The sequence below is a fragment of the Pinus tabuliformis genome, chromosome 5_2 (genome assembly GCF_031772625.1).
Source record: "Pinus tabuliformis cultivar Carrire ecotype Pingquan chromosome 5_2, CPIR1, whole genome shotgun sequence".
In the NCBI taxonomy this organism is placed as follows: Eukaryota; Viridiplantae; Streptophyta; class Pinopsida; order Pinales; family Pinaceae; genus Pinus; species Pinus tabuliformis.
The window spans coordinates 426,885,862-427,030,040 of record NC_142306.1 but is presented as its reverse complement, the minus strand read 5'-3'; the positions used below and the strand labels follow the sequence as shown (position 1 = coordinate 427,030,040).

Sequence of the window (144,179 nt, the reverse complement as noted above, 5' to 3'; positions counted from 1 at the left end):
CTAGCCAATCATGAATGACTTGGATCTTGGCTAGATCCACATGCACCCCCCGTTCATCAATGATGTATCCCAGATATTTAACCTAGGCCATGCCAAAAGTGAATTTCTCCAAATTGGCACACAACTTGTGCTGCTACAATGTTTGGAGAACCTGTCGGATGTGGTGGAGGAGCTCTTCCTAGCTATGGCTGAAGATCAGGATGTCATCCAAGTATACCACTACAAATGAGTTGGTGAATGGATGCAAGATGTCATCCATCGGCCTCATGAAGGTCGCAAGAGCATTCGTCAACCCGAAAGGCATAACCAACCATTTGAAAAGGCCCTCCTTGGCTTTGAAGGTAGTCTTCCACACATCAGAGGGTTCGATTGGTACCTGGTGATATTTGGACTTAAATTCCATCTTGCTAAAATATTTCCCCCCCTTGAGTTGGTCTAGAAGGTCATCAGTCTGTGGGATCAGGCACCTCTTCCAAACATGATCTTGTTCAATGCTCAATAGTCAATACAGAGTCTCCAAGTCCCATACTTCTTCTGTATCAACACAAACGGGCTCCCACAAGGCGATGAACTCGGTCGGGTGTGACCTTTCTATAAAAGCTCCTGAATCTGCCTCTGGATTTCATCATTCTCCAAAACAGAGCGCTAATAGATTAGTCCATTGGGAAATGACGCACCTGGGGTCATATCGATGGAGTGCTTGACCTGACAGTGTAGATGCACCCCCACGGGGGAGGTGAAGATGTCCTCGTACTCCTCCACGACCTTGTCCATCTGTTGTTGTCATGCGGATGGGCCCTGTCTAGATGTCATGGCCACCATCTTCTTCTTTCCCTGAGGGAATATCATCAGGAAAACAAATTTCCTAGTTTTGGAAATGAGCTTACTACATTGTTTTGTAGTAACCAGAGAGATGGCGGTAGGTAGTGCTACTTCCAGTATCCTGTACAACTTATTTCCCAAGGTAATTATAACAGCACAAGGCCTTGACTCATACATAGCATGCCACTTCCACAAGTATGGTTGGCCTAATAATACATCACAAACATCAAGGGGAGCAAGGTCACATAATACCTCATCCGTGAAGGGCTTGATGTTGTATGGAAGGCGACACTGTTGGCTCACGTGAAGATCACGTCCTTGGTGAAGCCACCCGATGGTGTATGTTTGTGGGTGTGTTGTGGTCGGTAAGCCCAGTCGCTTCACACCTCTACTGCAATGAGGTTCTTTTGGCTCCCGCTGTTGATAATGAAATGTAGCAGGGAACCCTTTACCCACATCTGGGAGTGGAAGAGACACTCCTCCTCCTCTGGACCTTCGGGTTCCTCCTTCTGGATCTTCATTGTGGCAACAGTGGCTTTGGGCTCTGCATCGATAATCTACTTCCCTTTGTCATTACCCTTGTCGAGTTTTGACTCAAAGTCAGAACATGTATCTGATTCTGAAGCCTTTAGCTTAGCCACCAGTGACTGGTTGGCCCGACAGACACTTGTGTTGTGAGTGGAGCTCTTATGGAACTCATACCACTCTCCTGTGTCCTTCTTTGGCTTCGCAGTGTTGTCCTTTGCTTGTGGCTTTATTGGGTTGTCCGAGGCCATCCTGCCTTGGCTTTGTCCTTTGTTTTGCAGTTTGGGGGCACCTTTCCCTTGCTTCGGATTCGCATATCCAAAGTCTCTCTTATTTTGTTTAAACTTTTGCTTGATATTGACGGTTATCAGTACGTGTGCTGAGCGAGATGTCTAGGAACTCCATCTCGTCTTGGATGTATCTATGTAGGCAGTCACAGTACTTGAGTACTAAATGTTTCTCAGAATCCTTGATACCCAACTTCGTGCAAAGGGTATGAAAAACATTAGTAAACTCTGACACATCTTGGTCCCTTCCCTACCACAACGTGGTCCACTTTATGTATTTGTCCTCATAGCTCCTGATAGGGTAGTACTGCTCCTTGATGGCGTCCTAGAACAAATTCCAAGTGGGAGCGACTGAAAACAGTGAGGTCGTGCTTTCATCCTTCTACTCACAGTAGGTTTCCCACCAGTCCTTGACGTGGGGGGCGACTTTGAGAAGAGAAAAAATAATCTTTTCCCGGCTAGGAAAATCATGAACAAAAAAACATCCTTATGGCATATTCAACCATTTATCTACAGCGACTGCATATATTTGGCCCTCAAATATGGGAATGTCAAAGTTTACTTTTACCTTAAAAGGTGTGGAGCCTCCAGGGTGGTTGTTGGATGTGGATGCGCCGCCAGTGGGCAACCGTTGAAGGATCCAGGCAAAGTTATCCATCATCACGTTCCTTTGTTTCTCGAGGGCCTCCTCGAGCAATATTTTGATAGGATCTCTTGATCCCTCATCTTTCTTTTCTTCCCCCATGGGCAGCCATCGGGGTTTGTGCGGCTAATATTGCAAAGGTTCAACCAGATCGAGCCCTAACTCCTTATATCCCAACCTTGTTGGGGACATGCAAAGAAAAAACAGAGAAAGGACAGACCACTCTCATACCACTAATCCAGATTTAAACAGGAACACAACAAATTATTGATATAACCATGAATACAGAGATGCAACAGAAATAAAACTTCATTTCATTAATATCAAATACTAAAATTGCTTACAAACAAAATGGAAAATAAGACTTGCTCGGGCAATGGTAGCTTATCTCTAAGAAGAGATGTGGCGACTACTTGCCTCTAAACTAAGTTACAATGAGGCTCAAGGGCCTTTTTATTATTGAAAAATAAGAGAAAACCCTAAACAACCAAAACCCTAACCTGAGGGATGCAACACCAAGAGTTTATGGGCCCTGTTGGGGTTAGATGGGAAGCCAACTTCCCGGGGTCTTAACTTGGTCATATTATCTATGTTTGAAATGCAAGATACCTCGTTGGAAAGATCTCTCTGAGGAATACAACTAATATTGCGATTTCCATAGAAATCACCAACAGTTTCTATCGAAATCATGATTTAAGTTGTATTCCTTGGAGATATCTTTCCAACTAGCTATCATACGCGTCAAATGGAGATAATATGACCAAGTTACGACACCGGGAAGTTGGTTGCCCAACTAACTCCAACGGGGCCCATAAACTCTTGGTGTTACATCTCCTCGAGTTAGGGTTTTGGTTGTTTAGGGTTTTCTCTTATTGTTCAATAATAAAAACTCCCTTGAGCCTCATTGTAACTCAGTTTATTGGCATGTAACCACCACATCACTTCTCAGAGATAAGCTATCATCACCCGAGCTAGTCTTATTTCCATTCTATTTGTAAGCATATTTCAATATTTGATATTAATGAAATGAAGTGTTATTTCTGCTACATCTCTGTATTCATGGTTATATCTGTAATTTGTTGCGTTCCTGTTTAAATTTGGATTAGTCATGGTTATGATGAAGATTTGATCATCCTCATAAATACACAACTAGAAGAAGTAATGAGATTAGAAGACATTTTGATAAGCCAAAAAAAAAAGTGAGAACATAAAACTATAGGTTGTTTCCCTGAGAAAGAAACTACTCAGTTGAATAAAACCTAAAGTTTGAAAAGAGTATAGATGTATTAGATAACATTTTCAGCTGTTATGCGGGATTTATGATTGCGGACAGAAATATCTCCCCTAGGTCTGGTGGTCTCACCTAGAACAATAAAAAGACAAAGGACCCAATGTTTTCTTTAAAGTAAGTAGATTAAGGGATGAAACCTACTTGGAACATGTCATATGTTTCGCTCCTTCTTTGGCTTGAATGCTCCAATCCTAGCTCCAACTGCTAAAATTAGAACCTGCACAACCAAACAACACAAGCCAAGAAACTACGAGACCTATGTAGCATCATTTATTTACTTTATTCAACAAATCAACATGGTACTAAAATACATGAAATAAAGACATCACATATAGGAAAACAAAGAACTCTTTGTATTGATATAAATGGATTGAGTTACAACCATAAATAGGTGTTGATCTTGTAGAAAATCTCCTCCAAGTTGTTGACTTTTCCTTCCTTTGTCACAAAGTGCACCTTCAATCACCCCAAATGCATGAAATTATAACTGTCACAACAACATAAGGGTATAATCACTCTCCAAAAGCCAACCCCTTGCATATGGAACACTATAAATATATGGAGGAGTGAGATATTGGGAGTTCTTATCCTTTTACCAATCTTGGGATTGAGATCCACTCTTGATGGGAGAATGAGATCTAAGGATAAGGGATGGAAACTCCAAGGTAGGATAAGATAGGATTCAAAAGTTTTATCTGAGGTAAATAGTTACAACATATCCTAGAAGCTTCAAGAAATGGAGGCTTCGGGATTCTCTTTATTTTACCTAAATTTCTAGAACCAGCGCAGGTGTAAAGCGGAGCAACCTGCAAGTGATCAGCACAGGCCACAATGGAGCAACCTGTAGGTGAACGCAATCCAACAAGATTCTAGGGAGCGTTGTGTTAGGCCCCTATACTACTAGTGTAAGCCCTTATTGTTATTAGTACAACCCCCTTATTATATTGTTGTACCCATGTAGTCCCCATATTGTTATTATTGTGCCCTTACATTATTATTGTTATGTCGGCTCTGATTATATTATAACCCCTTAGACTCCTATATATAGAAAGGAGGACTTTTCATTTGTATCATCAAAGAATTGTTCATTTATGTAATGTAAAGGAGGTTGCCCCCTCGAAGAGGCTGAATTCTAAGGCATTGATCTATCTTTTCTATCTTTTTGTGAGCTGGTTTCATAACATTTGGTATCAGAGCTTTGGATTTTAGGGTTTCGCTGCTCCAAGTAGGCCATCGTGGCATTTTCGCTATAACTTTTTTTCTGCGACGTTTCAGAAGCTTAAAAAAAAAACCATTTGAGACGAAATCGCACTAAACCTTGGGTCTGAATTTTAGAGCTTTTCGCACTATATTTGTGGAGATATGATCTAAGGAAGTTGGTCTTTTTGCAGACTCCTGAATTACATTCCAAACAGGTGACCTGGGGAAAATCGTCATAACTTTCTCTCTGAGCATCAGATTGAAATTTCATAAGAATGTACAGAAAGAGGACGGACTGTAGTTTCTTGTATATATTTTTTAGAGCCAAAGGTCAAAATAGTAACTCGTGGCACATCGTACAATTTTGCTCTACTGAACTAGTCTATAATCAGGTCACTGTGGGAGATTTGGCATAAATCTTCCTTGGAGAATCCAATTTGGATCATACTAGTGGCATTGGAAAGAGGACGTAGAGGGCTACTGCAGATCGCAATTTCAGAACTAGAAGATCCGAAATTACAGAGTTATAGTCGTTTCAAGATCGAGCTCCTAAAATCAAGAAAAAGCGAGATGAGGAAGTTTTATGGCAAGGATCCGGTAGATTGGATACTACAGATGGAGAAATATTTTGATCTACGCGGTGTACCACTATTACAGAAGGTATGTATTTCATCTTCGTATTTAGAACCAGATCAATTTTATGGTATAAAGGGCTTTGTTCTCGTAAACAGCTTGTTACGAGGTCAATTTTCACGGAGGAAATGATAACACATTATGAGGATACAAAGAGAAACACCTTCTTTAGCCAATTGATAAATCTCAAACAAAAGTGTTCAATGACAGAGCAAATTGAGGACTTCCAAAATTGAATATAAGGGTAAATGATATTCTAGAGAAGCAAAGGTTTGATGTCTTCTTAGGTACTTTAAAGGATAACATTCAACATGAGGTTCGTCTTTGGGAACCTGATTCATTGGAGAAGGCATTCAGGTGGGCAAGAAAAATTGAAAGCGAAATTATGGAAACAAGGAATCCCACCACTCACAACTATAACTATGAAAGTGTTTATTCTCCTAGCCTTCCACAACCTACAAGGATTACACCACAACAATTGAAAGAAAAAAGAGAAGAGGGGCTTTGTTACAATTGTGATAGCAAATCCACTAAAGGTCATAAGTGTGCTGAGAATAAATTATTTTACATTAGGTATGAAGAGGAGGAAGAAAAGGATCAAGAAACATCAAAAGAAGAGGATATACACCAGGAACCAACCCCAGAGAAAGAAGAAATGAATCCAACCATATCTTGTAAAGCATTGGCAAGAATTACCATTCCTCAAACTCTCAAGATCGAAGGGCATATCAAGAAGAAAAAGGTTCAAGAAGTGAAAGATCACATCGAGAAAGAAGAAATGAATCCAACCATATCTTGTAATGCATTAGCCAGAATTACCACTCTTCAAACTATCAAGATAGAAGGACATATAAAGAAGAAAAATGCTCAAGAAGTGAAAGATCACATCGAGCATCAAGAAATGAATTTGACCATATCTTGTAAAGCATTGGAAGAAATTACCACTCTTCAAACTCTAAAGAAAGAAGGTGTTGGGTCCCTATAATACTAGTGATTACCCCATTACTATTGTAGTTATACCCCTTATTTATATTGTTGTGCCCCTATTACCCCCATGTTGTTATTTCTATGCCCCATAGAATCCCTCTATTGTTATTTTTGTGGCTTTATATTATTATTGTTAGGTCGGTTGGATTATATTGTGACTCCTTAGACTCCTATATATAGAAAGGAGGTTTTGTCATTTGTATCATCGAAGAATTGTTCATTTATGTAATGTAAAGGAGGTTTCCCCCTCGAAGAGGCTGAATTCTAAGGCGTTGATCTATCTTTTCTTGAGCTGGTTTCATAACATTTGGTATCAGAGCTTTGGATTCTAGGGTTTCGCTGCTCCAAACAAGTCATCGTGGCATTTTCGCTATAACTTTTTTTTATGTGATGTTTCAGAAGTCGCAAAAAAAACCCATTTGAGAAGAAATCGTGCTGAACCTTGGGTCCAAATTTCAGATCTTTTCGCGTGATATTTGCGGAGATATGATCTGAGGAAGTTGGTCTTTTTGCAGACTCCTGAATTACATTCAAAACAGGTGACCTAGGGAAAATCGTCATAACTTTCTCGTTGGGGATCGGATTGAAATTTCGTAAGAAGGTACAGAAAGAGGACGGACTGTAGTTTCTTTATGTGTGTTTCAGATTCAAAGGTTGAAACAGTGACTCGTGGCACGTCGTACAAGTTCGCTCTACTGAACTAGTCTAAAAGCAAGTCACTGTGGGAGATTTCACATAACTCTTCCTTGGAGAATCCAATTTGGGTCAGACTTGTGGCATTGGAAAGAGGACGTAGAAGGCTACTACAGGTCGCAATTTCAGAACTGGATGATCTGAAATTACAGAGATACATCAGATTCAATATCAGGCTTCTATAAAGTGAAAAAAGGTGTGTAGTTTTTTTTAAATTTTTGTGTAAGCTTGGTTTAACGGAATTCAAAGGGCATAGTAAAGCATTATTATCGGTAACTGATGCCCCGAGGAAAGAAAATGCAAACACCTAGTAAGGAACCTGAAAGCTCTAGCATGACTCATGAAGAAGAGGAAGAAATGCTACATGATATATCAAAATTACAAGAACAAGTGCAACAAATGTCACGCTCACAAAAGCTAACAGAAGCTAAGATAAATGGCGTGGAATCTAAGATAAATGGCGTGGAATCTAAGATAAAGGGCATGGAAACTAAGATGGATGATTCGAAGACAGATTTGAAGAAATACATGGCAGATTTGAAGACAGACATGGCAGATTTGAAGACAGACATGGCAGATTTAAAGACAGATTTGACAAATTTTCTACAAGAAATACTTACTAATGGTGAAAAGGTTGTAAAGGAAACTCATGATGTGAACAAAAGAAATGTTAATCATGATTCCATAGACGCTAATGTTGGATCGAAGACCCACCATATTCCAAAAATCGATATGAGGAAGTTTGATGGCAAGGATCCCGCCACATGGATATTACAGATGGAGCAATTCTTCGATCTCAATAATGTGCAAAACACACAAAAGGTACGTATGGCAACTGTATATTTGGAACCAAATCAGTTTGTATGGTATCAATGGCTTTGCTCTCGTAAACAATTTATCACTTGGGCAATTTTTACGGAAGAATTGATAGCACATTATGAAGATACAAAAAGCAACACTTTTTTTAGCCAATTGATAAGTCTCAAACAAAAGGGTTCAGTAATGGAGCACATTGAGGAGTTCCAAAAATTGAACATAAGGGTAAAAGATATTCCAGAGGAGCATAGGATTGATGTGTTCATAGGGTCTTTAAAGGATAATATCCAACATGATGTTCGCCTTTGGGAACCTGATTCATTAGAGAAGGCATTCAGGTTAGCAAGAAAAATGGAAAGCAAAATTATGGCAACCAGGAAGCATACCACTCACAACTATAAAGACGGAAGTGTTGTTGCCCCTAGTCTTCCACAACCTATAAGGTTGACACCACAACAATTGGAAGAAAAAAGAGCAAAAGGGCTTTGTTACAGTTGTGATAGCAAATACACTAAAGGTCATAAGTGTGCTGAGAAGAAATTATTCTACATAGATTGTGAAGAGGAAGAAGAAAAGGAGCAAGAAAGGTCAAAAGAAGAAGATATACTCCAGGAACAAAGCCTAGATGAAGAACAAATAAATCCGACCATATCTTGTAATGCATTGGCGGGAATTACCACTCCTCAAACCATCAAGATAGAAGGACAAATCAAGAAGAAAAAGGTAATAGTGTTGATTGATTCAGGAAGCACCCACAATTTTATTCATTGTAGGGTAGCAAAAGAATTGAATTGCTTCCTATATCCAGCACCAGAGTGTCAAGTGATGATTGCAAATGGAGGAACAATAAATTGCTCTGGAAAGTGCCATAATATCAAGCTATCCATGGGAGAATATGTATTGACTAGCCCAATGCTTTCCATTCCAATGGGAGGTGCTGATGTTGTACTAGGAGTCCAATGGCTACAATCCTTGGGTACAATAGCTTTTAATTTTCAAGAACTTTTCATCAAATTTTCTACGGAAGGAAAGGAAGTTGAATTAAGGGGTATTGCAGGGAAACCAGGAAAGATAATCAGCTCTAATGGTATGACAAAGCTTCTAAAAAGGGAGCAAAGAGGTGTAATTGCACAATTATGTTCGCTAGATGTTTCCACATCGGAATCATCTATTTCTCCAGATCTCCAAAAAGTCCTGGACAATCATTCCAAGGTATTTGAGACTCCCAAAGGTCTCCCACCTATGCGTGATCATGATCATGCTATTCATCTGATTCCAGGAAGTGTTCCTCCAAACATCAGGCCGTACAGATATCCCTATGTCCAAAAAAGTGAAATTGAACGTATGGTTGCAGAAATGCTAGAGGCTGGTATAATTCAACCAAGTCAAAGTTCTTTCTCTGCTCCAGTAGTATTGGTGCACAAGAAGGATGGATCATGGCGCATGTGTCCAGATTATAGGGAGCTCAACAAGCTCACTATTAAAGATAAGTTCCCCATTCCTGTCATTGATGAATTACTGGATGAATTGCATGGATCAATTTACTTCACCAAGTTGGATCTTCGTTCGGGATATCATCAAATCAGAATGAAGATTGAAGACATTCCGAAAACGGCATTTAGAACTCATGAGGGTCATTATGAATTTTTGGTCATGCCTTTTGGCCTTACCAATGCACCTTCAACATTTCAAGGTTTGATGAATTCAATTTTCAAACCATTCCTTAGAAAATTTGTGTTAGTATTTTTTGATGATATACTAATCTACAGCAAGTCTTGGAAGGATCATGTTGAACATGTTGACAGGGTGCTACAACTATTGGAGGAGAAACAATTATATGCAAAAAGATCCAAATGTTTCTTTGGAGTCCAGGAGGTGGAATATTTGGGTCATATTGTATCTCATGAAGGAGTTAAGGTAGACCCTAGCAAAATTAAAGCCATTAAGGAATGGAAAATCCCCACATCCATAAAGCATCTGCGAGGATTTCTTGGGTTGACAGGGTATTATCGCAAGTTTGTTAAGAATTATGGGAGAATAGCAGCACCTCTAACAACATTATTGAAGAAAGATGCATTTTCATGGACTCCGGAAGCAACAAAGGCCTTTGAACATCTTAAAGAGGCAATGTGCCAAGCACCGGTCTTAGCTACACCGGACTTCACAAAAACCTTTATTGTGGAATGTGATGCTTCAGGAAATGGAATTGGTGCTGTTCTAATGCAAGATGAAAGACCCATTGCTTTTGAAAGTCGTCCAATCAAGGGAAAGTTTTTAAGCAAAGCTATTTATGAGAAGGAAATGTTGGCAATACTCCATGCACTTAAGAAATGGCGACCCTACCTAATGGGAAGACACTTCAAGGTAAAAAGGGATCATGATAGCCTTAAATACTTTTTAGAACAAAGATTATCCTCTGAAGAGCAACAAAAGTGGGTCACAAAGATGTTGGGTTATGACTTTGAAATCATCTACAAAAAAGGGAAGCAAAATGTGGTGGCAGATGCACTCTCAAGAAAGGATGAGGATGTGGAAGCATTGTTGTGCGCCATTTCTATTATCCAACCAGATTGGATAAACGAAGCAAGGGAGGAATGGAAGAATGACGAAGAAGTGTGGGCACTTATTCGAAAGCTACAACAAGATTCCAGTACGTCTGATACATTTAGCTGGCAAAATGATTCGTTATGGTACAAAGATCGCTTATACCTCTGTAAGAATTCCCAGCTAAAACAAAAGATTCTTATGGAATTGCACACTTCTCCCTTAGGAGGGCACTCAGGATTTTTAAAAACTTACCACAGGGTTAAGAAGGAATTTTTTTGGGATGGCCTTAAATCAGATATTCAAAAGTTTGTGGCGGAATGTTTGGTTTGCCAACAAAATAAAGTTGAAACAATTAAGACACCGGGTCTATTACAACCTTTATCCATTCCAAGCCAACGTTGGGAGGAGGTTTCAATGGATTTTATCACAGGTTTACCCAAGTCTGAGGGAAAGAGTGTCATCATGGTGGTAGTTGACAGACTTACCAAGTATGCACACTTTTGTGCATTATCACATCCATTTAAAGCCAGTACAGTTTCTACTGCATTTATGGAAACAATTCAAAAGCTACATGGAAACCCAAAGATTATTGTAAGTGACAGAGATCCCATTTTCACTGGAAATTTTTGGACAGAATTATTTTCTTGTCTTGGTACTCAGTTAGCTCATAGCTCATCTTATCATCCTCAATCTGATGGGCAAACTGAGATAGTAAACAAATGTTTGGAAGGATATCTTCGTTGCTTTGTATCTGATAAACAGACACAATGGGTCAAATGGTTGCCTCTGGCTGAATGGTGGTATAACACTTCCTTCCATACAGCAACAAAAATGACCCCATTTATGGCACTTTATGGGTATCAACCACCATCCATCACATCATATTTAAGAGAAAATTCTAAGGTTCAGGCAGTGGAACATCACATCGAACATCAACAACAAGTCCTCCAACTCTTAAAGGATAACCTCGTGTTGGCACAAAATAGAATGAAACAACAGGCAGATCAACATCGCAGTGAAAGAAGTTTTGATGTAGGTGATTGGGTATTCCTACGGCTACAACCATATAAGAAAATGTCCCTAAAGCAAGCTAAGAAGGATAATAAATTATCACCAAAGTATTATGGTCCGTACAAGGTGTTGCAAAAGATTGGTACTATGGCATACAAATTGGAGCTTCCTGCAGCTTCTCGATTGCACCCAGTTTTCCATGTTTCATGTTTAAAGAAGGTTATAGGCGACAAGCTCCCAGTTCAAACAATATTGCCAGAACTTGACGAGGAAGGAAAAATTATATTGGAACCGGAAGCAGTCACAGAAACAAGAACTCGACAGCTACGAAATCGATCAATTTCAGAGTATCTTATCAAGTGGAAGAACTTATCTGCTGAAGATTCCACATGGGAGGATGAGAATTTTATGCAGAAGTATCCAGAACTACTCAAGCGTTGAGGACAACACTTTTTTGAAGGAGAGGGGCATGTTGGGTCCCTATAATACTAGTGATTACCCCATTACTATTGTAGTTATACCCCTTATTTATATTGTTGTGCCCCTATTACCCCCATATTGTTATTTCTGTGCCCCATAGAATCCCTCTATTGTTATTTTTGTGGCTTTATATTATTATTGTTAGGTCGGTTGGATTATATTGTGACTCCTTAGACTCCTATATATAGAAAGGAGGTTTTGTCATTTGTATCATCGAAGAATTGTTCATTTATGTAATGTAAAGGAGGTTGCCCCCTCGAAGAGGCTGAATTCTAAGGCGTTGATCTATCTTTTCTATCTTTTCTTGAGCTGGTTTCATAATAGAAGGACATGTCAAGAAGAAAAAGGTTCAAGTAGTCAAAGATCACATCGAGCATCAACAAAAATTTCTCCAACTTTTAAAGGATAATGCCACTTTGGTGCAGAATCAAATGAAAAAACAGGTAGATCAACATCGCAGTGAAAAATGTTTTGATGTAGGTGATTGGGTATTTTTACGGCTACATCTCAAGCAAGCTATTTATGAGAAGGAAATGTTGGCAATACTACACGCACTTAAGAAATGGCGACCTTACCCAATGGGAAGACATATCAAGGTAAAAATGGATCATGATAGTCTTAAATACTTCTTAGAACAAATATTATCTTTAGAAGAACAAAAAAAATGGGTCACAAATATGTTGGGTTATGACTTTGACATCATCGATAGAAAAGGGAAGCAAAATTTTGTTGCAGATGCACTCTCAAGAAAGGATGAGGATGTGGAAGCACTATTTTGTGCTATTTCTATTATCCAACCAGATTGGATAAACGAAGCAAGGGATGAATGGAAGAAACATGAGGAATTATGGCCACTCATTCAAAAGTTGCAGAATATCCCAATTCAAACAATATTGCCAGAACTTGAAGAGGAAGGAAAAATCATATTGGAACCTGGAGCAATCACAGAAGAAAGAACCCGACAAATACGAAATCGATCAATTTCAGAGTATCTCATCCAGTGGAAGAACTTACCCATTCAAGATTCCACATGGGAGGACAAGAATTTTATACAGAAGCATCAAGAGCTACTCAAGCGTTGAGGACAACACTTTTTGAAGGAGAGGGGCATGTTAGGCCCCTATACTACTAGTGTAACTCCTTGTTGTTATTAATACAACCCCCTTATTATATTGTTGTACTGATGAAGTCCCCATATTGTTACTATTGTGCCCTTACATTTTTATTGTTATGTCAGCTCTGATTATATTATAACCTCTTAGACTCCTATATATAGAAAGGAGGTCTTTTCATTTGTATCATCCAAGAATTATTCATTTATGTAATGTAAAGGAGGTTGCCCCCTCAAAGAGGCTGAATTCTGAGGCGTTGATCTATCTTTTCTATCTTTTTGTGAGCTGGTTTCATAACACATTGGTCCTAAAATTAACTCAGGTGATGCAGTTTAGGGCAAAAACTATGGGGAATGAAAGAGTCATGCATAGGGCTTTGTGCAATGATGATGTAAAGGGGGGATAGGATGTTAATTGATCCAATTTAGAAGTTGATTGATTAGATGAGACAAAATATCCTATAACAGAGTGCCCCCTAAAGCGCAAAGACATAGATGATGGCTGATGACTGAAGTGCTTTACCTTGTGACAAGTTGAGATCAAGAAAAACCGACGAGATCGTCTTTTGGTACAATACATTTCATCATGACATCCTTTTGTTGAGGGAGGCATACTCATACTTAGCACATAAGTTAACATAACATGTATAATGATCAAAATACATGTCCACTAATGATTGATGGTGGACCCATGACTGGATGACTGTCAATATGATCATAGCCATCATACATAGTGATCTTGTATAATCCTGAAATCGCATCCTGGATGGCAGAAACTAGATCTGGGGTCTTCTACCTCATTCACACGACCAACCAACATACGCGCCTAACCATGTGAATCAATGCGCTAAGGTCAAACATTGTAGACACAATCTGATTACCAGCCATTGATGTAAGTCGTTAACGGATGAGAGAGAAACCACTGATGATGTTAATGGATCTCAAGGTACTCAAGTACAATCTGTATGGTGTGAATAAATGAGTTGATGTCAAACACCACACAAAATCTTTTGATCGAAGGCTTATGATGTAAACCTGTCACCGAGTGCGAGGAAAATTTCCATTGATGTATGCAAGCACCAAGGTACCAATGGGTGTTTCTAAGTCAACTTCCTGGATAATGTGTTGATGTCGACAGGAAGTGACTCATCATAGAAGGGACTTGATGTATCCCCCATCAATGACATGAAATGGGTATTATGATTGAGACATAATGATGTTGATATGGAACTATATCAGAAAATGCAAACATGGAATGAAGCCTTAAGAGTATTGCAACAGATATAAGTTGAATGACTTCTCTTGAACACACCGACGACACTGAAATGGAGTTGTCAACATTGACCCAAAACCGAAATGGAGGTTATGTGAAGATATGATGAAATGAAAGACAATCAGATTACCCAACCCAACAGCCACATAGATGAAGCAGAAGAGTGTCATGTTTAAGAGAGACTCACTGACATTAACAAATGGAGTACCTTGTTTTCCCAATTTCCCTAACCACACTGGTCAGTGCCTCTTTATCTTTTTAACAGACTTGAGGAGGACAACATATGCTTGATCTGTAAGTTCATCCTTTGGATGAATCCCTCTGAGAATATTTAACAAACCTAGAGAAGGAGTGGTTCGATCCTGTCATTATCGACAAGTCCATCATTGTTTGATGTTTTTACGAGTCTAGCGAGGGTGAAAACTCGACTTCTTTTTCATGTTTCGAGAGTTTGAAAAAAGAGGCGAAAAAGAATACTCCAAATGTTCCTTTTCACAGGTAGTCCCTTAGGTCTGAAAAGGCATAAAACAATACCTAGGAGAACCTCTTAGCCATGTTCGACTAAGGTATTCCTTTTTCGTAGATAGTTTATGTCAATCTGGAAAAATGGTTAAACTTATAATGAGTAGACGCCTTTTCATTAACGAGTTCAAAAAGACAAGTGCTTGGCAATATTTTCATATTTGGGAGTCTGAAAAGAGTTGAAAGAGGACACCTCCTGGAGGAAGGAGTGGTATAAAGGGTAACAACCGATTCCGGTCATGATGGAACTGCTCAAAACACGCAAAGGTCAAGAGGCTGGCTAATAAGCCCACTCATTGCATAGGTTCTTCGGGAAAGGGAAAAAACCAAGTGAAAGCGTATGATCAACCAAACATATGGTGACGATGGAATGAGAAAAACAAGGCTCACCTGGAAAAAACGGGCTGATAAAAATGGCAATCACGAGCGATAAAATGGGAATGGTTTCATTTTTACAAAATCTTGAAACATGGAAAACTATCCTTGAAATTGGTTTCATTTTTACGCAAGCTTGAAACATGGGAAACTATGGCTAAAATAAGTTTGCATGCCCCCAACATAATGACTCAATTCTAGGTACAAGCCCCCAAGCTTCATTTCATTCACCCAAGTAGACTACCAGGTATTAAGAGGTGGATGGAATGAAGATTCATTTTTGAGATCAAGTGAAAGACTTGACTTAGAATTTACGAGATCTAATCAAATAATCTAATGAGAAGGGGGTTTGTTTCATTTCTTAATGATCTTGACACAAGAAAATAACTATGCTCATAGGAACCTATTCCATTTTTTAACGAGGTTGACATAGTAAAAGAACTATCCTCATAAGAGCTTATTTCCTTTTTTAACAAGCTTGACACAAGAAAAATAACTTTGCTTTGATCCTGATCATGGCTTCCAAGAGACCATGGCTTCCAAGAGGTTCTCACCAAATGGGAGAACAATGCTCTGGAAGGGATATATATCAAGGGATCCAATGGAAAGATCAAACTCCAATGCCCTCAGTGAGTGATTCACTATATCACCTATTAGATTATCAGTAGGCGCAGGCATGGAACAGGTTGTCACATAATTAAACTATGGTAGGGGGGATACCACTTGCATATAAGGACCATTTAGGGATGTTGGTTGATTGGGAGCCAAATTAGGACCAATGAATGAAAGTTGGTCAATGGTCACAATTATTCCTTCATGCGGGAAACACATCACACGAAAGAGTGAAGATACAAGAGCTCCTATGACATAAACATAGTCACACCCAAGGAGTAGATTAAAATCCAAAGGGGCTTGGACTACTATCACATTGATATAAACAATATTTCCTCCCAAAATAATAGGAAACTTAGGAAGGATCCCTAACGGTTAATTGGTTCCTCTGTTAAAAGCCAACGGATTCTAGGTAACAGGCACAAGTTGTGGAGAACCTAAATCTTGCCAAGCAGTTGACGATAGAATACTAATAGATGCACCTTAATTTATAAGTACAACCACATTATAAGCATGTACTATGATCTAAAAGGGCACATAAGGAGGAAGAAGATATCTGTCGATTGACTCTAATCAAAGGAAGTGACCATACTACTTGGAGGGAGTGCCATGGTATGGGAGAACAACCCCCTTGCATTATGGGAAAGGGAGGATTGTCCCCCTGTACCATGGGAACGAGATAACCCCCCCCCATTGGAATCTGAAGAAACAAGAAGAACCTAAGCGATATGAACTTCACTCTCTATAAAGAAAAGTACAATCAACTAAAGGTGGAATCGAGTCAACTATTTTCTCAACCAATGGTCGGTCAGAAATAAACTCATGGGATTCATGTTTAGAGAGAGTGGGATTGGCATGAGATGGATTCTGATCAATCATTTCATCAACTAGTGGAGGATTGGGAGAAAGCTTTCGGTAACGAGCTGGAATTTGTGGCTGAGAAGCTGTAAGGTTTTCCAACCCTTTTGAGGCTTCATCCATATAATGAAAAAGGTGAATAGGATGATTCCCTTCACATAACTTACATGGAAATTTAACTTTACCCTTTTTTCCATAGACCTTACTATCACTAGTTGAGGGTTTATCACTAGCATGATCTACAGAAGATGATGACAAAGGCTTATGTGAGCCTGTATACCACACTTCTAATATCTTGGGAATACCATGACAATCTCAACAAAGGTGGTAACCCATACATAAATTGCAAGGAAATTTAACTTTGTGGGGTTGATTGGAAGGTTTCTCCATACTAGTCACACTTGTAGCAATGGTTGTTTGGTTTCGACCCTGCTTATTTTGCTTCTTCTTCTTCATCCTTTTCTTCTTCTTCTTAGCTCCCTGATTACTAGAATCAAGAATTTCACCAGGCGAAGAGGAAAAAAGGGATGAAGAAACAATAGGTGAAGAAGGAAAATGGTCAACTTTAGGATCAACATGAGGTTTTTGTTGTTCATGTAGAGGAGAACTTGATCGAGAAGCAGTTTGGACATTCATAACCATAAGGGTCAAAAATAACCAAAAACAAATGGTAAATCTGGGAAGGGATAATGTTTCCATACAAGGGTCACCAATGTTTCCAAAAGAAGGAAAAGGATCAGGATTCCCATCAGAGGGTTTTCCTTGATTGGTGGACTTAGGAACTGTTGCCATTAGTCTCAACCTAAGATATACTAAGGAGTTGTTCCATGGGAAGGATGATGTTTCATAGTTAATTAATTGATTTTAAAAATTAAAGACACAAACAAAACAAAGGGTTAACTAGGCATAAAATTGTACCAAGCAACCGTGAATTGCAATATACACCTTGTTGAACCAAGGACTTAACATACATGCAGGCAATCTCCCTGAATGTTTTGTCCGTTGTATCATAGTATACAAGGTGGTCGACTCAATTACCTATGGATGGATAACAACCTATAGGGGACTCCCAAAATATACTCGATGGTATGTGAGAGTGCAGACTATAGTAGTGTTTTCTAATGTGTAACCATTCGATAAGAGCATTCCCATATACTTATCATGCGTGGAGCTCCATTCGATATACCCGAAGGTACATGGAGAACGATCCTATAAAATTACGTATGTGGAACGAGATTTCACCCCCAGGATGCAATGTTGGAAAACAATGACAACTCCTATGTTTAATGACACCAAAACATGTCTCTAGCCTAGACCTCTAAATGTTTGCGTTAATGTTACAAATGCTCCTTAGGTTGATTCAGTAAATTTTAAGCTGATCTTAAATTAAGTTTCAGTTTTACAGCTCACCACGAATTCACCTAAAAGCCCTAAAATGCAAATCTAGCATGAGGAAATGGAATCTTTCTCTTCAATGAAAATCTAGCTAAGGAAGGAAAGAGACAAACAATATGTAACATAGAAAATGCAACAAACAAGATGCACAATGCAATTCCCTTTTCATGCAACTGTTCCTAAATCAATGTAGATGCCAAAAACCCTAAATGCCAATGCAAGATTTTTTCTTTTCACCACACTTAATTTTTGAAAATGAGGAAAACTAAGATATAATTTCTAATCATTGATTTGAAATGCACTTTTCAGAATGAGGACTAGAACAACAATTCATCCAAGTGATTAATGATCAAGTGAAACAAGTTTGCATGCTAATGATAAGAACAAAGAAAAATCGAAACCAATTCTTACCAAAGGCAATCACACACAAATGCAAACCAAATGGAGGCTTCAGAGAGACCACAAGACACTCAAGGCTCAGGGAAGGTCAGCTGGAAGTAGGGTGATCAAAGAAACATTGAGAAAACAAGGCAAAATTTGTGCAAAAACAAGGATCAACGCAGGCACGGAAGAGGCGACAGTACTTTGCAACATAGGCACAAAGAGGGCCCATGCAGGGTGCAACTCATTGTCAGCAAACCAAAGGGTGTGTTGGTCCACGGAAAGAGGATTCTGACACAAAAAATGCAAATAAGACTCAATGAAATCACTTCCTAGGTATGTTCTTGGCTGGTTAAAGCATCAAAGGTATATGAAAGAGGTAAAGCAAACATAATCGACAAAGAAACCACCAAGGGAATACATCGTTCCCCAACGAAGTCACCAATTTATTATGCAGGATTTATGACCGCGGACATAAATATCTCCCCTAGGTCTGGTGGACTAACCTATGACAACAAAAAAAAAAGGACCCAATGTTTTCCTTAAAGTAAGTAGATGAAGGGATGAAACCTACTTGGAATTTTTCATATGTTTCACTCTTTCTTTGGCTTGAATGATCCAATCCTGGCTCCAACTGCTAAAATTAGAACCTGCAGAACCAAACAACACAAGCCAAGAAACTACGAGATCTATGTAGTATCATCTATTTTTTTTTTTTCAATAGATCAACATGGTATTGAAATACATGAAATAGTGACATCACATATAGGAAAACAAAGAACTCTTTGTATTGATATAAATGGAGTGAGTTACAACCATAAATAGGTGTTGATCTTACATAAGAGTTCCTCCAAGTTGTTGGCTTGTCCTTCCTTTGCCACAAAGTGCACCTCCAATCACCCCAAATGCATGAAAGATAACTCTCACATCAACATTAGGGTAGAATCACTCTCCCAAATCCAACCCCTTTCATTTGGAAGGTTGTAAATATATAGAATGAGGTAAGTTGGGAGTTCTTATCCTTTTACCAATCTTGGGATTGAGATCCACTCTTGATGGGAGGATGATATCTAAGGATAAGGGATGGAAACTCTCAGGTAGGATTTGAAATTTTTATCTAAGGTAAATGGTGAAAACAGATCTTGGAAGCTTCTGGAAATGAAGGCTTTAGGATTCTCTCTCTTTTTCTTGAATTTTAGAACCACCGTAGGTGAAAAGGGGAGCAATCTGTAGGTGATCAATGCAGGACATGGTGGAGCAACTTGTAGGTGAACGCACTCCAGTAAGAAGCCAAGGAGCGTTGGTCCTAAAACTGGCTCAGATGATACAGTTTATGGCATAGACTTTGGGGAATGAGAGAGTCGTGCACCCGGCTTTGCGCAATGATGATATAAAGGGGGAGTAGGATGTTCAATGATCTAGTTCAGAGGCTGATTGATCAAATCAGACAAAATGGCCTATAACATCAACTACTACAAGTATCCTTTAATCAAAATGTTCTTTGTTATAAATAAAATCATGAGACCTTCAATGACAAATCAAGCACAAAGGAAACAAAAAAATAATGTAGAGAATAATCTAAAAGCTTTGTTGATGTACTCATAACTCATGTCAATGATGAAAGCAATTCCAAAAAAGGAAGTGAGTACTAGCTGACAAATGACCTAATCAATGATATAAGCAATACCCAAAATGAAGTTAACACGCAACAAAAATATGATTTTTCTAAAGGTCATATTAGTATTATATGTAGCACTAAAATGGGAGATGAGAACACCGAGAAGAATGATTTTTCAAAAGGTCCTATCAACAACACAAGCAACACCATAAATGAAGAAAAGTACCAACAAAGAGCTAAGTTTTGTAACAAAAATAACTAGAATGGTTTCATAATATATATTACCTCAATAAGATCGATCTCATCCAGGTATCAAAACCTCTTCTTTGGCTATTTCTTTGCTTGTAATAACTTTGGTCATAAGACAGTAGATTGTGAAGCCTATGAAAGAAAAGATTATGTGAGAAATAGAAGCGTAGGATCTTATAAGACCTCGGTGAATGGCTATGTAAGCAACATATCTAGAGTCATTGTGAATTTGGTGTTAGAATATTCAACTCATTTTCTCCACTAATGGATCATATTGAATGTTACAAGTGCAATAACTTTGGGCAGAAAACATGTGATTTTAGAAGCAACACATTAAATCCTCCTAAGCAAGGAGGGGAAAAAAATCATTTGGGACAAAGATCAATGTACAAAGGTATGGAAAAGGAAGTAAGTAAATCAAGAAGAATGTGATCTAGCTATATATGTTCACAACAAAGAAATTCAATGGTGTAGAGAGAGTGGATGTTCAAGATATATGATAAGTAATAACAACAAAATTCTCTCTCTAAAGGAAGTGAAAGGAAGCAATGTCACTCTTGGAATTAATGATTCAGGAAGGATAATTATAAAGGGCACTGTCAGCCTTGATAATAGATTGACTAAAACTTAAATGCTCTACTTGTTGAAGGTTTAAAGCACAATTTGTTAAGTGTGAGCCAAATGGTTGATCAAGGGTATCGTATCACATTACATTCTAAAGGATGTGAAATAAGAAAATCATATTTAAGAATATTTCTAGCAAATGCAATAAGGTATCCAAATAATGTATATATTCTCAATGAAATTAAAAAGAATAAAGGAGGAATACCCCTCTCATCTCATTAATAAAAGAAATCATAACTTCAAGAGAAGTGAGAGGTGGGAGGTCTCATAAAGTATGTTAGTTTTTCCTGTAAACTTAACACCTGACACTTAATTCCTAGTAGAATATTGATCTATTGATTAATTGCATAGCTAGTTCCTAACATAATAAATTCAGTGGAAGAAAAATATACCAATGTCAATCACAAAAAGATGACAAAACAGATCCTACCCAATCACAATTCTTCATTAGAACTATGGACTTACTTGGGCTCCCTTCCTAAGAAATGGCCCAACTGAGGAAATACATATAAGACCTAGATCTGATCCAAATGATCAAGCCCTCTTTGGTTGATCTGAATCTCCTTGATTCCCTTCTTAGGACCCAACACACTCACTGAGATGTTTGTCTTAATCTTGTGTTGTTATGTGGTATGTCTTCTACTTCTCCTTAGCCTTGATTTTATAACTTTACATTGAGTTATATCCCTAACCCTAATATCCAAAGTGATTGAAAATTGATATTAGATATCAACTCACTTAAGATCAAGGGTCGATATTTAAACACAATCACTAATGTAAGTATATTACTTTTCCTAAGTTTATTATAGTTTAATAATCCAACATAATAAATATGTGTGTGTTTCCTAAGTCTAACTTATGCTAAGTTAAAAAAACAACTTTCTCACACTAGATAAAGTGTCTAAGTATATCTTGAGTGACTTTTGCATACTTAGACACTTAATCCTATGCATAAGTACCTTCTTGAGCTACAAACATCAATACTCCCTCTTAGCGAGGGAGGTACTTCTACACCTTGGAACTAACTTCAGTCCTGGAGTTACATATGTTGTCATGGTTATTCCCTTTGAACTGGAAGCCTTCCCTACCATCTAGTCTGAAAACATCCTTGAAGTCTTCATGTCAATGGCCTAGTTCCTAGAACCTCCTACTCTCAAACATCCTGTAAGGTCATCTTGTACCAAGAGACACTACTCCTCCCCTCCTAAACCTAAATCCTGACTCCCACTAAGTTAATCAACCTTTGGAGCTACCCACTCCATGTTCTTTATCACTAATCTGCTTTGTGTTATTGCTTGAATAGGTTATCCCTTAATCCTATACATGTTTATCTCTCTTAATTCCTATTACATGTCAATCATGAGAGCTAGATCCATTAGGTTTGATCAATACCTTCCCATCCTAGAAAGCAACACAAAACCCCTTCTTCTCAATCATGGCGACTGAGAGAAAACTCCACCTGAGTTTCAACACCCATAAGACATCCTTTACTTCCAAACATTATGAAACATAGTGTCCCATCTTATGACAAGAAAAACACTTGACCTTAGTCAAGTCCTTCTTCTTAGGTTGAGTGGTTGACACCTCACCCCTACTACTTGAACAAGTGCTCCTCATTTCCCAACTAGAAATAGAAATACTCTCACTGTCCCCACTCTCCTAATGTCCTCCAAACAATGGTTTCTTCCATATATCCTTTGGGTGAAGTCATCCCACAATTTTTTCTAATTTGGTAGCTTTTCTCTTGCTAGAATGACTACCACAAAGGTAGGCCAAGGTTTTAGAAACCACTTAGGGCTGTCCCTACAAGCTCATCATCTAGCAAGGTTACCCCATTAACTCAAACTTCATCTTGAACTTATTGAACCCTTATGAGGTATGATGCCACGATATTTGTTTCACTCATCTTGGTGTTACTAAACTTCTCCCTTAACACCATTTTTTGATTTTGATTGTCACTCTAATACAGGTTCATCAAAGTGGTCCACATCTCATGAGCAATATTTTACCCTAATATGTGAGGGACCATGTGATCCTTCACCCCATTCATGATGAGTTTTTCATGTCTTTCAATTCGTAAGCTGCTAGAGTTGTAACGTATTAAGGAGTTATAACCTAGTTGTTTACAAACTCCCATAGGTTGTTATCCTTTAGAACCAATGTTATCATCTCATTCCATGGACTATAGTTGTAAGTCCCATTTAACTTGTCCTTGAACCCCAGTTACATTGATGCCATCTCAAAAATAAAGAATCAACTAACTATCAAGTCCTAATTGGTATGATCTCCCTATCTCCCTTTGAGGGTTGACCTATGCCAATCATTGGGTCTTGATCACACTCCTATGATATGCAACCTTGCACTACCCTAGATGGAGTTTTTTCATGGTTATTGGCGTCTCTTAGCTAGCCCCGTCCTACTAACCACCAACCCTCTTGGTTGTTTTGGTTCTTTTCTCCTGCAACAACTTCTAATTCTCAGCCTTGTAGCCTCTCATTTCCATGAAACTTGGTCGAAAATCCTACATGATGTTGTTCATTTCAATTGCTAGTTTGCTTGTTGGTTGCGCTAAACATTTCTACATGTCTAGTTGCCTGTGACTGCAGTTGAGCCAACTTTTGTGAGGTTTGTCCTACTGCCTAGTCACCTACACACACTTTTCTTGCTATCATCAGTCCATTATGTGCGATTATTTACTACAACATTTGGACACTCGGCGTCCTCCCTGATCGAATCTCCTTTTCTATTGCCACCTTTGAATACCACACTTGTAGACTCTTTCCAATGCCACCCTAGACCGGTAGCCTTTACAACTAGCGACTCAGGGTTGTTGCCTTGTTGCTTTTTTCTGTTTTCCTACGTTCGGTGACTAGTTTTAGCTCTTACACACTTGCCCTGGGCTGTCAACCCCTCGATTGTGACTTACTGAGTTGGCCTCTTCTACCATTTCGTGCCTCGACGACTATTTGTTGCCCGATGCCTACCACCCTATTATCTCACTATCTTCTCCATAATCTTGTTGTTGCTATTTAGTGACCCTATCTTCGTCGTGTGCACAAAATTGTCGGATTCCAACCCTATGTTGTGAGATTTCATGTCATCTTGTCAACAAGTTTGGCTCCTCACTACTTTTGCGACCACTAGTTGCCACTCCAAACAATTTTGTTGGCACTTTGTTGTCTGTTGCTAGCATGCTCCCTTACCAAAAGCACATTGTTCCTGAGTCTCGATGGTCAGTCCGCCCCACTAGAGCCTTGACCGCTACCTACACTCATGGTGGCAAGGCCTGCTAACCATAAACACTCAACTGATGGTTGGTAGAGCTACAGGTTGCTCACACATTTTTTTTAAATTTCTATTTAGCCTCAAAAGATGATTTTCCCCCTCCAAAAACTATTTTCTTTTCGACAGTCATACAGTACGATCTCGACCTCCTTATATATATATATATATATATATATATATAGAGAGAGAGAGAGAGAGAGAGAGAGAGAGAGAGAGATATATATATTCATATATAATTACCTAATACGATTGTGGATGAACCTAGCCTTGATGATCCTATAAAAACCTGACACTTGTGATTTAGATATAGGTGCTCTTTAGAGTTTATGCTATGATACCATGTTAGTTTTTGTTGCAAACCTAACACCTAACACTTAATTCCTAGCAAAATATTGATCTACTGATTAATTGCATAAGAAAAATATATCAATTTCAATCATGAAAATATAACACTACAAGTTCTATCCAATCACAATTCTTCATTAGAATTCTAAACTTACTTGGGCTCCCTTCCTGGGAAAATGGAGCAACCGAGGAAATACATACAACAATTAGATTTGATCTAGTTGATCAAGCCCTCCTTGGTTGATCACGATCCCTTGCTCCCCTTCCTTTGATCCAACACACACATTGATGTTCCTCCCTTAATTTTGTGTTGTTGCATGGTTATCTTCTCCTTCTCCTTAGCCTTGCTTTTATAAATTCACATTGCGCTAATTTGCTAACCCTAATCTCCAATGTGATTGACTCCTGAGATTAGATCTCGACTCACTTGAGATCAAAGGTTGAGATTAAAATATAATAAACAAAGTAAATAATTTATGTTTATTAAGTTTACTTTAGCTCAATAATCAACATAATAATTATGTGCTTTTCCTAAGTCTAGCTTAGGTTAAGTTACAAAAACAAATTGCTCACATTAGAGCAACTGTCTAAGGAGATCTTGGGTGACTTGTACACACTTATACACTTAGGCTTGTGCAAAAGTACTTGCTCGAGATACAAACATCAACAAAGAAAATGGAAGATCTACTGAGTAAGTTACAGAAGAAGAATGATGAAATGGAAAGTTTATGGATAAAAAACTAATGTGTAGAGAAAATGAAGTGAATGATGAACTTTAATTGGTAAGAAAAGTAAGTATTGAAAAAAATATCAAATAAACAATAGAGATCTAACGAAGGAATAAACTTATTAAAAAGGGAATTTGACATACAAAGTCTCAAAGTATAAGCTTAGGGGAGAAGTTTCTTGTTCATGTTATATATAATAAGGGGAGTTTCAAATGAGAAGAAGCATTAGTTTAGGAGAAACAACCTTTTTGTTGAAGGATTAAATTTGCAAACAAGAACAACCCTCTGCTTGAGGATGAGAGTTGTAGATAAGAAGAGCATTAGTTTAGGGGGAGTCGCCCTTTAATGCCACAAGGGAGAAGGTGTAAAAAAGAAAAAGTTAAAGGAAACACAACTTCATGGGGAGCCATCTCTTATTCCTCGTGTATGAAAATATGGAGAAATTGTAGAGAATGACAACATTTGTTATCAAAAAAGGAGAACTTGCTAATAGGAGGAGTCAAAGAAGTTAAGTTGTATTACACTTAGAAGGACTAGCCCTTTTCCATTGACGTCAAAGGGAGATAATGAAGAAAATATAGACGAATGAAGAAGTTGCAAACAAAATAAGGATTTGCATGTTAGGATATTTAGACACTTAGGAATTATTTAATTTCAACTTGACCTAATGTGTCTATTAGGTAAAAGTGTATTTCTTAGAGTGTTTCTTTAGTATGCATTAGCTGCATTGTAATCTGATGGTCTCAATATGTTATAAACATAAAGTGATTTGACGACTCGTGTTCTCCTTGATACTAACAACTATCGATCAATGATTTAACATTCGATTGGTCCATGATCTATATTTAAATAGCATGGACAGTCATGGTTAATGATTGATTTTGATAACTCTCTTATGTAAATAATTTTCTTTTGCATTAATAAAATTTCCTCAAGTAATCACGCTGGCTAGGACCATGGATTGTTTCCCTCTTAGAGGGCTTTAACCACATAAGAATATTGGCATTTTGATCTTTGAGCTGGTTGTGTTTGTGGTTATTGAAGGTGTTCATCCTGTATGGAATACCCTATTTACTCAAACATGTAGATAGGGGGACTTTCTCAACTCCTTACTAAATTTGTTTAAGGGTTACCATCAATGACAAAAGGGGATATTGTTGCATAATGTGTTGTTATTGATTTTAAGGGGAGATCCAACACAGTAGATATATGTCATTGATATCAAAGTGAGGGGGATATCCAAGATGGATTCATGAGACCCTTTCTAGGTACATGTCAAAGTTAGGAGTTGTGCCAAATCTATGGGTTGTATGGAGTTTTGCCCCCATCATCTTTTGCACTAATTAATAGAGGGGAGGGGTTTGAAATGCATAACAGGTAGTATATTACCTAGCTATTGTGGACATCAATAATTGTCCCCCCCCGCCCCCTGAAAGAAATAAAGAAAGTGGTAAACCACTAAGGGACCCCTTTCTAAACTACCTTGATAAGTCAACATACGCTCGATTGCCGTAACACTATATATATCCAGATGGTTGAACATTTTTGAGAATTGATTGTGGATCAAGAATAAGTAATGTGCTCAAAGGAAGTAAAGAAACGAAGCATTAAGTTTAAGGAGGACATATAGCGAGCTCTATCATACCAAAGTCATGTCAAATTAGCAGAAGTGTGAGGTTGGGCAATAAAGGGAAAAATCAACATATAGATACATGAAAATTTCCATAAGCCAAATTTCTTAAGAACCTCAAAATTATTTATATCATAGAATCCTCGCAAACTCATTGTTTTTGCATTACCTCTATTACTTAACGGGATAGAGATATTTATGTCATCTGCTAGTTTGTCCCTTGACATATTGGATCCTTTATAAAGATGTTCCAATTTTTTATCGATATTCTTATATCCAATATATGGTAGCTCCTAGTCACATCTCCTAGTTGTGAGGTGCTAAGGTGTAGCACCCAGGGCTTAAGTCCCTTGACATATTGACATCCAAAACTTTAATAATAAGGTTCCACTTCACAATGTTCCATATCATGCCTCAACAATTTGCAACATAACTTTGTGTTATTTATCCCAAAGTCCCGATACTCAAGGTCATTCCAGTGGACCTCATACTTCTAATATCATAGTTTCACATTACAGTTCTATATTGGTTGATGATGTTTTCCAAGTTTTTTCTTAGTATTTTTATTTTGGTGAAGTGTGGGTACCTTGGTGTCAATGTCGTCAATTGACAAAACCCCATGACAAAATGTTTACTAGTAGGTATAGGTTAATCTTGGGATTGTTATAAAGTGTTCACTTGATATAGCTCGGTCATGATATCCCAATATCAATAGCCAAATGATACACTAACTCTTTGGTGGGCTATACCGCCAATATAAGAAAGGTGTCGATATCCCGATAGTGGTTGACAACTGCTATAAAGGTTGACCCTTTAGAGGTTGATATTGCCATATCGACTCTCAAAAGTTGTGGAGGTGCAAAGGAGGCTGAATCCTCTGATATCTAATATCCTAGTGTTTTGGGCCTATTAAGGGATAGAAAAGTTCACATAAGATGACATAAAAGTTTCACTGCCAAAAGGTTAAAAAGACTTGGATTTACAATAAATTTTAGCGTTAAAGAATTTCAATAATCTCCCGATGCTTCAATATAATAACACGTGGATACAATGCTCACATATATAACGAGGGTGTAAGTATAAGCGCCTAGTTTGAGCATTGGGTGAAGGAAGCACATATATAGTAAAAGTGATTCATTATAGTGTTGGTAAGGAGTTGACTCGAAAAACATGACTATACGTGCTTGCTTGTAAGCATAAGGGCTTGAGACCCCTTTCTACAAGATGGAGAGTCTTTACTTGTGATTGAGACTGGATGGTGACTTTCATAATCTCATCTAGCCATTTTATGAACTTGGATGGAGGGGGTTTCTCAAACTTGGCCTGGGCTGCAATCAAGGCATTGAACATGACTTGTTTGGGGGGAATGGTGTAGGAGGGATGCCTCCTCCAAATGAATGACTCATCTGTGGAGGCTAGACGGATCAAACGATAGGGTTTCACAAAAGTTGAGTGTGTTGCTGAAGGGAAAAAAATGTTACTCTGACTTTTGCAACAAGGAATGAAAAATGTTAACAAGATTCATGTTTTACAGTGTTCCTTGCATTTGTGTAAGCTTCTTAACTCTTAAATGTCAATATACCCTTTTTGGAATTCACATTCCTTATATGATCATACTCTTTTCTTAAATTCATAATATTGATTCAAAAACAATAACTTATGATTAAATAGTGAAACATGAATTGCTTAAGTTGAGCTAATAAAATTCATCAATTTGCTTTTTCTCCTTTGACCATTGTTAATTCTACAAATTTGAAATGAGCATTGTGATGACCTTGTTATTGAAAAATTGTTATTCATGGCCACTTTATCTCCATCTACAATGTGTAACAAACTTGATTGTAACACATTAAATGAGCATGAACAATTTAACACAGATTAAAAAAAGAAAACTTCCATTTATTCAATATTTCATATCATTTTAAGTGGGCCTTGTTTACACAATAATAATAAAAAAAAAATAGGTTCTATATGATTAACTTTTCATATTTGAAGCTTTAGTCTAGATTATTATCCTCATAGGAGATTATCCACATAAACAACCTACCTTTGGGAAACACATAATTCACATGAGATAATTGTTTTCAAATTCTATTACCAAAGAAAATACTCAACTATAGTAATTACATTATTTCATAAAAAAGAAAAATACAGAGTCACTTAAAAGAAATGAACTTTCTTTTTTATTGGTTGTATGAGTTATTTAGTTCAATTGTAAAAATATAAAAATATAGATAAAATAACAATCAAGCTAATAATGACAATAGCTCTATAGCTCTATAGTAATGTAGTTTTCTGACGTTTATCTTCTTGTTTTGTGTGGAACTACTTCTTCCCTCACAATACTTTGTCACTACATATTTATTCCAATCGAGGTATTAACAATATAGATATTTCCTTCTATTGCCTCAAGTGCTTTTGATATGTTGCCATTTCGTGCTTTCAAATGAGTTGTTGGGGGCAAGTGAAACACATGAAGACGATCATTATATAACATTGCCATGTCTTGAACTCCTCAAATATCTACTTGTAGGAGTATAATGCAATTGATATATGAAATTCAAAATTTGTATAACCAAATACACCATCGTTGTGACATAAGTTTCTTTCACTATTCCAAATAGAGATGATAAAAAAGTCTCTTTTTTAAATTCATGGGTGGTTTACTAGAAAAATATCAATGGATTGTTTTTATGGTGATGTTTGTGGTTTTGTTTTAATATAAATGGATTAAATTTAGTCTATATCTTTTTTTCTTTGAGAAAACTATTTCAACGTAGTTGGAAAACAAAAAGTGGCTATCATTATGTTTTGTAGTTAGCATATTAGGTTTTTTTATTGGTGAGCAATAAGCACTTAACTACATAGCATTCATAAAGCATTAAATGCTTTGCAGGCTGAGGTGTGTATAATTGGATCAAAACTAACATTGGATCCAAAGTTAGTTTTGATCCAATAGTGCACACTCAAGTATGTAGAGATTCCGGCTATGATAGGGAGGAACCAATAATGTCTCTTCTAATATGTTTTCAACATTATTCTAGAAGGCTTGACCAATAACATCTTAAGAATTAATGTGAAATTTTGTAACTATGACTTTATTAAAAAGTTGCAAATTGCACATGCATTGGGCTTCTTATGGCATAATGGTTCTATTGTCATGTCTCTTCCTCTCATTTACAAATAACTAGAGGTAAAAAAAGCACAAAAGTGAGAAAAGTCATTAAGATAAGTTAGGAAACCATAGATACAAGGTACATCCATCAAACATTTGGACTTCAAAACTTCCATGGAACATAATTGTGTTAGAAAATCATAAAGGAAGAAAGATTTTCTTATCTTGATAATTACTTGTGATGTTTTTGTTCTTTATGTCTTCTTTATCTTCTTTTCTTTAAGCAATTACCAAATCATAAAAGTATGAAAATCAAAACAATAAAGGACACAATGTGTAGGCCCCCTGCCAGGGAAAAACCACTCTTATAGGGGAAAACCCAACTAAAATTCTCTTCTTCTTCAAGAATTAATTCAAAGTGAGATAACCAAGACCTCTAGACCAACAACAAACCTTCCTCCATCCACCAAGTCAGCCTACCAACACAAGCTCTTTCAAGTGAGCTTAATCCAAAAAAGTCAATCTAAGTCAACCTCCTTCAAATTCAGTCAAGCTTCAGATCTCGGCCTCCTGCAACTCAGAATTTTCGCATGTGTGGGATGTATTCTTCAAGTTTTAGTTCCTCCTTTATTCGCTAGGGTTTCTTCTTTCTTTCCTTGTTTTTTTCACTCTTTTTCTCCTTCTATAGATTACAGATCCAACCTCTTGAACTCAGCCTTTATCACCACTGCAAAAACCCTAGCAAATACTCGCACGTGTGAAGGGGATGGACACAAACTTCAAATTTTGTCTTCTCTTTTTGTCTCTTTGTTTCTTCTAGATCTTCACTCTTCTTCCTTGCTATATTACTTGAGATCGAACTTGCTTGAATTAGATGCCACAATAGGTCGAATGCTAGTCTATATATTGTCTCTTTTGTGTGGTCGAATCAACTTCATGAGGTCATCTTGATAAGTGTTGAAGAAGACTTGGTGGAGGAGGGACTAAACACATTTTTATACAAATATATTTTTCTTTCTTGACATAAGAAGCCCAAGAATGGTTTAGAACATGATGACAAGTACATGACTCATGACACAACCCTATAAGCACTCAATGGGTGCTTTGACCTATAACCACAATAAACAAAGCATGAAACCCATGCTTAAAATATTTTTTCTTTGATCTTTATAATATTTTTCTTTTCTTCTCTTTTGGAAATACATAAAAATTACATCATGTCATGATCCAATCGACAATTATGAAGACCCATACTAATTACATTTTCAACATTTTCTCTTAACTAGGGAGGTATTCATAATTGTTCAACTGATACAAGGTTTATCTCAAATTGAAATGTTCTAAGAAGAGTACAACAATATATACAATGCTAGATACCATTTAAGTCAAAACTACCAAGGTATCAACTCATCAAGGTACCATCTAGGCTACCTGCCAAGGTTCCAACTCAACTCATCAAAAATCCAAGTGTCATCTAGGCTACTTACCAAGACATTAATTCAAGGATCCAAGTGTCCTATAGACTACCTACCAAGACACTAATTCAAGGATCCAAGTGTCAAGACACTAACTCATCATGAGGGATCTAAGTGTCAATAACTAAGACACTAACTCATCAGGGGCCCTGATGTAATTCAAGATACCTACATATCACAGATCTCGGTGTCATCTAGGCCAATATATCAATTCCAATAAAGATTTGAACATTATCTAAGCCAAGACACCAACACAAACAAGGGATGTAGGTACCATAAAGCCTACCTGCAAAGGTACCATCTCAACAGGGACTATGGTGTCATCTAGGCCAATACACAAACTTTAATTGAGATCTCAATACAAACTATTCCAAGGCACAAACCCTCTTATGGGTCTAGACATCGTTAAGGTCAAGACATCCATCCTAAACAGGGATATCCATATCATCTAGACCAAGATACCTTCCCTTATAGGGATCTAGATATCATCTAGGCCAAGGCACCAACCCTAATTAGGTTCTAGGTACCATATAATCCAATATCTCCTCCCTCATAGGGTTCTAGGTATCATTGAGGACTACTGCCAAGATACAAACCCTGTCACCATTCTCTCCTCATGGCCTTCACTAGGCGTACAATTGTTAGTCCTGGCCTAGTGCATGACACACGAAATAAAGAATCATGTCCTCCCTCTCAACTAGGGAGGATACACACTTTCCTTCTCAAAGGAAATATATCCAAGCTCCCTCTCAACTAGAGAGATAAGATCATCATCAATTATTTTATTCTTCCAACCACACAAGCTCTTCTTATTGCATCACCCTATCATGAGAGAACTTCAACGTTCTAGAACATCATTCCTTTTATCTTCATATGGTAACAAAGTCAACTTTCAATCATTAATGTGGAAGTCATAATCGCTCCCTCTTTCCATCATGCTCATCATTATCAGAAAGTCATCATAAAGCACGAGGTAGGCTTATATCTTTACAATTTTGACAACTATGTACCTGCAAATCTCATAAGCATAACAAAATATACATGTACAAGAGCATGAAGTTAATCTTTAACAATCTAGGGTTATCATGTCATCCCGCAAGAAGAATCTAGGGTTAAACCTTAGATATTTCAAAATCTAAACCTTGTTAGGGTTTCAATCATAGTGGAAGCAATTACACCTAGGTTTTGACTATCGTGCCCTAAGTTCTTATATCAACCTTAGCTAGGGTTTTATCGTATGCCTTGGATACTATCAACAAACCTTAAAAATAAAAAAGGTTAGGTTCAAAGTGAATAGATAGCAAAAGATAGTACTACAAGGGTTGATTTAATCTAGAAATCAAAACATCCTAACAATATAAGAATCTTTAAGATTCTATAGGAAAACTCTAGACACGAGAGAGTCATAAAAGAAATATTAAAAATGATCATACCTTTATATCTTGATTGAGAACTACTACAAATTTTATAATCTTAAACATGCCTTGAGTTGCTTCCTCTACAAACCTTGAAGGGATCCTTTTGCAACAAAGATTCTTTTAGGAGTCAAGTCTTTCTTTATAATCTCCCTTTGAATCTAGCCATGATCCCTTCTTTTACAAGCATTCCTACAAACCTTCTTCTAGGGAAAACACAAAAGAAAGGGTTATAATAAAAAAATGAAGCTAGATACATAGAGGAAATTGTTAACAATGTAATGAAAGGAATGAAAGAAATATAAAACAATATACTTATCTTTTGTAAAAATTAGAGGCTCCCTTTTGATCTTGCATTGATTTAGATATTGTGAGGGGCTCCTCCAACTTATCAAAACAACTTAGAACTTTCTATCAAAGCATATTATATCTATAAACCCTAGGAATCAAAAGCGAGAGAAAGAATAATCCTAGAGTCAATCATAAAAGAAAGTTATACAATACCTAAAATCAATGACCTAAATATAAACAAAGGATGTACAAGGGATAACATCCCTTAAGACTTAATAGAATAAGTCTTTGACATTCAAATCTGCAGTTTTAGATTTCTTTGTTGGACCTTCATCAATGGAAACTGTGGTTTGATCTCTTTCTCTTTTCTCGTTCTTAGGATTCTCAGGACATTGGTTCTTATAGTGTCCCATCTTGTGACAATGATAACATTCTATTTTAGAAAGGTCAATCTTCTCATGATGATTCTTATTTAACCCTTTAAATTTCTTATTTTATCCTTTCTTCTTGAAATGAGAAAAATAGGCATTTGAGGTGGTATTCTCTTCATCTTCTTGCTTTTCTCCTATCAAGGCAAGATGAGCTTCTTCTTGAGTACAAGTAGTCCACGTTTCCTCAAAAGAGAGAGAATCTTTCCAACTACTAATTCTAGCTACAAAGGCATTCCAGGACTTTGGTAGTCCTAGTAGGGCAACAATCACAAGTTCCTTATCAGGGATTACTTCATCAACTGCTTGTAATTTATCTCTTATACGAGAAATCCTTACAAAGTAAGAAGACACGTATCATCTTTGGTCATTTTGACAGTTTGTATTTCATTCTTTAGACTTGCCACTTGTCCAATATCCTTGATTGTAAATAACATGGAGAAGGAATCATACATTTTCTTTGAAGTATCGAGTGTGGATATGTAGGGAATCAAGTTTTCTTTAACTCCATCCGCAATTAGGCTCATGGTCATAATGTCATTTTCCTTGTACTTCTCCTTTCCAACATCATCAATTGGTTCTTTAAATTTTCCTTGTACTAAGTCCAATACTTTATTTATTGCAAGGATGAGGTCCATCCTTGTCTTCCATGCTCTAAAGTTAGAATCTCCTTGAAGTTTATTCTCAAATTTCATTGATGATGCCATAGATATATTTGATAATGTCACTTTTGATGAGGACTAAATCTCTTTGAGGTCTTTTTTTAAACTTCCAAAGGGTTGCTTACTATTTCAATACCTTTTTCAAGGGAGGTCTCAAGACTTCTTTTAAAACTTCCAAGACTTCATTCTTTCTTCCAAACAAATCTTCAAGCTACCCTTTTCCTATCTTGATAATTACTTGTAATGTATTTCTTCTTTATGTCTTCTCTATCTTCTTTTCATCAATCAATTACCAAATCATAAAAGTATGAAGATGAAAATAATAAAGATCATTGTGTGTAGGCTTTCAGTGAGGGAAAAACCCCTCTCTTAACGGAAAACCCAACCAAAATTCCCTTATTCTTCAAGAATCAATTCAAAGTGAGACAAACAAGACCTCTAGACCAACAACAAACCTTCTTCCATCCACCAAGTCAACCTACCAACACAAGCTCTTTCAAGTGAGCTTAATCCAACAAAGTCAATCCACATCAACCTCCATCAAACTCAGTCAAAATTTAGATCTCAGCTTCCTGCAACAAAATTCTGGCCTCTATTGTAGACCTACAACTTTCGACCCTCCCGCAACTCAGAAATTTCGCACATGTGGGAAATATTCTTCAAGTTTTAGGTCCTCCTTTCTTCACTAGGGTTTCTTCTTTCTTCTATTTTTCCTCTTCTCTAGATTGTAGAACCAACTTCTTGAAGTCGACCTGTTATGAAACCAGCTCACAAAAAGATAGAAAAGATAGATCAACGCCTTAGAATTCAGCCTCTTCGAGGGGGCAGCCTCCTTTACATTACACAAATGAATGATTCTTTGATGATACAAATGAAAAGACCTCCTTTCTATATATAGGAGTCTAAGGGTTCATAATATAATCAGAGCCGACATAACAATAATAATGTAAGGGCACAATAATAACAATAGTGGGCTTCTATGGGGCACAACAGTAACAATATGAGCACTACATGGGTACATCAATATAATAAGGGGGTTGTACTAATAACAATAAGGGGTTACACTAGTAGTATAGGGGCTTAACATGCCCCTCTCCTTCAAAAAGTGTTGTCCTCAACGCTTGAGTAGTTCTTGATGCTTTTGTATAAAATTCTTGTCCTCCCATGTGGAATCTTCAGTGGGTAAGTTCTTCCACTTGATGAGATACTCTGAAAATGATTGAATTCGTAGTTGTTGGGTTCTTGTTTCTGTGACTGGTCCAGGTTCCAATATGATTTTTCCTTCCTCTTCAATTTCTGGCAATATTGTTTGAATTGGGATCTTTTGCAGCTTTTGAATAAGTGGCCATACTTCATCGTCCTTCTTCCATTCATCCCTTGCTTCGTTTATCCAATCTGGTTGGATAATAGAAATAGCACAAAATATGCTTCCACATCCTCATCCTTTCTTGAGAGTGCATCTGCAACAAAAGTTTGCTTCCATTTTCTATAGATGATGTCAAAGTCATAACCCAACATATTTGTGGCACATTTTTTCTGTTCTTCTAAAGATAATAGTTGTTCTAAAAAGTATTTAAGACTATCATGATCCATTTTTACCTTGAAGTGTCTTCCCATTCGGTAAGGTCGCCATTTCTTAAGTGCATGTAGTATTGCCAACATTTCCTTCTCATAAATGGCTTGCTTGAGATGTAGCAGTAAAAATACCCAAACACCTACATCTAAACATTTTTCACTACGATGTTGATCTACCTGTTGTTTCATTCGATTTTGCACCAAAGTGGCATTATCCTTTAAAAGTTGGAGAACTTGTTGTTGATGCTCGATGTGATCTTTCACTGCTTGAACCTTTTTCTTCTTGATATGTCCTTCTATCTTTAGAGTTTGAGGAGTGGTAATTTCTTCCAATCCTTTACAAGATATGGTCGGATTCATTTCTTGATGTTCGATGTGATCTTTCACTTGTTGAACATTTTTCTTCTTGATATCTCCTTATATCTTGATAGTTTGAGGAGTGGTAATTCCGACCAATGAATTACAAGATATGGTTGGATTCATTTCTTCTTTCTCGATGTGACCTTTCACTTCTTGCACCTTTTTCTTCTTAATATGTCCTTCTATCTTGAGAGTTTGAGGAGTGGTAATTCTTGCCAATGCTTTACAAGATATGGTCTGATTCATTTCTTCTTTATCTGGGGTTGGGTCCTGGCATATATCCTCTCTTTTGATGTTTCTTGATCCTTTTCTTCCTCCTCTTCATACTCTATGTAAAATAATTTCTTCTCAACACACTTATGACCTTTAGTGCATATCACAATTGTAACAAAGCCTTTTTTCTCTTTTTTCTTCCAATTGTTGTGGTGTAACCCTTATAGGTTGTGGAAGGTTAGGAGAAGCAACACTTCCATCTTTATAGTTGTGAGGGGTAGACTTCCTTGTTGCCATAATTTTACTTTTCAGTATGTAACAAATCCCTTTTACTCTTTCCAATTGTTGTGGTGTTGCTCTAAAGAAGGTGTTACTCTTTTTATCCTCATAATGTGCTATCATTTCCTCTGTGAAAATTGACCACGTAACAAGTTGTTTACGAGAACAAAGCCCTTTATACCATAAAAATTGATTCGGTTCTAAATATGAAGATGCAATACATACCTTTTGTAATAGTGGTACACCATGTATATCAAAATATTGCTTCATCTGAAGTATCCAATTTATCGGATCCTTGCCATCAAACTTCCTCATCTTGCTTTTTCTTGATTTTAGGAGCTCGATCTTGAAACAACTGTAACTCTGTAATTTCTGATCTTTAAGTTTTGAAATTGCAACTTGCAGTAGCCCTATGCGTCCTCTTTCCAATGCCACCAGTCTGATCCAAATTGGATTCTCCAAGGAAGAGTTATGCCAAATCTCCCACAGTGACCTAATTATAGACTAGTTCAGTAGAGCGAACTTGTACGACATGCCACATGTCACTATTTCGACATTTGGCTCTGAAAAATATATACAAGAAACTACAGTCCGTCCTCTTTCCGTACCTTCTTACGAAATTTAAATCCGATGCTCAGAGAGAAAGTTATGACGATTTTCCGCAGGTCACCTGTTTGGAATGTAATTCAGGAGTCTGCAAAAAGACCAACTTCCTCAGATCATATCTCTGCAAATATGGCGCTAAAAGCTCTGAAATTTGGACTCGAGGTTCAGTGCGATTTTGTCTCAAATGGTTTTTTTTTTTTTTTTCGTTTCTGAAACGTCGCAGAAAAAAAAGTTATAGCGAAAATGCCACGATGACCTCTTTGGAGCAGCGAAACCCTAGAATCCAAAGCTCTGATACCAAATGTTATGAAACCAGCTCACAAAAAGATAGAAAAGATAGATCAACGCCTTAGAATTCAGCCTCTTTGAGGAGGCAACCTCCTTTACATTACACAAATGAATGATTCTTTGATGATACAAATGAAAAGACCTCCTTTCTATATACAGGAGTCTAAGGGTTCATAATATAATCAGAGCCGACATAACAATAACAATGTAAGGGCACAATAATAACAATAGTGGGCTTCTATGGGGCACAATAGTAACAATATGGGCACTACATGGGTACATCAATATAATAAGGGGGTTGTACTAATAATAATAAGGGGTTACACTAGTAGTATAGGGGCCTAAAACGACCATTATTATAGCTGCAATAGCCCTAACAAATACTCGTACGTGTGAGGGAGATGGACACAAACTTCAAATTTCGACTTCTCCTTTTGTTTCCTTGTTTCTTTTAGACCTTCACTATTTTTCCTTGCTATTTTACTTAATATCAAACTTGCTTGAATTAGATGCCACAATAAGTTGAATGTTGGTCTATATATAGTCTCTTTTGTGTGGTTGAATCACCTTCATGAGGTCAACTTGATAAGTGTTGAAGTTGACTTGGTGGAGGAGGGACTAGACATATTTTTGATACAAATTTTTTTTTTCTTGACATAAGAAGCCCAAGAAGGGTCTAAAACATGATGATAAGGACAATGACTCATGACACAACCCTAGAAGCACTCAATGGGTGCTTTGACCTATAACCATAATAAATAGAGCATGAAACTCATGTTTAAAATATTTTTTCTTTGATCTTTATACTACTTTTCTTTTCTTCTCTTTTGCAAATACATAAAAATTACATCATGTCATGAGTCAATCAACAATTATGAAGGTTGATGCTAGTTACATTTTCAACAAATTGGACTTGGAAACATTATTGTAATAAAATAGGCCACAATGCATTATGTAAAACAACATCTTTCCTTTTACAACATATCCACCTTATATTCTCTTCAATGTTCCCTTCCCCCACTTTAAGAGTATGCTAATATTCATCAATCATTAATACTACTCAAAAGTAAACAACAACATGAAGTTATTATTATCACTATTTTTCTTTCTAAGACAAAAATAATGAAGTATAAAGTGTAATTTCTTCTTCTTCTTCTTTTATTTATTTATTTATTTTTTCTTCAGACTCCACATTAGTGAATGCTATGTCCACTAAATATTTGTACTAGGGAAATCCACTCGAAGGAATCACTTCCTTTTGGTTCAACCACAAAGCCTGACCCCGAAAATATCGAAAAAATTAAACTCGTAACATAACAAAAATACTTAAAAAAACTTGACCAATTAAACTAATCCTCAAAACTTTCCTTTTTCTTTTTAAAATTATTTTATTTAAACTTTTGATTTTAATTTATTCTTTTCCCTTTTAACTTTTTAGTTCTTTTATTTAAACATTCTTAATGTTACTTATGATATGGAAGTGGATAGCAATACGGAGTTAGCGTGACTTAATAAAAAGTCATTCTAGATTATTAATTTATTTTTTTAATCTCGCACGATTCCTTTTTAATTGTTAAATCAATGTTGTTGACTAATGAAAAATTAACAATACTGATAATTCTTTTTTTGTCAGAATATTTCGACAAATATAATTGAGCTTTCAAATCTCTTGGTACAAATCTGACGATGTTGACCACGTAACAAGAGTTATATTCTTCTCAAGTTAAAGTTAGTGGAGAACTTAAGGACAGATATATTACATCACGGTTACCAGATGTATTAGAAATCGTTCTTTAACTTCAAAAGAAAAACACTTGCACATCACCCATGTATGTAAATTGTGATTGAAATTCGTTGTTTAGAAAACAAAATTCACTTTGTATAAACAAAGACAAAAGACATTACATCATGAGCCATCCAGCGAAAACTTACACCATGGGCCAAGGCTTAGAGGGCAAGACCGACATGCACCTCGTGTAGATGGGTGACCACTTGCCATTGGAGGGCTTACGGGTGGGGTGAACTATTCAGTAGGTGGTGCTCTATGGCCCCACATCAAAGGTGGAAGGCAATATAAGCTTCAAATCTAGGCTGCAAAGGATGGGGCGCAGAGGGTTTGAACCCACTGTCATAGTTAGGGTCAGATAGACCCTGGTTTGTGTCTTCCGAAAAGAGGAAGGACATGGAAGACTGAACAAGCCCCAGCCCAAGCCCAAGCCCAAGCCCAAAAGCCCATTGAGCCTTTACTGAAATGAAGCCCAGATGACTGAAATCTCATAATAATTACAATAGGAATGATAAGGTTGATGGGCTTCATGATTGGAATCTAATATTGCAGCATGCTTCTTTGATTTCTAGTGCGAATTTCAGGTGTGTGTTGTGTGTGGCATTTTTGGAATAAGAATCATGCAATAAGAGCTGAAAGCTGATGTGGGCATCTTTGAAAATGGTCCCAATGAGCCTAGAAATGTGTTTAAACTAGTGGGTTGCTGATTTTGGTAAGTGGGTATACGATTTTCTTTGTGTTTGAGCTCAATACATGCAATATACTTGATTATTATCTGGGCAATGTATGACCTCAGAGCTTATGGATCATGCCTGCCTACTGTGAAAGGATCAAGCGGAGAAAAGATAAAATGAGGGCATTTTAATTGGCTTCAGATCGGATTGGAATTAGAGGATTTCAGTATATAGTCTGATATAACAGGAACATCAATAGATTATCACATTATCTCTTGAGCCAGGCATGGAGCCAAAGGTGGGGGAGAAATACAGACTGGGGAGAAAAATTGGCAGCGGTTCATTCGGGGAAATATACCTTGGTAAGTTCTTACTTCTTTTGTGTTTGGGCACACCCAATTTGATTTGTAATGTAATCAAGGTCATAGTATACTTGGATGCGGTTGAATGGGTGCGTTCAGATTTTTAATTTTATCATCATTTTATGTATGCTTGGATGCGTTTTTATATAATATCGATGGGGATATCTACAACAGTCTGATGAGAATAAATAGTTCTTCTATTATTGTGAATTGTGTATATTGGTGGTTTTCCACAAACTTTTCTGCGTCGTGACAATCGGCATTCCATGGGATCTGGATTGTTGCAATGGGCATATAACAGTTTTATATTTGTTTTTCCTGGATCGTACCTGCAAAGCTGAAGCCTGCCATACAGTTCTCATCCCGAGTGCCATTTTTAGGAAAGATGTAGATACTGTCGATGTTGGAACTGAAGCAGACTTTCATTTTAAGCTGGCGAAGCCCGGGGTTCAAATATAACCCACCTTCTCACCCTGACCTTGGAGGTCGACATCGGCTGCTTGTAAATTTTCGATGGTTGCGCTCTATCTGCTCAATATTTCATGATTTTGCTGAGTGGTCGTGGGTGACCTGGGATACATGATTATGCTCAGTAAGTAGGGATGAATGGTAGAAGCTCATTAGATTGCCTTTCCATGCCTGGAAGAAAAGTCATTCCTACCTGGACAAGTGTCGGCTCATTGGTGAATTGGACTTGCTCACTCTCCTTGTTTATGTAGGAAGGGGATCTTGTGCGACCTAGGTTCTTTGATAAAACATTCACTCTTTAAGCAATATAACCTTCACTTCTCTGTAAGGAAAAAGACACAGATTTTCTTTTATCGCGTTGTGCATTTCGGTCGGAATTGATTAAGATGCTTGTTATTTGTTTTCTCTGTTTTGACATTCTATTCTGTTTGTATTTTTCAGGGACCAATATTTTGACAAATGAGGAAGTTGGCATTAAACTGGTATGGTCATTTCTTTCTTGGAAAGTCATTGAAAACGTGAATTATGGGTCAGTCAGCTAATAGATCTCAAACTCCAAAGATCTTGCCTTTAGCCTTTTTGATTCAGTTTATTTGTATAAGTTATTTGCTTCATTCATATGTTGGTGGCACCACATAAAAGTGATTGTCTTGTTATTTATTTCCTTTGTCTTGTATTTGTCGGAGATACATATCGCAGAATTCCTTCAACAGATCTCGCGTTAAACATTTGCTGGCACACGTCTTTTAAAATTATCAAGATGCAGAAGGAATTTATAGTAATTTCCTGAAATAGACCTAAAATTGATTGCCTGATGCCAGACAAAGTGAAGTAGCATGTTGTCTGGACTAAGCTATATGGACTACTACTCTTTTTGTCTATATCCACATGGAACTTGAGAGTACAATAATATATTAAGAAATGAAGAAAACTTTGGCAATGTGCTTCCTGGCCAGATTAGGTAAAAGTTAAAACCGAATAGTGAATTTCTTATGAGAGAGATAGTTTTTGCAGACTTATATGTGAACCATAAAAGGTAATTAACATTGGAGTTCATTTAGGGTATAGCTGAAATAAATGTAACTGTCTAAAGTTTGTCAAGGAAGATTCATGGGATCTTAATATGCACCTGTTGCTTCCGCAAATCATTCACGTGCTTGCCCATTCTTATATTTCACACCAAGAAATTCAGTTGTTATTTTTACTATTCTTTCAGGCTTTTGCTGAAGTATTTTTTCTTCTATGATCTGTGTATTTGTAATGTAATGTACAAGCAACTTAATATCTGATGTGATCCTTCTTCCTTTTATAGCATGCACATTTTTCGCTATTGTATTTATCTAATGATCTTTTTTATCAAACAGGAAAGTGTGAAAACTAAGCACCCTCAGCTGTTGTATGAGTCCAAAGTTTACAGAATACTCCAAGGAGGAGGAACAGAAGGTGAACATACTGTTCCCAATTTGCCAATTCTTCAATGTTATCACAAGGGTTTGTTGTTATATTAAGTTTTGCTTTTCGTTATATCTATCTTAATTTTTGGTTAAATCTATTTTAATCACACTGTTGAATGAGCAGGTGGTATCCCAAATGTAAGATGGTTTGGTGTAGAAGGTGATTACAATGCCATGGTCCTTGATCTTCTTGGGCCAAGTCTTGAAGACTTATTTAATTACTGTAATAGAAAGCTTTCCTTGAAGACTGCATTGATGCTTGCTGATCAGCTGGTGGGTATTCCTTTCCTTCAGCTCTTTTAATATGAGTTAAAATACTACTGGTTACAATCTTTTTTTCATTGTAACATGTTTTCACTGGTTAGTTGATAATTGCAAAGTCCATTGATTGAAATCTTAAATATTCTGAAATCCTACCAGGTGGTGGGATTAATACCATGAACTAAATGGCTAAAATTTGGCTCTCATTGTGGATGTCAGATTAAAAGGATTGAGTATGTACACAGCAAGAGCTTCCTTCATCGAGATATAAAACCTGATAATTTTCTAATGGGTCTTGGGCGGAAGGCAAATCAGGTTAATTTGCTATAAATTTTCAGATTAAATGCTCTTATTCATATTATATCCTAACATACATTAACATATTAGGGGTCTCTATTAGCTAGGATTACAACTTATAAATTATTATAGACAAATGACTAATTACATAAATTAGTATTGAAACAATGACAAATTATTTTTTTCTTTCCAAGAAAAAACCTGTAACTTGTATTTCAAGAAGAAAAAAGTTACATTCAGTACATATCATGTAGTGAAAACTGAATAATTTGATGTCATACTCTTAAAGAAAACTAGCTGTCTATACTGACCTATTTTTGCCTTTATATGTTCAAAATTGGGACTTGTGCCCTTTACAAAAAAGCTAGAAGCCTAAAACCCATCATGACCTGTAAAAACAACACTATATAAAACACCAGAATAACTGTCTGGGAAAAAGGAGCTACAAGGATCATCATCTTCATACTTGTGCCTTTATCTGTTCAAAATTAGGACTTGTGCCCTTAGAAAAAAGCCAGAAGTCTAAAAACCATCATGGCCTGTAAAAACAGAAGTAAATAAACACCAGAATAACTGTGTAGGAAAAAAATGAGCTACAGGGATCACCATCTTCAAAGTTTCAAACAAAATTGGGGTACAGGACCCCTCCAACAAAACGGGCACATCACTGGTGAAGAATAGGAGATAGTTGGGTGCGACAACCTCCTCTGTGCTCCTCCATTGCTTTAGATCCAATCTGACCTGTCACTTGTCGCTGCCACTTTTGAGAATGCATCTGCCTTGGTGTTGAAAGACCTTTTTACATGCTTGAAAGAAATTTCAGTGAACGATCTAAAAACAGTTTTAACTTGTTCCAGCAGAGATCCAAGAACGCCTGCAGCCTGACAATGCACCTTTCTGTAGCAAGTTGCAACAGATTAAGAATGCATGCAATTCAACCCAATTATTAGTACATCTGCCCAGAAGTGCATTGAGAGTGACATAATTATTCTCGGAAATGAATAAGACACTCCCAGCACCATAAGAACCAGGATTCCCCTGGCTTGCTCCATCAAGATATCCTTAGGAGTAAGATTTATCAATTGCTGGAGGATCATTTGGCCTTGGGTCCTTCTGCTTTGGAGGTTGTTTGACATTATTATAAATATATTTTATATGGTGGAAAACCTCAAGTGGTGAGGAGTCAGGACTTACCTTCGAACAGATTCCTATTCCTTGTGGTGTACAAGGCCCAGGAGACTATGACTGGTAATGCCATATGGAGTCCCAAAGCTGGATTCTCCATCCATATTCTGAAACCATCAACTGAGGTGTCTCCACCAACTTTGTGCACCCCTGCCAAAACTTATAGCATCTTTCCAAAATTTCTTTTGCAAAGGGACATTCCATTAGAATGTGCTTTATAGATTCAGAGTCATTTATATGCAAAATAGGCTTGCTATGACCCTACCATGCTCTCTTCTGAAATACCTCCCAGATAAGTGCTTTATTATTTAGTACCAATGAAAAAATGACAAATTTCTGGACTGTGTGAATAGTTCAAATTAAACAAATTTGTAACCAATACATCTGACATTGGTCAAGTTTCAGGGTATTTTAGGTACTTTATAGATATAGGGGTTAAATGCAAGGCAAATTAACTGTCAAGATAATGTTGACATAAGTTTGTGTTGGTGTGTTAATTCAACTAATCTGACTAGTTGAAGTACCTGCGGAATGTTTTGGGTGGTAAGACTTTCAACATGAACTAAATGTTTAGAAGATGAAAAACCATCCAAATGAAATAAGGTAGCATGTTTTGTTTCAAGGATAATATTTGTTTTTTCCAATCTGAATTTAAGTAGGATGCTATAGTGGCTCAAAAATTATAACATATTTGAAGGTTTTAAAACCTTAAATAATTTATATTGGAAGGCTTAAGTAGGATGTCATATGCCTCAGAAGTTAGAGACATATTTGAAGGTCTCAAAACTCTAAAATATTCATATTGGAATGATGATGAATGTGATATGCTCAGGATGCTTTTCATAGCCATTTTTTTAAGATAGTAGGCTTCACTGTATTGAAAAAACACGGTTTACATGCATTGTTAAAGGTTTTAAGATCATAAAATAAGGCCATGAGTAACATTATGATTTGGGTGCTTTTCATAGACATTTTATTTATTTTATTTGATTTTTTTCGTATGAACCAGTTGGGGGAATTGGCAACTAGGCAAAATCTCACCCACTCAATATGAGGTCAAAACTCCCTGGCTGCCATTATAACCCCCAATTTTTTTCACGCAAAGCCTGTAATCACGTGCTGGGGTTAATCAGGGGATTTGAACCGAAGTGGGCAGCATTAACACCGTTATTCCCAATCACTTGGGCTGCCCCCTGATGTGTTTTATCGACATATTAGTAAGATAAGCTGGTTTGCTGTATTGGGGAAGTGCAACTGACAGGTTAATTTAAAGCTTAATTGCATTCTTCCTTGCAACCTTTTAAGGGGTTTGGTCAGTACTCTGCATAAAAAGTATCTGGAGAACCAAAGCTTGTCAAACTTGATCCTTATAAGCTGGTTTTCTGGATTGAAAAAGTGCAACTGCAAGTTAATTTAAATCTTAATTGCATTCTTCCTTGCAGCCATTTAAGGGGTTTGCTCAGGACTCACATAAAAAGCATCTGAAGAACCAAAGCTTGTCAAAACTTGATTCCTTTAAATACAATATCTTATAATAGATGTGCTATGGCCTTACCAGTTTCTATTCTGTCATTAATATGGAACATATTCCACAACTTTGCTGAAGGGTGAATGTTGGCTACAAATTCTTGTGTGAGAGATACACACACATACGACTATTCATTCTTGACGAGGACAAGGTGGAATTATATTGTTAGAAGTTTTGAGTGACCTTGATATCCTATGTCTGAAATGTTTCTCCATAATGGCAGCAGAGTATGTAAACAAATTGCAGCTACCATTCTTGAATTTCGTTAGCATTTCCATTTGATGTTTTTTGACGTAGTATTCTCTGCATAGCGTTTAAAAGAACCCTTATTTTATTTATGTTTGTCACAAAGATCTTGATTCTATGTGGGTGCATGCCCCAAAGTGGTTTTTTCTTGTCAACACTCCTTGGAAATGGAACTAACCAACTCGTGTATGCAATCATGTATCTTTCCATTTCAGGAATCCTCTTTTGCAGTCTTAATGTTTTATGCGATTCCTTTGCTCTTTCCTTTTGGAAGTACATCAACATAGATTTGGCAACTAAAACTTCTAGGTAAATCTAGTTATGAAGATGGAAGGCAGGTAAGTCGGTAAGAACCTTAACTAGTTATAATGGTGCAATGTTGCACGAAGCGGGGACATTTTTTGGAAGCAGATCCGCAGAAGCGTCATTTCCCAAAAATCTAGGAAGCGAAGCATCTACTATGTATATATATATTTTATATTTTTTTGCATTTATATTAAAAAAAACATCCAAAATACCAAATTAGTTGTAGAAGACATGAAAACATGCATATTTTTACATAAATCAAGATAGATATGGCATCCATAATACATCGACGATTAATTATTCGAGAAACATACACCAAATTTTTTAAACTGTAAAACATAAAACATTTAGAAGACAAAATCATCAAGCATTCAAGTAACTTATTTAGCAAGTGAGCAACTGTCAATATGAGTCATGTCCAAAATTCAAATTATAATGTTTACAAAATAGGCCACCCGGCCACCACCAAGACTCAAGTACACACTGAACTAGGAAGAGTAAGGCAATAAAGTTCAAATTCACAACAAGACTACAAGTCTAATCTATGACAAAAGTGGTATACTGTGAATACATCTAGTATCTACTAATCTCTCCTCCTTCCACAACGAAAAGTACATGAGCCTTCACGTGGTGGCAATGAAGAAGATGGTGGCTCTGGAAGTTGTGGTAGTGGAATTGGTGAAGGTGAAGCCCCTGTTGTTGGTGTTGAAGCATGGAACTTGGAAACCATGGGACCAGATGCGGGTGGCATCTCAACTCGATCATCATCGTCCTGGATAAGAGCATCCTCCAATTGCTCTAATTGCAACACTCCATGCTCCAAATTGGGCTCCTCTCGATTTTTGTCCCAAACCTTAAGGCCTTTATTAGTTTTTGCATCATCACAGTAATGGGACAACAATTGCAAGTTGTAGTGAACATAAACCAAACTCTTTGCCCGGTCAAAATTTAACCTTTTTATTTTAACAAGCCATGCTCCAACACCTCTCTGCAGAAGAAGTGTTTACCACCTGTGATAGCACCCGCAACGCCAAAGTTTGTATAAGCGGAGTAGCACCTCCATGCATTTTCCACCACTCAAGAGAAGATAAATGTAGCAAACAAATACTGTAACTTGTTTGTACTTACAATGTAGGATACACAAATATGTAGTAAATGATATATGTATTGATAAGTTGATAGAATGAATGATGTTACGTTGCCTTTATGACAGTTGCCTATATAGGCATTGACTTTCCATGAAGGTGAATGGTCATGTCATTTGACCTTTTAACCTTTCAAAGCTTAGTAATTAATCAATTAATTATTTTTAATATTTTATTATTATTTATTTAATTAATATTTTATGAATTATTTTATTTATAACATTGCCACCCCCTTAAAAGATGCTTTGTCCTCAAAGCATAATGAAAACAATTCTGTCTGGTTGTGCATGTTGCTCATCTCTGGTTTGACTTCGACATCTTAGGGTCAATTTTCTTCATTGTGGACTCTCTCTCTCTCTCTTTCTCTATCTATCTATCTATCTATATATATATATATATATACAGTAACTTTATTATAATTTGACAAAATCACTTTATTATAATCAATTAATATTTTATTAATTGATTATTCCTTTTTTTAAATTTTTAATTCACTTAGTATAATCAAATCCCTTTTTAAAAGTGTGAATTGTATCGTCGTGTCTCTTCTTGATAATGGCATCCATTCCTTGCTTTTTGTGGATGTGTATCCATAGATTAATTTCAATAATGAAAACGATTCTCTCTGGTTGTGCATGTTGCTCATCTCTGGGTTGACTTCGACATCTTAGGGTTAATTTTCTTCATTGTGGACTCTCTCTCTCTCTCTCTATATATATATATAGTAACTTTATTATAATTTGACAAAATCACTTTATTTTAATCAATTAGTATTTTATTAATTGATTCCTTTTTATTTTTATTTTTAATTCACTTAATATATAGTCAAATCCCCTTTTTAAAAGTTTGAATTGTATTGTCGTGTCTCTTCTTGATAATGGCATCTATTCCTTGCTTTTTGTGGATGTGTATCCATAGATTAATTTCAATAATAAAGGCGAGTTGTAAAGACCAAAAAAAAAACATATGTAAAACAGTAAAAGAGATTTTAACCTGAACCTGTAATTATTTTTCTTGAAATCTAACAGAATTGTTGAAGGTACCTACCTGTGCCCTTGTGATTGATGATGCCTCTAGCTCCCTGCTTCAGTTACCAAAAGACCGAATCCACCCAGCCAAACTGAGCAGAACCTGGCTACTCAATCCAGTGAGCTTCTTAGTTGAAGCCGACTGTTCCCCCGTGCCCAGAACCTCAGAACAATTCAGACTCTTCCTGTGGATGATTTCCTGTAGATAATGTTCCTCCTCCTTCAGATTTTCTTCCCTCTGTTTCCCTTCTAAATCTCTGTTCCGTGGTTTTTATCCGGTTGCTTGGCGGTGGCCGCTCTTCCATCAGCAGCCCACCACTTAGTTTGCTGGTGACACGCTCCTTTGTCACGTATTATCTCCCTTATCTCTTTTAAAGGTCACGTATATATGTTTTATGATTTAATAAATCACCCTTATCTCTTTTAAAGGTCACGTATATATGTTTTATGATTTAATAAATCACATTATGTTTTATTAAAGTACTCTTTTAATAGAAACATTATAACTTTATACTTAGTACCCCTTTTTAATTAATTTCTTATATATATTTTAAAATTATTTTATTAATTTATTAGTATAATTTTTTTTTTAATTAATAATCTGGAATATATAATTTATATAGTCCTCTTTTAATATTTACCCATACATTAAGCAATATGGGTGTTGATGGATGAGTAGAACCTCTATTCGAAGAAGTGTCATGGTATTTAGTACTTATAGTTAATTTAGTATATAAATACTAGTGCAGTGTATGCAACACATGCATATGTAGCTATCATATGCATGCATTGTATGCCTGCTATTATTCTTGCGTTCTCTATATTTATAGATAGGTCGTTACACGAGTTGTGTTTCACTAAATTCTTGAGGACATCTTTGACTTTGGTTTTTCGTCCTTTCTTCTTTTCACGACTTTTATCCCTGTCATATGACACGGTCTAGAATTTCTTGGTTTGAACCTATGTATTGAACCATCCCAGTTGAAGAAATCACACAAATTATCGAAGGCTTCTCCAGACTCGAGAACTATCTCTGGCAACGAAATTTTATGGAGCATATGGTCGATGTTCAAAGTGTGTTTCAATTTCTGAGCATCACGATAATAAGGAAAATACTTCTTGTAGGTCTTGAACTCATTGAAATTGTTGCCTAAAATAATTTTATTCAGATTGGCAGCCGTCGAGTTTGATGCCAATACATTACCATACAAAAAAACATCACAGTGTGGCATGAAGAACAGTGTGGATTGAACAACGTGGGTCTGTCCACTGCCCTCCTACCATTTTCGTTTAGAGAGAGAGGTGCAATCCAAGGTACTGATGGCTTCTTGATCTGGTGCAGACAAAACAAAATCATACACCACAATATCATTCACCTAGGGGAATTTTTCTCTTAATAACAGGGCCAAACGTAACTGCACGTGATTGCAATCCAGATGAATCTGATTCTTGTCCTTATCAGTATCAAGCTCATCTTCGTTATAATCCATTTTTCCAGCGCAATGGTGAACCGGTTGTAACTGTGAATGTTGCGGGTCTGTGTTTATCACTTTTTCTAATAGTGCCACAAATTTGGGTTCTGGATTTGTTTGATGAAGTCTGAATAAAAATAAAAATTTCTGAAATTTTCACCAGCAAGCTGTATTTCCCTGATTATTTCCCAAACTTTTACATTGGTTTTTACTTTGGATGTAATGATCCCCATAATTGTCAATCCAAAAAATTTGAACTGTATTTTATCGCAGAAAGAAAGGAAACTGTTGAATCGTATGTAGGAATTACTATGGAATAATTGGATACACTACTTGTGTATATATGTGTGTTTTTTTGTGTGTTAAAGATGTCGCAAGGTTTCTGCATAGGCCCAGTCTTTGTCCATCCAACAGACTACACAAGGCTCAACCTTATAAAACAATGGAAGAATGATGCTCCTTAAATCCTTCACGAGGACAAGTTCATCCAAATACCATCTAGATTGCTCATACGTTGGATAAAAAAATAGAACGTGGACAAAATCACTTGTGATAGCGTGTTCTATTTGGGAAGAGATATTTTTCGCTCTCTTCCAATTTGTTCCTATCCAAAAAGACCCGCAATACTCGATGATGAAGACATTCGTCAGGGTGTCTGGCCAAGGTATTTTTACATTCGGTTTATTATGAATTCAAGCCTCTTTTATGTCAAGTTGGATTGGACCCGGTTCCCTTTCTAATGCACCTTGAACAAGGCTAGAAGTAGGAGACATGATATTTTTCAATTCTTATGTATTGTCCTTTTCCATGTCAATTTCCATTGAACCTATGTCCCTTTTTGCTGCATTTCTGCTGATCTTGTGGCTGATTTTAGATTTACTAATTTTCTCGGAAGAGTTCCTTGCAACTACATCTGGAGTCTCTTCTATATCACTATGAGGAGTTCCTAATTCAACATGTTCAACATCCCTTTCCTGGATAGAGCATTCTTTATTGTTAGTCTCTTTCATTTCAATTCCATTGTAGAAATTGAATATGTTTCAAAAAGCTTTATTGATTTTGTGAGTATTTCTCTCATTTCAAGTAATAATTCTCGCCTAGTTTTATGGTCATAATCTTGGGAATATGTTCCCATGATTTTTGCACCTAAGGCTTAATGGACAGATTGTGCAGTGGTTAACGTCCAGAGTGTCGAATGGCTTTGATACCACTGTAGCAAAACAAATAGTGTAACTTGTTTGTACTTACAATGTAGGATACACAAATGTGTAGTAAATAATATGCATATTGATAAGTTGATAGAATGAATGTTGTTACATCGCCTTCGTGACGGTTGCCTATATAGGCATTGAATGGCCACGAAGGTGAATGGTCATGTCATTTGACCTTTTAACCTTTCATAACTTAATAATTAATCAATCAATTAATTAATTATTTTTAATATTTTATTATTATTTATTTAATTAATATTTTATGAATTATTTTATTCAAAGAATAAATTCTCTCGATCTCTAATTGCCTGCATGCTCCCAAATGGACTAGTGATAAGCGTGTAGTTGCTCAAATGTTTCTGTAGCATGGCAGAGTCCTCATTAGGGACTAATTTATCCAATGCTTTCATATAACCAGGCAGAACTTTTGGATCTAGGTGTGGTTTTCTCTTGCTCCCCCCTAGGTGTTCATGTTGAAAGTCATGATGGATGATAGTATTTAGGTGTTAGAACATATGCTAAGGCATGCAATGGAATGTTTAGCATGTCCCATCGTTTTTCCACCTCTGCACGAATCAATGTTTTAAAACTCCGACTCGGCCGAGGGTCGACTCCGACTTCGACTCCAACTTGGTATCAACTCGGCTGGCTCGATTTCAATGACTCAGTCATTGTAAAAAATACATTAAATATTTATTTTTTATAAAAACACATAATTTTAAAGATTTTCATTCATGTTTCCAAACACATAGCATTAGAATATAGATAGAAGACAACATATGATCAAAGTAGGCTCATGAATATATCCATTATATCAAAATGGCACTCAGTGCACTGTCCAATACATACACGATGATGATATAGAGATCAAAACAAAAACACATAAGCAAGGAGGCTATAAATGGCCTCTACAACAAAAGTTTGTGACCAATACTACTAGCTACTGCTAGAGTTGCCAACATCATCTGGCTCAGTGTTACTTGGGAGCGGGAGTGAAAGCGGGGAGCGAGAGCGAAAACGGGAGCGGGAGCAACATTTTCAGAAGCTCCCGGTTTGGGAGTGAATCCCGGAGGAGTTCAACAACCAATGTCACTAACATCAAGGTACATAGAGGGATTGGTGCTCTTGATTAAATATGAGTTCCATACCTTAATACATGACAAAATTCAATGGAAACACTGCAATCCCCCAATCCTGAAATCCTGAAAAACTGATAAGTCTGCTGGATTTTGAATGAAATCTAAAATTCTACTTTCTCCATATGAAATCCAATGAGGTTGGAACCACTCTCAAACATCCTGAGTCATTTCATGGTAATGTTAAAAATTTAAGTAAAAGGATGAAAATGAAGATTAAGGAGAATGTCACTTTTACTTTAAGAATTTAACATTACCATGAAATTTGAATAGCATATCAATACTAGGAGAGGGGAATGGACCCCAAAGACCAAAAAACCAATTAATAAAACCATTTGGAGTCCCCCACACTCAGAAAAAACATAAAAAAATAAAAAAAATTGCGTTTTTGGGGGTTCACTGGCCGCTTTCCTTGACCCGGCCGGGTTGATACGGACTTGGTCGAGCTCGGCCGACCGAACCGGTTCAACCACCGAGTTGAATTTTTTTGGTCGACTTGGACCAACTCGGCCGAGTCGGTTCCAAGCCAACTGGGTTTAAAAACACTGGCACGAATATAATTGTACAAGGTGATATGTCTAGGCTCAACAATGTCTTTAATCTGCTCTAGCATGTTATCTATCTGTTCATACACCTCCCCAATTATTGGCCAATATGAATCTGCAAACTTGATCATGTAATAAATTGGTTTGGTGAATTGTAAAACATATTTAATCTGTGACCAAAAGTAACTGTCAAGAATAGTGTCCTTGTCTACATCAGCACCATCTCTATAAATGTTAATGTCATCCTATGATTTAGAGGTCATCATATTAGTTAAAGCTTGTCTCACCTTCCCTAGCCGCCTAAAGGTGAGGTAATAACTTGCAAATCTTGTTTTTGCAAGTTTAAGCAACTGCAACTTGGAGTAAGTGCCATAAAAATAGTTTACCCTTGTATGCCTTGTGATAAATTAATGAGTTGCTTCCTTCTCTTGCAAAGCTCATTAATCCATCCACATTCTTTATGCTTCACAATATCATGCATCAAAAGGTTCAATGTGTGCACCAAACATCTAGATCAAAAGGTGTGGATGAGTATGTTCAATAATTTTTCCTGCTGCCTTACAATTTGCTGCATTATCAGTGATCACTTGAACCACATTATTAGGACCAACATCTTTGATTGATTTCAATAGGAGATCTGCAATGTTTTGGGAAGTTGCACTGATGGAGGAGGAGTCATGACTTGCAATAAACACTACACCACTAGCAGAAACACCAAGAACATTTATCAAATGTTGGTTTCTAACATTTGTCCACCCATCTGATACAATGGATACCCCACAATCCACCCACTCATTTGTAAAATGTGTCAAAGCTCTTTGAACCTTTGCTTTTTCTCTTTCTAATAACACTATTCTAGCTTTCTCATAGTTGGGGCTCTTGTATCCTTTTGGGGCTTCATTGATGCCCTTAACCATATCATGCCAATAGGGAGAGCGAAGCACATTGAATGGTACACCACAAGCACAAAGAAACCAGACTATCTTTCCATCCACATCATCCCTCCTAGCAACATTAAGGAAATCCCCTATTGTTCTTCTACTTTCAAAGGTTGCAAAAGTACCATGAGGAGATGAGCTACCAAATCTAGAGGTTGCACTTGATTCAGAATGAGTTTTTTGTTTCTTGTTTTTCTGTTGTGCAACCTCCTCTATTTGGATGTATTTTCTTCTTTGTTCCATTGAAACCTTAGGGCAAATTGTTATCCCCACGACACCCTTTTTCTCATCACTATCCATCACCCCACAAAGATGCCTCCTCACACGGGTATATGAACCACTATACGATTTTCCTCCATGACAAACCATGATGGCACAAAAACTTGTAGCTTCCACCACCTTTTCTCCCTTCGAGTATGGTCACATAATTCCACAAGGGTGTCAATGCAGCTTTCCCCTCTTGCATTCAGTGTCCTCTTCATCCCCTTCCTCTTCAAACACTTCCTCCTCATCATACAGTCACTCATATGGGGGCCAATATCCTCTTATTCTTATTCCCTTCTATTCCTACCCCCGTTTACCATCATGAAAACCAAAAGTGGAATGATACATAGAAGCCAAAAGAACACCATTTTGGAATATGAACATAGATGGACAACCTGCAATGAAATAAGCAAGAAGAAAGAATGGGAAAGAGTAGGCGAGGGAGGAGAAAAAAATACAAACAAAAATGACAGAAAAATGAGGGAGTTTGGGGTTTGCACTTCTTTAGCTCTTGTAGATAGAAACCTGTTAATTTTAGGCAACAATGGTATGTTCTATGCTTTAGAGCAATTTAACTTCAATTTCTTTATTAGCCCAATGTCAATATCCAGTTTAGCAATCACATCAACATAATAGTAAAATGCAGATAGAACATAAACATAAATAGTAGAAGACAAGCCAAGACAAGAGGACACAAGATGTGGCACCAACCAGGGACAAACCCCAATGTGGGGAACCCTTGATCAATACTTCTTTAGTCTTCAATAATTTAGCACAGAGAGAGATAGTACAATTTACAAATTCTGATAATTTATAACAGCAGCAAAAGAGCCCTAACCAGAAAAGTCAACGTTGGTCAATAGGGAAGATTTGACCCTCAAAGATTTGGTCAAATTCAGTCAACTTCGGCCTCCAAACAACAAGATGAAACAACCCTCAAAACAATGAAATTTAGCCCAGTCAAAGTTTGGTCAAATAGTCAACCTGCGGTCAGCCCTAACCACAGTCAACATTGGTCAAATAGTTAACGAATTGCCTCGATTTTTGTGCCCAAAAATGCGGCTTGCCCAATCAGAGATAACCCTCACAAAATCGCAGTCAAACAGGTCAACGCTTGGTCAACGCAGCCCAAAACAACCTTCTGGAAATTCGGTCAAACCTGGTCAACGCTGAAACAAAAAATGCCCTTCCTTTCCTTCGCATGTGTGGAGAGAGGAGCTGCCCATAAATGCGTACCCAATCAGATGAGGAGGGAGATGTGTCAAGATGAGTGATGTCCAAATGAGGATGAGGCATCATGTATTTATAGGCTAACATTGAGGATGAATAGACGTGACTGTTGGGCTTCTGAGCCTACATGAGTTTGTTGGTCGACCTTGACAATTTGTCCATAATCAAAATAAATTCATAACTTCATTTGTACATGTCAGAATGGGATGATCTTTAGATCAATCCTACACCTCTCGGAGAGAGGAATCCAAGAAAAATATTCGCTGTCATAAATGAGATGACCCATGTGGAGTTTGGACCTAGTTGCCAATTTTAACACTCCCTCTCAACTAGGGAGAACTCCACCTGCTAATCTATCTGCCAATTTGTACTATCACTGTCGTCAATGCACTGCTCTGTTGAACTATGAAGAAGAAGAAGTGACCGAGAATATATCATACCATTTTTTACTGATCCGAAGTTAGTCCCAATCAAAAGAGAGTGCCTCATACCACTCTTACCGATCCGAAGTCAGTTCCAATCAAAAGAGTGTCTCATACCACTCTTATTGACCCGAAGTCAGTTCCCATTGATCCAAGATCAATATCAGACATCTTAGCATAGGGAGTACAGTAGTACACGATGCATCCATCGGTAGTACTATGGTCCCTATCCTCATTTCCCTACTCATTGGCCAGATGAGAGGTACTTCCCATGAGTCCCAGACTGCATAGGTAGGATGTCTCGACAGGAGAAGGATGAACCACTTGTCTTGCGCACATGTCTCCAAGGGGTATCACAGGGGAAGGAAGAACCACTCACCCTATACATAGCAAACCACTAGGTGAAGGCTGAACCACTCACCCTATGGTTGCTCACCGCTCCAAGAAGTACCCCAAGCCCCCCGGAGATCCCAGAGCTCAATGCCCATCTCATACAGGACCCTCATAAGAGGGTCTCTCCATGACTCCAAGTCGTTCTCGGAAGGCCAAGAATTTGACCTTTCCCAGGGGCTTTGTCAGAATACCGGCGACCTGCTCATTAGTCCCAATGTGATGGAGCCTTATTGCTCCTCGTTGTACCATATCCCAGATAAAGTGGTACCTGATATCTATATGCTTGAAGCGATCATGAAACACGAGATTCTCTGATAATTGGATCCCACTCTGGTTGTCGTAGAGGATCACAGTGGTATCCAGCACATGTCCAAACAACTCACTCAAGAGCTTTCTCAACCAGATAGCTTCACAAGAGGCCATACTAGCAGCTATGTATTCAGCCTTGGTGGTGCTCAAGGCAACCGATTTCTGCTTCCTGCTCATCCAGGATATCAAAGCAGAACCTAAAGGAAAACAACATCCAAAAGTGCTCTTGCGATCCACCACACTGCCAGCCCAATCAACATCAGAATAACCATGCAGCCTCACATTTCCGGCAGTGTATTTCAGTCCATGAGTGATTGTGCCCCTAAGACATCTCAGAAGATTTTTGGCGGCAATCCAATGTATATGATGAGGCTCAACCATGTATTGGCTCAATGTGTTAATTGCAAAACATATGTCCGGACGGGAGTTCACCAAGAACATCAATGCTCCTATGAGTTGACGATACTTAGAAGCATTTCCCAATTCAGGTCCGGCGACACTACCACATAACTTCTTAAAGTTAAGTTCCATCGGAGTAGTCACAGGCTTGCAGTCCACCATCCCAAATCTTTCCAATATCTTCACAACATATTTTCCTTGAGAAAGGAAAATTTCACCTAGCTTTTGCCAGACCTCCAACCCTAGGAAATATTGCATCGATCTTAGGTCCTTCACCTCAAATTCCGAAGCCAACTCCCTCTTACATTCGTGAATGAGAGAGTCTGCACTTGTCAGAAAGAGGTCGTCCACATAAAGTACCAGAATGAGAGGTTTATCATTTTCAACCTTAATGTAAGGGTTCAGATCGGCTTCACTTCTAGTGAATCCCAGCTTCATCAGATAGCTATCGATCCTCTCATACCAAGCCTGAGGTGCTTGCTTCAATCCATAGAGAGCTTTCTTCAACTTGCATACATGAGATTCTCGATCATGTACTTCAAACCCCTCGGGTTGTTCCACATATACTTCCTCTTTGATTGAACCATGCAAGAAGTCGGTCTTGACATCCATCTGATGTAGGTTCCATCCTTGGGAGGCAGCAAGGGCTATGATTGAGCGGATGGTGGTGTATCAGGCAACAGGTGTAAATATCTCATTGTAATCTACACCTTCCTTTTGAGAGAAACCTCTAGCAACAAAATGAGCCTTGAACTTTTCTGCACTTTCATCAGCTCCATGCTTGATTTTGTAGAGCCACTTAGAAGTGACAACCGATTTGTCTTGGGGTCTAGGGACCACATCACAGACATCATTCTTCATAATTGACTCGTATTCTTCATGCATAGCATCCTTCCATACTTGTTGCTTCACAACTTCTTCAGAAGATGAAGGCTTATTTTGAATGATAGTGCTCAAATATCCTTAGTACCTGTTCGGCTTCTTGTTTCCATGGAAAGTCCCCCTTGGTGCACTCAACATCTTTGAGAGCCTCCCTAAACCATGAGGGTCTCCTCTTGGAGGAGGACGGCTCATGAGGGAGTGGATCAATAGGATCCATAGGTTCATCAACATCAGGCATTGTTTTGCTCTCTTTTTCACCCTGATTTCCTGTGTCAGCTTCTTTGTCCTTCCTTAGGATAGGAAGGTTGTTGATCTTCCTGAGGGCCATATCTTTGTTGAAGGTGATATCATGACTTATATCAACTTCCTTTTGACCAGCCACATAAATTCTATATCCCTTAGAATTTTCACTATAGCCCACAAACTTCAAAGATTCCTTTCTTCCTAGATGCACCCAATTTGCTTCTTTTCTCTTTCGGCACATGAAAATTTACGGGGTTTCCAAAAATTCTAAAATGAGAGACATCGGGGTTCTTACTAGTGAAAATTTCTTCGGGAGTCTTGGAGTCCAATGCTTGACGAGGGCATCGGTTTTGAACATACACGACGATATTTGCAGCTTCAGCCCATAGAAACTTTTGAAGGCCTTGATCATGAAGCATGGCACGAACAACTTCTACAATAGAGTGATTCTTCCTTTCAGCCACACCATTCTGTTTGGGAGTGTATGGCGTTGTAGTCTCCCTCTTAATTCCAACGTCTTTGCAATAATCTTGGAATTCATTAGATTCGTACTCAGTCCCATTATCAGTCCTCAATATCTTGATTTTCTTCTCAAATTGGTTTTCAATAAAGGCTTTGAAATGTCGGAACCAGGTGAACACTTCATCCTTCTTCTTCAAGAAGTAGATCCAGGTCTTGCGAGAATAATCATCCACAAAGGTGAGATAATATAAGTATCCTCCTAAGGAGTTTACGGGCATCATACCAGATATGTCAGAGTGGATCAATTGCAATATGTCTGTGGTCTTGCTATTACTTGAGGGGAATGGTCCCCTTGTAAGTTTTCCTTCGACACATCCCGGACATACACCTTCATGCTCTACTTTGAACTTGAGCATACTTATCACCATCTGTCTCACTTCGGGTAGGGCCTTATAATGAAGATAGGCAAACCTCTAGTGCCATAGTTCAGATTGTAGAGATGTGTTGCAAGACATGGCTCCCAATGGACTTCCTCCAACTTGATACAAAATGTCAACCCTAAACCCAAGAGTAAAAGCATCTTTAAAATTTCTTTTTCAAACACGTACCTTTCCATCGATAAAAGCCACCTTGAATCCTTTATCTTCCATTGCTGAAATGGACACCAGGTTCTTCTTGAGATTGGGTACATATAACACTTCTTGCAAATGAATAGTGTTACCTTGATTCAATTGAAGGGTAACATTCCCTACTCCTTTCACGGGATAGGTGGCATCGTCTCCAAGGATGATCTCCAAGTTTGTCTCCTTTTCTATCATATTAGAGAGGGCTTCCTTCTATCCGGTGAAGTGCCTTGAGGCACCACTATTAATTAGCCAATTGCCCAAAGTGCTTGGAGGAGAGGCAGTGGAGAGGGCCGATATAAGACAATAGTCTTTTTGCTTATTGTTAACAACATTGGATTCATCGTACCTGGAGTTCCTTGATTTCTTGGAGGGTCGACCATTTCCTTGATGTCCCGCATTCCTTTTTCCTTTGCCATTGGACCTGCCATTCCTTTGATCGTTGTTGTTGAAGTTGCCCCTGGAGTTGTTATGATAGTCATCATCTCGAGGTGTATCCCTTCTATTTGGACACTCCCTTGCATAGTGACCAAACTTATTGCAAACAAAGCATCTTCCCTTCCTTCCATTTTTGAATCCCGATCTTCCTTGACTTTGCTTCTCTGAACCTGCATTGTTGTTCTTGGCATGAGCAGAGAATGCAGTGGGGTTGCTTCTATTAAAAGGCATTTCTTGCTCCAACATTCTTGTTATTTCTTGAATGCATCTCGACATCAATTCTTCAAACCCTGGAATTCGATCAATGTTGAGTATAGTGGTTCTAAATACATACCACTCAGGTGGGAGTCCTCCAAAGGTGGTGAGAGTAAGTTCCCTGTTTGGAATGACTTCTCCAATCGAGAGTAGATCATTCTTGATCTTAGTAATCCTCAGGAAATAAGATTGAATGTCCTCGTCCTTGCCCTTCTTAATATCCTTCAACTTATTCTTGAGAAATAGAATTTGATTAGCATTACTAACCTTGAACATGCCGACCAACCTGTCGTATATCTCCTTGGAGGTCTTCAATTCGGAGATATAGGCCACCAGATGCTTGTCAATGGAATCCCTAATAATCTTCTTCGCTTTCACTTCAGCTTTATTGTACTTGGTCTTTGCAGCAGTTAGTGCATTTGAAGGAGGCTGAGGGATTTTACCCTGCACATAATCCATCACTTCCTTCTCTTCCAAGGTCAAATCAAGAGACATCTTCCATCCATGATAGTCAGATTTATCATGGAGCTTGTCTTCAGCCGAGAAGTAGGATGAGGAACCCATTGAGTCTTTTGTCCTTGTCCAACTGTCTTTGGTGATTGCTCTTTCACTCTTGCTTGGGCTTTGTCTTCACCTCACCTTTGATACCATGTTAATTTTAGGCAACAATGGTATGTTCTATGCTTTAGAGAAATTTTACTTCAATTTCTTTATTAGCCCAATATCAATATCCAGTTTAGCAATCACATCAACATGATAGTAAAATGCAGATAGAACATAAACATAAACAATAGAAGACAAGCCAAGACAAGAGGACACAAGATGTGGCACCAACTAGGGACAAACCCCAATGTGGGGAAACCCTTGATCAATTCTTCTTTAGTCTTCAATAGTTCAACAGAGAGAGAGATAGTACAATTTACAAATTCTGATAATTTATAACAAGAGCAAAAGAGCCCTAACTAGAAAAGTCAACGCTGGTCAACAAGGCAAATTTGACCCTCAAAGATTTGGTCAACTTCAGTCAATTTCGACCTCCAAACAACAAGATGAAACAACCCTCAAAACAGTGAAATTTAGCCCAGTCAAAGTCTGGTCAAACAGTCAACCTGCGGTCAACCCTAACCACAGTCAACGGATCACCTCTATTTCTATGCCCAGACATGCGGCTTGCCCAATCAGAGATAAGCCTCACAAAATCGCAGTCAAATAGGTCAATGCTTGGTCAATGCAGCCCAAAACAACCTTTGGGAAATTTTGTCAAACCTGGTCAATGCTGAAACAAAAAATGCCCTTCCTTTCCTTCGCACGTGTGGAGAGAGGAGCTGCCTAGAAATGCGTACCCAATCAAATGAGGAGAGAGAGATGTGTGATGTCCAAATGAGGATGAGGCATCATGTATTTATAGGCTAATGTTGAGGATGAATAGACATGACTATTGGGCTTCTTAGCCTACATGAGTTTGCTGATCGACCTTGACAATTTGTCCATAATCAAAATAAATTCATAACTTCATTTGTACATTTCAGAATGGGATGACCTTTAGATCAATCCTACACCTCTTGGAGAGAGGAATCCAAGAAAAATATCAGCGATCATAAATGAGATGACCCATGTGGAGTTTGGCCCTAGTTGCCAATTTTAACAAAGCCCTTCTTTACTCCTCTTAGGTCCTCCTCCTTCATTGCTCCTAGCTCCTCCTCCTTCACTCCTCCAAGCTCTCTCCTCTTCTCTTCTCCAATCTCTCTTCAAGCCTCTCTTCTCCTCTCTTCTCCAAGGAAATGACTTTTAGATCCCATCTATTCTATCCCTAACTCACCTTAAACCCACCCCAACTCAAGTTAATGCCAGAAAAATTAAAAAAAAGCCGGCCTTTGGTGAATTGCTTGTCGACCCCGGATCTACCCGGATTCGTGCTTGATCTACCGTGGATTCAAGGCGGATTTGTATCTTGACCTACGGTTTAGAAATCCAAAACCATGGATCGGGTTTGTGTGGTTTCAGATTTCCTGAAACTGACCCATTTCGGCGGAAAAATTTGATCTGGTGGTTCCATCAGAGGATCCCCCACAGATTCGTACGGGACGTGGTTCCACCCTTGGAACCTTGGGGGGGGGTCGTGCAACACTGTAATGGTGTATGAGAGTTGCCTCTTGGTGGTTTTATTTGAGATTCAGGAACAAGTGAACTAAATGTATTTGCTTCAAAGCTTTATCACAACCATTGCACATTTCTAATTGAAATGAGAATCTTTTATGTTGATTCTTTGAGGCAAATCTCAAACGTTTAAGTCAAACTCGTATCTTTCCATGTTTGGCTAGAAAATCCTTCATGCACTCGTGATCTAATTTCTTTCCACAAAGTCTTGAATATTGATGCATCATAAAATAGTCACCACTCTATTTCTATGGGCTCTAGTTCCCTTCCTTGAAAATGGTAATGCCCCAAAGAATGGAGGAAAAAAAACTTCTTAGCAAGGCTTTTGGGAAATGCGGGTTGAGCGGGAAGTTGAGCTTTGGGAGGGTATGCGGAACTATTTTCTCCTTATTGGGGATAAACTACGCTCCAAATTGTAGAGAAAGAGACAATAACTTCAAGGAAAATGGTGGGTTAAAGTAAAACACTACTTTGGAAACCTAGGAATAGAAAGTATAATTAGGTTGAATTGAAAACCAAAGGAGGCCTAGTTGGTGGAGATTGTGGAGGCTTAAAAAGTCATGTTGGAAACACTTTTTATAGTATGAGAAGGGTGTTTTGAGGAGTGGGGGGGAGGTTGAGAAAAACATCTGTACACTAAGAGAGCAATATACATCCATAGAAGCATTGAACAACTTGTAAATGAAAAATATCAAAAAAGTTTGGAATTGGAACATATGGCCCAAAATGTTATCTCGATTGTGGTTAGTGGTTGTTAATTTTAGGTATGTTCTATGCTTAGAGCAATTTATTTCAATTTTCACAGTTAGCTCAATATCTTTTCTAGATTAGCAATCACATCAACATAATAGTAAATTCCAGATAGAACATAAACATAAATCGCAAAAGACAAGCCAAGACAATAGGACACAAGATGTGGCGCTAGCCAGGGACAAACCCCAGTGTGGGGAAACCCTTGATCAATTCTTCTTATATGTTCTTCAATAGTTCAACAAAGAGAGAGAGAAAATACATATACAACAAAAGTCAACACTTTGACTTGTAAGAGCATAGATCATCTCTAAGAAGATGATAAATGAAGTAGCTGAACTCAGTTGAAGACATGATGCTTCAACTGATTCTCCAAGGTGACTCATCACCTATCACTGTGTTGCACCTCATCATCATGCTGCACCATGCTGTACTCGTCATCACTATGCTGCATCTCATCATGCTTCATTAATCACGACTGTACCCATCACTGTACTGCTGAGCTCTTCATTGCACTATGCTCCTCTGTACTTGCAGCTCCCATTGTTGTGCCAATGCTGCACCATGTACCATTGCTCCACCATGAACCATTGCTGCACCATGTAGTTGCTACACCAAGTAACATTGCTGTCCTAAGTACCATTGCTGCACCATGTACTTGTTGTCCCATGTATCCACCATGAACCATTGCTGCACCATGTACTTGCTGTCCCATGTATCCGCCATGAACCATTGCTGCACCATGTACTTGCTGTCCCATGTATCCACCATGAACCATTGCAACACCATGTACTTGCTGTCCCATGTATCCACCATGAACCATTGCAGCACCATGTACTTGTTGTCCCATGTATCCACCATGAAACATTGCAACACCATGTACTTGCTGTCCCATGTATCCACCATGAAACATCTGACACCACCTATCCGCTGTAAGTCAACAGTTCTGAGAATGCATTTGCTGCTGTTATGACTGTGACTGGTTAGGGTATATATGACTAGCCTCTAATCAGTCACCAAGACAACCCTCCTTAGCTCCGACCTACCCTTGGAGAAGTGGTGGCTCCCCCCATTGTTGTTCTGGGCATAGACAGCCCTCAATACACCTCCACGCTGCCCTGTTTTAGAGTGGCTAGGCCTGCGGCCTACCACAGACCTTCGCTGCCTCCTACAACCCTCTCTACACATCTTATGTTGCCCTACAAACTGCTCATACGTTTGCAGCTTACCTACAACAGCCTACATTTCCCTTCACCGAGACTTACGCAGCCCTGAAACAACCTGCCCTTATCTCGGCCCTCCTTTCAACAATCTGGTGATCTGAATAAACTTGCGGCTAGGGCTTGGACAGACCAACGGCTAGGGCTCGACAAACCTACCGGCTAGGGAAGAATAGACCTGCGGCTAGTGCAGAATAGACCTGCGGCTAGGGCTTGGACAAACCTGCGGCTAGGGCTGGGCTTGGACAAACCTGTGGCTAGGGCTGATTGTTCAACCTCCTTTCCTCCTGCGTTTAGGGCTTCCATCTCTTAGACTTCTCTTCCACTAAAACCCAAAACAAGTGGAGAGAAATCAAGAGTGAAGTGTGTGTCCAAATGACTCTCATGCCACTTCCTTTTATACTAAAACGTTGAGCACATGTGGGGGTTATTTGGTTGCTGGCTGACCTTGACGAATTGTCCCATAACACAAATAAATTCATATCTCCATGAATTCTTATCAGAATCGGATGATCTTTAGATCAATCCTACACCTCTCGATGAGAGGGATCCAAGAAAAATATTAGCTGCCATAAATAAGATGACCCACATGGAGTTTGGCCCTAGTTTCCAATTTTAACACTCCCTCTCAACTAGGGAGAACTCCATCCACTGATCCATTTGCCAGACTGTACTATCTCTACCAACAGTGCCTTGGACTGCTTTGCTCTGCTGAACCATGAAGAAGAAGAATTGATCGAGAATGTCTCATACCATTCTCTACTGACCCGAAGTCAGTTCCTTATGAAGAGAGCGTGTCATACCACTCTTACTGATCCTAGATCAGTTCCAAAAGAGAGTGAGTTATGGCACTCTTACTGACCCGAAGTCAGTTTCATTGATCCCAGATCAATATCAGAAGAGAGTGTCTCAAACCATTCATGCTAACCTGAAGTTAGTTTCATTGATCCCAGATCAATATCAAGAGAGTGTCTCAAACCACTCATACTGATCCCAGATCAGTTCCAAGAGAGAGTGAGCTATATCACTCTTACTGACCTGAAGTCAGTTCCAATTGATCCCAGATCAATGGAGGTCATCCTAGCATAGGGAGTACGGTAGATACAACGATGCGTCCATCGATAGTACTACTATGGTCCCTAACCCCATTTCCCTACTCATTGGCCAAATGAGAGGTACTTCCCATGAGTCCCAGACTACATGGGTAGGATGCCTTGACAGGAGAACCACTCATCTTGTCCATAAGTCACCACGGGGTATCACAAGGGAAGGCTAAACCATTCACCCCGTACACAGCGCACCACTAGGGGAGGGTGAGTCGCCCTATGGTCGCTTTGTTGCTCCAAGAAGTACCCCAAGCCCCCTGGAGCTCCCAGAGCTCAATGCATGCATCATACAGGATCCTCATAAGAGGGTCTCTCGACGACTCCAAGTCGTTCTGGAAAGTCACAAATTTGATCTTTCCTTGGGGCTTTGACAGAATGTCTGCGACCTACACATCAGTTCCAATGCGATGGAGCCTTCTTGCTCATCGATGTACCATATCCTAGATAAAGTGGTACCTGATGTCTATATGTTGGAGCAATCATAGAATACGAGATTCCTCAATAATCGAATCCCCCTCTGGTTGACACAGAAGATCATGGTGGTATCCATCATGTGTACAAACAACTCACTAAAGAGCTTCCACAACCAGGCAGCTTCACACGAGGTCATACTCGTAGCTATGTATTTGGTCTCAGCGGTGCTTATAGCAACCGACTTCTGCTTCCTGTTCATCCAAGACATCGAAGCGAAACTCAAAGAGAACCAACACTTAGAAGTGCTCTTGCGATCCTCCACACTGCCTACCTAATCAACATTAGAATAATCATGCAGCTTCACATTTCCGGCAGTTTATCTCAATCCATGAGAGATTGTGCCCTGAAGATATCTCAAATGATTCTTGGCACCAATCCAGTGAGGCTCAACCAAATATGAGCCCAACATGCTAATTGCAAAAAATATATCCTGGCGAAAGTTCTCCAAGAACATCAATGCGAATGAGTTTATGAAACTCAGAGGCATTTCCCAAATCTGGTCTCACATCACTACCACAACTTCTGGAAGTTAAGCTCTATCGAGGTAGTCATGGGCTTGTAGTTCACCATTCCAACTCCGGAATCCAACTCCCTCTTACTTTTACAAATGAGAGGGTTTGCACCTGTCAGAAAGAGGTCGTCCTCATAAGGTGCCAGTATGAGAGGTCTTTCGTCCACAACCTTCAAGCAAATGTTTGGATTGGCTTCACTCCTAGTGAATCTCAACTTCATCATACAGCTATCAATCCACTCATATTAAGCCCAGGGTGTTTTGCTTCAAGCCATAAAGGGCTTTCTTCCACCTGCATACATGAGATTCTCGATCATGAATTTCCAACCCCTCGGGTTGTTCCCAACCTGTGGACCTGCGATATGAGGGGAATGGTCCCCTTGTAAGATTTTCCTTCGATACATCTCGGACATGTACCTTTATGCTGTTCTTGAATTCAGGCATCCCTGTCACCATTTGACTCACATCGGGTAGGGCCCCATAAAAAGTAGACCTCCGGTGCTATAGATGAGATGTGTCAACTGACATGGTCCCCAATGGACTTCCTGCAACTTGATACAAATTGCCAACCATGAACCCATGAATAACAACATCTTTGAAAATTAAACACGCACCTTTCCATCGAAGAATGCCAACCTGAAACCTTTGACTTCCATTGTCGAAATGGACACCAAGTTCTTCTTGCGATCAGGTACACAAAATAGATTCTTGTAAATGAGTCAAGTTACCCTCATTCAATTGAGGGGTAACATTCCCTACACCCTTTTCAGGATAGGTGGCATTGACTGCAAGTACAATCCCATGATTGTTTCCATCTCTACCAAATTAGAGAGAGCACCCTTCTATTCGATGAAGTGCCTTGAAGCACTACAGTCAATAAGCCAGATTCCCAAAGACTCTGGGGGAGAGGGCCAATATAAGATAATGCTTCTTTATCTTATCAGAAACAACATTTGATTCTTCATACTTGGGGTTCCTTGCCTTCCTTGAAGAGTCAGTTATTTCCTTGATGACCTGCATTATCTGTCATTCCTTCGATCATTGAAGATATCTCTGGAATGATTGTTATCATCATCAAGTGATGTGTCCCTACCATTCAGACACTCCTTTGCATAATGGCCGAACTTATTACAAACAAGGCATCTGCCTTTCCTTCCACCCTTTGATCTGGATTTCCCATTGAAGTGATCTTTAGGTAGGCCATTAAAAGCTTCCACTGCACCATTCTGATAATGTTCTCTGCTTCGACTTCACCCTTGGTGAATTTGAAGAGGGATGAGGAACTCATTGAGCCTTTTGTCCTTTCCCAACTGTCTTCGGTGATTGCTCTTTCACTCTTGCTTGGGCTTTGTCTTCACCTCAGCTTCGATACCATGTTAATTTTAGGTATGTTCTATGCTTAGAGCAATTTATTTCAATTTTCACAGTTAGCTCAATATCATTTCCAGATTAGCAATCACATCAGCATAATAGTAAATCGCAGATAGAACATAAATCGCAGAAGACAAGCCAAGACAAGAGGACACAAGATGTGGCGCTAGCCAGGGACAAACCCCAATGTGGGGAAATCCTTGATCAATTCTTCTTATATGTTCTTCAATAGTTCAGCAGAGAGAGAGAGAGTACATATACAACAGAAATCAACACTTGACTTATAAGAGCATAGATCATCTCTAAGAAGATGATACATGAAGTAGCTGAACTCAGTTGAAGACATGTTGCTTCAACTGATTCTCCAAGGTGACTCCATCACCTATCATTGTGTTGCACCTCACTGCGCTACACCATGCTGCACCCGTCATCTTTATGATGCATCTCATCATGCTTCATTAATCATGACTGTACCCATCACTGTATTGCTGAGCTCTTCATTGCACTATGCTCCACTTTACTTGCAGCTCCCATTGCTGTGCCAATGCTGCACCATGTACCATTGCTCCACCATGAACCATTGCAGTACCAAGTACCATTGTTGCACCATGTACTTGCTATCCCATGTATCCACCATGAACCATTGCTGCACCATGTACTTGCTGTCCATGTATCCACCTTGAACCATTGCAGCACCATGAAGCATTGCAACACCATGTAATTTCTGTCCCATATATCCACCATGAAACATTGTAGCACCATGTACTTGCTGTCCAATGTATCCACCATGAAACATTTGACACCACCTATCTGCTGTAAGTCAACAGTTCTGAGAATGCATTTGCTACTGTTATGACTGTGACTGGTTAGGGTATATATGACTAGCCTCTAATCAGTCACCAAGACAACCCTCCTTAGCTGTGACCTACCCTTGGAGAAGTGGTGGCTCCCCCCATTGTTGTTCTGGGCATAGATAGCCCTCAATACACCTCCACGCTGCCCTGTTTTAGAGTGGCTAGGCCTGTGGCCTACCACAGACCTCCGCTGCCTCCTACAACCCTCTCTATACATCTTATGTTGCCTCGAAACTGCTCATAGGTTTGCGGCTTACCTACAACAGCCTACACTACCCTTCACCGAGAGTTAGGCACCCAAGAATACCTCTACGCAGCCCTGAAACAACTTGCCCTTATCTCGACCCTCATTTCAACAATCTGGCCACCTGAATAAACCAGCTGTTAGGGCTTGGATAGACTAGCGGTTAGGGCTGGACAGACCTGCGGCTAGGGCAGAATAGACCTGCGGTTAGGGCTAGACAGACCTACGACTAGGGCTGATTGTTTAGCCTCCTTTCCTCTTGCGTTTGGGGCTTCCTTCTCTTAGACTTCTCTTCCACTAAAACCCAAAACAAGTGGAGAGAAATCAAGAGTGAAGTGTGTCCAAATGACTCTCATGCCACTTCCTTTTATACTAAAATGTTGAGCACATGTGGGGGTTATTTGGTTGCTGGCCGACCTTGATGAATTGTCCCATAACACAAATAATTCATATCTCCATGAATACTTATCGGATTCGGATGATCTTTAGATCAATCCTACACCTCTCGATGAGAAGGGATCTAAGAAAAATATCAGCTGCCATAAATAAGATGACCCACATGGAGTTTGGCCCTAGTTGCCAATTTTAACAGTGGTGCATTGCAAGATTTTAACCCACTATATGTATATAAGGATGGAATGGATTGAGGATGGTAGGTGCGGGAGCCTCATTCTAGATCCCAAAGGAAAACAAGAAATTTCCTTGCATGGGGATTGGGTGAGGACCACTAATAATCAAGCAGAGGTTTTGGCTCTAATGCAAGGGTTCATGATTCTTAAACAAAAGGGACTAGTCAAATCTTGGTAATAAGGGACTTCTTGGTGGTAATTTGTCATATGCATTATCAAATGATCCCTCAAGATACTCCTTTGACTAGGCTAGGTTCCATAACTCAAATCCTACTGAAAAACCCTTTGAATTCATTGATTATTATCAAGTTTTATGTGTTCAATTTCTCTACAAATAAACAAGGAATTGAAGTAGTCAATCTACAAATGGCAATGGTGAGAAAAAAATTGGGGGAGCCTAGTTCAATGTCATCACCTATGAAGTCTTTGTTTAGTTCAACATTAAGGTTGAGGCGTATGAAATTAAGGGACAAGTGGTGGCCTTCAAAGGCAATGTGTAATTGGGCACTTAAATCCCCCACTCCTGGCGTGGCCTTTCAAGGTAGTTTGTAATTGGGTAGTTAAATCCCATCTGCTCCGCATACAATCGTGCATACTGTCACAAGCATCTACAATTATTACCCTTGCGAGGATGGGACGAACAAAATCATGTTGGATATCTATTTGAGCAGTTTGGAGTTTGTTGGTTATTAATAATTATTGGTTACATTTCTGCTTTGGATTTTGAGATTTGATAGAGGGAGATTCTTGGAAGGGTTCTTTGTTTAACGCTTGGTCTTGGCACCGTGCTTTGGTAGCCGATTGCTCTTTAGAGTTGATTCAATGGCGATTACAGATGGTCATTCTAAAAGATGCACCATTTATGAAAACTTTGACCTGTGCATGTTGATGAGCATAAATGTTTATAGTTATATGCCCAAAAATGGGAAGGATGGTGAAGAGAATGGGAGAGAAGAAATGAACTAGAGGTTTAAGAAATGCAAAGGTAACTTATAGCCTAACTCTTACGTTGAGTCTCTAAAACACAAACAAATACAGTTTGAAATCTATGGTAAATAATATTTTGAAGATGGAAGACATGGGAGAGTAAGTGGGCTATAGGAAAACTGGAAATGGAGATGTGAGAGGCATGTTGGGGAGACTTAGGGATGTTTATGGTTGTAGGTTTGTAAATGGGAAGGATGGTGAAGAGAATGGGAGAGAAGAAATGCATTGGAGCCTCATGTAATGCAAAGGCAACATATAGGCACACAATCATAGGTTTAGTGACTCAAAAACAAGGAAATGTGGTTTGAAATCTACAGGGAAAATAATATTCATAGGATGGGAGAGAGAATAAGTGAGTTGCAAGATAAAATTGGGAAGTTGGAAATGGAGAAAAGGTCTATGGTTGAGGCTACTTAGTGAATGTCTCCTCCTTTTTCAGTGGGATCTTATGGAATGGAACATATGCTAGCTCAAGAAGAAGATGTATTGCAATGAGACTCAAGCAAAGTTGTTATTCCTCGGGATTCACTCATCAAAGGTTAATAGACAACTAGAATCCCTTGGTGGGCATGCCCCTTCTTAATTTCTTAAAATTGTACTGACTTGTAAATTTGTATTTTTGTCGGGATAGTTTATAGTATATACGACAATATACCCATCGAATAGAAAGTGGTAAGTCTAGAACTCTAAGACTAGTACAAATAATCTATGTTCCACCAAGTGTTTGGGATAGGGGTGTGTGGAAGTAGGGAGGTGCACAAGGGGGACATGTGGGAGCACTCCCAAATTTTAGGGAATTTAGGGAGGGGGGGTGATGTTGGGGTCCCTAGCATAGGGGTCATTGTCTTTAAAATTATAAAAATAAACCTAATAATGGTAAAATCCTAACAATAACAATTCGTCCCATGCAAAGTCATCATTGTGTAATCTAGTGGCAATGCTATAATCTTTGCTAATATCAAGAACTTGAAAATTGTTAAGTTTTGCTAAATTCTGAATGGGATATGAAATTCTCGAACATTCTAAAACAATTAATGGTAACGTTAAAAATTTAAGTAAAAGGATAGTAAAAGCGACATTCTCCTTCAAAATCCTTTTACTTTAAGAATTTAATAGTTAATTGCCAAGGTCACAAACTCCTCAAATCTCTATTCCCCATATTTGTTCTATCTTCATTGGCTGTTGGACAAAAAATCTGGGCGAGGGAGTGACATTGAAGTGTTCCCCTTCTAGGGAAGGGGACGTCCAAATGTCCCTCTTTTGGGGAAATGTGTCCCCCACACCGAGGAAACGTTTCCCCATGCCTTTTACCGAGTTACCCCCAAAAGGGGACATGGGGAAATGTTTCCCCAAGCTTCCCCTCATCCCCAGAGTGTGGAAAACATGGGGACGCGTCCTCTGTGAAAATTCGGAATCCCGAATCACTACTGCAACAACTAATTACGTTTCTCCTATTTGTTAATTACTGAAGCAAATTATTTACTGTTCCCTATAGTAAATACTGAAACGAATACACTGCAACCTACACCATTTAAATTATAAACGAAAACAAGAAATAGAACAGGGAAGAAATACAACACATCGACACAGTTATTTTTGGACAAATGTCCTCGAAAAAACCAAATGTGGGAAATACGGTGCAACAACTGAGGGTTTATTATTAAGTAATAGTAATTTTGAGTGCAATTCGTTGGATGCCCCACTGGTTATTCGATAGAGAGAAATTGGACAAAACAAGTAGTGAGATGCACTTACCTCGTCATTGGAAGAATCTGACCTTGATCTCACTTGAAAGAGGCTCTTCTTCCCTTCTGCATCAGCGTCTGCGCAGAATTGCATCAACCCTACGCAGTCTTTGCGTCACCTTTGCTGGGGATTGCATTGCTCTTCCTTCTGATCCTCTACTGCCCAGAAACTTCGATTTCCAGCCTCCTGGTCTCACACCTCGGCTCCCGACTTCTGAAACTCGATTTCCTCAGCAGGAAATTCGATCTCCCTCTAGGCTTCGTGTTGCCATTGCGTCAGCACTGCGTGGGCCACCGTTAGCCTCTCTCTGGACGTCGTTCTGTCCTCTCTACCTTGTACTCTCTGGCCCAAGAAAAGACTCCTCACCAGATACTATCCTTGCCTCTCTCTGCAAAGGATCACTATCGAAAATCTCTTTGGCAGCTGCTCTGCTTCAGAAAATCAAACTTCTGATCTCCCCTCAATGTGTTCTCCAAGTGCCCCTCAAGCCTCTTCTTATATATTTATGTTGGACAACCGATGACCAAGATTAACTTCTAATCAATGGCTTAAGATAATTTTGGCTTGATCCTCGTCCTCTTCTAGAAGTTACACCCACAGTTTAGATTAATACTCAATATTTATTTAAATTTCCTCAGTTTAGACTTAGGGTCCCATTAAAATTAATTATTTTAATAAAACTGTCTCCAGGTGGAATTTCCCAAAACGATTTATGGGTATTGGAGAATGCATGTGTCTAAGCCTCCCTGCAAATTTTGAGACTTAGATCACATTCGATGCTACCGGAAATCAACACTCCCTCTTAGCGAGGAATGTGCTCTAGTAATGCAATCTGCTGAAGCATCACTCTGTTTTGTAACATCTCTTTCTGCGCTGCTGATGTTTGACATCCTGTCCACCAACTACTGCGCAAATGCTGCATCTGTACTGCTGCTGACCTTGCCACTGTCAACACTGCATCCGTACTACAACTCCCTCTCAATTCTGCATCCGTGCTGCTGCTGGCATTGCCACTGCCAACTGCATCTGCACTGCAACCTTCTCCAACTACTGTTGCTATTGCATTAGCAATGGAAAAGCATCCCAAATTACTAAACTGGTGTTTAGTATGATGTATCTCATTGCTGGAGTCTGACTGCTGCTAGTCTCTACGTTGACCCTCTGAAGCCTCTGCGCTGTTGTTGACCTCTGCTCTGTGCCATCTGCATTGTTGCCAACTCTGCTCTGCGCTGCTCATTCTCTGGCATTACTGGCCTCTGCAACTGTCACTCCAACACTCCTTTGCACCAATTGACACTGGTCCATCCTGCTACTTTTGATCTGGACTCCCGTAGCAAGGAATTGTTCCAAGAGGTGGGCTCCTCAAGGATCCTGCGCATTTGTAGCTCTTTCGAACTTCAACTCTAAATCAGCCCACCTCCCTCCTGGAGGTATCTCGACTGTCATGGCAAACTCCTCCTCGATATTTGCGGTTGCAACTTTCGGATCATGCTTCTCATATTTGTCCTTTTTGAGAGGACACTGTATTGCGTAGTGCTTGAGTTCACCACACCTGAAGCATTTGATCTTCGAAACATCTTTCTTCTTCTTCCGTTGCTCCTGCTACCCTTTGGATGCGAGGGTTGCATTCTCTTCCTCATCCTTGGGCTTTGATTCACTGCTACTGCTTCCGTCAAGTTTACATTTGACCAAGTCCCTCCTCAGCTCCTCTTGCTTAAGAGCTGCCCACATCTCATCCCAGTTTGGCAAAGTCGCCCTGCTTAGGATGCTCTGGACAAAGACTTGCCACTCCTCAAATATTGAATTTAGGGCTAGTCTTACCATCTCGGAACCTTGAGGTGTTGGCCCCACATCTGCCAACTCATCTCGGGTCTCCTGAAGCTTTGCAAGGAACAGATCAATGCGTTCCCCCTTCTGCATTTTTGCATGGATCTCATCTTTTGCTCCAAGTACATTTACCGTTGCTCGGAAGATCCCTGATACAACGTCGACAATGCATCCCACATATCCTTGGCAATGTTTCTGTCAGAGATGTGATAGACTATATGATCCTTCACTCTATCGAGGATCATTCATTTTGTCTTCGCCATTTCTCCCTTGTACTTCTTGAGCAGATATGGATCTGCGGGCTCAGCTACCACGTTGTCGACGTAGACTTTGAGAAAATGCTCATCCAGAAGGCATGACATCCTTGCCTTCCAGATCACATAGTTGGATGCCCCATCCAACCTATCCTGATCTCTCAGTCCACTGGTTGTCATCTTTGCCAATCGAAAAAGTCGAATGGCCTCCTCTCTCCTTTGTGCAACACTAGACTGGTCTATGCACTCCCTGCTAGAGCTTGTAGATCTGCCCCTCTTCGCTGCTGCTCAGCTAGTGAGAATTCAGACTCCTTGGCTGGAAGTCCTTTGAGGAAGAATTCCCTCAACCGTGTCTCTCTCTTCCCTTTGACGTCTTTCTGCCCAGCAACTACTTGCAGAAAACTACGTCCCACCAGAAAACCCCTCTTCGCTGAAGCTTTTGCTGCGCTACTCCCTTTGTCGCTGACAAATTTTGATCTAGAAATCCTACCTCTCTGTTGACTCACTTAGAGAGAGATTTACCACGAAAATCTTGCCCTCCTGGCCTGACTGCGCAAACCCTCTGGGGATTCGAATTGCTGCCTCTGCAGGAATTTCGAATTCCCTGCTTCCTTCAGTGCTGGGTCTTTTGGCTTTGCTCTTCTTGCTTCACCTGCAGCTCTGATACCATGTGAAAATTCGGAATCCCGAATCACTATTGAAACAACTAATTACATTTCTCCTATTTGTTAATCACTGAAGCAAATTATTTACTGTTTCCTACAGTAAACACTGAAACGAATACATTGCAGCCTACACCATTTAAATTTTAAACGGAAACAAGAAATTGAACAGGAAAGAAATACAACACATCTACATAGTTATTTTTGGACAAATGTCCCCGGAAAAACCCAATGCAGGAAACTGGTGCAGCAACTGAGGGTTTATTATTAAGAAATAGTAATTTTGAGTACAATTCGTTGGATGCCCAATTGGCGATCTGATACAGAGAGGAACTGGACAAAACAAGTAGTGAGATGCTCTCACCCTGTCACTGGAAGAATCTGAGTTTGATCTCGCTGGAAAGAGGCTTTGCGTCCCTTCTGTGTCAGCGTTTGTTGAGGACTGCGTCAACCCTACGCAGTCTCTGTGTCACCTCTGCTAGGGACTGCGCTACTCTTCCCTCTGATCCTCTGCTGCCCGGAAACTTCGATTTCCAGGCTCCCGGTCTCACACTCCGACTCCCGGCGTCTGAAACTCGATTTCCTCAGCAGGAAATTCAATCTCTCTCTAGGCTTTGCGTTGCCACTGCGTGGGCCAGCGTTAGCCTCTCTCTGGACGTCATTCTTTCCTTTCTGCCTTGTACTTTCTGGCCTAGGAAAAGACTCCTCACTAGATACTATCCCTGCCCCTCTCTGCAAAAGATCACCATCGAAAATTTCTTAGGCAGTTGCTCTGCTTCAGAAAATCAAACTTTTGATCTCCCCTCTGTGTATTCTCCAAGTGCCCCTTGAGCCTCTTCCTATATCTTTCTGATGGACAACCAACGGCCCAGATTAACTTCTAATCAATCACTTAGATCATTTTGGCTTGATTCTCGTCTTCTTCTAGAAGTTACACCCACAATTTAGATTAATAGTCATTAATTATTTTAATTTCCTAAGTTTAGACTTAGGGTCCCATTAAAAATAATTAATTATTTTAATAAAACTGTCTCTGGTTGGAATTTCCCAAAACGATTTCTGGGTATTGGAGAATGCATGTGTCTAAGCTTCCCTGCAAATTTTGAGACTTAGAGCACATCCGATGCTACCGGAAATCAACACTCTCCACCCTTGTGGATGTGTCACCATGCAACAAGTAAATAATAGATAGTAGAGCACTTTTTTGGGAAATTCTTTTAATGATCAAGACAAATTTGTCTTTGAATTTTTGTATTATCCTATTGGACAATTGGTTCTAGCATTATTTTAAGACCAAATTACCAAATCTCTTTGAAAAAAAAAAGATGGGATAGATTGGGTAGGTGGGATGCCCTTGTTGAGAGGAAAATGAAGAGAATGTAAGTGAAAATTACTATATTAAACTGTTTTCGTTCGCAAGAGATATGAAGAGAGGTGAGTATACTCTTTGGAAGAAGCTCGGGGAACAAAAAACATCTAAAACCTTTGTTAGGAGTTAGTGAAAAGATGAGTTAAATTCAGCGACCATGAATGTAATATGGGATAAATTTTTAGAGCTTTTGTTCTGGAACATTTCACTTTCAGTAAATGATAAAATAGTTAAAGGAAGGAGGATGAAAAGTCAAGCATTGTCTAGGATCTTAACAACACTAAAGGAGACAATCAAAGCATACAATAAAGGTAGACCCTATTAGGGAGTAGGGATGGATAAAGAGGTGGAAATTTTGTAAAGTTTGGGGCTTATGAATGGGAATAAAGTCTCCTTGTTATTTCACAATCCATACTTCTTGAGATAACGTCCTAAAGCTCTAGTGCGACCTTGGTGAAACTAAGAGGGAGGTCACTATCACCTCACCAACCCTCATGTACACTTTTAGCCGATTCTCCTTTGGCTCAAGGGGGGTTTCCCTAGGGTAGGATTGCTGGGATTTTAGGGCAGTGAGTTTCAAGGTGATTTTTGAAGAGTACATCCAGCGAAAAGAGAAAAGTTAAATACTGAGGATTTAATAGGAACTTGATTCTATATTCCACTTTATAAATCTAGTTGGAATGTGTGTTGAATTTGTAACGGAACACCTTTGATTAGATTGATGCTTTAACTATATATATAGATAATATATTGTAATTTTGATATCTTTGCTTGAATTTTCTAATCAAGGGCAACTTTAACCATCCCTTCGTTATAATATCCAATCATTATAACCTTGTTATTTCCACTAAATGTTATGTTTTATTATAACCTTGTTATTTCCACTAAATGTTATGTTTCATGAATATCTTCAATGACCTTTTAGTCTATCTTGGAATAGAGCTTCCAAAATTTTAATTTAATTATGAATAATTATTAGGTGGATAGAGCTTCCAAAATTTTAATTTAATTATGAATAATTATTAGGTGGATGGTAGGGATTTAGCCACCATAGTAGTATCACAAATCAAAGATTGAGATTTATCTCAAAAGTAGTTATGTTCTTTCAATAATTATTAGGTGGATGGTAGGGATTTAGCCTCCATAGTAGTATCACAAATCAAATGTTGAGATTTATATCCAAAGTAGTTATGTCTTTTTTGCCCTTTTAATTAAATCGATTAATTAAAAAAAATTTATATCAAGAAGTATCATATGAAATGAATTTTTGTTCATGTGGTATTGATAAGTCGTGGTATTGTAACAAATCCTATTTATAGGTTAAGAATTTCCATGGTAAAGTGAGAGATTATATATGTTTAACTCATATTAATTCTTTTCATAGATAATAATGTTAATAATTTAAAATAAAATTGTAATTTTTTTAATGTTAACAATGTGAGATTTATCATGAAGTAAGTGTTTTGCAAATACAATGTTGTATATTCTATATGAGGAATACAATTATACTGTCAATATTGTCAACACCCATCATGTCACTTGCGAGAATTGAACCTTGGTAGGGAGGATTCCATTTCTTCCTCCCAACCAACTGGGACAACCCCAATTGACATATAAAGCATCTTTATATAACTTTAAACCTTTAATACCTTTTCACTTTTTATAACCTTCATCATATAACTTGGATGCTTAAACCTTTAATATCTATATCTATATATATCTATATTATTTATTTATTTATTTAATTTTTCATTTTTCTTCTTTTCGTGGAAAATTAGGGTAGGTCCACCTGAAGGGACCACACCCCCCTGGTTAAACTAATCCGAGCCTAACCCCAAGGGTGTTGAAGAGAATTGAACTGTGACCTCCCAATGGCAAGGCGCTTTAGCAATGGAACCTCAACCAATTGAGCTAACCCTTAGGGCTTCTTAAACCTTTAATATGTTGTAATTGGAATGCGCAATATTTGGAAGGATGTGATTTCTAAAGATTGATGTTTGGTTTTTTAAATTTTTTCTCTTCTAAAGTGGGCAATGGATTGGATGCATTCACCGGTTCAACGCTTTTGGCATTTCTTTTCGAAGAGGATGTGTGAAAATTACGACAATGGCGACGACTAGTAGAATATGGAGTGGGCTCAATGCCTTTGAGACAAACAACGCTATTATTTCTACGGCCACAACATGCACGATTTCAACGGTTAATTGATCCACCTAGCTACGTTTCTTCTCGTGGCGTCAATGAATTTAGTTTCTACCTGCAATTTCAAATAGATCAATTTAGGAATTATTTGCTGCAACTAAAGCGTTGAATAATTTTTTTGATGGCACAAGTTTCTTTGCCTAGTTGTGCGGCTGTGACTTCCAGCGCTTGTGAACCCATGCTATGGTCACACTGATATTCTGGAGATTGTTTGCGGATATAATTCCTCAATATTGGCTCATGTATAATTTGCAAGGGTGCTTATAATTCTCTCGGTTGGCTCAGGCAGATTATATATATATATATATATATTTTTTTTTTTTGTGGTAGCGACTGTTGTTGCCTTTCTTTTGTTTTGGTTATTGAGAGAAGAATAACTTTCTTTTCCAATATTTGGTCGTCTTCGAATTTTGCAGTGGACTGATGAATGTTTTCTTTCTATGCCTCCAAAATTGCTGGAATAATCCCTTTTATTCTATTTCTTTTTTGAGTTTCTGAATGATCCATTTTACTTTTTTATTTTATATATTTATTTATTTGTTTTTTTGTGGTTGAATTTATGAACTTTTTGCAGTGGCCAAAGGCCAGGTTGTGGTCAAAGACAATGGATAACTTTATTAATGTCCAAAAAACTAAGTTGCACGAAACAGGGAAACGGGTACGAGTTTCCAAAACGGGAAGCGATACGAAACACGACCTCCCTAAATTTTGGAAAAGGGGAAACGCGAATATATATATATATATATATATATATATTGAAAATATATATATATATATATATATATATATTGAAAATATATATATATATATATATATATGTGCAATCATAAAGCATAAATGATACATTATAATTTATTACACTTAAACATTAAGATTTATTTTGCATCACATTTACTCATGAATGATCACATAATGAAAATAAAAATATCGGAATATCCAAAAGCAACCTTTATTATATATCCAAATCTCAAAATGAGCCTTTATTTATATTAATATATGAGGCCGCAATTACAATAAAGACTATAAGGCTGCAAGAGAGAGATCCAAATCAGGATTTTCTGCATCCACATCCCATTCTTTAGAAGGACCACTGTTGTATTGGGAGTCTCCTCCTACATAGTCGAACGACCTTAGTGCTCTTGATTAAATACACGTTTCATACCTTAGTACCCTACATGATCTTGATTATTGGGAGTTTCCCTTGCATAGAGGGCTTGGTTCTCTTGATTAAATACAAGTTCCATACCCTAGTACATGATAAAATCCAATGGAAACATTGCAATCCCTCCAATCCTGAAATCCTGAAAAACAAATAAGTCTGCTGGATTTTGAGTGAGATCTAAAATTCTACTTTCTCCATATGAAATCCAATGAGGGCGAAACCACTCTCAAACATCCTGAGTCATTTCATGGTAATGTTAAAAATTTAAATAAGAATTTAACATTACCATGAACTGCATATCCCTCAAACTTCCTGATGAACTGCATATCAACACTAGGGCAAAAATTCACTTTTATAACTTTAGACACGCATCTAGAAGCAACAAGAAGTCACTAACATACCCTAAAAGTAAATAAAAAAAAAAAAAAAAAAAAAACACAAGTTAATGAGGAAACGTGGGTCGTACGGCCCTGAAACGCGTTTTTGGCCGTACTGGCCACGTTTCCGTTTTGGGAAACGTGGCAGTACGGCCGGAAACGCGTTTCACGGCCGTACCAAACACGTTTCCGTGTTTCGTATCCGTTTCCGTACGGAAATGAACCTCTATACCACGTTTCCTGCAACATAGCCAAAAAATGATCACAAAAGTACCTAATGGGACTGAAGAATACACTCAGTATGAATACATGTGGGAGTGCAAGCGCTGCTCCTGGAAAATGTCGAAAATAAGATAAAGAAAGAAAGAAACCTATAGTAATACATCCTCAAGATAAAGCACATGTATCTATAACCGTGACAATAGTACGATGATGCAAAATTCAAACACTAGTTGGGCATGTCCAAGGCTGAAAAACTAGACAGCTCAAGAACCGGGCAAGAGAGAGTGAGTGTGAGAGAGAGATCAGATGATGAAGCCAATGATGCTGGGGTCTCTAGGGTTTGATGGCACAAGGCGAGGGGGGTGGATTGGGTATTGGATTGTTGTTAGAGTCCTTTGGAACCAGCAGGGGTCTGGCTGTAAGAGAAACTTTGATATAATGGATGTGTCTAAAAACAAGAGAAGATAATGTTTGAAAAAATGTAGCCAAAGGGCAGAATTAGAATGTGGCTTTGATACCAAATGAAACGAACCAATCTGATTCATGTCATAAATATCCAAAATAAATGGTATAACATGAAAGAATCCATCTATTTATTTGTTTTCTTGTGGTTGAATTTATGAACATTTTGTAGTGGCCAAAGGCCAGATTGTGGTCAAAGACAATGGATAAGATAAGATATGATAATTTTATTAATGGCCAAAAAATGACCACAAAAGTAGCTCAATGGGATTGAAGAATATCAATATGAATACATGTCGGAGTGCAAGTGCTACTCCTGGAAAATGCCTAAAATAAGATAAAGAAAGAAAGAAACCTATAGTAACACATCCTCAAGATAAAGCACATGTATATATAACTGTGACAGTAGTACGATGATGCAAAATTCAAACACAAGTTGGGTATGTCCAAGGCTGAAACACTAGAGAGCTCAAGAAATGGGCAAGAGAGAGTGAGTGTGAGAGAGATCAGATGATGAAGCCAATGATGTTAAGGTCTCCAGGGTTTGATGGCCCAAGGCAAAGGGGGTGAATTGGGTATTGGATTGTTGTTGGAGTCCTTTGGAACCATTGGGGGGTCTGGCTGTAAGAGAAACTTTGATATAATCAATGTGTCTGAAAACAAGAGAGATAATGTTTGAAAAAATGTAGCCAAAGGCCAGAATTAGAATGTGGCTTTGATACCAAATGAAATGAACCAATTTGGTTCATGTCATAAATATCCAAAATAAATAGAATAACATGAAATAATCCATCTATTTATTTGCTTTTTTTTGCGGTTGAATTTATGAACTTTTTGTAGTGGCCATAGGCGAGGTGGTGGTCAAAAACTGGATAAGATAAGATAGGATAATTTTATTAATGGCCAAAAAATGACCACAAAAGTCGTTTAATGGGACTGAAAAATATCAGTATGAATACATGTGGGAGTGCAAGTGCTGCTCCTGGAAAATGCTGAAAATAAGATAAAGAAAGAAAGAGACCTATAGTAATACATCCTCAAGATAAAGCACATGTATTTATAATCGTGACAATGGTACAATGATGCAAAATACAAACACTAATTGGGTATGTCCAAGGCTGAAAAACTAGACAGCTCAAGAACCGGGCAAGAGAGAGTGTGAGAGAGAGATCAGATGATGAAGCCAATGATGTTAGGGTCTCCAGGGTTTGATGGCCCAAGGCGAGGGTGGTGAATTGGGTATTGGATTGTTGTTGGAGTCCTTTGGAACCATCAGAGGGTCTGGCTGTATGAGAAACTTTGATACAATGAATGTGTCTAAAAACAAGATAAGATAATGTTTGAAAAAATGTAGCCAAAGACCAGAATTAGAATGTGACTTTGATACCAAATGAAACAAACCAATCTGGTTCATGTCATAAATATCCAAAATAAATGGAATAACATGAAAGAATCCATCTGGATTAAAATTTTATATTGAATAAAATATGAGAGATGATGATATAATTACAATGAGGGGCCTCCTATGTAATACTTAAGTGGGTGCCTTTTCACTGAAAGTCACATCCTTTAATTCAGACATGTCCATTCATTAGAATGTGTCTTTTTCATTAATTACACATTATTAATTATTGGTATTGGTATTGGTATTTGTATTTATATATTTATATGTTTATTATAAAATAACTTTTTTGCTACATTGTCTTCTATATGCATAATAGAAAATCTGTGGGTATGAATGATTTGCCGTGTTAGTTCTACAGGGTCATGTGGAATACTATTGGTGGTGACCTTTGTTCTTTGGCCTTTGAAACTTTTGCTACTAGTTGCCTATTTGAGTTTCCCAATTAGAGGTTGTTCAAGTTTGTTCTGAAAAATCCATCTAGGGATTACATTGGTTGTTGGTAACATATCACTTTGCTCATGGTTGCTTTTAAAATTATGGCCAAGGCTTTGGCATTGTGAATTTGTTTTGTGGTGAAGTATGTGGTTTGTTAGGAGAGGGGGATTCCTTCTTTACACTGTGGTTTCTGCATGGGAGGCTATGGAGTTGGCAAGGGAGACTGGGTAATAGACTATGATCAAGAAAATTGATTTTGGCAAAGCATATGGTTGGGTTGAATGGTCTTTTATTTTTTGAGATGTTGATTTGTTGGGTTTGGCCCTTGTTGTGTTTCCATGGTGAACACTTTGTTCAAGAATTCTTTAGCTTTTGTTTTGGTAAGTAGGGTCTTGTTTCTTTTGATTTATATGCATTGTTCTATTCTCAAAGGATGCTCTTTGGCCCCTTATTTATTTGTTTTGATTGTAGATGCTTTGGTTTATTTATCGGAGGTTTCCCATATTTTTGGTCATATTCATGGTATTGTTCTTTTGGATGGTTTTGAGGGTGGTTATATAGCCACTTTGCCAATGACTCTTCTAGTCAAAGCATAAAATGTCTATTGATGGGGCCCTTGCTTGTCTAGACACATTTTGCTTTGCCTTAGGTGTCATAGCTAGTACTCATAAAACCAACTTTTGGTTAACAGGTTTGGATACCCCCAGGCTAGATCCCTACTGCTTGGTCTTATATTAAGGATAGGTCATTGCATGGTATTTGGGGATTCTCTTTGGAGTTGGGTTATCACTGGTCACCATGAGCGATTTGTTTTGCAGAGGTTGCAAAGTAAGTTTCATATTTGGCATCGCAAGGACCTTCCAATTGAAGGCCTGTTGACTCTTGTTAAGCTTCATATCTGGCATCACAAGGACCTTCCATTTGTAAGCAAGTTGACTATTGTTGGCCACATTCTTTAGGTGTCTCATGTTTATTATGTGTCATGTTGGTCTTTGAGTAGGGCTCAATTTCAACAACTTGAATACATTTTTAGGGCTTACTCGTGACCCAAGTATGGTGGAGATCAAGGGCTGTTCTTGGTGCCATGGGATCTTTGCAACATGCCCAAGGATATCAGGGGAGGAGAGGGGGTGAGACTTGGTTTGATTGATATTATTGTTGCCACAAAATCTAGCAGGCCTTGTAGAGGGGTACCCTACAAGGCAAGCACTAGACCAAGTAGCAACAATAAGGTAGTAGCCCACTGTCCCCACAGGTACTACACCATGCTATTTATGGATTTTCACCAATGGGAGGAGTCTCGATATATAGGTCACCTAAGAGATATTCTAAGCTTATAGGTATAAGGTGACACAAAAGGTTTCAAAGGGAAGAATCAACTTAAGAACAAGGCTCAAGCGATGGAGAAGAGGTAATGCACTTCCCTTAAACAAGTCAAACTAGGGCACGCTAAACCTACAGTTTGAGTAATAGCATGGAAAAAGGAATGTCCCAAGGTCAAGGTGTAAAGAAAAGGTTTCCAATAATGAGTATTAGCACAACAAAGGCACATGAAACCTTCAACAAGCCCTCAAGTTGAAGCTTAACCAAACTAGGGTTACTCCTAGGGAAAACAACTAGGGCAAGAGAAATTATGGATGGAAATGGAGAGAATGGCCACCAAGAGGAGTGATTTTGAGGCAACCACTTCTACTCTTGTTGTTGAATCCCTCCAAGTCCAAAGATTTGCTTTCCAAGCTAATTCACACTAAGCCCTAATTAGGCCACTTAGCCTTGAGGGCCAAATTAGAGAAGAGAGAAAGATAAACTTAATTTGTGGATTAAAGTTGACTTGATCACCAACAAGACATGGCTAATGCCTAGTCCTAGGGTTGATGGAGTCTATGGATTCTTAAGAATGGCTAAAACTTGCAAAGGAGTAAGGATATTTTGATGCCCTAACAACAAAACCCTAACTATTACCTTTGTGAGGGATCAAAATTCACTTGGGAGAGCTAATGTAAGATTCACCAAGGGGATTGTCATTCACATATCATACAATGAGTAATGCATGCAATAATGAGACCTAGCTTCCATACAATTGATATTCAATAAATTAGGGCACAATAGAAAAACCCTAGATCATCAATTTATTCCATACATTAGATAGAAAATTATAAATTTTCAATATTAAAACTCACTTACAAGACAATATGCATGTACAATCCAATCATTGATCCAAGGCAACTTCTCCAAAGACAAGAATATATCTCCAATACAAAAAATGCTCCATAGATCACATCTCTCCAAAGGTACAAGAAGGTCGAAATTCTCCAAGGGAGGCCAAATTGCCACAAGTGATGATGAGCCTCAATATCTCTTTGTGGTCCTAAAATCTAGTTGGGGCACCACAAAGGGCTCCCCCATGGGTCTCTAACTGCTCACAATGTCCATCTCTGCTCCAACGTTGAGGGCTTTCCAGGTGCTACTAGCCCTCCGAAGTTTCTGAAGGTGAGACCATCCTCATCTTGGCCTTGAATCAATTTCCATTCCACATATGGTGCTTGTTACTAAGTGCTTGACAAAGAGCTAGATTAAGTGCTAAAAATGGGGCAATGGCCCACTGTCACCACAACCAAGGCCCTTGCTCTTTATAGATTTTCACCGATGGGAGGAGTCACGGTATGATAGGATCACCTATGAGAGGTATTCTAAGGTTAATGTATGAGGTGATAGGCTAGAATCTCTTGAGAAAGACTCAAATTTTAGGTATAGGGCTTCAATAGGAAGCAATAGGCTTTCTATGAGAGACCTAGGAAAGGCTTCGGGTTTTGTGATTTTGCTTGAATGTTGGAATTTCCAAGGTCAAGGCAATATAGAGAAAAGGCTTCTTAAGATATACTTCAACAAGTACTAGGCTCATACAACTGTTAAGGAAGCCCTGAAGTTGAGGAAGAGAAACTAGGGTTTCCCTCTTAGGGCAATACCTAGGGCAAGAGATTTTATGGAGGAAACTTAAGTGGATGCTTACCAAATTTATAGGTCAAGTAGCCAAGACCCTCTAGTTGATGTTTACGCTCTCAAGTCTCCATGAAACGTCTCCCCAAAGATTTCGCTCTAAGCCCTTGTTTGATGTCCTAGTCTTAAAAGGGCTGAGATTTCAAGAGAAGAGTTTATGGTCGAGAAGTGAAAGTGATCACCAAATATTTGGACTAGTGCCTTATCCTTTGGGCATATGGAGTCAAGGATGCTCAAGATAAGCTAAATGATTTCTAAGGAGGCCAAAAATTGATGCCCTAGGTATCGATTTCTAACAATTACCCACTTCTAAGGAAAATGGAATTTGATGGAGAGTTATAAGAATTCCTCCACTAGGAACATTCATTACATGTTATACAATGAGTAACATGCAATTCTCAACTAGATAGCCTTTAATTTTTTTTTTCGACATATTAGGGCACAAATAAGCATAATCTAGAAGCAAAAATTCCCTTGCATAATTAAAAAAAAATCTTCAACAATAGGCACTTACAAGATAACATGTAGTATATCCATCCATTCACCAAAGAAATAGCTCCAAAGACAATCCAAAATAGCTTCCAAACATGAAAATGCAACCAAGATACTCCAATAGCCAAAGAAGCAACAAATGCAAATTCTTTTAAGAGGTCCTAATTCTCCAAGTTATAATGATGAGAGAGATCAAATGAGATCTCTCTAATTTATGTGTTCAATGATCTCTGATTTTAGCCTATGAGCCCCTCAAATAGTAAAATAATGGGCAAATACTAAGTGAGGTCACAAGCCAACCTCATAGCCAATGCAAAATCATAATAAATCACCCACAAGTGGGCCAAAATACGTCATCAATGCGTAGGCCTCTTAAGGGCATGCGTTGGGCTCCTCCAGTGCCAAATTGAGTGTAGAGGCCTCCAAAAATCATAATCTAGGGGTCAGCCCCTAAATCTTTGTGTAAATCATCGTGTGGACCCCAATTTTGTGTTTGGGGCACAAAAATGGGTCTCATGGGTCTCCTGGTGATAGAATATCCTGATTCTTCTCGAACATTGAGGGCTTTGAAGATGGTGCTAGCCTTCCCATGTCTTAAGAAGTGAGACAAACCTCATCTGGGCCTCGGATCAACTACCAAACCATGTGATCATTGCTAACCTGGTTGGGGCACACTGGTCCAAGTGCATCATCTCATGAATAATGTGGGGCAAAGTGCAGACTGCTGGGGGTGCTGTAGGTGCCCATGGAATGGAATGATGCTTTACAAGTGGTAGGAGTCCCATGGCTCTCAACACTTCACCTGTAGGGTGTCATAATGCTCCTCTAGTGGACTTGGGCCCTAGTTAAGTTGCCCAACCCATGATGAAAACCACCTGCCAATCACACACAATATCTAGTGCTGCATCTTCACCATTAGGTACAATAATCATTAGTGCATCTAAGTGGACCAAGCTTGTTAGTCAAGGGCAAATTGACACTTCATACAGGGCTTCCCTTCCAAATTTGGGGCTTTGATCATGTAATAGTGTTACCTCCCTAGGTAGGAGTGGCTAATGGACGATCCTATTAGGTGTTCCCAGCCCCTAAGGGGAAAGACAGGTCCCTGGTACATCCTTCAATCAATAGGTGTCATGTGAATAATGATGGAACAAAAGGGGGATAAAGGGGTCTCAGGGCCAAATGCCATGGTCAAAGGGGTAGCTATAATGAGGAAATCCACATTCTGGGCATACAGATGTGAGGAGGGAGCAATCATGGATGCATGAGTTACCTCGGCCTTTGTTTTTCCACCCCTCTTATTGCCTTTTGCCTTTTCTTGATTTTTCTTTGTATTACTGCTCAAAGCTCTAGGAAATGAGAGCATGCTGTGAATGTTGTATAACAGTGGATTACCCCCTTTAGAGGTAAGGCAATTTATCTCCCACCGAGGGTTGGGACATTCAAGGGTTCCTTTTTAATGATGTGATAGGGAAACATTGGCCCCGGGAATTGGGTGATGACCATAGTGGTAAAGGGTAGAGATCACGCTTGGCTTTTTCCCACGTGCTAATATTAATGTCCCGACCATCTTTTGCATTTTTATCATTTTCTTTCTTTTGTTTTTTGCTTGTGGCCATTATATGTTTTTTACTTTTCCTTTAGCCGCATCTACCTCACGGGGAAAAGTTTCCAGGCCTGACACAAATACGTGGACACGGGTAGGGGGTGTGCTATGACCCAGTGGACCTGGAGATGGGAGGTGGAGTATAGGGGGCTCATAATGTACAAAGGGAGGTGATAATTATGGAATGGGAAAACGGGACCATGCTATCCCTATTGGGGTTTCCCAAGTAGTGCCCTTCCTAAAGCCATGTGCCATTAGGGGAGGCCCCACTAGACTAGGATTGAAGATTAGCACCCATTTAAGGTGAGGTAACAAAACCATGGTCAAAACCCTTCCTTCTTCCAAGTCACCCAATAATCCATGCCAAATGCCCAAATGAAAAACAAGCATAAGCACCCAATTGCACAATGAATAACATACCTTTTGGATCGGATTGCCCACCTTCTAACATGTGCTCTTGACAAATGGGCGAGGAAACATATGGCTGATGCAGGTGGCGGAGATAAAACAACACATCACATCGGCTATGAGGTGGTTGTCAGGTGCTGCTGGCTGTCGACTGGATGAGATGAATAGGAGGAAAATTCTCTTAGGGGGCCACCCACTTTTGGTGGGTAACAATGCTAAGGCCAGCCTGGGGGCACGCTGGGTCCAGGTGCGTCATCCTGAACAATCATCAAATGTAGTGCAAAGTGGCCGAATGTTCTGGGTGCAGGAGGTGCCTAGGGTGATATGTGATGTACTATTGTTTCTTGGAGGCCCATGGCTCTCAACGCTTCACCTGTGAGTGCAAAAGTACTTCTCTAATGGCTTGGGTACTTGTGGGTAATGCACCTGTTGACTCTGCCGCCTACACCTACCTATAAGTTAGTGAGAAAAGCCTTCAACCCCACAAGGTGTGGTTGGTGGCAGGGAACTCAGAGAAGGGGCTGTCACACTAATCCAGACTCTCTCCGTTTGAGCTATCTCCTAGGTTAGCTACGGGGGTGGTCCCTACTGAAAAGTTAAGTTAAAAGATGTGAGTTTCTAGGAGAGTGTTATAGTGAAAATGAATTACTTTTAAGGATTTATGAGCAAATATGAAGTGAACAACTTGAAATAACAATGCCAATCATTAATATGACAAAAACCATAAAACCAATGCCTTATAAGGAATTTGCTCAACAATTTAAAGATATATTTGTTCAAAGTAAAATGCAATGCTCTCAAAAGAGAAAGCAAAGTAACCCTAAAATGTAAACAAAAATTGTTAGCACAAGATATGTAAAATACAAAATGTTTTTGAGATAATACTCTTTATAAATCAAAACATGTGAAACATATCTTGCCAAAACCCAAAAATTAGTAATTAACTTGGAAATGTAAAAGAAAGGAAGTGCTAAACCAAGACATCAATATGCAATTAGACTTGAAGCATGAAAAGAAAGCACTTGTTTGAAAGGATTACAATACTTGCTTTTGGAATAGACTTTGCATATGAAAACTCAAACCATCAAGAGACAAGTAAAGTAAATGTAATGGAAAGTGGTCTTTGTTAATTTTATTAATTATCTCTACAACAAGATTACAATTTAACTCTTCAATCCTCAGGCCTCACCCTTGCCCAAAGATATGGTTCTCACAGTGAGGACTCAATAGAGAAGTAGAGGATCCCTAAGATGTCTACTTCAACCAACTTATGTTGGAGGTAAAATTTTAATGAGGTTTGGGGCCTTCCTATACTAAAATGCCTAGATGAAATGCATGTAAGTTTTTTCTCCAAAATAAAATAATGCTACATGCAAATGCTTCAAAGAGATTGATTTGCAATGCTTGAAAATGAAATAGTGTTCAACATAAGTTGCAATTATAACTTCAATTGGAGGAATAAAGTTAGCTTACAAGTGTTGCATCAATGAATTAAAATGATACAAGTAATTTGCTTGAAAGTAAAATTTGTTTCAAATAGACAATGACAATAAATTGCTCCAATATTCAAGATAACAATGTAGCATAAAAATGAAGCATGTATTCAAGTGTTCATGAAACAATTTACCAAGGTAAATGGAAATGAATCAAAGTTGGTTAAGAATATAAAATGATTGCATGTAAAGGATGAATTGCCCAAAGTAGAGTGTAAGCTTGTAGCTTCAAAGCAACAATGAGATAGAGAATGCAAAAGTCAAATGAAATCGTAACAAACTTTAACTTAATGAAATGTGATAGCGAGGTTGTGTTAATTCCCAATGAAAGCATGCATGTAAGTGAATGAAGTATGAAAGCTTAAACCATGCAAATGTCAATCCACCCAAGAGAAGCTTCCCTCTAAATGGAGAGATAGGATACCATGGGAGAAATCCCAAGCTCCCACAAACAAATTAGATCTTTTATTAATATTACAATGAGAAGAGGGCCTTTCAAATTCCTCAACTAAACTTCAAGGAGAGTCCTTACAATAATTGCTTGAAACATGGACACTAGACCTCCTTTCTTGAGAAAGTAGTGACAAGATCTCACAAAACTTATGCAAGGGAAACACGGTGTGAGTTTCCTCCAAATGCCCACGACTTAGAGAGGAAAATGGGTAGCCCTCTAGGGAACTCGACTTGGCCAAAATAAGCCTCAAAAGGGCTCACGACATCCTTGGAAATCGAACCCCCAACATCTGCCAAAGGTCGTGCAAACACTTGTTAGATGGTGCGAGAGGTTGCTCTTCAAAATCTGCCACACAAGAGTTAGCAATCAATCTAAACAATGATTGCAAAATAAGTTAAGTATTAATGGAAAAATCAGCAAAGATAAAATGTATATGTACAATTATAATTTACAAAAGACTAAGCTAAAGAGTGAGAGTAAACTCTCGTCTTTGCTTAGCCATCTTCAAGCTCTTAGATAGCAAATGAAAGAAATGAAGTACAATGTTTTTTTAAAAGAGATTTAAATTTAGAAGTACTCGGCTTGTGTACAAGTTATGTTCCAAAAACCCCTGCAAAACCACTTTGTAAGATAAGACTATGAAGGCTCAAAGAACAAATGAGAGCTCTTTTAAGAATGTATCAAGAGTGGGTTGGTCTCTCCAAAGACTTCCCCTCACGCTTGATTCTGTGATCCCAACAAGATGTTCTCTCTACAAAACTTCAATCAAGAATTAGTTCCATATAGATTCAACAATAAACAATGATAAGAAACTCTAGAGATTTATTTAAAACCAACTAGAGTATTCTATACCTAGAGCATACTTCTAAATCAAATGTCAATGCAAGATAGCTCTACATTAACAAATCTACAAGAGCATATGAAAACAAATTAGATCAAAGCATGAGTAAAAGGAATTATATCAATGATCAACAATTCATCACACTCGAAAAGGAGGAACACCTCATGAATGAAACCCCAAAGTCTTTATTGATATTTCTGAAAGTGTACAAGGCAATGACGCTTTCGCAAGCACAATAACTAGTAACAATGGATACAAATGAAAGCTCAAGGCTCTATTATATAGAACTATGGGAGCCAATCCCAATGTAGAAGTGATTAAACAAGTGACATGAGGTGACAATCCCAAAGAGAAATTCGAATTTGTTGAATGGAGCTCCAATGCCAAGTGTAAAAATCGAATTTTGGCAAGTGGACATCATTTTCTTCTTCCCTTATGTGCCAAATTCGAATTTTATGATGGAATGACAAGTGTATATGGGTGGTAACCCATGTAAGGACAATTTCCCACAAAAATCTCCACCAAATATTCTCCCAAATCCTCCCAAATGTGTATTAACTTCACAAATTCGAATTTCCAAGTAAACAACTTTCTCATTTAATGCCATAAATTCGATTTTATTTGAACACGTCCTTTCCTTGATTTTAGGAGTCCACATCACCTTGGAACTTCACTTTGACTCCTCCATAAGTTTCCACCTCATTTCCACAACATTTAGCATGTGTGAATATTTTTTTTTTCCATTTATTTAATTTCTGGCTTAATTATTTGCCATATTTCCCACTAAACTTAGGAAAAGTGGGTTTTGAGGGTTCAAAACACATTTTTAATCCCTCAAAGTGTGTCATAGTAGAAAGTTGAGAGTGAGAGGTGCAAATTTCATTACTCATACCCATACAACTTCTCTAGACATAACACAGTTTTTACTGCAATTTCCGTAGAGCGGAAAATCTAAAAAATAAAAAAAGACTACCTAGACCTAACCAAGTTCCACGAATTTTTTTGTGTGATCTAGTATGGTAATATACATCGACTCTAGACACTAAGATGTGTTAGGGGTTCAACCTTCAAGTCGTCACGCCAAATTTGGGGTAAATACTAAAACGTGAGTGAAAAAACCCAGAAAATTATCCGCCTCTGAAAAAGAAGGGATAATTAACCAGATAAAAATAAGCACTCCAAGGTGTATTCATTTGTTGATCGAGTCCCAACATCTTATGCTTGTTACATATTCAAAACTCATAATTATAATTCCCCACAGGGTGTGGAATCTGGGTACAAGAAAGATGATGAGAAAATAGAAGTAGAGTTCAAAAACTCTGTTGACTGATGATCTCTGATGGTACATGTGTCCTCTGGATCATCCTTGGGCATGGAGTCTTTATATAATCATTAGGTGCCACTTTAGTGGTCAACAACGCCCAAGACATGGGCTGCTGAACCATGTAACAATCACAACATCAAGTCTAGTGAAAGCAACCAATCATCAGGGACAATAATCATTATTGCATCTAAGTGAACCAAGCTTTAATGTAATGGGCTATTTAATACTTCAAATAAGGATTCCCTTCCAAAATCATGGCCTTGAGCTCGCAATGGTGTTTCCTTCCTAAGTAGGCGTCGCTGAAGGACAACCCTATTAGGTGTTTCTAGCCCCTCGGGAGAAGTAACATTTCCTCAGTCCACCCTTCAATTGATAGGTGTTAGTGAATAGTAATAATGCTATGGAGGGGAGAAGACTTCATGGCCAAGTGCCATGGTCAAAGGGACCAACATGATGGGGATCCACATCTTGAGTGCATAGATGCGAGGAGGGAACAATTGTGGATGCATGAGATACCAACTCGACCTTTGTTTCTCTACCCCTCTTGTATGCGTTTTACTTTTGCTAGATTTTTCTTTGTATTACTGCTCGTAGTTCAAAGGGTTAGAGCTTGCTTTGAATGACATTGCAGTTTTATTACTCCTTAAGGATGAGTCGGTTTATCGCTCATCGGGGTTGGGATATGCAAGGATTCCTTTTATGATGTAATGGAGTAGTATGTGCTTAGGAACCAGGTGGTGGCCATTAGGAGTGAGGTAGAGCTCATGCTAGGATTTTGCCCATGTGTTAATTAGTATGTTTTAACCATCTTCTGAATTTTGATATTCTTTCTTTTGATTTTGTTTTGTGGCCATGATATGCTTTCTTTTTCTTTCAGTTGCGTCAACCTCTTATGGCAAAGTTCCGGGCCCTACCTAGGTATGTGGATGCATGGGTGCCAAATCCCAGAGAACCAATGGTCAATTGAACCCTAAGAATGGATGTGATATGTGAAATTCTGGTTACCTAGAATGTGCTATTAACCAGTGAATTATTTCTTGTTACTTATTTACAACAAATTAATTCATTTACTGGAAGTAATGAATAACAACATAAACAACACCAATCACAAACTGAAAATGCAGGAAAATATGCGAGAAACCAATCACACAATTTACACTAGTATTTTTGGTCAAAAGTCGTCCTTGGAAAAACCCCAATGTGGGGAAAACTAGTTTTCAGATATGAGGGCTTTTATTATTATCTTCAACAAATAAATTGCTATTGAGAAATACAACTGGTTGCCTCTCACTGGAAAAGCTCTGACAAAATATTTCTTTACTTATGCTGATTTGGAAAACCACACAACCTTCTTTTTCTGCAATTTGCATTGCCTCCAACCACACGCACTGGCCTCTGGCAATTCGCATTGGCTCTTCTTGGCAATTCGCATTGTCTCCCGACAAACTCGCACTGCCCTCTGGAAACTCGATCTGCCTCCTGGTAAACTCAAATGGCCTTCAACAAACTCACTCTGGCTTTTGGTGAATTCACACCTCCTCTCAAAGACTCGATTTGACCTTTGGAAGAATGGTACTGCCTTCTAGAAAATAATCTCGGCCTCCTCTTGTCGAATTTATTGAGTAATTCAGCCTCCTCCTGAATCTCGTGGCCTCAATGGAAAAACTTAGCCTCCTGTAGAAAATAGTGATAGCAAGAATCTCCGAAAAATCTTTCCTCAATCACTGCTGCTGAATCCCTCTTGGTTTCTCTCTAAAAATCGATGTTTTGTATGTCTCCAATTGTTAAATTTTAGGTATGTTCTATGCTTAGAGCAATTTACTTCAATTTTTCTATTTATCTCAATATCAATTCCAGATTAGCAATCACATCAGCATGATAGTAAAGTGCAGATAGAACATAAACATAAACATCAGAAAACAAGCCAAGACAAGAGGACGCAAGATGTGGTGCTAGCCAGGGACAAACCCCAATGTGGGGAAACCCTTGATCAATTCTTCTTATATTCTTCAATAGTTCAACAGAGAGAGAGATAGTACATATACATTAGAAGTCAGCACTTTGACTTGACAAGATCAGACATCAAAGATCTTCACCATGAAGATGACAAGGACTAAAGTTCTGAACTTGGGTGAAGGCAACCGATCTTCATCTGATTCTCCAAGGTGATTCCATGACCATGCTGCACCTAACTAGTTATTTAATCCTCAATGAACCCATGATTATAGCTTTGTCCATCTCATATTGGAACAACACCATACAACCCTCTAATAGTCATCAAGATGGCCTGAGATCACAGCAGAATGTCTCACAAGGCAGTTCCTAGGATAACTGAAGATCTGGGCATATATAAGCCCTCATACCCATATGAAATATTGACTGTGGTGTTATGGCCTGCGGCCTAACACACAGTCTTCAGTTAGCATCATAAACCTCTGCTGCTCACAAGTGAGTCTGCCCAGTTTGCCCATTCAGATTCTCTTACATGATCAACTCATCAATGACGAAGCTCCATCAAAGTTACTGAACAAAGGGCCTATATTAACTGTCCTCTAACAGTCCTCTTTTGCTGCTTCAAAGGTCACTGTACCAAGGTATTCAACACAATGATACAATAATAATGCTCTTGCATTTATTGTCAACACAGTCCTAACATATGTTGTCCAAACACGCCTTGCAAGATAGACTTCAATGCATACCCTTCAACACTCTTCACCATGTCATACAAGCCACTTCCAGACCTTCCTTATCTGTCTGAAGCTTGACGCTGTCCCTGTCCAGATCAGAGGTCAGATTAGGCATCAATCAGCTTCCTCCATGATTGCGGCTAAGGAGGCCAGCAGTTAGAGCGAATCTGAACTGTGACTAGGGAACAAACAAAACTGTGACTAGGGCTCTCCTTAGGACTGCGTAATGCCTCCTTTTGTTGTAGATAAACCCCTTATTGACTGCGGCCTAGGACAACGTATTAGGGTAATGCTTTGTTGTAGTTAGATCTCCTTTAGAGCTGAGATTAGGGTAGCGTATAGGTCTCTTATAGACAACGTCTAGGTCTTCTCCTCCATGACAACATTAAGCCTTTTTCATGACATCGTTAAGGTCATCTCCCATGGCTGCGTTAAGGCTGGCTTCATGGACTGTAATTTAGGGCAACATAGGTCTCTTTAGAAAACCCTTTCACCTCCACGTCTAGGGCTTCTCCTTGATTGTGATTAGGGCTCTCCTTGGCAGCGTATAAGATGTTGTGTCTCCTCCATGACAGCGTTAGGGTCTAGGGCATCCTCTAGGGCAGCGTAACATCTTAAGATCTCTCCTCCCACCAAAACCCAAAGACAAGTGGAGAGGAAGAGATCACAAGAGGTGTGTCTCAAATGACTTGCAAGCCACCTCTTTTTATAGTAAAACGTTGAGGATAGATGGGGGCAATTTGGTTGTTGGCCGACCTTGACGAATTGTCGCATAACACAAATAAATTCATATCTCCATGAATACATGTCGGAATCGGATGATCTTTAGATCAATCCTACACCTCTCAACGAGAGGAATCCAAGAAAAATATCAGCTACCATAAATAAGAAGACCCTCATGGAGTTTGGCCCTAGTTGCCAATTTTAACACCAATGCTGCGCATCGATCTCCTTTATAATCTCTCATCAATGAATGAATCACCACGATTAGAAGTTCACTTGATCCAATTGATGGCTAAGATCATCTTAGAAATTATCTATAAGCTTCTAGAGGAAACTTGATCTTATTCCTATTAATATCAATTAATTATTCACTTTTCCTAAGTTAGACTTAGTAAATAATTAAAAAATTACTAATTGACATAATTAAGATATTTCCCTTAGGAAAAATTACACGGGCTTGGAGATAATTAACTCCTTTGTGTCTCTAGCCTCAATCACACCTCTCAAGAGTCAAGACTAGAACACGCATCTGAGCTACAAAAACTAACATGATACAAGGGCTTGTAATGTATGATGGAAAGTAGCAAGTATGGAATAGTGATAGATGGAACTAGGCTATCTCAATCAGGGCTTCCTGAGTAGTGCCCCTCCTATACCCATTGAGCCTTTAGGGGAGGTTCCACTGGACTAGGATCGAAGATTAACCCCTCATTTAAGGCGAGGGAACAAAATCACAGTCAAAACTCCTCCTTCCGGTTCACCCTATAAACCATATCAAATTCCTAAATACAAACAAAGCATAAGCACTTGATTGCAAAATGAATAAAGTACCTTTTGGTCAGAAGCCCAACTTCGTCCATGTGCTCTTGTCGGATGGGTGAGAAGCATATGGCTGATGCAAGTGGCAAAGCTATAATGGCACGCCATCAGCTAGTGGTGGCTGTTAGGGGCTACATGGCTGGCCAGCTGGATGTGAAGAATAGGATAAAAGTTTTCTCCTATAGGGTTACCCATTTTGGTGGGTAACAATTACCACTTAGGGGAGTATTCTAGTGGCCAAGTTGTGGTGCAAAGTCTTGAGGGTTCATCATCTTAGCAAATTTTATTTCGCCATTGGGTGTTTTAGTATAGCATGTAGGTAAGTTCAAGGGACTTTTGGACTATGCTAGATCATTTTGTCTCCTCATCTTTTTTAGGTGTTTGCCTCCACCATATTTCAAAGCATTTGGGTTGTTTGGATGGTTGTTATCATTTGGTTTGTTGGCAATGGGAGTGAAATAGGACTGATTGGGATTGAGCTTTCTTTCTCATTTGGAGTTGCAGGGCTCAGGATTCATGTGTGGTAGAACCTTGTATTTTGTCTCCTAGGTTGAGTAGGAAGGGTATTTTCTATGGGGTGATTTGTGGGATTCAATTTCTCATTCTTGGAAGGAATGACATGGTCTTTCTCATGGTCTCCTTACTTCTGATCGTCCTTTGATTATGGAGTTACGAGGACTTATCCTAAAGGTTGAGTTGTATAAATTGAACATTGGAATGCCTAGGCCTCTTTGGAGAGATTGGAGTTGGTGTTTTGGTCAGTCGCTTCAATAGTATAATTCTCATCGCCTGTGTTCTGTACTTCATTAGAAGCATCCATTATACCTGTTTCTAAATGCTAATGCGATATCCAGGGATTGAGAGGATAGATGAATTTGTCAGTTGCACAGTGTTTGGTCATATTGATTTTATTATAAGTTGAGAGTTCTGCATGGATGATGATTATCAGGGGATTTTGTGTAAGGCCAGGCTGGCCAAGAGTTGGCTTTCTGATGGCCTGTGTCCTATTTGTAAGTGATCTGTTATAGTGAATCACATCTTTTGGGATTGTCAGTATGCTGGATAGTGTAGGAATTTTCTTGAGGATCAATGCTTAGGGGTTCTTAAAGGCAGTGTTTGATTTATTTTGTGATTGGTGAAGTGATGTTCACCTTGCACTTGCATGCCTTTGGCATTAAGGATCACAACTTTATTTATCTGTGCAAGTTTGGTGTTCACCGTGTAAGGTAGGTTTTGCTCATGAGGTTAGCTCACTCTCTTCCTTTTGTTCTATGAGGTGGAATGAAGTTCGCCATCAACTTTTAGGGAGCTCTATTGATAAAAGATGCCTGCTCTTTGGACCCAACTGAGTGTTCTGACTTTCTGTCAATGCTTGGTGCTCCGTGGAAGAGGATATGATCTCATCTATATATACCTTTCCATCCTTTTTTGTACAATTTTTTGTAAATATAAGATGTATGTAAGCTTCTGCTAGTATCAATTCTACAGAAAACTCCTAATATCATCCCTACTACGCAAAACATTGAAAAGACTGAAATTTAGTGGAACACATTATTTCTTTGGCTATCATCTTGCCCAACATAAGAAGGTTCCAATTCTTTTACTTCCATGTCCACATCTTCAAACAATTGATGATCTGTTTGTTCTTCTTTAAACTCCCCCAACGCTGATAGTAGATACTAGATACCACAGATAATCCAATGTTTGAATCCACAGATTATGAAGACCTGTTCTGAAGAGAAACCGGCTGTTTAAGCATTCTGCACTCAGGTTTAAGAGTCAGTATTTGCTTGCTTTGCCGCAGAATCATCTCCATTAATAGAGCATGCTCCTTATTGTGGATTACCTCATACTCATGTAATTTGGATGTGATGGGAAAAAAAGAAGTCCTGTTGTCAGAGATAAGACTGTTGTGTCTCCTGAGAACCTTTTGTAATTCAAGAATTTCCTGGAGATTACTGTTCCTTGGAAGGGAAGGTTACCACAATTGTCCATGTAGCCCAAACAGCAAATACACCTGCCCCAAAACTTATCCATATACCACAAAAAACAACCCTGGAGCACTTCCACACTGATACTTCCTCATTTACCCAAAACAGAGACCAAAAGGAAAATAATCTTGCCAAATTCATACATGAGCTGGACACATCCAAAGTCTCCTGAACTGATTGCCAAAAAGTCCCAGGACACCAGAACCACCCAGGCAGGATTTGCCTCCTTAAATCATAGTCCAGACCCACTTCTAATTCAAAAACCACTTCACCTTTGAGAATTATATTGGAAATATTAGAGGGGGAAGATCAAGGTTGCAAATTTTGACCAGGAGACCAAGCGAAATGGGTAGAGAAACGTCCTGTGAAGGTCACAAACCCAGAATGGCTGCCAGGTTGACAAGCCTCACGTCAAGGCTTCCATTCCCAGCTGCAACAAGTCCAATTGTCCCAACTGCATGTAGACTTATGTCCTTCCACACTTCAACGGGCCGGTTTGTAGTTATGAACAAAGTGTGCCAGGGTAGCACCTTCAGGCCGTCCATTGATTCTTGATCATGCAAATTAACTCCATGCTGCCTTATTTGGTGATATGTGGAGAACATGCCATTGATTTTGAAAACCATTAAATTAATCTTAAGGAATGGGTTCGATGGATACCCCACTTTTTCTCTTGTGAGTTTCTTCATCCAGATGATATGCTGAGTTAGCTAATTGATCTGCCAACTCGTTATGCTCCTTTAAAACATGATAAACTTTGATTTCTCAAAATGATGAAGCTCTTTTTGAACTCTATGAATAAGCCAAGCAAGCATTCCATCAGACAGAATGGACAACCTATGCATAAGTCCAATTATTATAGCCGAGTCTCTGATGACTGATGTTTTTGCTTCTCTTGGAATTCAATTGTTTTCAATCCTTGGAATAATGTAAGGGCTTCAGCCTAATTATTAGTGGCTAGACCCAACCCCCATTCAAAGGTAGCTTCTTGTTTTCCATTGGGATAAAAAATGATCCCCCCACACTGCCACCCATAATTACTTGGCATACCTTAGTGATTAAGCCGTGTAAACGTTTGTGATTAAGGTGTGTCACGCTGTGTCATGGAATTCTGATGTAGTTCAGTGGTTGTTGCGTTTATATCCATGCACTTTTGACCAAAATAACCTACTTGATTTTAAATTAGATGTTAGTGATTAAGCTGTGTCAACTTTCAATATTAATGATAAGTTGTCTCATGTTCACAGGTTTACATGATAGATTTTGGGCTTGCCAAAAAATATCGGGAGCCTACAACTCATAAGCATATCCCTTACAGGCATGTAGATTGTAAAGATTCTTTGACCATAAAGTAGTTTAAGTGATGTGATAGGATTTTTTTGGTTAGTATCTATGTATTGAGTTCCAAATTTTTGGTTTTAGGGAAAACAAAAATCTTACAGGCACTGCACGCTATGCTAGTATCAATACTCATCTTGGAATAGGTGAGTATAACTTTGTCTATTGCTACTGATGAGGTTATTGGGGCTCTCTTTACTTTTTTTCACTTGGTCTCTTTACAGTACAGTTGGGAATCTACACTTGGTCTTTGTTCTTTATCAATTTGTTTAGCTAGTACATTTGAGACAGGATATTTCTTGGGTTTGTGACACCGTATTTAAGCTTTTGTATCCTATTCAGAGCAAAGTAGGAGAGACGATCTAGAGTCCTTGGGATACATGCTTATGTATTTCTTGAGGGGAAGGTCAGTTGCACATTGTTTTTTTGAACTTATGGTTTATTTACTCCAAAATTTCTGGTTTTCTAGTACTATATATGTCGTAGCTTATTTTTTGGTTGTGTCAGCCTTCCATGGCAGGGATTGAAAGCTGGGACCAAAAAGCAGAAGTATGAGAAAATAAGTGAGAAAAAAATGTCAACTCCAATTGAGGTATGCTTTTATAACCTGTAAATATATATCTTCGGGACCATGATCATGTACAACCTCCTCATGCTTGTTAGAGCAGGTGCTGTGCAAATCTTATCCGAAGGAGTTTGCATCATTTTTCCATTATTGTCGGTCTTTGCGATTCGATGACAAGCCAGATTATGCTTACCTGAAGGTTTTATTTCGTGAACTTTTCATTCGTGAGGGTAAGAGTGTTGCGGACAGAAAATCTTCCATTGCAATTTAGTAACATTGAAACGTAAATTTTGTTGTATTAGAGTATGATGAGCTTCTGAATGTTTTGGAGCTTTTGGATCTATTATAGGGGTCATTTGAAATTCTGGTATGTTCATGATGCATTGCAGGTTTTCAGTTTGATTTTGTATATGATTGGACTATATTGAAGTACCAACAGTCCCAGATGGCTACTGCTGACCCTCGTTCCCATGTAAATCTATTTTTCATGCATCTTTTCCTTTGTATTGCATACAAGCTTACGGCAATGTTATGCATGTGACTGAATTATATGTCACATTTTCTGTGAATCAGCCTGCTCTTGTAGCTGGAAAGTTTGGCACAGGGGCTGGTGCTTCAGAGAGAATTTCAGGTTTGTACTATACCAAGTCTGTACATTTTTCTTATGTTATTTCTTCTGTTGTTAAAATATGTCATTGTTTGCTGAAGGCAACAGGTATAAAAAGATAATAATATGAAGCCCATGAAATTTCACTTATCATATTAAAATTCCATAAACTTTGATACGGGATTACTGCCAAAGAAAAACTTCTAATTCGGAAACATGTGGGATATCCCAAAATTTTCCCATTGCTGGACACAAAGAAAGGCCTCATCAGCAGGCCTAAACATTGATGTGTGTTGTTTACTTTTCATTGTCCTGTTATGTTTTATTTCTGTTTTGATATTTTTCTCTGTAATGCATTTCCCAGAGAAACACACTGCGCACTTCCCCTATTGCAAGGATGGTGCCTAGAGTAAGCTAGATTCTGTAGAAGCTCGAAGCTTGGTTAATAATATGCTCATTAAGAACTCAACATGTCACTTACGGGGATTGAACCTTGAGCAATAACACCCCTCCTCTCAAGTTTCAACCGACCTGGCTAGACCCATTTGACATGTTACAGTTTCAATATCTATATCTATATCTATATATATATATATATATATATTATAAAATCCTTTGCTAAGAAATAAATATATCAGTGATGCCCAGATTGGGCTAGAGTATATTCATATGTATAAAATTCCAGGCCTTCTGATAGACTTTTAAAGCTTTCTGGATGTTCATAATACCTGACAAGTTTTACCATAGATTGACATTTCAATACCATTTAGCTTTTTGCTCTTATTTGTGTATACTAAGTTATACCTCTGAATTACCATAGATTGACATTTCAATACCATTTAGTTTTTTGCTCTTATTTGTGTATACTAAGTTATACCTCTGAATTACAAAATTCCCATACAAGAGGATTACCAACTTGAACATTATATACGAAATTAAGGAACAGTTAAGATAGATAATTTTCTAAATTTCTATAAATGACTGAAGAATAGGTTGATGAGGCTAGAAAATACAACCATTTAACAGACTATAGGAGTGTCATAATCTCTCCCAAATTCCAACAGATAAAATAATACATCTGAAAGTACAATAAAAAAGAGAAAATGAGAAAAGGTGAGCTAACAAAGTAAACCTTAAAAGAAGAGGATACCTTGCTCAACACGAGAGACAGAGATAGAGGTAGAAGTAGAAGAGGGAGTACTGATGTCCTTGTCATCATCTATCATTGCGAAAGAGCTAATGCAAAGCTCGATAATTCCTCTGGCCAATTCTCAGGACTGAGAAGGCTTCGCTGGGTGAACTTGGGAGCAGCCTACGAGAAATCAGTCAAAACTCTCGTAACATATCTGGTTGAAAAGAAAAATCTATGTGAGTGTTTGGCTACTTGAAACACTCATCACATGCATCTATGGATTGATGGGCTAATTGCATAATCATCCCTAAACATAAGTAGGGTAACTTGCCTACAAAACATTAGCTGGAAAGACATTTGAAGGAAATGTTTGTGTGAAGTATTCTTGTGCCCCTAACATTGAATATGGTCCACTATGATACTTTAATGGTTTTTGTACCTAATGATGTTGATCTCACTTGATCTTGAGAGTATGTTTTAGGTGGTTCATCACACATGCAGTAGAGATCCCTTGAGGGATGGCTTGACACCTTTCCAGCATAGTGAAGGACGTCTAGCCCAACTTTGAGAACACATATGACACTGCAGCCCCAATGTTGCCCCTACTAAGATGAGCATTGGGCTTTGAGGATCCTTTACATGGTTACATGCCCCTTCCTACACCTCTATATGCTGAAACACTGAGGAAGGAAGCCAAGGCATTAGCTTGAATGATGATGTGCCTAGATGGACCTAGGATGCGCTTAGGTTGGCTTTGAACTTGTTTGATGGATGTGTTGTTAATTTCTAAATACTAGGTTCAGATTTAAGTTTCTTACAACTATTTTATCCCCAGAAATTACTTCAACTCAGCAAATAATTTTTTTGCTATAAAATGAAATCCGAAAACTGTAAAACAAAAATACTCCAGTACTTTTAACTTAGAAAATTAGCAGCGGAATTTTGCATAAAATTAGTCACAAAGAACAACCACAAAACACAATGAAATTTCCCACGTGCTAATCTGTATATCCCTGGCCATCTTTTGCATTTTAATTTTTCTTTAATTTTCCTGTGGCCATGATATGCTTTTTGTGTTTCTTTTAGCTGCAACAACCTCCTAGGGCAAAGTTTCCAGGCCCTACCCAAGCACGTGGACATATGGATGCCAAATCCCAAAGAACTCATGACAGGTTGAACTCAAAGAATGGAGGTGAGATAAGGGCTTATAATGTGAGATGGAAAGTGTTAAGTATGACATAGGGGTAGATGGAACTACACTATCTCAATCAGGGCTTCCCAAGTAGTGCCCCTCCTATACCCATTGGGCCGTTAAGGGAGGTCCCACTGAACTAGGATCAAAGATTAACCCCCCATTTAAGGTGAGAGAACAAGATCACGATCAAAGCCCATCATTCTTCCAAATCACCCCATAATCCATATCAAATGCCCAAGAACAAACAAGTATAAGCACTTGATTGCAAAATGACCAAAGTACCTTTTGAGTGGAGGCCCACCTTCATCCATGTGCTCATGCTGGATGGGTGAGAAGCAAATGGTTGATGCAAGTTGCGAAGATATATGGCATATCATTGGCTAGTGGTAGCTGTCAGGGGCAGGTTATGTGGCTGACCGTCTGACTGTCAAGAATATGAGAAATTTTTTCTCCTATAGGGTTACCCATTTTGGTGGGTAACATTTGGCTCCAACTTGGGGACATGAGCTCACTGTAGAGCGCATGATCCATATGCTTGAACAGGGAGTTCATGAGAACTCCAACAATCCTTGGGCTTGTAGACTTGTAACTTGCACATTGCAATCAACTTGTTTGGGAGCATGTGCACTGGGTGTAGGGTATCACCCATGTTTTATATGAAGATAATAAAGTCCGTACGAAAATAAAATCTATTCTAGCATGAAACATGATATGAATGATGTTAGAATGCTCACACAATATGCAATGCAACTAACTACTATGCATTATATAAACATGTCAATTTCCATCAAAGAAAGTGAAGCGACTCCCCTTCACTGGTGAAGGTAAAAGTTCACCATCAAGTTTAGCAATATAAAAGTATCCCACACCTACTTTCCCATGGATTCTAACAAGGATGAGGTCTTTATCAACCAAAACAAGATCACCTATTTGGTATTCCCTCTTTGGTTTTTGGACCATTGCCTCTTGGGAATGGTCGACCTTGAGTTAGATTTGTTGATGTGGCAGACTTTTTGAGAAGTAGGAGGCTTAATTGGTTTTAAAGGCATATTAGGGGGTTTATGACTCACAACCTTTGGGTTTTTAATTATGGTCTCATTGTTACTAGGGGCAGGGAAAAATAATGGTTCAATGTCTTCAACGTGATCAGGCAACTGAGGTTCCCTATATAAGACAAATGGTGTCCCATCAAAATCGGGAATAGTGGCATATGATAAGTCCATTTGAAATTGACCACCTATTAAAGCACACAATTTTCTTGATAATAACATGCTCCATGCATCTGACACATCAATGATTACAATATCCATCAATACTACAATGCCTTTGTTGGCGACTAGAGATACTTTTACATATTTAATGAGACCATGCATCGTAATAGATTTGGAATTCATTTCTAACTGATGCATGACCCTCAAGGGCATGACATTAGTAGAGCCACCTGAATCAAGCATGCAATTGTGAAGTATAAGGTTCTTAATCACTAAGGACAATAAGGAGAGATATATTTAGAATCCTGCCACATTTTAGTGAGCGGTTTAATATCTGGCAGTGCTCCCTCAAGGCAGTTTGAAATGAGATTCACCTGGAATAAGTTATCACTAATTGTCTCAAATGAGATTATTAGAGATATCTCTCGCATTGAACATTGTTGCCTCTGCATCAGTGTTTTTAAAACCAGCCTGTCCTAATCGGTAACTGGTCAAACCAGCCGGTCAATAAGGCCACCAGTTGGAACCGGCTGAAAAACCCGGTCAACAAGGTCATTTGGCTGATTTTTAGCCCTAATTGGTCCTAACCGGTCGATTTAGGACGGAACTGGCCGGTTACCTGCCATGCTTGCGGAGGACCCACGCAGCAGCTTATCCAAGGTGGTTTAGGGTTTTTGGAGGGAAAGTAAGGGTCCTTTCCCTCCAAAAACACCCTCTCCAAGCCTTTAAGAGGCCCTTCTCCCTCTCATTTGTCTCACACATCTCATTTGGAGTGTTTGTGAGTTTACTTGGGAGCTTGGAGAGTGTTGAGTTTTTGCTGGAGTGGTGGAACAACAGAGAGTTTAAGCTAAGTAGTAGTCATCGTGCCTCCAAAAGCCAAAGATACTGCATGGGCTCATTGTGATATGATTGATGGCAAAATTATCTGCAAATATTGCCAAAAATCCATTGAAGGAGGAGGTATTAACAGGTTCAAGCAACACTTGGCTGGGATAGGAGGCCATGTGAAGCCATGTGGAGCACCAAATGAAGTAATAGGGCATATTAGGGCAGAATACCTTCAGAAGTTTGAGACTCATTGAACCAATAGAGAAGTTTGTGACTGCAAAGTTTGGGAGTCGAGACTCAACCAACCGAGTTTGATCATGATGACTCATGAGAAGTTTCAAGTGATAATGTTGAACACTATTATCGTATATGTAGACTTGAGTCTTGTAGTAGGCCAATGGCCTCATAGTTTGTAGGCTTTGTTTTTGCACTCTAGAGGCCATTTAGAGCCTCATTGCTTATGTATTTTGTCGATGATATGTATTGCACTCGGTGACATTTTGATATATTCACCTTTACATGGTATATAAATGAGCATTCTTTGCATATTTTGTCTCTATTGGCCTGGAATCATGGTTTTAAATCTTAAAAATAGTTTTTTTCATTAAAAAGTAATTATTTAATGTATTTTTCTAAAACCAGTTCGTTTAGACCTAACCAGTCTTGGTTCGACCGGTTCTGTTCGGTAACCTGGTTCATTAGGTGGACCGGTCCGGTCACTGGTTCCGGTTTTTAAAACATTGCTCTGCATGTTTAAGACAAATCTCCCATTCTCTAAAGACTATTTCCTTGTGTGACTCCTCAATTTTGGAAAGATTAGCTAATCTCCCATCAACGCTGTCCTGCCATGTTGGGAAACTTGCATTTTTTTCTTCATTGTCATCAAAATAATTTCTGAGGTCTGATAATTGATCAACCAGGGAACTAGCTGTATGACACAAATCATGAATAGTGGCTAACTTTTGACAAAACACAATTTGTTGTTGAGCAAGGAGAGTATTTAACTCTCTTGCTTCCTTCTTGAATTTTGTCAATTTAGGATTAACCTTTAGTTGTTCTATCTTGTTCTGTAATTCCTGTATCTGAGTGTCTCGGGCTTGCAAATCAGTGTCATATTGAATTTTAAGGGCATTAAAATTGTTCTGGAGTTCAATAAGTTGTCCTTGCCATTGATCGACAATCTTTTGTTTCTTGATCTCAAAACTCTATTCCAATTGCACAATTCTGTCTTCCGTTTATTTCAACAACTATTGTACTTCAATGGCTTTGTCCATGGTTGCGGAAGCATAAGCTCCCGTGAATTGAGTGAGTCTTCCTAGCTCCTCTGAAGGAGTGGACAAAGAGCCTTTCCATACTACTTCGAAATAAGCATTTCCAGGAACTAAAGCCTGGGATTGATCGATTTTTCTTTTCTTCCTTTGTCTTTTAACAACAACCTTATGCTTAGGACTGTAAAATACATCAAGTGGAGGAATTTATTCAACCCTTAATACAACCTCAGAGGTTGGGAAGGCTGGTATAACTTCAATGTCTTCAGTTTCTAAAGGCTTGTCAGAGGCCTTTATTGTAATCAGAGTCTGTTCCAAACTTTTAGAAGTATCTGAGACCTTCTCTTGTAAGGGAGTCTTCAAAACTTGCGGTTCCTTGTCCTTCAAAACCTGGTTATACTGTTCCCATATTTCCTCAAGCTTGGAACTAGGAAAAAGACCTTCAGCCTGAGAAGAGGAGGAAGCACTTGTTTCTTTTGTTTGAGGCATATCAGTAGTCTGTGTGGAACCAACAACTATAACATCATCCTGAACCGTGCTTTCTTGAGGAAGATTTAATGAATTCATAGGCAAATTAGCTAGCCTTGCGACTCTGTATTGGGTGAATTGAATCATCTCCTGTGGAGTCAACTATTCTGTTGCTTGTCTCGTAACCATTGAATAGGTAGAAGCTTTTTCAAATAGGTCATCGAACTTGTTTGGTTCATGAGAAAACTGCCTGATGCTTGATTGTGCAATAACCTTTTTGACATTTTGATGGGGATCATACTGTCTATTAGGAATAGTGGGGAAATTGAACTCAAGGATGACATTAATTTCAATGCCAACATGCTTGAAATATCCAAAGCATATATACTGCACTGAAGAGGAAAAACAGGCCACATTTTCTTATTGGACTCCTTTAAGACTTTTGAAATACCATTCCCTACGGTCTGGTATGCTATTTCTTGGGAAAGAAGTTTGTCAGGGACATATAGAGGCAAGACATGGGGGTTAGCAAGACTACCAAAGACTCAGACATAGGTAAATAACTCCTCACCGAACCAGTTTCCAACTCGGAGCAAGTCGGTTTCGACTTTTGGGGAAATCCTAGGAGTTCTCTTATAAAAAATGATTTGGTAAATAGGCAACATTACTCCATGGCAGATTTTATAAAAATGAGGCTGATACTTTGAGTCCCAAAGAATATCATGATATATGTGGATAGGGGTCAGGTCTTCTAAGGTCCACTTCCACCCCATAGAGGTGAAATCCATAGTAAAACACAAGGCATCCATTACGTAGGCACTCATGTAAAAGGGAGGAATTATATTTTCTGAAACCTTATGCTTACTCCTAAAATTTAAGATATGAGTAGCTAGGTTATTAGACAATATATTTCCCCAATCTAAGATATAACCTTCTGAGGCAACATCAATCAGTGGTGTCCATTGATCAGAAAATTTCTATGTATTAGAATAAGCAAAGAGTCTACATATCATAGCGGCTATTTGGCAATAGGGACCAACAAGAGAGTCAACTGCATACATACCCTTTTCCTCTCGCTTATGCTTGTTAGGATCTCTTCTCCATGCCCTAATAGGCTTTGACGCATGGTCATGTTCACTCATGAATTTCTCCACAAACTGTTTTTTATATTTGCACTGAGGCTGTGGAAAATGGTACATTGCACTCAAATTGCTGCCGGTGAATGATTCGATGATTGTATGCTTCTATGTCATGAACTTCCTTTCTGCAATGCTCAAGTTGTCAATGACCCATCGAATCATATTTGTATAAGGAAGGATTTTGGGCCAGGCTGCAATCCTATGCAAGAATGAATTGGCCACATCACTGTAAGTAGTATTGGAGACTGGGGTAGAATCCTTAGTCTGTAATTGTTCTTTGTGTGACCCTGGGTCCTTCATCCTCAAATAGTTTATAGATAGATTCCCAAGAGGCACTTCTAGCATCTAGAGAACAGATTGTGTCGGAAAATAATCCTGGTGTATCGGTGTTTTCAATTGGAGGAGTGGCCGATTGCTGCTGAGCAACATGTTTCTTCTTTGCTTTTGCTGCTTTAGACATTTCTTCGGAATTACGCTTGTCGGGACTAGCCTGTAATGAAAAACACAGGTCTGAGCGATAACTTCTTCAGATGAAAGACTTAGTGCAATAACAATTTTTACACAAAAATTTCTGTCTTTAAGGGCGAATTATGATAGAATCGAACTGCAATGAATGAGGATGATTATAATCTCGAAAACCATAAATTCACCACTTTCAAATATTAAATGCCAAAACGTGAATTCACGTGGGTTTGCCCACATCAGCGTATCGATAGAAAAAATATCGGAGATATCAATTGGAGATGCATTAGAAAGTTACGATATTGGTAACTTCTGATAAATCATATTTGAAAAAGTAATGACTATAAGCAGAGGCGGGAAGTGATATCGGGATTTCAATATCGAAGGTGGCATATCGGAAGTTTTAAGAGCAAGCTCCCATTATGAAAGTCCCGATATTAGCTATAGATAGGAACATTGAAGGTTTCGTGGTATTGGAGGGGACGAGTATCAGAGATAATGGATATTAGAGGAGGCAGGCACCGGAGTTGGAGATATCAAAAGCATTGAGTATCGTAAGTGGCACACTTAAAAAGTTATGATATTGTGAAGGGCCGATATGCCAAGTGGTAGTTGTGGGGCCGATGACTCTTATAATATTCATTTAAAAAGGGGGGCATGTGATTTCTATTAACCTTTTAGTAAAATCCCTTTCTAATGAATAAAGTAATGGTCGGGGAAGCTTTATCGGGGAATAACTTTATCGTAACTTTCTCAAAAGGAAAGTTACGATATAATAAGAGTTCGATAAAAATATTCCGATAATGCATCAATTTTGTAATAAGAGGGCCTATCGGGATTTTGATTTATCGTAACATTATAAGGGTTGGGCCTTCGATACTTGAGTTCCGATGAGGGAAACTTTCAAGCCTAAGAGATTTTATAACAAACTAAAAAATGTCCTATCTTTATTGAAAACTAAAGAGTTTTATTAACATGAAAGAAGGGTCCCCATTATTTATTATATAATTAAAATAAAAATAAATTGGGGGGGGGGGTTGTTGAATACTACAACACTTGGCTAGATGCCAAGGCTAGCAGAGGGACCCACAAGACAACCACTTAGCAGATTATTAATTTAATTAACTATTTCCTAATGTTGGATTTAGGAAAAATTTAAAAGGCCAAATTCAACATGTAATTAGATCTCAACCCTTCATCAAGATTTAATCTCAACCATTGAAGGTGATGGTGGGCCCAGGTCAACTTATAAGGGGAAATAGGGCATAAAAGTGGCTAGTTTGATTGGCATAGAGGGTGTGTGTTAGCTCAACAAGAGGAAGTTAGAGTTTCAACAGTCAGCAAGCAAGATTAATGACTAAGAGGGAGAGAAAGAGAGGGCATAATAACTCTATCTTAGCCTAGTTTCAACGCATTCGTACAGTGCATGGAGAGGCCATACTGCGTGGCCGTAGAGCTCGTACTAGCGTGCATAGAGGTCGTACTGCACGACCTTACAACAACATAAGTGAGCATGGGGTGAATTGATTTTGCTTGGGAGCTGTTCAAAGGGTTTTTGCTATAAAAGGGAAGTGTTCCCTTACTGTAATATTTTTTGAAGATTATTTTGCTCAAGCTAATAGAAAAACACACACAGATTGTAGGTTTTCCCCGCAGTTGGGATTTCCTAGCCTCCTAGGTATAGCTGGTGTTTTATGTGTTGAATATGTTTGTCTTCAACTTTATTTACTTTCGTTGTGTATGCTTATGGTTAGAAAACTCAGTTGTGTTTGTGATTTAATTTTCAGAACAACAATTTGGTTGTTTTCTGGTTGCATGCTTAATAAATCATAAATCAGTTATTGGGTTTTAAGGAAATCTAACATGGTATCAGATAATAGCCTTTGATTGAAGACCAAGCACAATGTTTTATCTTTAGGCGGAGGGTTGATATTCAGAGGGAGAATCTCACTAGTTTGACTTGGCCGCTAGGGTTTTTGAGTAGTGCAAATTGGTAGAATGGCGTACTAGGGTCTTAGATTTGAGGATAGGTTGGATGGAGCGTCCAACTTTTTCTCATTGCGTGAGAGGATTGGCGTGGTGTTGGAGGAACAAGGGCGTGGGAGTTTGTGGATGTTGTCCCACCGCCCCTAATGACCCTCAATAGATGGCTTAACATAACAGAAGAGATGCCAAGGTGAGAAGAATCATCTTGGAAGGAGTCAAAGACCACATTATTCCTCACTTGACTGGGAAGAAGTCAGCCAAAGCTATGTGGACGACCATTATCAGCCTCTATCAGGGTCTGAGCAAGGGCGAGGAGTTAGTGTTGAAGGATAAACCGAGGAAGATCAGGATGTCCAAGTTAGATTCCATGCTGTTGTACCTCACCAAGTTTACCCAAGTTACAAGCTAGTTGGTGTGGGTGAGACAGTTCTTGATAGAGACCTGGTGATTTTTGCCTTGATGGGTTTCACCAAGGCTTGTGAAGTTTTTTCGGACAGAATATGTTCCAGGGAGAAGGGAGTGGTTATGTTGTGATTGTGTGAACGAGCAAGGGACCTAAAGGGGTTCCTAAGAGGGCAACTGCTAGGTTAAGGGAAACTGTGGAGGCTTAGCCCACTGTCACCACAACTAAGTCTCCCTACTATTTATAGACTTTCATCGATGGGAGGAGTCCCGGTAGTGTAGGGATTCACTTGTAAAGTATATGTCAATGGATAGGTGAGAAGTGACCCTGAAAACCCTTTCCCAAGGATGGAGTGAAGAATGGAGCTTGCTTGCTCTTTAAGCAAGGGACTTGGTCCACCAGGGATAAGCAGTGAGGATTGGAGGGTTGAGGGAGAAAGGATAGGCTTATGAACAAGTTTCTCAATCCCTATAATCCTTGGGAAACTTGGATTCCCAAATGGTCCTTGACAAATAGTTTTTATTGAGAAGTGGGACCACACGTGGCCAAGTGGACCCAACCCAGGTTTGGGGATGGAATGTAGCAACCAATGATGCTCCTATCCTGGACAAGGTGAGGGGAAAGGATCAAACAAGAATACTTTCTTCAAAGGGTTGAATTGATCCTATCGAGGTCTAGCCTTGGGGATGCCTAGGCACAATTCAATCCTAGAGCTAGGGCTTGAGATTCCTGGAGATTCCATTGTCAGAATTGCCTCAAATTTGGAGGAGAAGGAGGGGATACACCAATGCAAGAGCCTATAGGAGATCAAAATTTTTCCTTGGGTCAATTCCCAAGAAATTGATGCCCTAGGTTACCTTATGGGGCTAGACTTGGGAAAAAGGGGGAAACAGTTAAAAGAGGGTTGAAATGGTCACCAGTTTTGAGGGATCAGTGCCTAGTTCACCTAGGGATATGGAGTCAAGGATAAAGATGAGTAAGAACTTGGTTTCTTGATCAAGGAGGCCCAGAAAGTCAACTTCGTCCAATGTTGAGAGAAAGAAAAGAAAAGTGACCTTCAAGCATTTATACTTCAAAGCAAATGATGCAAGCTTCTTGAGATAAATAAATCTCTAGGACATTTCATTCATATAACATTGGCCCATACATTAAATTAGCTAAAACATGCTCAATTCCACATTTCGATAATGTAGCAACTAGCCCTAATTTTAGCAATATGCAACAACAAGAATAATAGCATCAAAATTTACTTACAACGTTATAGAGTATATCCAACCAACATTTCGTTTGCTCAATAAAGCTCCAAGACGAGAAATAGCCCAAATCCATACATCAAAATTCATCCATCTCCAAAAATATCCACCAAGGAAAAAGTGCGAAAATTCTCTATGATTAGAGAGATCCCAAGTCGACATATGATACAAATGAATGTATCTATCATCAGTATATAGCCTCCTAAGCAGTTTGAATTAGCCTATGGGCCCCTAAAGATAAAATAATGTGCAAATAATAACTCCTAATGGTGACAAACCCACCATACTAGCTCATAATGTGAAAACAAGCCTCACAAGGGGCCAAATAATGATGTATGCATGTCGTAGGGCCCTCCAAAGGCTTAATAACATCCTGAAGTGCCATATTGAGGAATAAATTCCTCAGAATATGATGGAAAAGGGGGTGACCCCTTGTTCTCCAAGTAGTAGACCCGTGGTGCTCTCAGTAGGTCTGAGGGCACATCAATGACCCCATGGGTTTCCATATGAATCAAAGATGTCTGTAGATCTTCTGCAATGGTCCAGGTGGTGGAATGAATGCTGCCATGACATCGTACAAGTGCTGGGACACCTGCCAAGAGTGTGGTGATCCTGTGGGAGCCTGCTGGGCATAGTGTACCAATCATGTCACCATCGTCCCAAAAGTGGATCGCTAGTAGTCTCTGAACATCCATGAAGATTTTTGGAGTGCTGTTTGTTGCTGTGAAGGCCCATGGCTCTTTATGCACACCCTACATGTGCCAATGTGGACCTCTGGGGGTCAAGATCCCAAATAGGGAAGCAAAACCCAAATGGAAACCACCTGCAATCCTGCATAAAATCCAATGCGTCCCCTTGGCTTCCAGTACAATCAGTCATTAGAATAATCGGGTAAGGAGTTTACAAACCATGGATAACAAAGTAGGCACTTCATAATGGCATGCCCTTTCGTAGTGGGCTTTGGCATGTGCTAGTGTCTCCAAACTCCAAAGGGGGTTAGCCAAGTACCTTATTAGGTGGTTTCAACTCTTAGAGGGGATAATATGTCCAAGGTACGCTCTTCTAATGGGGCTGGCAAGTGACAAATAAGTGAGATGGAATAGGGAATGAGAAGGGCAACCCTGGGCCACATAATGGGGCACAGGGGTAGCTAGATAAGGGGAATCCCACACCTAGTTATATAATGTATAGGAAGGAGCAGTTGTGGTACATGAGGTGCCTCAGCCTCGATTTTTCCACCCTTTTTTATATGCCTTTTGCCTTTTATGAATTTTCTTTAATTCACTGCTCGGGGCTCAAAGGGCAAGAACATGATGTGTATAATATAGCAATGATTACCCCTTGTGAGGTAGGGCGGTTCATTGCTTTCCAGGGGTTGGACAATCATGGTCTCCTAAATGATAGAGGAGGCTCATCTAGGGCCTATGGAACTAGGGTGATGGCCATGGATGGGGTAGAGCTCATGTGTCGTCTTTTTCCCACGTGCTAATTATTTTTGTCCCAACCATCTTTTGCATTTTGTGGTACAATTTCCTGTTAAATGTGGCCAATTATGTTTTTTCTTTTTTTTAGTTGCTTCAACCTCCGGGGCATCATTCTAGGCTTGACCCAAGGTGGGGGCAAAGGGGATAGGGAGGCTAGCCCTATGTGGACTGAGAATGGGAATGTAGACCTAGGTGGGAGAAATGATGAATGGGGGTTTAGTAAGTGGAAAGGGAGTAATATTTGCGGGTAAAGGAGCGGGACCACACGCCCAAAGTCAAGGTTTCCCAAGTAGTACCACCCTAGAACCGAAGGGTCAATAAAGGAGATCCCACGGGACTAAGATCCAAGGGTAACGACCAAAAGAGATCAAGGGGACAGGAGCACAAACTAAGCCCACTCTTTCTGCCAAATTCCCCCATCAATCCATACCCAGAAGTATCCATGATAAGTAAACCCAATACTCAATTATCAAATGAAAAGGCATACCTTTAGATTTGGGAGGCCCACCTTCAAACATATGATCAATACAAGTGGGTGAGGGACCACATGGTTGGCTCAAGTGGCAGAGAAATGGCACAACGAGCTAGTAGGAGGCATCAAGGGGTTGTTGGCTGTCGGCTGAGGCTCATCATGGAGAAAAATTTCTCCTGGGGATATCACCCACAAAGCGGTGGGTAACATGTCCAAGAAGAATTTCTCAGATATGCTCACTCTGGGTCTCGTACCAAGATTGAAGATGAAGAGAACTTTTCCCTAGTCGGTAAAGTGGGCAAGTTGAAGGGCAAGAATAACAATGGCGGTGGTGAGCCAAGCTCCAAGGGAGAAAAGAAGAAAAAGTTCTCAGCAAGATCAAGTGTTTTTTTGCCACCGGTTTGGGCACTATGCTACTAAGTGCCCTAACCAGAAGAAAGGGTCCAAGAAGGACCAAGTAGCAACCTCTGCCAAGATAGGCGAGTTCTCTTGTCATTTTGAGAATGATTTCTCACTTATTGCTTGCATGACAAGCTCTGTGGCTACTAGCTTATGGTATGTAGACAACGGTGCATCCTATCATATGACGGGGAACAAGAACTACTTCATCGAACTGATAGAGAAGGACATGTAGTTCCATAATGTGATGGGAGATCACGAAAAGTACCAAGCCGAGGGCATTGGTACAATCAGATTTGAGAGGGAGTCAGGAAACCCTCTGTTTCTTAGAGATGTCCTTTATGTTCCAAGGCTCAAGAAGAACCTCATTTCAGTTGCAACATTGGAGGATAAGGAGTACGAGGTGACCTTCAGACATCGTAGGGTTTTCGTAAAACCTTCAGACTCCAAGGTGGCCAAGCGAATTGGAGTCAGACATAAGAGGCTGCACAAATCGTAGTTTGAGACAACCGCAACATTGACCAACAAAGGGAGCCGTGACTTAGGCAGAGAGCTTGGGGAGTTATGGCATAGACGCATGGAGCATTTGCACCATGGCGCACTGAGAATTCTCAAGGAGATTATGATGAGGCTGCCATAGTGCGATATGGACCAACATGAGCTGTGCAAGTGCTGCACGCTTGGAAAGTATGCCAAAACCTCTTTTCCAAGCATCTTCTTCCAGATAAAGGACGAAGAGCCTCATCTTCACATCCTCATGATTATAGTTAGCACCAACACACCACTTACCCTCTCAAAGATCAAATTTCTTGATGTGATCTTTCTCATTAATCACATTATTGCCTTGAAAAGTAGGCAACTTGTCGATGACCTTTTCTGAAATATCATGCAGATAAGTTATAACCTTGAATGTTAGCAAAATTACAAGGGGAAAACAAGTCATTCATGATGTCTTGTTGAGTGGGGCCCTAAAAAAACAAATGGATATGAAAGATAGCTTCCTCCCAGAGATTAACAAGGAGTCTACGAGAAGAGAGCCTGTTCAATCGAACTCTAAAAACCTTTTCAGGATTCGGAGTAGGATTAACCAAGCTACATGGATGCCTTCTAGTATACGCTCTTGTAGAATATGAAACAGGTGGACTCGCCACTCAAACAAAAATCTAAATCTAAAGATCCAATATGCTAAGAACCGAAAGTTAGTAAGATACCGAGAACAAGAAACTTATCCCTAGCCAAAAAGTGTTGTTGCCTAAGATGTACACCTAAGTGTGGGAAAAGTTTCCAACCACACACGATATAGTCTTTAAGGAGCAACACTCAGAGAAGGGGTTGTCACCTATTACCAACTCTCTCCTAGACAAGCTAAGGGGGGTAGTCCCTAAAGATGGTGATGGAAGAAAAACCTGTTGAAAACAACAAGTTGTAGGAGACAAAAGTAAGGAAATTACCATTCAATGTAACTTGAATTAAGGATGGATTAGCAAGTATGATTATTAATGAGCAATGTGGATATTAGAGATAAATTCAATTAAATCAATATGACACTTAATGAAATAAAAGATGAAAGACCAATGCCTTATAGCAATGCTCAAATGACAATACTTGAAAAGTAGAGAATTGATGATCCAAGTTACAAGATAAGAAATCCTGTAAGACAAGTGTTAGTACAAGAAACCAAGAGATTATAAACAACTAGAATTATGAGCAATAGGATTCAAATACAACTTGCAAGGAAAGAATGCTTGTACTTCAAATAAAGATGCTTTAATTACGATATGATGTTCAAAAGACAATAAGCATGAAACTGATAAGTACAAGAATATAAAGTAAAGCTTGCAAGTAAATAATTAGCCCACAATTCTAATTACAATAACCAATTGAAAGACATTGTTAGATAAATGCAAGACTAAACTATGTGAGATGCAAAAATCTTGGTTGATTTTAATTTATATACCTAGACTATGGTGAATGCCTTCTCAATTGTCAAAACTTGTCTTAGAACAAGGTTGTTGGAAGAAGTGTTGGGGAAGGAGGCTATGGCCTCATTAACGATACCTACCCAGGGCTTCTAGCAACCCAAGTGCCTCTGTTCCTACAAGGGACTGGGCCACAAGAGAACTACAAGGTCACCCGTTTTAACCGTTGTTTAAGGGTCAAGCTTCTTAAATTGAGTGGTGGAGAAGGTTGTCCTAAAATTTCTATCAACCAAGCTTATGCTTGGAGGTAAATTTTAAGGATGCAAACCTAAGTCTAATATACAAATGAGATGCAAACGTTAATAGAATGCTTCATTGAGATAGAATTATAACAAGCTTCAAAGAAAGAGACACTGATCTACTTATGATAAACACTTAGAGCATAGAATCACAATGAGATCAACTTACAATAATGATTCAATGAAGCAAGTAATGAAACAAAATGAGTTAGAGAAATAACACAAGTGCTTTAATAGAAGTTGCTCTTTATGTGTGAGTGAGTTATTGATTAGATTTGTCACTTCACTTATAAGGTGTCTTAAGAATGTTTAGGAGCAAATTATGGATACAAAGCACAAGTAGTTACTTCAAAAGATGTCAGATGAGATTGCTAAAGAATCTATTTACTAGGGATATAATGCTTCATTCTGAAACACAATTGAGACAAGACAAGAGCTTCTCATTGTATGTTAGACCAAGTAGCAAATGAAATCGCATTTTTTGTTATTACTAATTAGTATTATAATGAGAGAATCCTTTAGACAAAAAAGGGTTCTACAACTTGAGGATGCTTACAAAATAAGAATGAAACATTACAATGACCAGGAAAGTCACTCCTCAAGTTACAATGAATGGCAGAGGAAATTACAAGGAAAATAAGAGTAGATCCACTTCATAGCTTGATTGTAGATCCTCCAAACAATTTGTTCTACAGTTCCAAATGCTCACGGTTAGGAGGAGAAAAGTCTCACGACCTCACGAGAAAATAGGCTCAAAAATTTCATTAAATTTTATAAAATATTATGAGCAATTTCTAAACTTTTTTTAGCCTTAGTTCTTCAAAAAAATTTTCGGCTATCCTCCAAGCCAAGAAGGTTTTCAGATCAGAGAATGATGGAAGACTTCTTGAACTTTCGGCTAGGAGAAAAGGACTCCAGATGTTCACGACTTCACAAAGATAAAAGGAAGCTTCCTAAGTGCTCATGACCTTGGATAAAACAAGCTTTTAAAAGCTCATGGCCAAATCAAAAGTAGCCTTAAATTTTATAAAATTTATGAGATTAATTTCTTTAAATTTTAAGGCTTGGATCCTTAGAAATGTTTGGCAAGGAACCTCGCACCAGAGATGAGTCTCAGCCTAAGGAAAAATAGCTCCAAAATCCTGTTGCTTCTTTCTAGATTTTGTTCAAAATTAGAACTAAGTCTTCAAGCAATTGATCCCTGCCAAATTTAATGAAATCCCTTCCAAAAATTCGTGTTCTCTGCAAAAAAAACTCGAGGGTTAATGTATTTGACACCAGGAGCAAGATCTAGCTTTGCAAGAGCTTGCATCTCAAAGAATCAGTGCCCAAATGCTCGCAGTTTGTTTAAAAAAATGAGAAATAATTCAAAGCCTTCCAACAAATGGATTCTTGCCAACATTTTGATGAAAATGCCTTTCAAAAAATTCGATTTCTTCTGCAAAAAACATCCAAGGGTTAATGAATGACACCAAGAAAAATGATCAAGCCGTTTAGGTCTTGACTCAATGAATTAGTGTCAAAAAGTTACTACGGCCTGCTCAGAGAAATTCCAATGAAATTTATAAACCACAAATTTTTTTAAATCCCTCTGTTCCAGTAACTTGAAAATGTCTCTTAGCCTTACGACCTCACCAAAATATGTAGATCTGCAAAATGTGGAACCCTAGGTATGATCCTTCAATGAAATTCGAGAAAATAGGTCAAGAAAATTTTATAAAATTTGTGAATTAAAACCCTTTAGAGAAAATTGATTTTTATGCAAGGAAGGGCCTTATAATGCTTGCGACTTGAAGAGAGGGTCTTAAAATTGATATACGATCTCCAAAAATTTGATTTTCCTTTGACACCATAGCCGTCTAGAATGGAGAGGGTTTGATGGATCAAATCTTAGAATGTTGATCTATCTTCAAAGCCTTTCACCTACAAAATATTTACGAAGAGACCCAGTCCAAGCCCAAACCCACATCTTCACATCTGCATGGATAAAATAAGAGAAAAGACCCTAATATATCTATATATATATATATATATATATATATATATATATATATATATATATATAATACTACAAGGGTTATATACAAAAAATTACAAGTGCTAGATCAAAAGAGTATGAGTACAACTCCGCTCCTTGATTAGCCAATAACAAGCTCTATATTAGCAGATATATTTAGTTAAATCACAATAGAGAGAAAATAAATGAAATAAATAGATTTGCCCACAAGCAATGGCTAAGAAACCCTGCATAAAATTTTCATTTGATAAGCCTTTAGAAGAAAACTGAGTGGGTTCTTCCATTTCTATGCTCAAGAGTTGGATAGTTTAACAGAATGATTTCTACACAATTTCAAAGATAGATTGTTAGATCCAGATGGGATTGGATAATACAATGAAAGGAAGTCCTAGGGGTTTAACTAAAAACCCACTAGCAACATCCAAATCTAGAGTACTTCTCCAAATCCAAATACTAGTGCAAGGTAACTATACACCAATAAATCTATGAAAGCAAATGGAAATAACAATTAAATTATTACCAGTAAAAATTTAAGCACAATGAATCATATTACCATAGTCATGGAAGAAGAACACCACCAAGATTTATCCCCAAAGACTTGCTTTATTATTCATAAAATATTTCCAGTACAACAACTTCAATAGCCAATAGCTTGGTTTTTCATGTGTTACAAATGAGGAGCATTAGCCTCCTTATATTGAAAATGAGAGACCTAGAACCCTCCATGTGGAAAAAACGGTAGCTTGACTTGATCAATGGCTTGATCCTTCCCAGAAAAATTCGAACCCTTGATGATGTTGCACAAATCGAGAGGAGGAATTCGTTTTCCTTGATAGATGAGCTAGGTTGGTCTAATCTTTGATCCTAGAGAATTTTTGGACCATAAAAATGTTTTATAAATTTTCTCCTTGAAAAATTATCCTTCAAAATAACCACTTGGACCAAAAAATTCAATTTTCTTGAGAAATTAATTTCTTTAGGGCCAACAACCTTCTTGTGGGACTTTTCTTGTTTGAATCATGGAGATTCCTTGATTTTTAAATTTATTTCCTTCTTGGGAAAGTCTCCAACCTTTTCTAATTTTTTTTCCAATTGGTTAGAATTTTATTTCCTCTCATTTAAATTTTCTAACCAATTTCTGGCTAATTATTTTGCCATTTCTTTTGCCGGAAAATAAAAATAATGATTTTAGAGTGCTTAAATATATTTTTCCACCCTCAAAGTGTGTCTAGATAGAAAGTTTTGGAGTCAATGTGTAAATTTAAGTACTTATACCCCTATAACTTCTATTGACAACACCTTTTTACATCTTTACATCAAATATTACATAAAAATCTCATTTCAGAAGGGGAATTTTGACAATTAAGAATTGACCTCTAGACACAACCAAAGACACAACCAAATTCTGCAAGACATTAGACATGATCTAGTATGAAAATTTACATGGAGTCTATTGACCAAACTTTGTCAACAATCCAAGAAGTAGAGTACAAAGAAACATATCAATTTTTTTTCAAATCAATGTCATCATTCAACTTCCAGTTATATCATTGTAAACCCAATTTCTACAAAGTTTATTGTAAATGATGCTAGTATGACCATTGAGTCATGTAATTGCACCTAGGTAAGCCTATGATTTTTGTCAAAGGATTTCATCCTAGGAAGTTTTTTAACCTCCCCGAATTATGTGTGTTTGTAAACACGGATAATCGACAGAGTTTTTCTTCTAGCTATAACCCCAAAGCTAGGGTGGAATTCGTTGGCAATGTCTTAGGTGAGTCCTAGTGTTTATCGAGTCTATGTAAAAGTGTGTTTAAGAATAATCTAGTGCATGGTCCCTCATAATTAGACACCATGGCTAAATTATTTTATTATAAACACACTTGGTTTCATACTAGATCATATTGTGTCGCAGAATTGGGTAATGTCTTGAGGGTCTATGTCTAAAGGTGTTTTCCCCTTCTAAGGGTTGATATTGTAATAATTTGATGTAAAAAATATTTTAGTGCATGGTTACTCATAATTAGATAGCATAGTTAAAATATTTGAGGATGGAAAAAATAATTAATCCCCTCTAGTCAATTAATTAATTTTTGTGGCAAAATTAAATAAAAATCTTAAGCCAGAAAATTAATTAATTTTGAGTCAAAAATAATTTGAGAAGAATTAAATTTTCTCCAAGTGGAAAATAATAAAAAATTCGTGGGTCAAAGAGAAATTAATTTTTGGAGGTCTTCCATCAAGGGAAAAATGGATATTTTAAGAAATTTGACCCCCTCGACCTTGGTGGTTAAGTCAAAGTCAATGTTTTGAGGAAATTACTCCAAAATATTAATTTTTGGATTAATAAAAAATGGTTTTTAAGAGATTCAAATTTTTCCTCAAAAATAAGAAATCGACGATGGAGATTAAAATAAGATCAAGTTATTTTCAACAGAGGAGATTATTTTGACAAGGATCAAGCCAACTAGTCGTTATTTTCACTTGGAGGGGTTTACTTCTTTCTCATTCTCTATATAAGGAAGCTATTGAGTTCCTATTTCTGATCTTTGAATGATGTAATTTTGTAATTTACTCGGCTGGAATTATTTTTCGGATAATAGAAAGACTTTCAGGTTTAAGTTCATGGTGTTCTTCTATCTGCTGATCTGTGGTATGTGCTAGTATTTTATTCTTTCATGCTCTATATTGTGCTACAATTCATGATTGTTACTTCAGTTGCCGGTGATAAGAACATTCTATTGGTACGGTTATCTTTATCTTACGTTATTTGATTCACCCAATGATCTAACAATTATTTTCAAGATTAAATAGAGATCTATAGGTACACTAGCCCTTGGGCTCCAAGTTCACAGATTGTGGGGAAGGATCGACCTTGTTTGAGCTTTGGGTTTCCATTTTGACGAATTATTTTGCAAGAGGGTTTTGGCTAGTAATTTTTTGAAGTTATTCATCCATAGTATCTACTCTAAAATCTCAAAATTTAATTTCTAATTTTGTGCTATAGAGAATTAATCTGCCAATGAGAGCAAATATTTAAATTTTGTGAATATTTGTAAAATAATTTTAAATCTAACCCTTGTTTTATTTTTGTAGCACTTGGGGTTTTTGGGATTCTTTTGATTTTTGTGTATATTGGGGTTTTGGGAAATTTTCTCCATTTGTACAGGTGATTTTCTCAAGCCATCAAAGGAGATCGAATTATTTTGTGAAGAAGCTAGCCCTAAGGCTAGGGTTTCAGGGGTTTCTTACTCCCAAGAGAAGTTGTCCAGCCTTTTTGTCAGATTTGATCAAGTGAGGAAGGTTGATCCAAGCCCTAGAGGCCTAGATAATTTAGGTGCAACATTAAATCAAATGAAGTCGAGAATCGATAGAAGAAGAGCCCAATGATAAGATCAACCCCATCTTGCCTCTCTTGTGGAAATTTCTTGTTGGTTGGACAACTGCTTGGAGCTGGCCTCTTCCTTGCTGGCTGAATTGCAGTCCCACTCCCAAATCCACTAGATGGCTTCATCAAGAATGGAAGAGGATCTTCATTCTTGTTTTTCCTACTTGCTACCACCTTCCCCAGGCCATCATTATCCTCTCTATCCATTTTGTTTTGTTTGAATGCATTCACTCTTTGCATGCTCCAAGTCCCACAGTCGAGGAGCCAACAAATGGCCCTTAACTCACTAGTAGATGCTCTTATACTGAATGTGATGAAATTACATGTTTAAAAAAGATTCCTTCCCAACTTAACGTGGTCTGAGGCTCTTGCTGTTGTGTTACGTCGTACTTCCACAGTGGATATTTCTTCCCTTGAGCCTGATATCTTGCTACAACAGTGTTTTTCTCAGCAATGGAAGCTGCTGTTGCAGCTCCCCTTGCAGCAGATGGAACACTGGAAAAGAATGATAAGTATAATGGGGGCGGGTGGAGAGGGGGTTGGCAACAGCAACAGTGGCATTCCTCCCTTTCCTTTGACCTTTACTAGTTGCATTTGCTGATTGGTCCATGATTTCTGTGGAATGAGCCAAAAAAATTTGCTATTGAAAAAACAAGAAATATGGTTTGCAAATCCACCTAGAAAGCACTCGGAATCCCTTCAAGTCTCAAATTTACAGTTTACTCCCTTTAAATTTCAAATTTACTCTTCAGCCGCACACCAGCAAACCTCTGAGCTCCAACCTGCAGAACAAAATGAGCAAATAAAAGAGGCAAATCACTTTTCAGAGAGCCACAAGTTTGTCTTTTGTGCCACACATATTGGACATGTTGTGACACGACTAGGGAATGTGTCAGACGTGTCTTACATGTCCATGTTTGACACATGGGGTATGGACATGAAAGCCCTGCGGACTGTGTCCTGTTACCATGAATTTTCAATTTTGGAAAATACCATGAGACCTAAGTCACCTGACACGGGGATTCAGGATTCGTAGGATACGGGGATTCGAGTGTCGGATTTGGACACGTTGACCCCCTGGAACAGGACACGTAGGATTCGTTATATATTATTTTATATATATATATATATATTTATTTATATTAAAAATTAGATATTTCTTACACAAATTCTAATTAATGATACAAATTCATTGATTTCAAACATAGATCTTCATCTATAGCATGCATAGTACATACAAAATTCAAATACATGTCAGTGGTCACATAAATCATGATTCATAAATGAAAGACAACTTACAACTACAAGATAGTAAGATAAAGACACTGACAGCTGTAGTTTTCTCATTAAGTCATCAAATCAAAATGTGTTACATAGGTAGTGCTGGTGCAATGCCAATGGCAAATAGAAATAGAAAATATAAAACAACTACAGGTATACAAGCCTCAAGGCAATAGGTAGCCCATGACTCATGAGTCATCAATCCTCATAGTCATCATCAGAATCAGCATCAATGTCCTCATCATCATGGTCACCACTGCTCTCCTCTGCATCCTCCTCCTCCCCTGTATCCATAGTTGCCTCTGCATCTGCTGGTGTGGAGGATGACCCCTCTAAAATATCACCGTCATCAAATCTAACAGGCTCTAGCACTGGATCATTGAGATCCACAACTCAAAGTATGCAAAACTGAAAGAGAAATATGGTAAAAAACATAAGGAACAACGCCTTTTTTATGCGCGCGGGTTTCAATTTAGGGGATTCGAATCCCAGAATCGGGACACGTTGTCTCCCAACGGGATTCGTACGAATCCCGTTAGGACACGACATGTCCTCTTCTGGGATTCGAATCCCCAGCGAATCGTGTCCAATTCGCAGGATTCGGACACGTGGTCCCTTTATAACGAATCCGGTTACTTAGCATGAGACACAAACGTTGGGTCCCTAAATGACTTCTATAGTCCTTATTATCATACAAAAATCAGATGACTACCGTTTGCACATCTATGTGGCTTCATGGGGTGTCGGAGGTATGGTATACTAAGTTTTGTTTGCAGAAATCACAAACAATGAAATATTGAAAAAGCTGTTAGGTGTGATGAAAGCTGAAAAACACCCCAAAATTCTATGTTATCCATTCTCATGAAACGTTTCCAATTTTGGATGAAAATCTAGATTCCTGTTTCTAGTTTCCGGTATGGCTTTTCCAAAATCTGTATATGGCATCTGGATCCATGTCTCTAATTTCTGGTATGGCTTTTCCAAAATCTAGATATCGCACATAAACGTTTCAGCAGCAATTCCATGCCAAATCCACTCTGTTTCTGTGTCTGAAAGATTGGATGGTGTTTCAGACCTCCTCCCCAGACGTTCCTGGTAACACAACTTTTAACAGTAAATACCATCATTGGCATCAAGAGCCTTACTAGCAAGAACATCTGTATGATTAATTTGTGAGTTTCCTATCAAGGTAGCTTAGGATAAATCTTGGAAGATTAAACTAAACATTTTTTTTTTCCTTTTTTCCATCATACTTAAGAGGGAATATATAAATGTACACAACCCTATTTATCCTCATAATGTGCTATTTGAAGGCGTTGTTATATGGTTATTGGTTGATGTCTACAACTTCGTTCTATAGATCATTACTATACAAATTCAGATATTGCTCATCTGAGATCTGTCTATTGTTCATGTTACTGTCAATAAAGTATTTTCCTCACTTTATAAGGATTAGTTTGGATTTGTTTTGTCATATCTTCATTCCTTATTATCCCAATTTCTTAGACCTATCCTTGTCATTGTGGCTAGCAACATGATGTATGCAGTATTTTGATTTGTTATCATGCCACATGCTGAGAGAACTTTTGTGGGTTTTTTAAAAATTGCTTGTTTTGCAGCGGGGCAGGATGGCCGTGAGCGAAAGTCTGGAACAGGTGAAGGATCTCATCGAAGATCTAATGGGGGTAATGGTAATCTTCACAATATTGGTTCAGCAGATCAATATAGAAACAAGAATTTAGGGCTGGATGGCCCTTCAACATCAAAAGAAGTAAGTGGGATTTTCAATGAAGATTCAAACTTCAATGACTTTTTTTTGGCCCAATATGTGGAATAACTTTTTGTTGGTATGTCGGGGGGGAGGGGGATGGGGGATGGGGCAGGGGGAATTTATCAAGAAATAGTGTATTGTCTCTCTATTTCTATTTTTTTAGTTGTGCCACGAAGACATGATATATTTACAAACTGACGATGATATGTGTTTAATATTACACATCGAAGCTTTCATTTAAAATAAAGTATCTGTTGAGGAGTTTGCAAGAAACTGAAATTGTATAACGTAATTTATTAACTACTGTTTTTTGGCATGTGAGCATTTGAATATAATCATTATCTCCCTATTCTTTAATATGTCTTCGTGTTAGAATTATTGTTAAATTTGTATACTTGTTTGCCGAGTTTAAACTTATGAAATGACCGTGTACTACAAAGACGACATTTTGAGATATTTTAATGTGTTCTTGATGCTATATCATATCCTTGCTAAGGTTTTTCTTGGCATATTTCTTTCCTTTGTCCTATTGTTCTAGTTGAGCAATTCATCACAATAATAAGATACAGCTTGAGGTGGACAGACTGCCCAAATAGTGAAGGATCACTGAATTAATTTTTTATTTCTATAGTTTTTTAAGATCTCAATTGGCAGTTCAAACGCTAAAAAAGACCAACAAAAAGTTGAGGTTTGCTGAAATAACTTAAAATGTAATGAAGAGCTGAACTGATCTCTCTGTGTGAATTGATAGGTCCCAGACAGTGACCGTGGGCGTTCCTCCTTTACACGAGCTGGGAGTTCATCCAGGAGGGCAGTTGCTTCAAGCAGGCCGACTACAGCTGCTGATAATAGTGAGCGCTCCCGTTCCCTAACAAGTAGATTTGTTCCCAGGAGTCTTCGCTCTTCAAGTGCACAGCGCAGTTCAACACCAGCTACATCTGAGCCGAGAAGGATATTTGGTATTCGAAATGCATCAATGAAGGGCACGCCTGAGGATTCACTGAGGAGTTTTCAGTACTTGTCTGTAGATTCAGGACAGAAGCAGTGATAAGTAATTTGTCCAATTTTATGATTTTTGGGGAATTAAAAAGGTCTGTTCTAGCTTGGTATATCTAATTGGCCAATTCCGCTGTCATTTGTTCTTGCTGTTTGAGATTAAGTCCTTACAAGAGGAATATATTTAAAATTAATCATAGGCTGGCCTTGATGGGGAAAGCAAATTCATACGTTTCGTGCATCTACATCGAGGATGAGCAGTTAAAAGACAAAGGAAAGCAGCCGAAGAGAGTGCATGCTTGACCAAACATTGTCTCAATGGGCCCTATTTTAAATTGTTGCTTGCCATTCATCATTTCTTGGGCATGTAATACGTAGTCAACTCAGACAGCATACAACAAAACCCCAAGCTTCTATCCTGATTAGCTGTTTGGTTTCTCTATTTTACATAAATACGTATCGAGCTCTCATTTATCTCAATTTGGTTCTATCGAATTTAAAATAGCAGTTATTGTATGGTTAAATATGGTTGAAATCACTGCCTGTCCATGCAAAATTGGAAAAAATGTTCTCTGTACTTTCCAGGCAACTGCCAATCTGTTGAGGTTAATGTATTTGTACCTGTCTTGCTCAGAATGCTTGTATCTGTCCATCTCTGACTTGGCCTTCCAAATCAGATTACTGTGACATAAAGTCTGAAGTAAGAGGAGACAGAATGGAATAGTGGCTTGTTGTATCTATTTCTTTTTCATTTGTCATTCAGATTACGAGCTGCTGAGGAAACGTGATCTCATTGATCTGTTTTTCAATGCTTGTGTCGACAATCCTATAGAGATCACCTTGCTAGTTCCACTTAATTTCATGGGAAGTGAGGTGTATCAGAAACAGAAATGGCTGTGCATCTCTTAGGGAATTTAAACGCAGAAAATTATAGCATGTGTGCTTCTCAGGGATACTTATGCTTGTGTCATGACGTAAGCGACATATTTGCATTTGGAGTTTGCAGGTTGGTTGTGGAAAATTATTATTGGCATATAATATTTTGTGCTTTCCCATCTGCACTTTTTATTTTAATGATTTTATTTGTCTATTTCCAAACATGTCACATTGCTTTGTTTCATTAAGTTTTTGTTTTTCACAAATTTCTGAACGGATCTAGAAATGCTCTACCCGTCTTGCCCTTCATCAAGCCTTGTTGTGTTTGTTTTTCTGCTTCATTGGCTAGCACCTGAATATTTCAATTCGCCATTAGGCTTATCACTATTTTTAGCAATGGCTGTTTGACAATATTAATTAAATGTTATGTTCGATTATTGTGTTACCAATCCCCCAAACAAATTGAAATTTCATTGTGTTATTATTTAAATACAGAAAAATAACTGAGCATGTTTTCCTGTTTAACCACTGAAACTTAGCATTTTTTTTCCTTACAGTTTTGAGTTTCTAATTTGTTTACATTTCTTAAATTTCTTTCAAAGTTAATGTGGCCTGAGCGGTTTCTTTTAATTTCTTGAATCCCTATGCCACTTCGTCAGATCTTCATATTGTACCAGACTTGTTCTTATATTTAAATCAAATATATGAAGTACGTTTCTGCACGCATTGGTTGTTTCCGTTTTTCCTGGACTTGTGTTTAACTAAAACATATTAGTTGGATTTCTGTTTATAATGATCTGCATTTTACTCTTATAACTTTGTTGCTTCAATGGATGACCGTACTCTTTTCAAATCTCAATAGATTATATCAGAACTGACATTGAAGTTCCATCAGCAGGTGTTTATGTTGGGTGATATATATGTAAATTTACGGCCTTGCTAAGAACATTGTTAATATATTAAAAATAAGGTGAACCTGTTTCAAAAGTAGAGTTTACAAAATGATGTATATGCTCTGGTCTAAGTTGCATGGGCACCCGCATTCAGGGCAAGGGTGCTCGAACCAATGTTTTAAAACTCCGACTCGCTCGAGGTTTGACTCCGACTCGGTATCGACTCGGTCGGCTTGATTTCAATGACTCGGTAGTTGTAAAAAATACATTAAATATTTTTTATTTATTTATAAAAAACATAATTTTAAAGATTTTCATTCATGTTTTCAAACACACAACATTAGAATATATATAGATAGAAGACAACAATGGTCAAAGTAGGCTCATGAATATATCCATTATATCAAAATGGCATCCAGTGCATTGTCCAATACATACATGATGATGATATAGAGATCAAAACAAAAACACATAACCAAGGAGGCTAGAAATGGCGTTATCCTCCAAAATAGATTGTAAGTCATCAAGGAACTAATACAAGGGTCCAAGAGTGTTCCTCACTCCAAGAAAGTCCCAAAGTGCATGTGTACATCTTCAAAAGGTCCATCCTACACCATGATGTCATCTAGGAGAGACCCTATGTCACCCTTTTCAAGCATGTGAGTGACATGGCACCCCTAAGGGTAAGCATTGGCATCAAAGAGGGATGTGCTAGCCCTCCTAAGTCATCTCAATGATAACCATCCTCATCTGTGCTTTGGAAGAAGGCACCATCTACCAAAATAGGGTCACAGCCAGGGGGCATCTTCAGTCCATTTGAGCATATCATCAAATAGTCCAACGTCCAAGCTTTTGACTTTAGTGTTTTAGCATTTGGAGGCTCATCAAGGGGTGTAGCATCACGTGGAATCAACTCAAGGCTCGATGCTTATTTTTGGAGGGCCAAGGTTGGTGCCACAAAGTTAGGTTTGCTTTAAGAAAGGGGCAAAGAACTTATGGGAAGGTTTTGAAGAAGAATGAAGTTATCCCTTAAGGAATTTCTATTACATATGTGATACCAACTAAACAAACCTCTCAAGATCAAGCGAGATAAACTTATTTAGGGACAAAAAACCATTAAAGTATCATCGTGAAAACCTTGGAGTCCCCCAAAAGCAAAAAAAAAAAAAAAAAAATCGTTGTTTTTTAATTCATGGGCCGCTATCATGCAACTTGGCCGAGTAGGCTCGGACTCGGTTTAGCCGACGGGGTTATTACTGAGCCAACCGAGTTGTTAGACAACTCGGCCAGCTCGGTAATAACTCGGCCGGCTGAACCAGTTCATTGGTCGAGTCGATCCGATGAGGCCTTGACTCGGACCAACTCGGCCGAATTGATTCTGCGCCGGATGAATCTTAAAACGTTGGCTCGAACTTGTCCCAGGTTTTAGTCTCCCATATGAGATTCCAGAATGGGGACTTTAGCTCATGAACGAAAATGAACCCAAATGAACTAGGCTCATCCTAGGAGGTAAGTGGGGACGACAACTGAAAGGTATACCTGAACTCTGATTTTAGGTGCTCTAGTGATGTGTTCTGTATGAAAACATTTCTGTTTTCAATTTAAAAAAAAGTCCAAAATAGAAGGATTGAGTTGGGTGTTAGCTTGTCATTTTTACCATTTCATTTAGAGTAGCGAGGGGACTTGAGTGATCTATCCTTGGTAAAAATTTGTGGACGACGATAAATAGGGACTTGAGTGATCTATCCTTGCTAAACATTTGTGGACACCGATAAATAGTGAAATGGTGAAGTGCACTAAATGTAGTTTGACATTTACTAGTAACTTGATTTGACTTTTAAAGACTTGAGAGTTGAGACCTCTTAATGTCAATTTAAATTTTCCAATAATAATGACCATGACCATGTCCATTGTTTAATGTTTTTCTAATCATTTTATGTTTGTTCAAAACTTAATAAGGGACTCGAGTGATCTATCCTCGCTAAAAATTTGTGGACACCAATAAATAGTGAAATGAAGTGCACTAGTCACTTGATTTAACTTTTCAAGACTTGAGAGTTGGAGACCTCTTATTGTCAATTTAAATTTTCCAATAATAATGACCATGTTCATTGTTCAATGCTTTGCTTTTCTCATCATGGTATGGTTTTTCAAAACTTCAAGGAAGTGAGGTGCATGTTTTTGTGGTTGAAAATGATATTATGGAATGTGCCACTTGATTTAACTTTTCAAGACTTAGAGTTGAGACCTCTTAATGTCAATTTAAATTTTCCAATAATAATGACCATGTTCACTGTTAAATGCTTAGCTTTTCCTCTTAATGTCAATTTAAATTTTCCAATAATAATGACCATGTTCACTATTCAATGCTTTGTTTTTCACATCATGGTATAATTTTTCAAAACTTCAAGGAAGTGAGGTGCATGTTTTTGTTGTTGAAAGTGATATTAAGGAATGTGACTGTTTTCAATTTTTTGTTTGTTGATTTTTCAATACAATTGATACAAGTACTTTATTTCTGAACTATGGTAATTACTTGTTAATATATATTATAGTTCTTTTATCTTCATCAAACAATTACACTTCAGAAATTCAACTAGTAACCATGAAAACAAAGTAGATATCACAATGTGTGTGTGAGAGATATGTAAGTGCTAAGTGTGTATGTAAAATGAAAAAGTCAAGTGTATTTTGTATCTAACATACCCCAGACACCTGTCTTAAATTAAATTACTTCTCTTTGTAAATTAAATTCTAGCAAGTCTACACATTTATATTTTTACTCATACTTGTTAAAGTGTTGAAGATCATGTAAATAATGGTGGGTAATAATTCTTGGTAAGTATATTTATTTACATCTTGTTCCTATTCCGTTTTTTATATAAATACTCATTTAAATTATGGTGGGTAGTAACTGATGGTAATATGTATGTTATTTGTGAGTATGAACTATTTTGAAGGATCTTAATTTTAGGTGGTTTTTTTGATTTCCTTTCTTTTAATTTTCTTTCTTCTAATTTAAAATTTAATTTCTTTCGTGTTTTTACATAGTATTAAAAATGCATCAAGGATTATGAAGATTGACTATAGCTACATTCTTTAAAACTCCCTCTTAGCTAGGGACGTATTCATAATGACTATCTAGATGTTTTCTGTATACATGATCTTTATAAAAAAGGGTAAATCTCATCAATAACATCTTTATTTAGATCAATACCCTTGACTTACATCATCAGCATCATCAATATGTACCACAACGCAGTTTAGCTCTCTTAACCAATGGTATTTAATTAGTCACCATGATTTGGTGGACACCTCACCTCATGCTACTCTGACTAGTTCAGGGTTACCATCCCCATGGTAAAACCCCAGGGAAACCCATGTCTGAAATCCAAAGGCCTCTCTGTAGGCCATGATGCTGAAGAGGCACCCACTCCACGAGTGTCCAGTTCTTGAAAACCATTCCTTTTAAGAATGTGTTCGTACCTCATACTATTTCACAAATAGTTTGGGCCATGCTCTTGTTGTCACTAATAGTTCGAGCCATACCCCTATTGTCCACCCATCAACAATCTAGGCCAAGCTCCTATTGTTACCAACAGATCGAGCCGTGCCCTTGATGTCACATCAATGCTCCCTCTCGCTGATAGAGGAGTTCTTCACTAGTTTAAGCTTGTCTCTGAAGTATCCAAACTTCACTTGGGATAAAGGCTTTGTAAGAATGTCAGTTGTCTGCTCATCAATGGAGATATATTAGAGCCTCACCGCTCCCTTTTGTACCATATCACAAATGTAGTGGTACTTGATCTCAATATGCTTTGTCTTATCATGAAACATTGGATTGTCTGTCAGCTTCACACAACTTTGATTATCACAGAACAACATAGTCGGTTCCAACATCTGGTTGAACAATCCAAAGAGTAGCTTCCGAAGCCATACTCCCTCATAGCATGCCAAACAAGTTGCAATATACTCTGCTTCTGCAGTATCGAGTGCAACAAAGGCTTGCTTCATGCTCAACCAAGATATCATAATAGAACCCAAATTGAAACATACACCAGATGTACTCTTCCTGTCATCCGCACTCCCTGCCCAATCAGAGTTTGTATATCCCTACAGTTGTATCTCACCATTCGAAGCATATCTCAAATAATAGTCAACACTACTTTTCAAATATTTCAATATATGCTTTGTTGCGATCTAATGCTCATGTCTCAGTTCCATCTAGAACTGGCTCAAGGTGTTTACCACAAAGAAAATATCTAGCCTGCTATTTACCAAATACATCAATGATCCAATCAACTTCTGGTACATGGATGGATCCACCAAGTCAGACTCATAATCTCTCAACTTTCTTAGGTTCAACAACATAGGAGTTGCCATAGACTTGCACTCCATCATGCCAAACTTCTGAAGGATCTTGATGACATATTTTCCTTCTCCAAGAAGGATTTCACTAGGGTTCTTCCATACTTCTAGCCCCAAATAGTAATGCATCAAGCCAAGATCCTTCATGTCAAATTTAGAGGCCAACTCCCTTTTACACTGCGTAATAAGATGCTCTACACTGGTTAGGAACAAATGATCAACATATAGAACTAGTATCACCGATCATCGGCTCACCTTTTACAACCTTGATGTAAATATTTGGATCAATAGGACCTTTAGAGAAACCAAGTCGCGTTAAATATCCATCAATTCGAGAATACCAAGCTCTCAAAGCTTGTTTGAGTCCATACAAGGCCTTTTTAATTTGCACATGTGAGATTCCCTATCATGAAGCTCAAGACCTTTGGGTTGCTCTAGGTACACCTCTTCTTTAGTCACACCATTGAGGAAAGAGGCCTTCACACCCATCTGATGTAGCTTACATCCCATAAATGAAACAAGAGATATAAGAGATATAATCGTGGTGTACTTGGCAACTGGTGCAAAGACTTCATCATAGTCTTCTTGATGCAGGGAGATTTACTTTTCTTGCTATGTTCACTTCCACGCACCTGTAATCTTAAGAATAACAAACAATAATATCTTTTCTAGTAGTTACAAAACTAATAATCCACAATTTTGTGTTAATTCAATGATCCAAAGTTTTATTGGGTTAGATTGATATGTTAATCACAAAACAAGTTTAAATGTTTTCTTTGAAATCAAATAATCATATCACACTTCACATAGAATTCTTAGATTCACAATTGTGCATGAACTCTCATTCATTAAACTAGCTTTGTACATACAAGTGCTCAGAGGCATTCATTCTCTTTATGCCCTGATTTCCCATTCATTTGGCCATTAGTTTACCCTTAGGCTTATAATGTTTTAAATAACATATACAAACAAAATAATTTTTCTTAGATCCATAAGTCAATCCACAAATTACTCATGCTTTTCAAGGTAGACTTGCTTTTGACTTTTTGGCAAAATCTTGCATATCCATAGCTTTTCTAAATCCTAAAAGCACTCCAATAGTTTCTAAGATTTCTAAACTTGTCCCTATCCTAACATCTTGCTAATTGCTGCCAAGATTTTTTCTCCTACAACCTCTCATGATTTATTTCCTAAATCTTTCATGCCTTAAAAGACAAATTTTCTTCTTAAAAATATTATCTATTCTATTTTTTCTCTATTCATAGTTGTTTTAGAAATAAAGAATTTAAAATTATTTACAATAAGGAAATAAAATTCTCTTTTACATGTTGAAACCGATTTGGAAATTTGTCTCCAAAAATCCTTACGACTTGGACGTTGTAATGCTTTTGCATTAGTCTCCCAAGGTAGAAAAAATTTCATGGTCTCATGACCATGAGTTGTTGCTGACATCCTCTTGGATCCCATACATAATTTTGCCGCTGATCATTGGCTTTGTTACGTTGTTGTATCGCTGCACTTGGTTCTCAAATTCCACCATAATTTCACTCCTGCTTTTTTGATTACGAGACATTTGTCTTTGCCATCCTTTTGCTTACCATTTCAAGTGAAAATTTTCTAGCGAAGAAAGTGATCAAAACAAAAGTATACAACCAAAAAAATTTGCTTTTAACCTCATCCCATGCTTGTAGAGTTGCTACCTGAATTCTTTGCCTTGCTTCAATCTGCCAATTAAATGTTATCTCCATGCTACTAATAAATTCTGCATCCTTTGGCTTCAGTGTCTCCTCAACAAATTTTGAAAGTTGTCCATCTTCACATTCCGTTCTTCTTGCATACACGTGATCAATTTGAGATCTGGAAACTATTTCTGCCTTTGGTTCATCACCCCTTATGAGCATCCCATTCAAGTATTTCTCCTCTTTGTTGAAAACAAAATTTGAACTATGTTCTCCTCTATCTTCCTCTTTCTTCATGACATTTTCAAAAGACTATCCATCATCTGCAATAACACCTGCAACCATGAACAAACTATGAAGAAAAGCATAAGGGTTTTTAACCTCATTTGATGTCTCAAACATCTAATCTCCACCAACTTTGCTATCTTCTCCATGGATTTCTCCTTGCTGAGGTTCACCTCTGTGAATTGCCTCATCACATTCATCACACTCAGTAGCTTTGAGTTCTTCCTTCAACTTGTGCCTTAGTTTCTGTCTCTATTTCTTGGCCCATAATCTTTCAATAAGCCACTTAACACTTTTCCTCAGATTCCACCCATACCTTTGGCTCTCCTCATTCTGATGTAGCAACTCTATAAGCACATTCAACTGTTCTTTTATCTCAACGAGTTCCCTCTCGTATTTTTCATCACTCATTTCCTTATGCCAATTGCTTTGGAATCTCTGTGGCTTCCCTTTGAATTCTTCAAATGACTATCCATAGTCGTCTTCATCTTCTCGTCTTCCTCTGTGAGCCTTTCCTTGCCCACTGTGAACTGCAAATAACCTTTACAGTAATAGGTTACCTTCCTGCTACATACACCTCACCAAACTTCCTACTTGTACTTGGTCTTTTGGCATTCCTGGTTCCCTCCTCTAGAATCCCTTGAGCATTCCTTGCTTTTTTGGGTTTTTGCACTCACATTTCCTCTTTCCATCACAACTATACAAGTTGTAATATTTCTTGCCACAATTCACCTTCTCTGCTGCTACAATTTGCAAAACACTTTTTCATAATTTAGAAACAAACATTCAAATATGCATCTTCAAACATCAAGAACCAAGATCCAAAACTTCAACTTTGATTCCATAATCATCTAAAAGCTTTACCAACTAGAACATAAACATAAACCTCTACATCAACCACAAATTCAGTTTTTGAATTCCACTTCCAAAGAGTTTTACCATCTCTTTCCTTGTTGTTATCTGCAAACACATTTGCGCAGATTCTCCTTCTCTGATACCATTTTGATGTAGGAAAATTTACTGTTCCTGCTATGTTACTTCCACGAACCTACAATCTTAAGAATAAAAAACAATGATATATTTTCTAAGTCATAAAACTAATAATCCACAATTTTGTGCTAATTCAATGATCGAAAGTTTATTGGATTGAATTGATATGTCAATCACAAAACATGTTTCCATGCTTTCTTTGAAATCAAATGATCATATCACACTTCACATAGAATTCTTAGATTCACAATTGTGTATGAACTCTTATTCATTAAACTAGCTTTGTACATACATATGCTTAGAGGCATTCATTCTCTCTATGCCCTGATTTTCTATTCATTTGGCCATTAGTTTCCCCTTAGGCTTAGAATGTTATAAATAACATATACAAACAAAATAAATTTTCTAGATCCATAAATCAATCCACAAATCACTTATGGTTTTCAAGGTAGACTTGCTTTTGCCTTATTGACAAAATCTTGTCTATCCATAACTTTTCTAAATCTTAAAAACACTCGAATAGTTTCTAAGTTTTCTAAAATTTTTCCTATCCTAACAACTTGCTAATTGCTGCCAAGATTTTTTCTCCTACAACTTCTCATGATTTATTTCCTAAATCTTTCATGCCTTAAAAGACATATTTTCTCCTTAAAAGTATTATCTATTCCATCTTATCTCTATCCATAGTTGTTTTAGAAATAAATAATTTAAAATTATTTACAATAAGGAAATAAAATTCATTTTTCCATGTTGAAACTAATATGGAACTTTGTCTCCAAAAGGCTTGATGACTTGGAAGCTCTAATGCTCCTGCATCACTTCTCCTTCTTTTTGGGAGAATCCTCTAGCAACAAATCTTGCCTTGTATTTTTCAATACTGCTATTTGCTCTATGCTTGATTTTGCAAATCCACTTTGGGGTGACCAAAAACTTTCCTTCGGGTCTTGGAACAATTACCCAAACATTGTTCGTAATTGATTGGTATTCCTCCATCATTTATTCCTTCCACACTTGTGAAGTGACTACTTCCTCGAAGTTGGAATGTTCATAGTCAATTAGCTTAGTCATTAAAGCTACATAACCATAATACCTCTTAAGTTTCTTAAATTCACTGAAAGTTCCTTGTGGAGCTCCATGTACTTTTGCATCTTGCAAAGTAGATTTTAGCCAAGCTGGTCTTTTTCTATTTTCGGGAACAACCACAAGATCCAATGGTTCACAAGGTCCTTTTGGCATATCTTCATGATCTTTAGGATGACGAAAGGATGAGGGAGGACCTATAACCTCTTATTTAGGAGCCACATGCTTCTTCTGTTAATCTTCAATGCCCTAGTTCTCTTCTCTGGATTTCCAATAACTTGCATCTTCATCAAAAGTCACGTCTATGCTTACTTCCACATGTAGTTGCCTTGAAACATAGATCCTATAGGCTTTTGATGTTCACTGTATGCAACAAATATTCCCTTTTTACCGAAAGGCTCTAACTTGTTTCTCTTATCCTTGGGTACATGTATGAACACTGGACAACCAAAGATTCTCATATGATCAACCTGTCGTTTCTGATCTGTGAATGCTTCTTTGAGAGTCTTGTCTTCCAGAAGCTTATGAGGAATTATATTCAGGATGCAAACAACTGTATTGACTTCTCTGCACAAGAACATTAGTACATCTTGATCATATATCATCACCTTCATGGAATCTTCAATAGATCTGTTCTTTCTTTCGGCTACTCCATTTTGTTGAGGATTATAGGGAACTATCAACTCCCTATTAATCCCAACTTCCTTATAGAAGGCAATGAGTTCCTTGGAGGTGTATTCTCCTCCATTATCTGATCTTATGATCTTGATTCTCTTTCTTATCTGGTTCTTTACTTCAACTTTAAATTCTTGGAGCATTATGAAAAATTAATGTTTTGACTTCATGAGATAGATCCACGTCTTGTAGGAGAAGTCTGTGAAGGAACCCCTATTGCAGCAAATCTGAATTACTTGATTTTTAAATTACATTCATCAAGTTATTCTTCTGAATACTGAAGCAAATTACTTCTGTAGCTTACACTAATTAAATATTTGATCTCATGAAACAAAAAACATAGCAAAGAACAAGATACATAGGACACACTTAATTTTTGACACAATAGTCCCCGAAAAAATCCAATGCGGGAAAACTGGTGCAACAGTTCTGAGGGTTTATTGTTATGCAGGAGAAATATCTGAATACAAATCTAGGATGCTCATCTAGCAATCCTTTACAGAGAAAATATTGGCAAAAATTTTGAGTGAGTTTTACCTCACTTCACCCAACATAATTTCGGCTGATCTGGCACAAGACTAGCTAAACCCGACTATTTCTGCGCTGGCTCTGCGTCAACTCTCCCGTCTGTTCCAGTAGTTCCCGACAGTTTTGGCAGTTCCTGACAGTTTTGGCTATTCTGGCAGTTCTGGATTCTGCGTGACAGGCAACTTTTCTGCGTTAGCTCTCTCGGCTACTGCGTTGCCTTTGTGTTAGCTTTCTTGGCAGTTCCAGAAGTTCCCAGTAGTTTCGATAGTTCCCGACAGTTCTGGATTCTACGTGACAAGCATATTTTCTGTTCTACGCTGACCCTTCTGGCTCTGCGTAGGGACTGCGTGGGCCCAAATTGGCCTAACGTCAGCCTTTCCTGACTACTGCACTGCCTCTCTGCAAGCTCTCTCTGCCTCTCTGTTAGTATTCTCTGGAAAGTCCTCCCGGATTATCACTGCCCCTCTTCTGAAGAATGATCACTTAGTTCGAATTTTTTAGCTTTCTAGCCCCAAAAATTGAACTCCAGATCAATTCTCTCTCTCTCTCTCTCTCTCTCTCTGTTTCCAAATGAACCCTAAGCCTCCATTTTATACTTTCCCTGTTGAGTCTTCAACGGTCGAGATTAAGTGTCTGATCAACAACTAAGATTAAAACATGACTTGATCTGGCTTCTAGATCATTCTCACCCATATTTTGATTAATACCCATTAATATTTTAATTTCCCTAAGTTTAGACTTAGCAACCCCATCAAAAATATTAATTATTTTAATAAAATACAATTTAGGTGGAATTTCACCAAACGGTTTCTGGGTTCTTTAGAACTCATGTGCCTTAGCCTCTCCACCAATTTTCATGGCTAAAGCACATCTGATGCTACCAAAAACTAGCACTCCCTCTTAGCGAGGAAAGTGCTCTAGCAACAATGCTCAACTACATGTTGCTTTGCTTCTGAAGCATCTCTTTTTCGCATTGTTGCTACCACCAACACTGTGCTGCTGCTGCTACTGTACTTCTGCCCATGACATTGCTACATCTATACTATAACTCCCTCTGAAACGCTACATTTTCTATTCTGCTAGCACTGCCACTGCTAACACTGTATCCCTACTGTAACTCAGTTGCTGAGAGAAGCAACTGAAAAAAAATCCAAAATTAATTGAACTTAACTATGTTCAACATAATATAATGAATGTTGGAATCTAACCGTTGTTGATTCTGACCCTCTGAATCTTCTGTGCTGCTGCTGACTCTTGCACTGTGCCATCTGCACTGCTGCAAACCTTTCTCTGCGCTGATCAGTGTCTAGTCCCAAGCCATTGCATCTGTCCTCCAAACACTCCACTGCATCATCTGACACTAAGTCCATCTTGCTACTACTGAATCTTGGGCTCCCGTAGCAAGGAATTGATCCAAGAGGTGGACTCCTCAAGGATCCTGCCCACATGTAGTCCTCCCGACTACAGCTCAATATCACCCCATCTCCCTCCTAGAGATGCGTGGGCACTGATGGAAAATTCGTCCTCGTCAATCTTTGCTGAAGCAACCTTACGATCATGTTGCTCATCCTTGTCCTTTTTCTTCAAAGGACACTAGGATGCATAGTGGCCCATCTTGCCACAACTGAAACACTTCACCTTTGAAATGTCCTTTCGCTTCGGCTTCTATTGTCCCTTCGATTCTAGAGCTGCGTTCTCCTCCTCCTTCGTCTTTGTGTCACTCCCACTACTGCCATTGAGGTTTACCTTCACTAGATCCCTCCTTAACAACTCCTATTGGAGAGCCGCCCACATCTCCTCCCATGAGGGTAGTCTTTCCCTGCACAATGTGCTTTGGATGAAGACTTGCCATTCATCCGAGACTCCATTCAGGGCTATCTTCACCATCGCAGTTGGCTGAGGAGTGGACCCCACTGCAACAAGCTGGTCTCTAGTGTCTTTAAGACGTTGAAGATAGAGGTTCACCCCTTCTCCTTTCTGCATCAAAGTCTACTGCAACTTCTGCTCCAAATACATCTTCCGCTGTTCGGAAGAGCCTTCATATGGAGAAGACAAGGCTTCCCACATCTCTCAGGTTGTATCCTTGCCCTTCAAGTGTAAGACCACATGATCTCAGACTCCATCGAGAATGAGCCTCTTTTCCTTCCCCTGCTCAGCTTTGTGCTTCTTCTTTTGATCGTTGTCAACAGGAACAACTACAACACTATTGACGTAGGCCTCGAGATCATATTCCTCCAGAACAACTAAGATTTTGGTCTTCTATATGACATAGTTGGAAGCGCCTTCCAACCTGTCTTGATCTCTGAGCCCATGCGATGCCATCTCACCCAACTGTCTAATTGACTCCTCTAGTCACTACTTAGCACTTGCTGAACTGTTTAGTAAGTGAGAATTTCGAACTTTCTAGCGAAAAGTTCTCTGAGGAGAAAATTCCCCTTCTATGTGTCTTCGTTCTTTTCTAGCGGATTTCCGCCTCGGCATAAACTGCGCCCTTCAAGCACTGCGCTGAGGCTCTGCGTCACTCTCTCTACCTCTGCAAACTCACGAACTGGAAATCGTACCTCTCTGTCGTCTCACTTAGAGAGATATTTCCTCAGATATGCTTCCGAGAAAGGATTGTGCAAACCCTTCAAGGGGATTTGAATTGCTGCCAAGTGCAGCTTTCTGCCTCACTGCTTAGCACTGTATCTTCTCTTCCTGTTTCAAAATCAATGCTCTGATACCTTGTGAAAATTCCTATACTGGAAGGAACCCCTACTGCAGCAAATTTGTATCTATTTCACCTACTTGATTTTTAAATTACATTCATCAAGTTATTCTTCTGAATACTGAAGAAAATTAATTTTGCAACTTACACTAATTAAATATTTTATCTCATGAAATAGAAAATAGAGCAAAGAACAAGATACATACGACACTTTATTTTTGGACACAATAGTCCATGGAAAAACCCAATGTGGGAAAACCGGTGCAACAATTCTGAGGCTTTATTATTATGTAGGGGAAATATCCAAATACAAAACCTAGAATGCTCATATAGGAATCCTTTACAGAGAAAATATTTGCGGAAAATCTGAGTGAGTTTTACCTCACTTCACCTGACAAAATTTCAGCTGATCTGGCACAATACTAGCTAACTTGACTATTTCTTTGCTGGCTCTGCGTCACCTTCTTTGCTCTTTGCATCAACTCTCCCGGATTTTGCTGCAGTTCCTAGCAGTTTTGACAATTCTCGGCAGTTTCAGTTGTTCCAACAGTTCTGTATTCTGCGTGACAGGGTACTTTTCTATGTCAGCTCTCCTGGCTATTGCGCTGCCTTTGTGTTAGCTCTCCCGACTGTTCCGATAGTTCTGGATTCTGCGTGACAGGCAAATTTTTTTCTCTACATTGGCCCCTCTGGCTCTGCATAGGGACTGCGTGGGCTCAGACTGGCCCAACGTCAGCCTTTCTAGGCTACTGCGTTGTCTCTCTGCAAGCTTTCTCTTCCTCTCTGTCGGTGTTCTTCGGAAAGTCCTTCTCCCGGATTCTCACTGCCCCTCTGCTGCAGAACGATCACTTAGTTCGAATTTCTCAGCTTTCTAGCCCCAAAAATCGAACTCCAGATCAATTCTCTCTCTCTCTCTCTCTCTCTCTCTCTCTCTCTCTCTCTTTGTTTCGAAATGAACCCTAAGCCTCCATTTTATACTTCTCTTGTTGAGTCTTCAACGACCGAGATTAAGTCTCTAATCAACGACTAAGATTAAAACACGACTTTATCCGCCTTCTAGATCATTCTCACCCATATTTTGATTAATACCCATTAATATTTTAATTTCCGTAAGTTTAGACTTAGGAACCCTATTAAAAATATGAATTATTTTAATAAAATACAATCCGAGTGGAATTTCACCAAACGGTTTCTGGGTTATTTAAACTAATGTGCCTTAGCCTCTCCACCAATTTTCATGGCTAGAGCACATTCGATGCGGAGGTGTATTCTCCTCCATTATCTGATCTTAGGATCTTGATTCTCTTCCTTGTCTGGTTTTGTACTTCAGTGTTAAATTCTTGGAGCATTATGAAAACTTAATCTTTTGACTTCATGAGATAGATTCACTTCTTGTAGGAGAAGTCATTGATAAATAATACATAGTATAAAACGTCTCCAAGAGATTTCATCGGTATGGGACCACACAAATCAGAGTGGACTAGATCCAAAATTTCTTTGGACCTATGTTCACTGCTTGGAAAGAGTTTCTTAATATTCTTTTCAAGAGCACATCCCTTACACACACCTTTATGATATATCAACAAAGCTAGTACACTTGAAATAATTTGCTGCAAAGCTGGAAAGGCTCTATAATGAAGATGTGCATATTTCCTATGTCATAGCTCACTAGGGTTAATATTAGTATGTACTAAAACTTTGGGAGATTGCCGCATGAGTCTATACAACCTTCCTTCACGAATCCCAATAACCCTAGCAGAGCTTATACTAGAGCCCTTGTCCCACACAAGGACTTTCCCATCAATGAAGGCCACTTTATCTCCTCTATCTTCTAAACATGAAATTGAAACCAAATTCTTTTTCAAACCTGGAACATAGAGTATGTTGCTCAAGTGAACGTTTTCACCTATTTCCAACTCAATGAATGTTGTCCCAATTCCTTTGACTACATAACTATTATTGTCTCCAAGCTCTACCTTTTGTGCCAATCTTCTTTCCATCAAACTTGTAAGATGATCACACTCCCTTGTCATATGTCTTGAAGCTCCATTGTCAATCAACCATATATTGTTGTCATATGCAAGAGATCCTACAAATGCAGAATAGTAGAAGTGATCTTTATCTCCTTCAAATTTGGATCTCTTGGAATGCTCATCAAATTTTATCGTGGTAGCATGCTGATTTCCTCTCTTCTTCCTATCATTGAACCTTTCAGGACATTGGGCTTTGAAGTGACCAAATTTGTTGCAACAAAAGCACTGAATTTGAGACATATATTTCTTCCTTTGAGGATTGGGTCTACTATCAAAACCCTTTTTCTTCTTCTGAAAATTGGACTTCTTTCTTCCTCCAACTTTCATGGAATGAGCTACATAGGCTTGAGAATCTTCTTCTTCTTTTGGCTTTCTTTCTCTAGATAGAAGTCTTGATTCTTCTTGAGCACAAGCTGCCCATAATTCTTCCAAACTTGGAGCTTCCTTTCGACTGCTTATACCTGTTGCAAATGAATCCCATGAACGTGGTAGTCCATTAAGTGTTGAAGTCACAAGTTCTTTATTAGAGACAATTTCATCAATAGCTTGTAGTTGATCTCTTAGTTGAGAAACCCTCACAAAGTATGAAGCCATTGTATCATTCTTTGTCATTCTTATATCACGAAGCTCATTTCTCAAGCTCATGACTTGGCCAATATTTTTGACAGTATATAACTTATTTAGGGCATCATACATCTTCTTTGAAGTGTCAAGATTTCATATGTATGGAATAAGATGGTCCTTAATGGAGTCCACAATAATTCTCATGGCGGTGATGCTATCTTTCTTCTACTTCTTTCCAACTTCATTTGTAGTTTTAGTCACTTTGCCTTGCACAATTTCTAAAATATCTTCTTTTGTAAGAGTTCGGTCAATTCTTGTCTTCCAAGCCCTAAATTTAGTGCCCCCCTCTAAATTGTTCTCCGATTTCATAATATAAGCCATGGATGCAACTTGAATATAAATGTAGGTTTTTTTAAAAGTGTTCTTAGGTAGGGTTTTTTCAAGGAGTGATATTTGTGCTCTTTCCTTTACCAAATCTCTGATCCCATTCTAAAATATCTTCTTTTGTAAGAATTAGTTCAATTCTTGTCTTCCAAGCCCTGAAGCTAGTGCCCCCTCTAACTTGTTCTCTGATTTCATAATATAAGCCATGGGTGCAACTTGAATATAGATCTAGGGTTATTTAAAAGTGATCTCAGGTAGGGTTTTTTCAAGGAGTGATATATGTGCTCTTTCCTTTACCAAAGCTCTGATACCATGTTGATTTTTCAGTACAATTGATACAAGTATTTTATTTCTGAACTATGGTAATTACTTGTGAATATATATATATATATATATATATATATATATATATATATTAGTTATTTTATCTTCATCAAACAATCAAACTTAAAAAATTCAACTAATAACCATGAAAAGAAAGTAGATATCACAATGTGTGTGAGAGGGATATGTAAATGATAAGTGTGTATGTAAAATGAAAAAGTTAAAATGTATTTTATACCCAAGATATCTAAGAGGCATGTCTCTTAAATTAAATCATGTCACTTTGTAAATTAAATTCTAGTAAGTCTGCACATTTACATTTTTAATCATATTTGTTAATGGTGGGCAGTAACTCTTGTTAAGTATATTTATTTACATCTTGTTCCTATTGCATCTTTTATGCAAATATTTGCTTAAATTATGGTGGGTAGTAACTGAGGGTAAATATGTTATCTACATAAGTATGAACTATTTTTAAGGATTTTAATTTTAGGTGGTTTTGTTGATTTCCTTTCTTTTAATTTTTAAAATTTATTTTTCTTTCATGTTTTTACATAGTATTTATTATAAATACATAAGGATTATGAAGACCGACCATAGCTACATTCTTCGACAATTTTCATATGTAGGTGGCGGGGGGTGCGTACCTTTGATGAAACCAGGTCCCTTGTTTCAAACTTGTCTCTATCAGTTCCGCTCAACCAAAGTACCATGGCCACTGAGGTTTTAGTAAAGTTACATTTTTTTTTATTAGTATAAAATATACAAGATTACAAGTCCATCTTATTACCTTTCATAGCTATGTTATAGGCCTAGTTTTGAGGACTTGGCCCTTGATATTTATTCATTATATTATTTTTATTATGAACAATAAAAGATGAAATACAACTGCTGGCAATAAAAGATGTAAATACTAAATGTTAGCATAAACCAGGCTAAACTAATCAAATAATCCACTAGAAGTTTTGAGTTTGCTGCTAAGCACCTATGAAATCCTTGATATCTCTAAGCAAGGATTTTAATCATCATATTTGGATATTT

At 38.3% G+C, this 144,179-nt stretch overlaps 1 protein-coding gene across 2 annotated transcripts; it reads left to right on the top strand.

Moving 5' to 3' along the window:
- Positions 1 to 39,723: 39,723 nt before the first annotated feature.
- On the top strand, positions 39,724 to 126,232 carry LOC149159432 (serine/threonine protein kinase HRR25-like). 2 transcript variants are annotated; one of them, XM_089436481.1, is made up of 15 exons: positions 39,724 to 40,146; positions 40,263 to 40,470; positions 41,380 to 41,420; positions 42,303 to 42,381; positions 42,517 to 42,665; positions 42,873 to 42,968; positions 99,119 to 99,189; positions 99,294 to 99,355; positions 99,552 to 99,615; positions 99,717 to 99,801; positions 99,878 to 100,004; positions 100,164 to 100,246; positions 100,348 to 100,405; positions 124,605 to 124,756; positions 125,508 to 126,232. In XM_089436481.1, exons 2-15 carry the CDS (start codon positions 40,395 to 40,397, stop codon positions 125,802 to 125,804), a joined length of 1,440 nt encoding a protein of 479 aa, XP_089292607.1. In that variant the 5' UTR covers positions 39,724 to 40,146; positions 40,263 to 40,394; the 3' UTR covers positions 125,805 to 126,232. The 2 variants fall into 2 exon arrangements, with proteins under 2 accessions (XP_089292607.1, XP_089292606.1); XM_089436480.1 differs by having other exon boundaries at positions 40,231 to 40,470.
- The last annotated feature ends 17,947 nt before the right edge of the window (positions 126,233 to 144,179 follow it).

Bases quoted from the DNA above. Each gene is read 5' to 3' on its own strand.
- LOC149159432 (XM_089436481.1), top strand. From the start codon at position 40,395: ATGGAGCCAAAGGTGGGGGAGAAATACAGACTGGGGAGAAAAATTGGC. The intron at 41,421-42,302 runs GTATGGTCATTT...TTTATCAAACAG, and splicing joins AGGAAGTTGGCATTAAACTG to GAAAGTGTGAAAACTAAGCA. The intron at 99,616-99,716 runs GTCAGTTGCACA...TGGTTGTGTCAG, and splicing joins ATGTATTTCTTGAGGGGAAG to CCTTCCATGGCAGGGATTGA.